This window comes from Myripristis murdjan, chromosome 3 (assembly GCF_902150065.1).
Source record: "Myripristis murdjan chromosome 3, fMyrMur1.1, whole genome shotgun sequence".
Lineage (NCBI taxonomy): Eukaryota > Metazoa > Chordata > Actinopteri > Holocentriformes > Holocentridae > Myripristis > Myripristis murdjan.
Genome location: NC_043982.1, coordinates 29,780,213 through 29,924,391, shown reverse-complemented (window position 1 = coordinate 29,924,391; position 144,179 = coordinate 29,780,213). Strand labels below are relative to the sequence as shown.

Below are 144,179 nucleotides of genomic sequence, written 5' to 3'. Positions count from 1 at the left end.
ACACAAAAACACTGATTAAAACAGGACACAGCAGGGTCCGTGGCTGCAAGAGGCCAAAGGGACACTGCCCTCTCTGTTCCCCTTTTCAGCCTGTCCACTCAACTGGGTCTGGACATCAAATCTAAGGGAGGCAAAAACAAATAAGTGGTCATTCAGATAACCTGATGCAAGGCCCAACAGATGATGCAGTATCAAGGGCAGTGCCATTTATTTTACAGATTGTGGACTTTCAACTGAGCTATAAATACTCCGAATTGAATTAAAAATGGATTCAAAGTGCTGTATCAGCATTGTAATCACATCCCCTCCCTCCAACATGACATTACAACCTATGTTGACCCGGACCCCTGCAGACGCTGAGCCTGTATCGATGTCCCGTCTCAGCTTGGCTCTGCAGGGTTAAAAGGTTAGTGTGCCTTCATCTGTCTCACTGCCAACGTGCTCAGCCACATGCAGCAGCTCTCTTATTTTCTGTCAGCATAGGCCACCAAACCATCACCATTCACTCTTTCCACTCAATGACATTCCACACTGCAACGTAACAGAGAAAACATTCGGGGTAAGGGAAGAAACCTCTCACATAGCTTAATTCAATCATTCTTTCCTCCCTACCTCTTTCTCTCTCCTACTGCTCTCTCTCTCTCTTCTCTTGCCTGCCAGGGGATTTTACCATTGGACTGCTGTGTTAAGGTCCTTGGCATATTTTGATCCATTTGGTCTACCGCCCTGTGCAAACACAAGCAACAGGAGAGGAGCTATGCAGTTTGTGAATGTGTGCATGTGTATGTGTGTGTGTGTGTGTACATGTGTGCACGTATGTATGTCAGCAGTGTGATGGGGTAACCGTCATTCCTGTGAGATCAAAGACGTCTGTTTTCAATGGCGTTGTGGTCTGTGGTCCTGGCAGCACAATCCCAGCCTTTTACATCAGAGAGAGGTGTGAGGGTGAGGTGTAAGGTTAGCACTGGAGTGTCGAACACCAGCCAGGACACACACCACTCACCCACACAGTAGGCCAAGGAAACACCACAGAGTTACAGACCATCAAGGTGTTTGGAGCTTCCAGGGCATTTCCATTTCCTTTATTAAAAATAAATAGTGTTTCGGTTCCTATTTACAAATAATTCGATCCTTTAAAGATAAATAAATATATAAAATAAGCCGAGACATGACAAATTAAGATAGCCACAAGAGTAGCAATTCAGTGTGGTGTGGTGATTGCATCCTGAAATAAGCATTTGGCTAGCAAGTACTTTTTCCCAACCAAAATCATTATTTTTTTTACTGTACATACACTTTTTACAACATTTGCAAATTATTATGATAAAGATCACAGATTCTCAGTGCAAATGACTATCAGGTAACCATGGTAATTTCTCAACAAGTTGAGAACACACAGAGGAGGTAACATCAATATGATCTGCTTAAATGCTATGGTAGCTAATGCTAGCGATTTTTGGATTTATTTTCCATTGCATCTTAAAACTTGTTCCACACCAAAACAACATGCAGTTATCCACCCTAAAACTAAATATACTGCGCAAAGTGGCTAAAGTCGACTTCAGACCTACTTTGGAGCCTTTATTTTGGCAAGGTAATAGAACTGGATGTTCCAAATTACATTCTATGGAACAAGCCAGAGGTGTTGGGGTCCCACTGGGAATATTGTTGGGGAATAAAGGTCTACAGCTCTTTACAGGGTTATAAGATAGTAAGATAGGGACCTCTGATTTATGCAATGCAGAAAACACAGACCGAATCATGAATTTTGCTACTAAAACGTGGTGATCACAGAATTTGCAAGTATGGGGATTCAATTTATAAAAATCTGGCTTTTCCCTACCACTATAAGCATTTTTTCACTGTCCCTAAGCTGAATGAACAGAAAAAAGCATGCTGAGTCTCAACGATGTTTTGGTGTCATTTCCGAACACACTTTGGCAACAGATTCTGTTGTCTGACAGCGTCTGTGTCTTAGCCTTTTTCCATACAGTATTAAAAAAAAAAAAAAAAAAAAAAAAAACTTGAAACAGCTGCTTCACACAAACAATATCAGTGTAACTAAGAGATTCTCTGAAAAAAAAAAGATTTTTTTTACATCGCTAAATTATCAATTATGGTACAATTTTCACCAGTGTCTTCCTCTTTGGAAGCAGCTCTATTTCACAGTTTCTCTCTGACCAGCCCACTTGAGGGTGGGCCCGGCATGCAGCGACCTGCTCTAGAGATGGTCCATCTCGGGTGTGATTCAGCACAACTCGGGGTGCTTAAACTGGTAATGGAAATGCAAATCAAGTGTCGCACGGTTTGACTCGGCCACAAGTGCCAATGTAAAACCATCATCTGTTTTGATGGCAGGCAGGGCTCAGTCCCTCTTTCACACACAAATACACTCGCACAGTTATTACTAATACAGCTAAAGTCATCCAAAAAACAAGGAATTCAACATAAACATCTAAATTTAGAGCAGAGCAATATCCAAATGACTACTATGAGACAGGGGAACAACTAGTCAGTACATTTTGCCAACATACGAATGACTGGTCCGGTAAGAGTATGTGTGATTAGCCTACTATCTACAACCAAATCTCACCTGAAAAGCTAAGAGAGACAATGCACTAGCTAGAAGAGCTCATCACAAGGAACTCTCAGCAGTGCAAGCATCGGCAGTTTTATAACTAATGAAGCATTTTCCTTGATAAAAAAAAAAAAAAAAAAAGTGAAATATTGTGGTACAAATTCATTGATATTCCTATTCATTCATCAAATTTTGAATGTTTTCTTACTGAACTTTTGAAATTTTATTCATCCAGCACATGCTTAGACACTTTCTGATGACAAAATGTGCTTAAATCGGAATAAACAGAAGTCTAAGAAAAATAAAACGCAATCTGGAAAAATGAAAACGGATCTCACTGGGCCCCAGACTAAGAGGACAAAGAAGGATGAGAAATTGGAATATCACCATCTCATCTGCTCATTGCTGGATCTGAACTTATCATTCACATATGGGCAGGAATGCAGCACTGATGGATGCTGGCGGGAAGAGAGTGATTAAAGCTTAGAGTACTGAATCAAAACCCACCTCCAGCAGCTTTGAAATTAAGCCCCTCGAATACCAGAGGATTCCCTGTGAAACGCAAGCCTGTCTGTCAGACTCCACCGCATGGAGAGGAGAGAAGCACAGCTGCAGGAACTTTATAGGATACACGCAATACAAATGGTTTTGACTAAATCCACATACACACGCAGGCACGCACAAAGCCGACACACTGTAAGTCAAGACCACACAACCTCACATGACTCAAATTAACACAATATTAATAGTTATAAAGCATTAAAAAAAAAACACAAGGCATGCCATTTGTGGGTAATGCAGGCTCTGTGGTTGGCACAGGATTTCTATAGCTAACTATTCTAAAATGAATTAATGAGACATGGGACTGCTTTCTCCACTGCTCTCTTCTGGCTGCAATTTAAATCCCATTAACCCTCTCACATTTTCTCAGCCTCCCTGTCCTCCTTTCTCCTCTATTCTTCTGTGTCATTTCTTTCTCCTCCAATAATTTTCTTGGTTATTGTCTTTGCCATTTCAGCTTCTCATCCCCATTTGCTCTATAATTTACCCCCTCTCCCTCGCTCTCTCTCTCTCTCTCTCCCTCCCTCCATGTAATAAATCTTTTTCGGCCACACTGTCAGGATGCTGGCATGTTTTTCCTGTGACAGCAAATACCTCCTTTAGAGGATATGGGCTGTACACTGAGAGCACACTCAACCTCTGATAGCTTACTGCACACACACTTGAATGGCAATCAACACATAGACACACACACACAGCTTGGTCAGACACAAGCATGCAAGCACACACGTAATCACATGCACATGCATATGATACACACACGCACTTACACGTGGAGGCGGTACAGAATATGAAAACATACAAACAGGATATAAGTAGCTCACAGACTCTCTTACACATGCATACACACACTGATTGAACTCAGGCACCGAAACCTGTCTCCACTCCTCCAACAGGTCAACAGTGATCACCCACCTGGAACAGCTGCTCAGCAGACCATTGCACAGAGATTAACATATTCCCAAATGGATACACACACATACACACAATCTCTCACATACATACTGACTTATATGTCCACTCACATATGTTTGTGTTTGTGTGTGTGTGTGTGTGTGTGTGTGTGTGTGTGTGTGTGAGAGAGAGAGAGAGAGAGAGAGAGAGAGAGAGAGAGAGAGAGAGAGAGAGAGAGAGAGAGAGAGTGCATGGGCAGATATGTATTCATCTTTGTATGACATGACTATTGATTGATTCACACTGGTGTTGTCTCCCTTTACGTCCTGGCACAAGCAGGAGACACACTGTGTGCAGACGACAGGGAGACTGTGGGTTTGGACATCAGCCATACAATCACGATAAGCAACCATATCCAGGACTGTGCCATCAACTCCAGTCCTTTAAATAACAAAGCTATGCAGTGCCACAACATCTGAATGGGTAAGCAAGCATATCATATAATTGTGATGCCATGTGTGTGACTATGGCTCATGACCTTTATGGTATTTCATAACTTTGCTACCATCGCCCAAGTTACTTCTAAAGTGCACAACTGTGCTCATCCCTGTTGCAAAATTCTCACATTTCTGTGGCTAGAGTGCAAAATCATCCACAGAACAGCCTTTCTGGAGCTAGAAGAAATTGAGTGTCTTGCTCAAGGACACTTCAACAGGTTAGATGCTTGCCAACTCAAGGATTTAAACCCAGGTCCATCAGGTGACAGTCTCCCTTCTCACTATGCCACCGTGCTGCCCTCTACTGTGTGTTACCTCATGAAGCACAAATGTCAGTTTGAATTTAATATCATACCATCACATCTTAATAAATCCATTCAAATCAGTGGATGTCGCTCTTAATCTGAAAAAGTGCAAATTAAGGATCTGCAAGATCTGCTAAGCAGCAGCTCCTCCCTGATTGGTGGTCTATATTTACACACCTGCCAAAGGTCATGTCTAACATGCTAATTACACACACAGCAGTGCAGCACCGACAACATGATAACCAGCCATCATTCACTTATGTTTCATCATTTACGTGCATGCATGCCTGCATGTGTGTGTGTGTGCGTGTGTGTGTGTGTGTGTGTGTGTGTGTTATATTTAACAAGGTTGGCTACTGGAGTGTTCTATGGCAGATCACATTTCATGGGCAAATTCTTTCTGTACCTAGCAGGGAAACAGCACTGCATCATCCTCACTTTTCACACTTAACAAGATGCCTACACTTCCATGGCGACACTCAGGTAAATGTGTATAGCAGAACATGCAATTTAATCACTCGAAACTCATGATCTTTTTCCAGTCTCATTCAAAGCCTTATTTGTTTCTGTGCTGCCCTGGTCCTGGCTCTCAGCCTCTCAATTATGACACAGACACATGAATTTACTACTGGCACCGAGCTTGGTTTGCTGCTTTTTGAGCAATACAGGAAGAAAAAAAGAAAAAGGAAATTCAATTGTTGTTCAATTGCTGTTTGTTTACATGAGTGAACTGAATTGATTTGCATGTCTTATTACAAGACACTGTCAAAAATGTACCTACATGTAAGCATACATCTTTTTTCTGTAGTACAATATTTCCTTTTATTGTATTGCAAAAAAGAAAGGAAAACAGATTAAAGTTTAAATTTCCATTTTCAGCCTTTCAAAGCTTAATAGCATTTGAATGGGAAAAAACTTTGCCTTCAACAAACCATTTCAATTTTTCACCATCTCTGATCCAAATCACATTTTCAGGTTCAATTTTCCCAAACAATTTTACACACAGACTGTGATAAAAGTGGCTATCTATATGTGTTTGTGTGACTGTATGTGTGTGTGTGTGTGTGTGTGTGTGTGTGTGTGTGTGTGTGTGTGTGTGTGTTAAACTTTGAACGGCCCCATCCACCAGTCACACACTGGGCTAAGAGGAAGCAGATGGGAGCTCCTCTCCTGACAGCCCAGCCTCAGTGATGACAGACCCTCTCAAGCATATAGCATGACACTAGAGGACAAAGCACCTGTTACCCTCAGCCCCTTCACACTTCCTCAAACACACACACACACACACACACACACACACACACACACACTGGCACTTTCCCAGCTATGAGGTCACTCGCTTACTCAGGCCAAAACTGGCTATGCCACCTGTAAATGTCCCACCCTAAAATGATCCTTTCCAACCCCTCCCCATGATGATACGACAGGCAGAACAAGCTGCTCCCGTGTCTACACTCTATATTGGGAGTATCTTGTCACCCGTCTCTGACTCTTGACATAAATGTTATACCCTCATCTGGGACGAGCTCAGCGAGCAGACAAATCAAAAAGACTTAATTTCGGAGATCATAAAACGTTGGAGCTGCAGAGACGGCGAGAGAAGGAGAGAAGCAGACAGACTGACAGAGAGAGTTAAATGGAGTGGGAGAGCTCCAGACAGCTGGTGTGAGTGTGCGACACATTGAGGTTGCAGAGTGTGAATGGCATCCACAGATGTTCTCCCTCTACAACGTGTCCAGCATGGCCAGAGAAGTCGTGTCTGTGTGCCTGAGTGAGCTGTTCACAGGGCCGCCTGGCTGTCTGAAAGCCCCTCCACTCGTCATTAACACATCAGCAAAGCCCCTCTGCCCCGTATGGATCATCCATACAGCAGTGCAGCCTCAAACATCCCTCCTTTGCAATTCATCTGGAAAAGCGGGTTCCTACTCCAACTTTTTTTACGGCAGGAAAGGGATTTTTTATGAGTTGTTGAGAGATGTGTGTAGAAAAACAAAGGTTTGGAGAGGGATTTACAGATAAAAAAGAAAAAAAAAAATCAGGAAAGCAACCGGATGACAGAGTCATTTCTTTTCAAAGTACGCATACATATGCTGTTCTCGGAGCCAGACCTGGAGCACCTAGACAAGACAAGCATCAACACTCATTAAAGTCACTGATTACAACATCACTCCACTGCCTTTTGTCCATTACAATAATTGTGTGGTCTCTTCTGCTGTTGCAATGATTTACATTCATATTCAAGCCAAACCCCTTTAGCTGCCAAATTAGCAAATTAGCGAATATACGTTCAAGTTTGAGCCAGAATGATTTTAGTGATGTTTGAGGGGGTGGGTGCCTTGTCTTTCAGAGTAAAGAGAAATGAAAGACCCAGAGAGTGCTTCACACAACAGTAATGTAAATGTCACCAATTTGAATATATTGCTAAATGACATAAATCATTTTCTACAGCAGGTGATGAAATATGCTACTATAAAATGAAATAGGCCAATCCATTCAAATCCTCCTATTCAGGCACATTTCAAGGACTTGCATTCAATAGTTCTATACATCTATAAGCTCTTGAGGAGAACTATTTAATGGGTTAGATCCTTTTTTGTGTTTTTTTAATGAGCGGAAATTTTTATTATCAAGAGATTTACAACAGTTTGACGAAGACAGATCCACATTATTGCTTTGGCTCCCCTAGTAATTTTGTTAAAAACCTATTTATCCCATCTGCATCCAAGCCTACGATTCACATTTTACTTTACCAGTTGCCAGTAGTGGAGAGTTTAGGATCATCTCAAATTTTAACCAGAGTGATTATCCCTGAAAGCCAAAGCAGAGTTGGCCACGAATATGTAACAGTTTTGAAATAGTTGTTTCACCTAGAAAGTTTGGCTGCTTTACATTGGTGCTCATATTAAATGGATGTATTTTTCCTGCCAAAAATCAATTCTTAAATCAAACTCAGGATAGATAATAGTAGTTTTTTTTTTTTTTTTTTTTTTTATAGATGCAGACTCAGTGTGCTCATACACAGAATGAGAAATTGATTCAGAAATACCTGGTGCAAAAAAGAAATGATGGTCTAGTGATAGTCTGCCAGATGCTACATAAGACTGTTACTTTAGGAATGGTATATCTATCAGTGGGGACTATTATGTATTGAAATATTCGTGTTGGTAGGAAATGTTTTCACGGTGCCAGTAAAATGAATCAAATGAAAATGCTGATTTTGAAACTGTAAGGAAGGATCCTGTCTGTCTAGAAATGCAAGAATAGGCTATATGCTTAGTTTGAACAAGCTCGCTATTTAAGATACATGCTTGTTTTGGTACGCACATATAAACAAACTGTCCAACACAAAGTTAGACATACTCAGTCACGCTTACTCAAACAAACACACACACACACACACACACACACACAAAGACAGCAAAATAAGACTCGCCTGGCCTTGAGATCCCCATAGTGTTCCTCTGGTATTTATAGAAAAGAACGTTGATGACAATGTTTGTTTGTCCAGTCAGTCTCCAAACTGTGCAGGACTCCTACATACTCTGTTCAGTCTCCTGCCACACACACACACACACTTTTTTTTATCTGCTTGAGATAAAAGTTCAGCTATCTACTCTTCTGCAAGAATTAGGATCCACACAGAGTACCACAGAGTCGAAAACTCACTGACTTTGTCCGATAAGCAGTTAAGTGCATCACTTGTGTTGTTTTTTCACAGTTGTCCCACAGTGCAAAAACCTCTTAACATCGGCATCTTACATGATGATGGGAGACTGCCAGCTGAAGTGGCGGATGAATACCACTGTAATCTGGAAAAGCCTGAGAAAAGGGCACCCTGAGAAAGCCACCTCATGTCAGACAGTGTGTTTTGGTCTTACCTTGTGTCTGGACCGTGGAGGGGTTGACTCTGTTTCTTTCTTCTCCCTGTCCGCTGCTCCATGTCCACCCGTGTCTCTCTCTCTGTCCTGCTGCATGCTCTGTCCCACCTGCACCACCACCTTACACTCCACACATGAGCCAATCACCAGCCTTCTCCCGTCATCCACCAAGAGTGTGCGTCTGCTGCGCGGTGCATACAAAAACACAGGCAATCTGGCCACAGTAACAGCGCACAGCCCACCTTGCCTGCGCCGCTCCTGCCTGCAGAAGAAACACACAAAGACCTCACAGCTATACTGGCGGGCCCAAGGGGAGCTGGCTGGCTGAGGGTTGGCACTGGAGGTAGAGGTAGAAGGGCTAGTGGGGGCTGTGCCATTGCTCTCATACTGGGCCCACTGGGTGTGCAGGTCATGGTAGCAGAGGGCACAGGCGGACACCAGGCCAGTGGCATCAACTGGCTTGGCACGGGGGGCAGGGGGGTAGATGGTGAGGAACGGAAAGAAGGGCTCCCTCTCCCCACAACGCCCAGGGGGGTTGACGTGCAGCTGGAACTCCCCTCCCGTGCCCAGCTCAGCGCCACACAGGTAGCACACTGACACTGAGCTGCCAGCACCAGAGCCCACACCTGCCTGGGTGTGGATGGGTCCGGACAGCCCTACAGCCATGGCAGCGTGGTACCTGACGAGGAAGGAGCTGACAGAGGTGATGAGGTCCTCGCTGAGGCTGAGTCGATACGCAGCCCAGATCTCCTCCAGGATGCCATGGCACGGCGGGCAGCAGTGCACGCGGCCGTTCTTCACTCCCTGGGCATTGGGTGGGCAAGGCAGCATGTTGATGAAGGGAAAGTACATAGCACCACGGGATTTACCAACCCCAGCTTGCGCATATGCCACTCTCATATCCCTGCCACACTCCTGACCACAAAGGAAACAGGCTTCACGGGACACCTTGGGTTCAGGTATGCACTCCTGGGGGTCTGGTAGTCTGCCCTCCTGGGGAGTGATCCGGGAAGGATGGAGTGCACTGGTACCCTGGTTGAGGGGGACGACATAGAGACGCTGGAGGACTGGTACATCTGCCAGCTGAAAGCCCTGCCACTGTTGCATGAGAGAGGCATGGCAACTGCCACAAACTAGGGTTGTGCCTGCTGAGGTGATGGGAACTGCACCCCGGGGAGGTGAGTGCAGCCACAAGAAGGGGAAGAAGGGCTCACTCTGTGCCCTCTCCTGCTTCTGGACACAAACTGTATAGCGCCCATCATGCCTCAGGACACTGCCACAGATGTAGCACACACAGTCCTCCTGACCGGCATCTGCAGTGGCACTAACCCTACTCTGGTGCCGCTGGATACTGTAACTCACTGAAAGATCCCTGGCTGATCTGAACTGGGCTGCAGGGCCTGCCTTTCTCTCATACATGTCTCTGTCATCATCACTTGTGATATTGATCTCGTCCTCCTCTGAGTTGTCAGAGTTCCTCACTGGGTTACTTTCCCTTGGAGCCGCTACGTCGCGTTTAGTGGTGACAGGAGCGGTGCCAACAGGTGACAACACATCTGCTGCGCTGCCTCTTCCCCGGTACAGCAGCGGTGGATGTCTGGCCGGAGCATAACTGCTGTCGGCAGCCCGCTGGATCTGACGCGGCTCCGCATATCTGACATTCCCCTCCTCCAGCCATCGCCTGTTGCGCATAATGATCCCGTTGTCTTGCACAGGTGTGTCGGTGAGAGGGCTGTCATAGCACCGCTGAGGGAATCTGTCCTGCGACTTTGTCAGAGACTCTGATGATTGACAGGGATTGTTCATAATTTTAGCACCGCGCCTTGCCGGCACAACGCTCTCCGCTTTTGGCGAGCCCTGTGCCCCATAAACACCCACAGGGTAGCGGATTGCCTGCTGTGAATCGGGGCTGTTTTTAACACTGACAATATTGTTGTTGTTTTTTCTGCTACTGTCCCTTGGCGTCTTGCCAGCTGCTCTGAAGCACTTGTCTTTGCCCAAACTGGCCCGGTCTACTAAATCCATCTCCTGGTCTGACATGTTCTCGTTTTCGGAAAAGGATGAGAAATCAGACTCTGCGCCTCCCTCGTAGTTCTGGCTGCTGACGCTGATTCTCCTCTCCAGATCGTAAGAGATGTTCCACTCCTGTGGGACCCGCCGAGAGTCGCACTGATAAGGCCGTTTCAGCCAATACATGCGTTTCTCAATGGGCGTCCGGCTCCGCTCGAAGGAGTTCCACTGCTCCGCCAGAAAGCAGTGGCACACAGCGCACACCAGCACATGTCCATCAGGGCTGACTTCACATGCACCCGGGGCTGGCTCCTGATTTTGTAGAAACGGGAAAAAGGGACCCTTTTCTTTTTGATATTTAACGTGCAATCTTAATTCCTTCCCTGGCGTAACGCCGCTTCCACATATGAAACAGTGCACCAGTCCTCCTAATCCATTGCGATCAGCCCTGGAAGTGTTACCGGGCAATGGGCTTTCCACATCGGGCATCGCTGCAGCCATGAGTCGGTGTTTCCGTGATAAGGGTGCCAGTTCCTTGTCACGGGGGGAGTTCATTATTTTTAAGCACCCGAGACTAGACTACATGATATAACGACAACAGTTAAGTCATACTCAGGGACCACACATATCTCCTGGTCAGGAAACCATGCAATCAATTTTCGTCAAAGTTACTCACTGAATGATAAGATAGACGATAGTCCATTGAAACGGCGTGCAGCGAAGGCAGCAAACCGTTAACTCCTGTCTTTCAAGTAGGCTACAGGGAAAGTATTCACTGAAAACATTCACAAAACATAGCATAGAAGTCCGTGTTGTTTGAAGTCTGCTGTCCGCATGATTGCACTGGAAATCCGTGTGTAATGTGACAGGAGAACTTTGGATCACGGGTCGCCTCCCCAGCGAACTTTCCTGCCTGCGCTCTGCAAACTTTGGCCGCTAACTCGCTCACACTGACTGTACACAGCGCCATCCCCAATTCACGGGACCCGCTTGAGACACCCCAAACGCAACCTCCACCCCCTGCCAGCCCCCAATAATTTTGCAGAGATTGAGCACATGTATTTACTATTCACAAGAAATCCACAGGGTTTAATAATGTAACATGCACCGGAGCGTCGATTCACTCAACTCACTCCGTGCATCTATTATCATTTCCCACCAAAATTATATTTAGAAGGGTTAAAGTTAATAATATGCATTACTGGATCTAAGTGGAGGAATTACACACCATTGACAAGATACTATTAATTGATCGGTGTGATAGGATGAGGTTTACCAACTGCAGTGTGGTGGTGATGTGAATTGATTTTTACTATATGGTTTTCAGATGGATTAATTGCGCTATTCCCCATTTATCCCACAGTGTAACTTAGCCTGCAATTTCAGATTTCAACTGTAGTGCCAAACCTTGGCCCCTTGGCATACCATGTCATCAGAGTGCACTTTTTACTGTGACTTGCACTTTGTTCGTGTAGTTAAGCATGAATGCGTCGTGACAGTCACTGACTGACAAAGAGAGTATTGAGATTTTATACATCATGGCATTGACAATGTAACTCAGCAAATATGGACTAATCAAAACAACAAGGGAAAGATGAGACATCTAGAAAGTATAACTTCACGTGCATTTTAGAGAAAGTAATTTAAGATGATGTCTAGGACCTGATCATCTCTGTGCCTCAGAGTGACACATTTCCAAACAACAGTGGCAGTTATGCACTGGGTACTTTGTAAAGCCAAATGTTTATTTCATTGCTTGATTTTATGACTATGGAGTTGGTTGGGCATGTGCTGAGGTTTGGTGTTCATACTGACTGTCAGAGCTCATAAGACGCTGCTGTGAGCTGTATGTCTTCTCTGAACACATATTTATCTGCCTGCCTGGCTGTAAGTCAATCTATCTGTCATTCTACCTTTGTATCTATGTATGCATGTATCTATCAATCTATCTATCTGTCTTGTATCAACAATCCTACCCAAACACACACACACACAAAGACCAACACAAATATATACTTACAAATTATACAGCCCACTCTGAAACAGTGCGGAAAGGTGGGAGGCAGTTGGCTGATGTCATGAATTGTTTTATATAGCAGCAACATGGTTGAGGGGATGAGCCAGTGAGGAAAACCCCAAAATGTCCCAGCACTGAGAAACTCATATGACACCTTCCTCTCTCTCTCTCTCTCTCTCCACACACACACACACACACACACTTGCATACACAAACACACACACTTACCCCCCACACACTCTCCCCATCTCCAAATGCATACTCCAGTTTCTAAGACAAAGGCATGAGAGCGAGTCCAGTAATCAAACCTCAAACACTCACGTCATCTAACAATAACATGCATAAACAGTTATGTCTGACCGTTCAGCTGTGTGTGAAGCCTCTGGCCTCATTTACAGTCTGGTGAACCGGTGAAGTGAGAGCACAGCCATTGCCTCCTTCCCCCTCAGAGACTGCACCCCATTCCCACCCCCCCCACCCTCAGTGATGACAGCACTGTATCCCAAGCAAAAAAAGTTAAGCTTCCTTATCAGCTGTCCAACCTGGCAACCCAGGCACATTTCTAATGACACCACCGAGCTTCCTAGTATTCCCCTGCCCCCCAAATCCACTTTTTTTCTCACTCCAGCATGGCAACTAAGCAGGATCAGGGAACAAGGACATTATTTCTGGATGATGCTGACCAGTTTGCACAGACAGTTCCCAGTGTGAGAGAAAGACAGACAGAAAGACAAGAAGTCCAATAGACAGTCACCACCTCTGAGAGCAGAAGCATAGAGAGACAGAAATTATGCTATATCAGCATATACTCTCACCAGGTTTTAACACTATTAGGGATGTTTTTCCTGAAATCCGAAGTACTGACCAAATCCTGAAAGGAAAAAGGCATTAAAATAACATCAGTGTAAATTAGACATTGTCACCATTCACCCTGGCTCAGACCTAAATTTATTTTCTTTACTAACATAGGAGGTGTAATCTATATGTTTGAAGTGTTTCCCCTCTCAAGACACAGTATAGCCTCACAACACAGCCTTAAATAGTTCTGCAAAAGTCAGCTTAAAAGGCAACTTATTAATTAATCAGTTCATTCTTTCATTCATTCATGATGCACCCTCCACTCATTGTAAAATTATCCTCAACACATGGTGAAATCATAATGGTGAGAGCAGTGTCGACACCAGTTTACAACACTGCCTCACAGTGTCGGGTCTCAGTACTGCATTCCCTGGGAAATCCCCACCACCCCACTCCACCACTCCACCACCTCCCACCCCCATACTGTACAGCCAGTGTGACACAGGCTCAGGAAAATCACATAGGAGCAGAGGAAAGAAAGAGAGCGAGAGAGCATTAAGAGTGAGGGAGGAAGAAAATGAGAGTGAGGAGGAGAGCACTAAAAAAATGTATTTTGCTTTTCTAGGCACTCCATTGGCACTGCCATTATCATTTTTTCTCTCTGTGCTTGCTCTCGTGCATCTACATATGTCATGTGTGCATGTACGCAGAAGACACACACACACATACATTTCATTTACATATATTTAAGATTGTATGTGTATATAAATGTATGTATGTATATATAAGTGTAGCTGAAGATGTGAAAATGTGGATCTGGTTGCCATTTCTGTAACAATATTCAGGGCTGTCAAATTGCTTAAAGTTTTGAGGTTTTTTTTTTTGTTTTTTTTTTGTCTGCACTATTGCTGTGCTCTGTATGGAAATTGCTTTTGGGGGGGTGCGATTTGAATAAAATCCTCCTGCTGAGTATTTAAGTCCTCGAGGAGTTTTGTTAAAGGGAGGTGATGACAGAAGTAAGAGGCATGAGGAGGGTACACACTACTACAATGTGTGTGTGTGTGTGTGTGTGTGTGTGTGTGTGTGTGTGTGTGTGTGTGTGTACATGGTTCAATACCAGTGCGTTACCTGCACAACATGGAGCCATCGTCAAGAGACCATCTGGATTTTGATGTTCATGAAAACATGAGGCATGAAAAATGTATAAACACTAAAACCTGCGCGCGCACACACACACACACACACACACACACACACACACACACACACACACACACACACACACACACACACATTTGGGCATACATAGATATAAAGATACACAGACACAATACACCACTTGTCTGTGTTGCCTACAGGCACATTGCATTTCTAACTCCTTGGCACTCCTTCTCTTACTGTGTTACATGTGTATGTTTGTATAAATATGCCTGAAGGTTTTCCCCATATCCCTCAGCGAGGGCCAAGACAGATTTCTACAGCAGGTAAAACCCTGGTCATAAATATGTCTAATTCCACAGCAAGTGATATACAACCACTGGACTCTCTTTAGTCAAAAATCACCGTGTGTGTACATGTATGTGTGTGCTTTTATGCATTACTTATAGCATCCTGTATGTGTCTATGCTGTGTTTTATGATGTTTTGGGGCCATATGGGAGGCATTATTTTTCAGTTCCACCCCAGGACTCCATACTATACCTGAGAGACCTCCTGGATATGTCAGTTAGTGAGAGTGAGAGAGAGAGAGAGAGAGAGAGAGAGACAGAGAGAGAGAGAGAGAGAGAGAGAGAGAGAGAGAGAGAGAGAGAGAAACAGCAGAGATAGATTTATAAACAATACCATTTTATTTAAAGTAGTTATAACAGCCATGTTTCCTCCAGCCTTTTAACCAAAGCAGTGATAGACTTCTGTGTCTGACACATGAAATAGAAGTCACTCCATTTATAAAACACTGTCATCCACCATTAGTGATAACAGACACTGTACAAAACACAGCTGACAATGGTGTTGCATGACAGAAGCCTTTTGCTATGCAGGAATTTCCCTGTGATTCCAATCAGCTGTAATTATTGTAAATTCACATTAACACCTGGGCTGACATATAAACTCCAACTTCACACTCACTCTGTCACTGCATATCTCTCACCTGTTCTGCATAAATGCTGAAATTTTATCCTTTATCATTAAAATGTTTAACTTAGTATTGCAAATGTGAACTGAAATTTGTAAATATGTGCCCAGATTTGTACATATGAGCCCAAATTTGCAAATGTGTTCTGAGATTCGGAAATGTGATTTTATATATGCAAATATGTTTCGATTTGTAAATGAATAATCCCATTTCCAAATGAGTCCAGAAATTGGTTAATATGTTTCCAGATTTGGAAACGTAATTAGTAGCTCATGGTTTATTTAACTCAGTTTCCCATGCATCTGTAAATTAGTGTCCTATCATTTGTGAATTTGAGTTTGTGGTTTTGGTGCAACCAGATTTTTTACTACAATTTTTATGTGCATAGCTGCACAGTCAACACCCTACCATGAGGGGGCGCCAATGGCCTCACCTCGCGGGTGGCCTCTGGTTTGAGACAAATTGTGATAGACATTTGCAGATCTTGGTTCACACTTAAACATTGTAAATTTGGTACACATGTGCCATCATCATATTATGCATTTGAAATAATATGGTCTTGATTTTATTTAGATAAAACTGTAGCCTTTTTTCAAATCAATCGGAAAAACCTTGAACTGTACAAAAAAAAAAACACGTCCACCTAACTAAACCCACGTCACTCAGATGACTGTTTGCCAAAACCATTGCAAAATGCATTTTATGCCTGGAAAGAGAGCAAAATCTCAATTTTCCAGACAATTTTTCTCTGGCAAAGACACTGTTGCCAGTCCTAGGGGAGGTGTGGTGTTACGAGTGGACAACAAAGAGACAGAAAGTACTCACCTCTTTGTGGCAGTGCATGAGAAAGCTGTTAGAGATCAAGCAAAATAATGGGAATCATTCCATGACACAACAAATTAACAGAAGAGGAAACATAAGGGAAGAGACTGCTAGAGGTCGGGAGTGTTTGTTAGAGATCAGGGGGCATGAAGGGTATTACAGAAGGAACTCTAATTAATGGCTATTGTGTGTTTGTTTATGAAGGTTTAGAAGCTGCTGATACCTTTACATGCCAGAAACAACAGGCCTGCTCCACTGCCAGCCCCATCTCTGTATCCTGCCAGGCAGGAAGTGAGGGTGTACATGCCATTACAGGGAGGTGACACAGGAAGTGAACCAAGCCAAAAGTCGGCGGTTCACTTCCTTGACGGAGAGTCATCACAGTGGCTTAGAGGACAGGAGCGCAGTTTGAGTGGAACACAATGTTAGTAAAACACCTATAAAAAAAAATGAAATATGAAATTGTTTCAGTTTGGCAGGGTGGCGATAGAACAAAGTTCAGTTGAATTCACTCCAGACAGCAAATTTTTTTGACTGAGACATAAATATTTTTTTCCTCAATGAAAAACAAATGGTTCCTTTATCTGTTGTAGCCACCAAGGGTAAAAATGTCAGCATGAGTTCTGCTATGACACACACACATAAACACACAAAGACACACATAAGAAAATGCAACCTCTGGACAAGAGGCCTGGACTTTCTCCTTGTTGTTTATTTATTCATTTATTTCTCCAGGATCTCTTGCCTCTCTCCAAGGTCAGAGGTGGATCTGAGGAATGTGCTCCCTCCGAACAAGGAAACACTAACACATCCAGCTCATACAGTGTAAATAAGGCCATCTCAGAGTTCATCTTATATTCTGCACAGTAATCCTTTGTTTGGAAAGACTTTTACACAGAAGAGCCAGAATGAATGCAATTCAAGAGGCATTATCCTGAGGAGATTGTTGCAACCCTCTCAACTGTCACCCTGAAATGTTCCAGCCGCCCATGCAGTGGTAATTAAAAAGGTGGGTAAGGTATGACCTCCTGACAGTGATCATCATAAGACAAACAACCACCAGTATAATCAAGAACCACTTAAATTTTCAGAAAAATGACACTGTCTCCAGTTACATCAAACCCTGTTTCAGTGGGTTCATCCCCAGTTCTACCCTAAAAAAGGAAGGAATGGGACATAGGGAAAGACTGTAAGCCTTATTACAGTCCAAATATAGTCCTGTGCCATAAGCGTGTGATGTGTGGGCCAGAGGGGTTCTACTTTCCCTTGTTGCTAACCGCATCACAGCTGTAATTGACCTCTCACCTCTCTCCCACACAGTCCTAGCCTGGCTGGAGCCTGCGTGTGCACGCTCATGTGTGCATTCCCACTGACACAAGGTTGACCCAATCTACTTTCACCTGTACCTGTCAGTCATCAGGCCCTTCCCACGGGCCCAAGGGTCCAGAGCCCCTCCCACCTGGGACCTCGAGAAGTCTGACATTCTTCTGAGGAACATTCCACCCCTCTCAGGTCACCACAATCTGCAGAAGTAGGACTCCACGGAGGAAGGAGAGGAAAGTTTAGGGGGAGATAGCATGAGGAAGAGAGAAAGAGAAACCAAAGAGAGAGAGAGGCAGAGCTGAGTGTGCGGATAAGCAAGACAACTGATGAGACGTCCCGATGATGTCTCCCTGCTAGGTCATCAAACACCACAGAGGCCCAGGACCCAGAGAGTGAAGCACCTGTTCTCTGGAGCAGATGTTAGCACACCTCTCTCTCTCTCTCTCTCTCTCTCTCTCTCTCTCTCTGTCTCTCTCTCTCTTTGTGTTTTCTCTGGGATTAATGCATTTCTACATGAAATGCAACTTTGCTATTAGGCATACTGGGGATTACAAAAAATGCCAATTTATACTCTTTTCCCACCACATGATCTGTTCCCAGGATGCATGAATGTTTTTGAGGAACCACGGACCCTTTATCCCTGTTTTCACCAGGAGACCACTTCTTCTTTCTGGACTGAGAATGTTTCTGGGCCATGTCGAGGCGGACATTTAGCACTGAAGATGCCTGGTCAATTAAACATAAGTTGCAAACAGTGGGGAATTATCATCCCCGCCATTTATGAAAACAGGAGTGAGGAACCGCAAACACAAATGATTAAATTATTTTTCTTACAGGAGATCGTTCATCAAGTAACTGATAAAAAAAACATGTTGTCTCCATTTGTGACTGCACACCATGTTGCTTCTCTATTGTCCTCTGTTTCGTCATTCAACATCTTTTCTTTTTCTGTTGTCAGTGACACACAGAATGACAAGACACCCTATCCTTACTTGCATTAAGTTTGCTGTTCTACTCTGTGTGGTGGCCAGCAAACGTGTAAGAGCTCTGGGTTCTTGTTTTGCACCTAGAACACTCTTCGAAGAGCAAGAACCAGGAACTTTGGCTCAGGAATGTTTTGGTGGAAAAGGGGCTGTATAGACAAGTTTGCCGTTGAACTTCAAGACACTAGAAGCCCTACTGGTTTGAGGTCTGACCAGACATTAAGCAGTGAGATGTTACATTCATACAGACAGACAGACAGACAGACAGACACACACACACACACACACACACACACGCTTTCAAGGATCACTCAGGCTTAGCAGTAGCAGCAGCCCTTCAATCTCCTGCCCCTCCCCACTCCTCCCTTACACTTCACCATCTTCAGCCTTAGCAGCTGCTAAGAACAGAAGAGCAATGACGAGGATGAAAACACAGGACATCAGGGGCTAGAGGAAAGGCCAGCCAAATCCAGGGATGGTGCTGCTCGTAAAGAGGCGGCTGTAATAATGGGAAAGGAATGCAGTGTAACGACTCCCCTGGGACCGGCCCAGCCGAGGGCCCTCTGGCTCGGGAACAACAAACGGGAACGCTCGAGGAGCACAGGGCGCACACATAAGGCTTTAACACCCCCTCCCTCCCGACACACACACATACACACAAATACATATACACACACACACACTCACCCCACCCCCCCTTCCTGTGCCGACCTACTGGAGTCGGCTGTTGTTGTTGGCTGCCTGCCGTCTTCGGAAGAAGCGCACCCCTCTCTCCCTCCCTTCCCTCTCTTCCCTCCCTCCTTCCCTCTCTCCCTGAGAGCTGCTGGGGAAATGCTGATGACATGACATCTTCAGAGAGGTCCCTGGAAAAAGTGATTACCGCCCACCCCAGTCCATATCAAATAATCATAACCCTTGTCTTCAGCGCTGCCTTCCACTCCGCTTGCCACTCACCACCACCCCAGCCTCCTCTGACTGTCTGACTATCTCTCTCTCACACTCTCTTAACCCATCAATTTGTATGTGTGTGTGTGTGTGTGTGTGTGTGTGTGTGTTTGTTTCCTCTTGGTATTAACAGCTGCACAACTGAGAGCAAATGCTTTCTCAAACCCTATGCTATCCACAACTATCAATAGCTAGCATTTCCCTCCTCAGCCTCTGCCCTTTAACCCATGTAATCCCATGCTACCTAATCTTATTTGTACATGAGTGTGTGTGTGTGTGTGGGTGGGTGTGTATAGCGTTTGTGTGTGTGGGGTTCAACCCAGGCAAGAAAGGCCTTTGTCTCTAGTTCATTTCACTCCACTGAACAGAGGTGCTGTCTGATACATGAGGTGTCTGACATACACACAACTTGCATGAGGAGCGCACACACACACACACACACACACACACACACACACACATAAACACACAAAGTCTCCTCTCATGGTTTGTCTGGATTCCTGGGGTGTGGTGGTCACGCGAGGAGCAGTGTGAGTGCTGAGTGTGAGCCAGCAGTCAGAAGCAGAGGAAAAACTTCAGAGGGGAGGAAGCACAGAGGCAGCCGGGCCGCTGTGCTTGGGTCAGAGCCTGCTTTACATTCAGCCCTTTGACTCATAGCATGTTCCCCCGTTGCCAACGCCATTAAACCGCTATGTGCTCTGAATTTCCACAGCAGGCTTTGAGGACAATGAGGAAACAATTGCGGCGTGTCCTCTTCACCACATACTCCGAGATGGATGGAAGCTGTTTTTAATACTGGTAATGTTAAGGGTCATGCATTTTTGCATAAACGTATAGCGTACCATCATGCCAACTCCACGTGTTATTCTGTTTTAACTTAAAGTGGTAGCCCTTGGCATCCTCGTTCTTTTGACTTTGCTGACATCTGTGGTGATAAGCTGTCATTGCTGTTGTGTTTTTTGCGTTGCATTTTTCGAGAGATCGCTCGTGTCCGTCGCGGCGTTTTTTTCTTTCTCCTCACAAATTCCATCGGCGAAGTTTCATTTTCATTTAGCACCTGCCTTTTCCTCAACTTCTCCTTTGCTATATTTGCAAGCACAGGCCATCCTCAGCACGAAGTTCTTTTATTTATTCCACACAGTCTTTGGGTTGCTTCCAGAAATGTGAAGAGCATCACTTCCTGTGCACCACAGGACTTTTCCCTGGAAAAACATCCTTGACATCAAGTTTTTAGACCAGCAAATATAAAAACCGTCATGGGATGAATGACTGGTGTATTATATCAACAGTAAAACTGACATGTATTTAGATATAGATAGATAGATAGAAGAGGGAACCACATTTTAATTTCATTATACAACCTGTTGTATAATGACCAATAAACTTCCTTGTATCCTTGTATATGCATTTCGATAGATAAATAGATAAATAGATTGTTAATCATTAATTCAAAAATATTAATCTTAACTTTACTGAAATGTCCTCATGTATTGTTTGATGTTTTTATGTATTGTTATTGTGTCCAAATATTTGAACAAATTGCACGTTGATGCTTTGGATAAACTGTTCTTGTAACTTTCATGCCAGTAAGGCCTTTGACTTGAAATTCAAATTGATTGACAGATATGAAACTGACAGGTATTTTCACTTTAAGACTTCTGCTCTTTCATCTTTCCCTCTCCGTCCTCTCTCCAGGTCTACCTTGTGTTGTTTGTCGAGTGTTAGAGCATAGAAAACTGAGGGATTAATCAACCAGCAGTATGCATCAACACCCCTCCCACCCCACCCCCCCAAAACCCCTTCTCCTTGTCTCTGTTCCCCTGCTCTCTTCCATGACAACCACTTTCACAATCCTCCTTCCCAAGCCATGCTGGGCTAAGGGCCAATGTCCCGGTTGAAAGCAAGAGTGTCTCTCTGTTTCTGTCTCTCACTCTCTAAGGAGACAGTGGAATTCCATCCCACTGGAAACGGCAATATCCAGCAGTATGTGCGGCTCTCCCCTTCGCTTTAGAGAACGCTATTCATGGACGGGGTCGCTCTGGATGAGTTGGAGTAGTGGTTTTCAAAGGGAGGGGGGGTCTAGGGTCAAAGTGCACATGTGTTCCCATATCCGCACCCTTTCAGTGTGATAAGGCTCATAATAATTCCTCACTTTTGTTGGTCCAAACCCACTTTGAGAAGAAGAAAGAGAGCCACTCGGCGCATCCTTCTGTTTTACATCTTACTTTGTATTTCCATGTGATGTTTCTGTAGCCAGGCAGCCAGATCCACCTCTCCGTATCCAGCTGCTTTATTTCACAAACGTATATCTGATCATGATGAAATCCCCCCACTCAGCACGCACACACACACACACACACACACACACACACACACACACAAATACACACAATATTTATAGGTACAGAAGGCCTCGTCTATCCATACAGAGGAGTCCAAAATGTGTCTGCTCTGCGCTGATATATACAGTACAATCTGTGATCTGGCATAAACTGTTTTCCACCTCTCCACTCTCATGACCAGCAAACAATACAGGAGACAGCTCTGTTTTATACCACGAGATGTTGTTCATCCTGAAAAGCATTATATGTTGAACTGTGCTTCTGTTAAAAGAAGACGTATTTTATGTCCTCACCAGACCTCAGGAGTTAAATCTAAATGGCACTAGAGGGATAGAGTGTTGTTTTTGTTCCAGAGTCAAAAGGTTTGTTGTAATACTGTAAGTGTTACTTTGTCATTTGTACTCTCCCAGCTCTGTGAACCGCATCCAGGAGTTCCCTGTTGGATACAATACTTAAATCTCCAGGTGTATGTGTCTGTGTGTCTCCGTCGATGTGTGTCAGTGTGTATTTCTGCATGAATCTTGTGCTTGCATGTGTGTGTTTGTGTGCGCTGAGCAGGTGGCAACATTACTGTCTTCTGAGTTAAACGGGAGGTCAGACAGGAGAGGCTTCTCAAAGTAGTATACACATATATTCTAGCATAATGTGTTTTACTTGATGACAGAAAGAAAACAGGCTTTTAATAAGGAGTTTTTATATATTTATTTGAGTTTCCTCTTGTATGTGTGTCCATGTATGTGTGTTTGCATATGTGCATGCATGTGTGCGTCTGCATCCGCATGTGTGTGTTTATCATGGTGCCTCACCTCAGCTCTCCCACAGCTTCCCGTCAGCTTCCCGAGGATGAAAGCAAGTGAAACCCCAGACTAGTGGGGCTCCACAGCCAATTAGGAGTGTTTATTTAGCCAGCCACGGCCGCCTAGCAGAACAGGAGCACACAGCCAGGCACACAGCCCTGCAGGGAAACCTCTCCTCTCCTCCTCCTTCTCTTTCCTCTCCTCTCTCTCACCTCCCATCTCACTCTTTTTTTCCACTCCTTTAAACTCCTTTGGCTCCCTCCCCCCTCTCTCGCTTTTCCCTTCTTCCCTTCGCTCCCGTTTCACCGACTTTTATTTCCCTCCAGTCCGATGAACCATTCCCAGGGTGTTCCAGGAGCTGTCAACCAGTGAGACAATAATAGTGATCAAAAAGTCAGAGAGCCTGTAGTTTGTTTACACAGCAGTTTATTTATTTGTTTCTTCAGTGACATGATTGTTGCCATTGACACTGGCGTTCATAATAACGCCTAAAGAAAAACATCTCCTGTCATCTGCCCTCATGTGCTCATACCTATTGCCCACTGACAGCCCTGCAAGAAGGCCCAACCCAAAGTGCACACACACACACACACACACACACACACACACACACACAGGCACAACAGACACATACAGACAATCCCACACACAGACACACACACTCGATCATGTTTTCTTTCTCTGCCTCTCTGCCTCTCCTCCTCTGGTAACATAATAGTCTAGTTGTGGCAAAGCCTGTCATACGTTGTTGTGTTTCCAGCCCGTCCGGCATCTGCACTCGTCCAATCTCCCATTGTTGGACCCAAATCATGACAGCGCTGTGGTTTCTCTTCTCTGTGAGTTCTACTGATTTCTGACCAGCATAAATCCTCTAGCCTTTTTCTTCGCTGCTCTTAGTGCAGAACACTGACGTGGTGAGTCGCCACTGAACGGCGGTTCTCACGCATGCTGATGCTCACTCAAACAGGTCTCTGTTTAACCCCTGGAGCTCTGATTTTTCCTTAAACTTCAAAGTAAGACACTTAAAGTTTAGATTATTTTCCCTATACTATATGTCAGTGGCACGTATAGTTTCTATATTTGCTGGTTGCAACACACAGTCACACTCATATCAAGTGAAAATATTCAAACTCAAGATGCCATTGTTTTATGGTTGCACCAGAAAAGGTCTATCTAGTCTTGTGCATTATTTTGCACACACACACATTTCCCTGTAATTCGGCGTGACGTTTTTTGGTATCTTTGGAAACCTTAGGATCTCCAGTAGAATTGAAAATAAATGTGTGTGGGTTTCGAACAAAGACCGGCGAGGTTGAAGAGTTTAAGAAACAAACAAACAAAAGAACAAAAAAGACAAGGTCAGTGATTCATCCTCACTCTGTGCCATCACTCACTTTACTCCCCCAGACACACACACCCAACCACCCACCCACCCACACACACACAACCCTCCTACCTCATCCTTACTCCAACCCTCCTCACATCCCCAGATGATGGTTCATGATATCCCCTCACACCAGCCATCCCAGTGCATTCAAGTTTCTCCATGTTGAGCTCAAATCCACTTGGGATCCAAATAGGGGAAAGTAGCAATCACACAGCATCCTCTCTCTCATTCATCACCGTGATCGGGGCTCTCCATCTCCTCCCCTTTCTTTCTTGTACCTCTCACCAGCCTCTCTCTCTCTCTTTGCATAAACTTCCCATGATGGATTGGCTCAGTGACTGATGCCTGAGGGGACTTTTGTGGTGGTGGTGGGGTCGGGAAGGGGGTTTATTGTACCGAAGAAAAGGGGTAGAACAAGGTGGCTGAGGGGGAGGGCCGGAGAATATGATATCCCATTAAGATACACTGAGCTTGTGTGGGATAGATTCACATGGGAAAGATAAGTCTTCATTGAATGAACTGCTCCAATCACACCTCATGCATTTTTAAACACACTCACACATACTCAGAAGTGCACATGTCATGTACACTCACAGACGTATTTGGCAGAGTGAGGTGTTTGTTCTGGAAGCAGTCAGCCTGTAGCACTGAGGCAGGAGTCTACGACAATGACCAGAGGATACCTCCACCTGAAAATACCCAGACATTTCCATTACTTTTGTATCTCCCACACACACAAAGATACACACATACACACACACACACAGAGGCGCCTGGGGCTTGCGCTTCCAGGAAAGTGGAAAATGTAAGAGGATCCTTGTGTACCTCTGCATATGGCCGCTGTGCCAGGACTCCTGGGTAGGAAGGGAAGTACCTGTTTACCCCCATACACACTCAGTAACCCAATCAGTGTGTCTAACAGGTAGGCCCAAATAGGCTTCACATCCTTTACCAGGCAATAGGCCAAGTGAGAGAGAGTTCACCCAGAGGCCATGAAAGCAGACAAACAAAACCCTCCAGGTATGAAAGGCAACATCCTTATTATTTATTACAGGAAAAACTCATTCAATGCAATGACATGCATTTGAAAGTCATAATTCTCGCATGGCATATGCAATGAAAACAAGCAAGCAGAGAGGATTCACACTCAAAATGATGAGTGAGTTAGTTCACTCATAGAGCAGTTCAGTGTTTGGAATAAAGGTCTGTTCACTGACTCATTCCACATGGGTGCCTGTGGTTTAGGCCTGTCGTGACCACAGTGTGTGTGTATGTGTGTGTGTGTGTGTGTGTGAGAGTGTGTGTGTGTGTGTGTGTTGTCCCCACCCTCCCCCACAACATCACTCAGCAGCTTGGACATGACTGTGGAGTACCAGTGATCTTGGAAACAGCTGAATGACATCATTTCCCAAGAAGGTGGCAGTAAATTGATGAGTAAACCTTGGCAGATGAAAATTAGTGAAAAAAATCTTGTTGACTAATTTCACTGCCTTCAGTAAATGTGACCAAAACACATCCTTTGCTATAATAGCTGGATTGCTGTTCCAATGTGGTGTTTTTTTGTGCAGCAGTTGTCATATCAGGTTGTTTGTTTTTCAGTTGTACCCAGTTTACATAATTAATATTGATCTGTTTGTGCAAGACATGTTTCCTCTCAAAGAAGAAACACTGATCCAGTCCAGAGAAAATGATTTTGCATGTCTTTTTGGTACTTTCTCTCCTTTATTAAAGAGTAAGGATTCACAAGTCTGAGGCTGGGGTGAAGTTGTAGACAGTAACATCTGTCTTAGCAGGTAAGGTTTGAAAATACAAAAATCTGCTGGCAGTCACAACCATGGCTTTATTATTCTGTTGTATCAGTTTCTCCCCATTTGTCTTTCTACTTTGATTCATTTCAATGCAGTACTACTAATCTGAACAATTCATGTGTTCACACTTATTAGGAATTTGTTTTGAAAGATTCACAGGATTGAGGAAATCCACATTGTTTTCTGTTACAGGCTCTGATTCATGTCAAGACACACAAAAAACTGTCATGTGCGCATTGCTTAAATCAATTTAGACTTGAAGACACTCAAATCTCAAGGGAACTCACGACAACACCGCACTTAGCAGTAACTGTGCCTGACAGACTTTATGACTACTAATAATGATATTATTTTGAATGTAGTTGATTTCTGCAATTGTCAAAGCTGACATTGTTTTAATTCTTCAAATCACCTAAAAACATTTTTTAAAAAAAGCTGATGAAATCAACTTTGTCAGCCTGTGATAATAATGCATCTGTGAAGGCTACTTGTTGGAGAAATTTTCATGGACTCAAATGTCTTAAAAATATAAAATAATGTCTGTCATTAAAATTCCTCCTTGACAAGCTATATTGCTCCAGTTATACATCATTTACAAAATAAGTGGCAGGGTCTGGGAAGTAGTTTTTGTGAATTTCCCAGAGGTCAGACTAGATACCGTAGACAAAAATAGGCCACCTAATGGAAACAAGATCATTTCCAGTAAGTCTACTGACCTTGTTGCCATTCTGTCTGAAATTTTGGCTCACACAAAAGCCAGCACACACAGAAGATAAGAAGTTGGTTTCCAACAATGGAAAACAAGCAGCTATGTGCACACTGGGCATTAATCTTTGCTGTCTCTGAGAAGGCTTATTCTCAATCCTGGGAACACACCTCTCAGCATCATCTCCTGTACACCCCTGTGTCCACACCCTGGAGACAATACTGGAGTTGGAGTTGGAGGGGGGTGGGGGTGGGGGGTTATGGCACTATATAACTCCCACCATTCCTATATTTCGTGGTGGTGGTGGTGTGTCTGGACTGTGTTTGGTGTATCATAGCGTTTTGTTTCACCGGCTCTGTCTCTCTGACTTACCATCAGGTTGGCAGAACTGTTGCTGGACTGGAGACTGGCAGGGCTATTGTTTTCATTTCCCTTCCATTAAACACAGCCTGGGGAGAAGAGCGAGGGAAAGTAGGAGAAGAGAGCGAGGAGGAGGGGTGGGGAACCATCTTGGGAGGATCTGTTGCTACTAGACAGCATGTTTATCATAACAGCTGCTGTCCACAGGGGAAACTTGGCAGCCTACATCAAAGGCCCATTCATAGCCCACCTCTACCATCTGACACACATACACAACCATGCGAGCCTGTGCACGCACTCACACACTCGCACATGGATATACTATGTTCCCATTCAATGCAAAAATATATTGAACGAAACGTCCCATAAAAAGCTAATTCTCAGGTTAAAGGAAGTTATGTTCCAGTTTTTATTGCACAAGCTGCAAGCTGCCGGCAGTGAGGTCTGTTTTTACGATTGTTCGGGTTTTTGTGTAAATGAATTAAAGTTCCATTTGAGTGGCGCCCCTTGTATATGCCAACACATTCTTCAGAGTGAGAGCTGAGCTGGCCTCGCTTCAACACATCTCTCTCACAGACTCTTGTTAATAGGCAGCAGTCCTTACAATCCCTCCTCTAAAGAAAGAAAAGAGAGAGAGAGAGTGAGAGAGAGAGAGAGAGAGAGAGAGAGAGAGAGAGAGAGAGAGAGAAGCCAGTGAGAGTGTTTCAATACAGCAGTTTTACCAGACTCCTCAAAGGTCCTAAGGGATGAGGTTACATTTTATTTCCCCTGTAAAGCCCTCTCCTGGTCTGCAAGAATTGAATTATGTTACTCTGCTGCCACCGTGAGGCCAGAGGCATCACTTACACCACCATAACTCCTTCACACTCTCTGTCCGTGGTGCCATCCTGGTGCAGGTGACAAATAGCCAAGTTCTGAAAAGGAGCAGGGGGACTCAACACAACAAACATGAACAACCTCCTCATGAGCATGAACAGCATCCTCTCAAAGTAAGCAAAGTAAGGCACAATCCAAGGAAATGACAAGTGCAGCCTACAATTAGTACATCAGCTGTACTTCCTGCAGCATTCGCTATTCATCTGAGAAGCTTCTTTCATTTCTGAAATGAGGAAGCCTCTCCGATGAGCAGCAAGACATTTTGAGGATAATGTGGGTAATGCACTTGCCTTTGACTTATTATTTATAGACATACGATGAGTGGTTGACTGAAAACCTTCATAGAGATAAGTGTAGTCTGTTTCTCAAGATGAGAATAGCTCTTGTGCATGCTGCTGTAGTTGTTACAGCTCATCCAGTGTTTTTCAACTCATAGAAACCTTACTGAGCTGCAGAGCTGGTCAGAAACCCAGAAGCCAGTGGGCAGACTTTCAAAAACATTGTTTTTCAACCTCCAAACAAAATTTGATTTTCTTTATAATGTTTGGGAGGATTTTTTTTTTTTTTTTTTTTTTTTTTACTTTCTGTAATTTCGAAATTTTTGAATGACTATAGTTTTCAAGTAGATAAATATGAATGTGGAAATGAGACCTTGTAAAAATCTTCATTATCAGTTTATTGGATGTTGGATGTTCAGTGCTTGTGGAAAAAAAAACTCACACAGATTAAATCCCCTCAGATCTGCTTTGTTGTAAATGTAGGGGTCACACACAGCATCAGTAATGTTTAATGGTGTGTTTTACTTTCTTGCGGAGGTGTCAAGAGCTTAAAATGGTAATGTTGGAATGAAACTCTCCAACATTTTGACATATGAGTATTTCCCTGACAAAACCCTTCAGTCTCAGGTAATATGACTCTCTTGAGGCTACTTTGTGTAAATCATCACAGCAGCAGGCCTTAAGGCATCTCCATCAGGCTGAAGTACAGTTATGGTAATGTGATCTCTGGTGGCTGAAGCTGTGTGTTGTGAATAACAGGCAGAGCTAAATGTCCAGAGGCCCTCCAACAAAAACCAACACAGCATCAGACACAGAGTCGACCATCAGTGACGTCCAGACAGAAACTGGACGACATGAAAGTGAGTCTCAAACTGACAGACGTTGTAGTCTGAGTTCGTGATTAAATCTTTGATCATCTGAAACTTGAATTAATTGATTAATCTTTTGAAATTTTGAGACTTAATGACAGCGGGGATACTCTTTTTGTGCCAAAACTGTGCTAACATGTACACACTCCAGTCCAAATCTCTGAGCCAGTGAACAAACACAAGGAACTGGAGGTAGCACGCATGATGCACACCAGTAGTATACTCACAAACCCACATGAGCTCATACAGTCATGCAGAAAATCAGAAGGACGATACTATACTAGAAATGTGGGGTTACTGCACATACGTGTTAAGCAAAATGGCAGTTTACTGAGGGAAGACTTGCAGAGCATGTATACACTTTTTCAGTAACACCCTGCTTCAAATTTACTCTGTTAAAAATGTTTCTAACTGGCAGCTGCCGAGTGCGACTCCATTACAACCTGAGCCTGACCACTAAGCAGTTACTGAGGGAAGATAGTGTACCTCACTTTCTCTGCCCAGATTTCCCAGAACTGGATTTAAGCTGGAAACATTCTGCTCACAAGCATTTCTGATTGAGGATAAGCATAAAGAGACATTACATTCACAAAACATTTAATGGCTAAAAGTAGCTCCTAACTTACCGATGTAGGAGAAACTCTTAAAAATAATGGGCGTGTCAGTCCTAATTTTAGGACTCCTAAATTTCTCTGCTAAGAGAATTTCACAAAGCGTCTTAGCACAAAAAGCAGCTCCTGACTCTGTGCCAAGTTAAGGGAAGTCGAGAGGACTCCTAAGTCACTAAGACCAACTCAGAAAGGATCCCAGCATGGCTGCCTCTGGTAGTCTGCGTCGTAATCGCGTCAATATTTTTGAAGCATTAAATAATGCTGAGTTTTTAAAAAGGTGTTGCCTCAGATGCGAGGGTATTGTGATTGTAGTAGAGCAAGATACGGATATGTAAGAGGCTGCTGACAATTAGCTAAACATGTGCTTGACTGGTTGTTGTATTGTTCTTTGTTTCATGTTTAATTAGAGAAGGCCGCATCTTTTATTTTTAGATTTTTATTTAAATATGCCAAGAGCATCATAATACCTCTTTCTGCAGTATTTCTAAGATAAGATCACTCACAAAGACCCTTTCCCCATCAGCCAATCACTGCAGGCATCGTAAGTCAACTTGTTCCTGAAACATGACATCATCAAGCAACAGGGTCGACCCCGCCCCTTTCTTTTAGCTGGAGAGTTTTTTAAGTTCCTTTGTAAACGCTGGTCTCAGTAGCTTTGTGAATAGCTTCAGGAGGAAACTCTTAGTTGAGAAGTTTTAGTGACATTTAAGAGTACTCTTAGTGGTAAGATAAGATGCTTTGTGAATACAGGCCCTGGTCTGATGCAGTATTGTGGTCTCCATAGCTATTCAGTAAAAGGATCTGGATGTCTGAGGCTCTATCTGAGTCCTTAGACATCTGACTCCAATTCCTCCATGAGCCACCATGTCAGCCCTACCCTGCCCCACACGAGGAACCAAAGCTTCAACTCAGCTTTTTTTTTCCATCAGGAGCAAAAAAAAAAAAAACACAACTCAAAAACTACAAAACTCATCCAAGATGATGAACTTACATTTCGTTGTCATCACAGAAAGCCAGATACTTTGGTTCTGTACGATAGGATGACCATATCCAAGAACCACCACGCATTAGGATTTTATTAGTTTATGCTCACTCTAACTCTTGTGCAAAAAGACAATTCCTTACTACCAGAGTTCACTCACAGGCCTTATTACATTCACTGCCCCATAATATGACCCTGCTGCCCTCGAGTGGAGTGGAAACGGAGGAAGAGGATAGAGGAGGAGGAGGAAAAGACATATCAGTCAACGGTGACAGCACACAGAGACATAATGAAAATACCCATGCACACACACACACACACACACACACACACACACACACACATACACTGTTTTGAGCCAAGGGAAATGTTTTGATCTATTAAAGTTGCTATATTAGCTCTGTTGCAATGGAAACTGGGAGCATGTTTTTTTTTTTTCTTTTTCAGTTTAGATGGCACATAAATTTAACATTGCATGAAATGAATGCTATTTGCAATGAACCTGCTTATGAACTCTCACCATCATCTCATTTCCATTGAATGAAGTCATCAGTAATAGCCCACTGGAGCCTAGAGAACATGAACAATAACAATTGTTCCTCTGATAGATGCATTAGCTGCCTGGTGGGCTGATCTAACTTGAGGCGCTGTATTGTATGCACTGTGTACTTATATCCACTATTTGCTGTTTAGCTTTCAGCAGTGCATACTTGATGACTCTTCATCATCCTGTTTGCGCCACCAGGTCTGTCATAAAGCAATAAAGCATACCTCAACAGCACTATTTCCCATGTTAACCAATAAGAAAGCACTGTGATTGTGTGTCTTAAGACTTGAATGCAAATGCATACATTGTTACATATCGTGCCAGTTCCCCAAGCACACACATGGATACAGATCATATACAGACCTTTGGGGATTGTTACACACACACACACAGAGAGTGCTCTACTTTTGGAGGACATTGATGTAACAAACACACTCATGTCAGTGCAGCAGTGTTTTTCAGCTTGGTTTTAGCTTGCTTGGATGGCCTGGTTTCAACCCATCAAGTATGAATGAGATCACTATGGCTTCAACACTTTGAGAAAGTCTGATGATTTTCTTATGGATAAACATCTTTTTGAAATCAAATGGTGATGTTGTAGGATTTGATCTCCGTGCATCAGCTTTTTGGCTAGCAGTGCGGCTGAAACTGTTGGGATGTAATGTAATTGAACATGGCTGTATGGAGTTGGTCCCATTTGGAGACAAAGTCGTCACTGAGGCCAGGCACTGATGCTGAGCGATGGGGCCTGGCTTGCAGTTGCCAGTTCATTTCATCCTAAAGGTGTTCAGTGGGGTTCAGGTCTGGGCTCTGTGCAGATCAGTCAAGTTCAAGACCACTCAGTCAAGTCCACTTTAGCCAAAGAAAACTTTTATTGCCCTGTGCAGTAAGAAGGCAAAGCAGCAACGATCCTCCCTATATGGGACAGAACAGAGCTAGCAACAATGACAACAGAAATGTCATCGAGTATCAGACTCAATCACTAAATAGGCCACATTTAAAAAAAAAAAAAAAAAAAAAAAAAAATCACAACCAGGTCAAGTGCCAGACAGGGTCTACATTTATTGAATGATTTTGAACTAAAGTGGCCATTATTTTGATTAAAATATGTCCTGTCTATGAAACAAAGCAAGGATATCTAAGACAAACCTGTTTGGGTTGGACACTGACATGAAAAGAGTCCACTGCATCATTCTTTTTTCTGGCATATTGTATCTGCAGGCCTACTCTGAATCCTTTCGAATGACAAATTGTTTCATCACATGGAATCAAAAATACCCAGATAACCAATATTTTGCTGAAGCAAAATCTACAGTCATGCATGTGTTTATTCATACATGCACATCACTGGCAAAAAACAAACAAACAAAAAAAAAAACCTTCCCACCTGTCTTGAAAACACCTGTTCTCACTGTCCACTTTCTGTTTCAACATTGCTTGCGGCTGGCTTTCTAGTGAGCTTGCTTGGTAATAAATGTCTTTATGGTGGCCAGCTGGTGGACTGCTGATGAGCTCATCAGGAGGAGGAGGGGGCAGGGGCCACGCAGGTGTTTTGTAGTGCTGATAGAGCAGGACGTTGTAGTGCATGTTGGAGTTTGTAGTATCCACGCTGTGGAAAATATGGAACCAAGACAGTATTAATAGAAAAGGAAAAGTCATCCTGTGGGTGGGATATAATTGTGCACATAGTTTGACAAATGTGCTGTAGAATGTGAACGGTGTAGCATTAAGATTTCCCTTCACCAGCCCAAGCCATGAAAACCAGCTCTTTTCTGTGGGTGTATGGGTGTGATGCTTAGGTGTCCACATAGTTTTGGCCATGTTGTGTGGGAACGGACTGCTGTCTGTCAGTGCCTCTGTCAGTTTGTTTGTCTGAGGTTTCTGTCTGTATCTGGCTTGTCAAGTCGTCTCCTCCTGACCTCTCACTGCTGTCCCCGAGGCTGCCCAGCTGAAACAACACTGGGTGGAAGAGACTTCAGGAACCTCACTTTTTCATCACCCTCACAGTGCCGCCAAAATCCTAAACCATCCATTCATCTCCTGCTAAACCCATTCCTCCCGACTTGGAAGATCAGATATGACTGCTGGTGATAAAACTGATGAATTAGTTGAGATCTTTCATGTCATGATTTGTATTTACTTCTCTGCTGCATTCTTTTTCTCCCTTGAAACGTCACTGTTGACAGCTCCATCAACTTGGTTAATCTGCTGACATGACCATCTATTATCCTGACACAAGACTGGGGTCTCACGTACTACGAAGCAGGTCACCATGGTAACAGTGGCAGGCCTTTAGAGAGATGAGAGAAAATGAGAGAGAGAGGAAGAGAGAGAGAGAGAGAGAGATTATTGTGGCTTGGTAAAAAACAAAGTTGATAGGCATGTCTGCGCGCCTATGTGAACTGTGTCCATCACAGTATGTATTGTGTGCATGTGATCTTGCTACTGTGATATGCAAAATCAAGCAAAAGAGGAAGAGATAATGTATTACTTTAAATACATACTAAGAGGGCTGTGCTTGCAGCCTGAGTGTGAACAGGCGTCTCACTCTGTGGCGAAAATGTCATGGTAGCACACACACACACACACACACACACACACACACACACACACACACACACACACACACACACAGTCACACACAATTTTAACAGGAGAGAGGAGACCAGATGGAGTCTGAGAGGATGAGTAGGGAGGGGGTAAAAGAGTGTTAGTGAGGGAGGGAGAGAGAGAGAGAGAGAGAGAGAGAGAGAGAGAGAGAGAGAGAGAGAGAGAGAGAGAGAGAGCAGTCAATGCAGCCTTTCAGGCAGATGGAGGCAGTGATGCTGTTTGTGATGACTGGGCCCCAGAGACAGGAGCATTCGGCTGTGCCTCTCTGCTGCCAGCAGGCTCACATTCTGGGCTTTGTTCTCTCTAATCTGCTAACCTGTGGAGCATCCGGACCGATGAGACACATTAAGAGGGCTGTGAACAAGACACAAGGCTTCTGATGGGGCACAGACTAAGCCCAGTTCATTAACCCAATTTGCACAGAGGATTTACGCAGTTTTATGGGGGTCTGGCCGTCTGTGTGAGTGGTGTGCTGTGTGGAGGAGAGCAAGTGTTACTTTCATAACATTAACAGCAACTTGGGAATAGAGGCAGTTAATAAAGATAAAAGGCAACATTAAAGACAGGGAAATCAGGAGCAGACAAAGGAGCAGATTTTGAAGTCTCTTACAAAAAGACAACCTCTCTAAATTGCAAGGATGAGTTCTTCGCCCAATTGTTCCTCTGTAGCACTGGAGTGATGTAAGCTATCACACCATGGTGGCCATATCTTTGCACAAGAGAGGGCAGCAGAGAGTCAGCTCCAAACCTCAGGAGTAATAGTCAGTGCACACATGCATAAAATCAAATTGAATCATCACGCTCACATAGTTTGTCCTACATGAGTGCATGCACTTAAAAAAAATCGTAGCATAAGCACGTGTAGATGATGGCGCACTTTCACAAATTTTTGAGTCTAACTCTAGAGTCTGAATCACACTGTGGACTTAAAGAAACACTGACATCGTGTAGATGTTTAACACTTTTTAAATATTTCTGCTGTGTAGAATCCTATCAGTGAGATCTCATAATAATGATACTACTACTACTACTACTAGTACTAATAATAATAATAGTAATAATAATAATACCAAAATACATGCTGTGATGTTCCAGACCCTTGGGATCCTGGCTAGGTATGGTAAGAAGAAGAAAAAAATAAATAAAAAAAGTGAGGGGAACAACAACAACAGCAGCGACAACAAAAATGTTAATTGCAATAACAATATTACAGAAACAGAATAAAACTGATCAAATTCAGTATACAAGGGGTAAAAAAGAACAAATAAACAAATTTAAAAAAAAATAAGGAAATGCCCTTAATGTGGTTTAAAGTATGACACTGATTTAAGAATGACACTGATTTAAGGTATCCATATTTAATAATGATAATAATGATAATAATAATAATAAATAAATAAATAAATAAATAATCCAAGACAAAGTGACTGGAAGAGGAAAAGAGATGTGAAGTACCTTGTACAAAATAAAATATTTAAGAAGGGGAAAATTATTTTACAACATAATTTGATGTTTGTTGTTTTCGGTTATGATTTGCCTGCTTTATATATGTTGTTAAATCATATTATGTCTCTCCCAGGTGATCGTACGTCACTTCCACTGTTTTCTTGTTTCTAGGATCCTCCACCACTCTCCTTCGATTTTACCTGAGGAAGAGTGCAGAGCTTGAAGTGCATTGCTATTATCTGCATATCTAGCCATTACCTCCCTGAGCTTTTTGTTGTTTTGGGCACTGTAAGAGCTGTAATAAATATTTAATTTTTGCAAGGTGCTTCCAGTCTCTTTTTTTAACTGATTTATCTCAGGTAATGGAACCTCAAAGGAACCGCACACACAGATTCACACATACACACACACACACACACACACAAACAAAGAAAGCTCTCTATTACAGACAAATGCGAAATGTAATCATTTATAATGGGTGTTAGGGTGTTCTTTGATCAAATGGGAAACTAATGGCCACTGGCAAAGAAAGACTACAAAACGACCAGTCACACACTCACTCCATGTGACCTGCTGCTGACGATAGGCAAGAGTCAGAGAGACAGAGGAGAGTGCTTTGGGATATAAGCCAGGCACACGGAGAGGTGTGTGAGAGTGCAATAACATCATTATTTCATGAGACCTGTTGCTGTGGACCCACGGGCAACAGGGCTTATAGAGATGTAACCACCTGGATGAAAATGATACTATTCAGGTTACCATAAGGCAGACACATGACTCACTCACACACACACACACACACACACACATGCACACATAAACACAAACACATATGTAAAAAATTAAGCACACACGCTAAAAATAATCACAATATTTCCGCGTTCATGCATGGCCGCTGATTCACGCGTGATGAATAATTCCAGGGTTCTAGATCTGCGGCACCCATCTGCAGGGAGGGATGGGAGGTAGAACGAGCCTACAAATATTTGTACTGACAGCAGTCACGTTTTGCTGAATCACTCACGCGCCCTGCCCTGCTCCCAGACAGCATACAGTGTTTTTATTTGGCGATGATGGTGAGGGTGGGAGTTGGTGATGCCATTGCCTGTGACAAACTGCCTGTGGCACCCCTGGAGGACTGACTGGAGGGAGGAGGGAGAGCCGGGTCCTAAGGTCGCTAGTGAGTACAGGGAGGGAGACATAGCTACAGGCAGTCTAGCATCTCTGGTTTCTGCTAAAGATAGACTAGGGCCAAGTCATTCCCTTCTGAACATTAGCATTGTTATGAGTGACCTTGTATGTGCTTCTAAGTGTGTGTTGTTTCTCTCTCTCTCACACACACACACACACACACACAGACATGCAATGCACACTTGCTGATTTAAAAACACACACACACACACACACACACACACACACACACACACAGCGTATTCTACCATGGCATTTAGACCAAATTGTTTATTTCATACACTTTTCACATTCAGGGACACAGGGGATAGAGCCTCTCCCGGCATGCACTGCATCTCAGCCCAACCCCAAATAGCAAGACAGATAAACAAATTTGTAGTCTAATTCATACCTATGGGCCGTTTACAATCTCCGGTCTGACTTGCATGCCTTTGGACTGTGTGTGGAAAACCACTGGGGAGCATCAAGGCAATCTGTGATGCTACATGGAGGGAGAGAAAAACACCGATACCACTGCACCAACAGTCACAATGTTGCAGATAACCTGAAGGAATACATTACAAATTAAATGTTGTGAGTCTTTGATGGCACAAAGCAATGCTGAGCAAAAAATATTGCATGGTTGTATTTTCTCTTAAGGGCATCTCTTAAGGACACATGGCTAATAGACTGCTGTGGCCCTGGTGTTATGTGGAGGGTCCAGTTACAGCCCAGAGCCTGCAAAATCAACACCAGCACAGTCAGCAAGAGCAGAAAGGGAGTTCAAGGGTGCTGTCAAACCTTTTCAATCTATGCATTTATTTGTACAAAGCACAAACTACATATAACCTTTGAAATCCAGATTTTTTGCATCTTTGTTTTGTTATGATAGTTCACCAGATGTTTGAGAGACAGGAAGGATGTGTGTGAGAGAAGGGGATGTCAAATGTATCTTTATTGGTTTCAACAATGAGGTGGACAGCCATTGAGAAAAACTTAAACACAAGTCAATGACAATGAGAAGGAGAGAAGTGGATGTCATGTGACAAAGGTCCCAGGCTGAATTTGAATCCAAGACATTATGGGATTGCTTCCAGCGGTTTAGTCTCCAGGCACTTTGGCTTGCGTGGCACACACTCAGACATGATATCACTGAGAACACTGACAAACTACCATTGTCATTATATTGGCAGGAGAGAAAGCACTTGCTCTATCCTGTCTGAGTAAGTAATGTGTCCTGGTTTGCTCTATGTGGCAGACAGGACATTTTTTATGTGGCAGGCCTGTCAGACTGGGACTGAAGTTGCTTAACATTCCACTGATTATCTGCTCTCACCACATGGCCGTCCACTAGGGACGTGTGTGTCTCTGTGTATGTGTATGTGCAATGTGCATTTGTGCGCGTGTGCTTGTACAACAACTTTGTGTGTGCAGATTAATTAAGTCCTGCTGTTTTGTTGGCATGACTTTGTCTCTGTCTGCCCATCTAAGGTCAGAGTGAGAGACGAAGAGCTGATGAGAGGGTGAAAATAATCTAGATCCATGGATTATTTATGAATGCGCCTCCGGTCCAGTGTTCTTCCGGGGTGCCAGAGCAAGAAATATACTGTGTCTGCAGAGGTCTGAATATTCACTGTGTTACTGGAGAGCAACAAATACAGCTTAGTACTAAATGGAGAGTTCAGTAGAAAGGTAAGAAAAGGAGGTCAGAGACAGGGATGGAGGAAACAGAAGGCAGAATGAACTGAATGGAAAAAGGAAAATTAAATTTATTGAAGATCTATAGCAAATACATGGGGCAAATAGAGGATGACAGACTGAATTAGATGACAAAAAAACAACAAGGGAAAGGAGATAATTCAATTCATTTGAAGGCTACGACAGTAGTGAACTAAAAGTAAGGAGAGACAGCGCTGAAATGAAAAAAGAGGAGGAACAACCTAGTGTAGAAAATCAGGTGAAGAACGGGTAAACATTGGAAATTTAAAGTGCTTCCTAACTCTATATCCATGTAGCACTGTACCTTTTGTATTATTTAGGGTAATATGTCCATTATTTCCTGGTGTAATAACTCCAGTTGTAGTCATTTGTGTCCCTAGTAGATTATCTCTTACAGGTGGTGGGAGATCTGAAAGGAGATCAGCAGAATTCTCATTAATGACTGATTGGACTGCAATTCCTTTGACTCACATCTAGAGACAATCGACTGGATAGATAGATTAGACAAAGTATTTTATTGATCCCAAGAAAGGGAAATTATGTTGTTGCAGCAGTATCAGTCCAGGGCTGAGTTGTACAGTCTGATGGCGGTGGGTACGAGGGGCCTATGGCTCTTCTCAGTGGTACACCGTGGCATTCTGGGTCTCCTGCTGAACGTGCTCCTGCACCTCTCCATAGTGTTGTGCAGTGGATGAGGGGGACTGTCCACGATATCCAGAGGCTCAAACGCTCTCCCGATCTGATCTCCGAGTCTCTGTCTGCCTGCACAGTCAGAAAGGCTTCAGTGGTCACGTTTGAGATGTGGCTGTTTCAGTGAAGCATATGATGATGCATTCCCAAAACTCCCTCAGGCTCCTCATCAGCACCGCTAGCTCATCCATCTTGGTCACCAGTGCTCTCACATTCCCATGATGATAGAAAGGGGAGCAGATTTGCATTTCCTCACTAACTCTTGTAGTGCTGTCAGCTGGCCCTGTGTTTTAACAATGCTGCCTCTATCCGTGCACACATCGCCTTGAGCCAGTAGAATTGTTCTGACAACAAACAAAAACAAGTAGACTACAACCTTTAACCTTCAGCTTTTATTCACTCGTGTGATGTCCAGGGAAGGTTTAAAAGTATTAAAAACGATAAAAAAAAATAAATAAAAAAAAAAAAAAATGTAACATTTCAAATGATGGTGCACACCTAGTTGATGATTTTCATTAGATGGAAGTCAGTTGCATGGAACCTAGTTGAAACGTGAAACACAGGGAACAGTAGTATTTCTTTTGTTATAACCCAGGTGGAACTAACTCTTTATGAATTTGTGTACTTTTTGAAATTTAAAGTGCTTAAGTATATAGAGAAACTTTAGAATATAAGAGGGAAAAAAAACAATAAAATATATATCTATATCTATATCTATATCTATCTATCTATCTATCTATACACACACACACACACACACACACACACACACACACACACACACACATATATAGATAGATAGATAGATCGATAGATATAGATATAGATATATATTTAAAAGGACAATAATTCCTTAAGTGATTATTGTCTAACCCTAACCCTAAGAGATAATGTACAGCCAGCTGGTCAATATCATAAACTGTGCCACAGGTACTTCCAATCTTGCATCTTGATTGGCTGAGAGGCTCATTCTGACGAGTGCCGGTTCATCCTGGTATTGGCTCTCCAACCATATTTCTGTATATGCATCACTCTGCCTTATTTACCTTCAATTCCTGTAACAATGCTAATATAAAGTTACAGTTGGCCTAGTGAACTGTAACAAGCTGATATATGCAATAATGATCATGCAGACCTGGTGTACAACTATTTTTCTTTGCAAAGCCTTCTCACCAGTTTGTCATAAAAAAATCAATAAGAAATTAATTATGAAACTGTGATATAATCACACTTAATTTCATTTTATGTCACATAATATTGGCAAAGGTGTGCAGATCTATGGGACTTGGCCTTGTGCCAATGACCACAACACAGCCGATATTGCATTATATAGCAATCCCTCTATTGTTTAAATAAACCCCGGTGGGGTGATCAGCACCTAAAGTGGATGAGTTTTGTGTTGACCTCAAGGGGTTTATTTTGCAATAATGCTTAGCTGCATATTATCCAGCTAATTACAAGGCTCCTTTCCAACAAAATGAGTACATTGACACAGAAAATTGATTCAAAAGGATTGTATTACTTGCATTACTATCTTAGCTGCTTTGTGAGACTAGGCACAGCCATATGGCCAACAGACTGGTTGCCCATAGCAACAGCCAAGTATACTGTTAAGTGGTCATTATTCTGAAATAACTGGCTACAGAATGCCATAACTGGTGATGACAAGAAGAACTATATATAGTGGTGCATTCTTGGCAGCCATTGCATGCCTGAGCATCCTGGTAGAATGATTAGGACATTCCTAATGTGGATTTTTATGGGAGATTTCCATTGTCCTCATTTGAGGATCAAAGGTTGGGGGTGTTATCTTGACTGCTGTGGGAGTACACTGTGTACATGCTTTGTGCACTGTGTGTGTGTGTGTATGTGTGTGTGTGTGTGTGTGTGTGTGTGTGTGTGTGTGTGTGTGTGTGGTGTTATGTAACAACGTGGATGCGGTTGCTGATGGAGCTCTGCATGAAGGGAACATAAGCTGCATCTCCAACCCAAGCTAGGCTGCTGCTCTCTCCACCTGCACTGAGGTTTCGCAGAGGTGACATTTATTTTTGAATTACACCAAAGATATAACACTGGTGCACCTTTTAAGGAGGATTCACACTGTGCATTATTTCACACACAGTAACAGCACAATGAAAACACATTTGCTTGTACCCTGCAGCAAAAAAAAAAGAAAAAAAAAGAAAAGAAAAAAAAGAAAAAGAAATATTCACACAGCCGACTTGCATAATATGGAACCATGGATTAATCAAATTTGACTGGAATTACAATTACATGCACTAAGAATATCCAATATCCAATAAGCAATAATTATGTTGTTTAATAAAATGAGCAATGACATCTGAGACAGAGACACGGAGGGTTAGTGTGGGAGAAAGGGGAGGAGAGGTGAAATGGAAGGAGGGGGAGCGGAGTGCAGGGCAGAGGAGGGAAAGAAGCTGAGGAGAGGCAGGGCGTTTGACAAAAATTCAGTTTGACTGCTGCCACACCTCATTTTTATCTCCTTTTGAGTGAGTGGGTGAGTGAGTGAGTGAGTGAGTGAGTGAGTGAATTAGATAGATAGATAGATAGAGAGAGAGAGAGAGAGAGAGAGAGAGAGAGAGAGAGAGAGAGAATGGGTTATTAGACAGAGAGGGAGCATCATTTAAGCAAGAGAAATATTTGGAGAAAAAAGAGTATCAGCATGGTTGGTTTACCCCGAGGCGAAAGATGAAGAAGAATGGAGAAGGAAGAGTTGAGGAAAAGGAGAGAAGGCACCATCTTGGACAGCTGTGTGGAGAGATGCATCAAACAACTGAGAATGGCACACAATGAATTTTCCAAACAAAGTTGCAAGAGATCATTGAGCCTATGAATTATTCAGGTGCAGTGCTCATGCAGGCTACAGTCATAACCTCATGAGATGAGGTTATGACTGTAGCCTGCAACCATGGCTGCTGCTGAGTCAGGGCTAAAATGGTGCCACAATATCTCACTGAACACCTGACATGAATTATTCAAACAGAATTGATGAGACCAATTTGTGTGCACTGGCTTTGCTACATTATTAAAGATTAAGGACTCTCATTGGAAAAGGTGGGCTGTGTGATGTACAGGTGGCAAGGAAATGGCTGTGGGTTGGTGGGTGTGGTCTTATGATGCCAGACCCCTGTGGGAGAGAAGAATGAGAGCAGCATCATCACATTAACACAGTGGTTATGTAAGCGGCTGTTGTCACACAGCAGGACACAGTGCTGCCTGATTACCACCACTTGGAGAGGTTGGCACAGAAACACAGAGCAGCGATGGGGGAGAGTGTGCACACATACATGGACACACACACACACACACACACACACACACACACACGTGTCCCCAAAACATTTTGTATTACATCACTGTCTTGGTGCTTTATATACGTGAAATCCTACATTACAAGAGATTAGACAAATAAATTCCAGCCAAGACCACTTTGCCATACTGCATTTCTAACAGCTTGTCATGTCAAACTGTGCATGTGTAAATCAATTCCCGGCTTCACTACTTACTGACATTTCATTCTGATTAGCCCCTTTATCTGTATTCTGTTGAAAAATGTGATTTTCCAGTTGAAACAGTCCGCTGAGGAGCTCTAATCCTAGAATATAATTGGTATCATGCGCTAGGTTCTTATTGAGTGGCCACAGGGAATGATCAGCGAATAACTCGCATGCAGCTGCCGACTGGCAGGATCTCTTCATCACAATATAAAGTACAGTTCAACTCGCCATCCTCCGATTGTGAGCCACAGCTCAATCAATGCATCCTCAGCTTTACACTGACAGAGAGGAGATGCATCCTTCATGCTTGGGACATACACCACAGAAAGATTACACAGGATCATGTTCTAAATCTGTCACCATTACTTACACTGGCCCTCCACACTCCAACTACCCAACATACACCTGCCTGTCAAGACAGACACACACACACACACACACACACACACACACGCCGCTCTAAATGCAGGATACTTAATCTATTCTATTAGCCTTCCAAGCAAACCCATGTGCCAGGCTTTTCCATCAGTACTTGAGGATTTATTGCATCCTATTGCTACTAACAGCGATTTCATTCTTTTAATGAAGGAACCACAGGCTTTGTTGACCTACTCTAAAAACCTCTGTATTCATTAATTAATTAGACACCAATAACACTAAGCATGATGTAACATTTACCAATACATAGATTAAGTGTAATAACTGCTTAATATCCCTGTATATAATATTAAGAAAGGAAATTGCTGGGGATACTAGAGATATCTTTTCAGCAACAATACAATACATGCAATACACCATAAAAAAAATTTAGAAACCATTTCACAGAAAACATCTGAGGTAAGGCTAAAAAGCCATACTAGAAACATTGGAATATTTATGCCCAGTCTGGGCTGAAATTACCTGACTATCTCTAAACTTCACATAAAGTCTCTACTAAACTCTGAAATAGTTGAGAAGAGGAAAGCTAAATAAAAAGCAGCATGAAAACTCCCTGAAATGCTTAAGAGTGGCTGTACTACATGGTTAAGCTTTGAGGATAAACCAAGTTTTCAAAATGTGGTTTGCCAAAAGATCAAAAAGTCAAACATATAAGTTCATCATTAGCTTAAACCTGTCCTCTTTGCTGATCTCATTAAGAGATGATTACCTGGTTATATGGCACCTTATATTATTTTCCTTTCCTTTCCTCGATAAGCTCCCCTATATCTCTTCCTGCTCCAGTCTCTAGCCCTTACCTATCTAAAAAGAGGGGGTGTGGCATCAGATGAATCGATTCAAGGACATGTCTGCAGCCATGTCGGCAATGAAGGTGGCTACACCGCAGTGTGCTGTTTCATGAATGGGAAGTGGCAGAGGAGCCCTCTGCAAATAGCACTCTTCTGATCAATGAGTCAAACGCCTTAAGAAAAACACACATGCACGGCTCTGCAGTCATGCACACTTGTGGACATTTATCTAATTTGAGTCAGGAGATTTTATACTGGTTTTGTGCTGGTAGCCATTATTTACTGCGCATAAGTAAAGGGAAATTCAGTAAAACCTAAGATAGGGATTCATGTTTAATTTAACAGTAGCAATAAATCGTATGGAGCATTGGATTTCCATCACAAATGCCTTTATTACCATTGTTTTAACAAAATATAGGTTGCATTAAAAACTAAACATAAAAATAAAGGTGTATTTCAGCTGTACATGCAAAAATTGTGTAATAGGCCGGGCTGCTGCACACATTATCAAAGACAGATGAGTACAGGTATCATAACACAAAAGATTTGCATAGGTTTACAAAAAAAAAACAGAAGAGTCACTGGCTAGAAAGCAAAACCAAGGAAACTTCCAGTGCCATACAATGGTTATAAATTTGACAAATGTGATTTGGACTTTTTCACAGTGAGAAGGAAACAGTAGTAAAGCATGACAAGGAATGGAAAAGTTCTTGGTTAGTAGCTATTCACAGGAGAAGGTGTCATATCCATAGTGACTTTCACAGCAACCCTGTCTCTTCCCTTGTCCTCACTCAAAGTGCCTTACGTAAAAATGCTATGCTTCAGACGCCTCAATATCAGCTACAATCATAAGTCGCTCTTGCCAAATCTTAACATATACACCAAAGTGCATTTTGACTTAAAAGGCATATAAATCCAATTTGCCAAATATGTCCTTTTAATAGTCCAAACCCTTGATAAAAAAACATACTCTCTTATCTGCGGTTAGCATCCATCTCCAAGCACAATATTTCTCACCAAACACTTGCAATCATCCAGCCTTGCCGTATGTCTCTTAAGCTCAGTAAGGCAATGTAATGCACATGGGATGTCCAAAATTTTCATTTCATTCAGATACACTGCTACATTTTGATGTCATTTTCAATGACAATTTCTATTCTGGTAAGGCAGGCAATATTTCACAATAGCTACAATTACATAAAACATTGTTTAGAAAAAAACAGTTAATTCTGATTATATCTTCAGCCTCATTTTTTCTTAAATTATTGAGGTTCTTGAAGACAATTTGATAATGCTGTCTTCTAGGAAGTGTGCTTTTAATTATCCATTGAGTTTGGATTAATAATTTGGGTATTTTACGTAACTTCATCATCATCATATGACAAACTTCATTCTTTAACCACTGACATTTCACAATCCTGTTTCTAAAATGCTTTACAGTATATGCACAACACAGACCAGTACCAGGAAGACATTCAATATGACACATTGACACATTTACATATCTATATATCAGTGAGTTTTTGATGCAAAATATGTATACACTGTGGTGAAAATCCATTATAAATAGAACAAAAGCCCTTCATCTTCTTTATGTTAGGGATTCACCAATACCAACAGAGTCATCAGAAGATATCAGGCTAAAACAGAGTATTGGTGTCACACCATTTTTCTAATAATCTTAAACCAAAGAGACAAAAAAATGGCAAATGTATTATATTTCAGTAATAATCATAATCAATGTCAAATAATCCCAGTCTATGTATATATTGTTCAGTAAAAATAATTGGTTCTGATAAGTTGTGGTTGTTGGACCATAGTTACAGCTTAATCATCACAGTGAAAAGTGGTATTGGTGCATCTCTCGCACTTGCTTCAGCAGTCTCAACTCTCAACCTGGATAATTCATGCTTTCTGGCATTGCACTGCTTGGATGCTTTAGCAAAGATTACAGAGACTAAAGCATACATTGTGAGAAATACCCTATGATTTCACAAAATAACACACAGTAAGCTCTGACACAGCCACAGCAGTGTATGTTTGGGAACGGGCGAGAGAAATTCAGCTCTGTACATCAACACATCAAAGCCTTGCAGTAGCAAACATCAACTCCGTGCTGGTCATCTCTCAACTCCAAAAGAGCTTTTTACATCATGCTGGAAACAAGAACGTCTTCGCAAAACTCTCCTGACAATATCAGCAATAGCAATGCAGTCCAAACACATATCATTTTGGTCTTGTAGACAGGACATAAACATTAGTGATGGCTTCACAGTGGAACTGCTCCAAAAAACTAAGTGGTTACAGGAACAGTCTGTATACACATCTAGATCTGATGGTTATGGATAGCCTCCCTCTGAGGCCATAATGTAAACAAAGGCCAAAATGATGTTCAGATTGCAGTCACAGGCAGAGCTTTGGAATCCACAGTGCTCTGCGTACTGGTCCTCTACCAGATGAACTAGATTTACAACTTTCTAAAGGAAGAAAATAGAACTAGAAAAGTTTATATCACCACAGATTTACAAGTGATCTTTAAAAAATCCCAAGGAAGAGCTGCATTTGCCAGGATCATCTGACAATGAAACACAAACTTGTCTACAAGTCTCAAGTAGACTTTACAGACTTTACAAGTGACTGACAGGAAATGTTTGCCATCCAATGTCTCCATCTCTGTCATGGTGAGGTTCCAGTGTAACATTAGTCATGCTCTGGGGAGGGCAGATTGGTAGCACAAGATCAATCTTAGGCCTCCAGAAAAGAACTGAAGCAACCAAATGTCAGTTTCTCTTGCAAACTGGAGACCAAGATTAATATGATCATGAATCCACTGACAGCAGCAGAGGCCAGCTAAACACAGTCATCAGTGGAACAGCTACTTTATGCACAGAGACACTGTCCAGTGAAAAATGTGGTTACAAATAACACCAACACAAGCAAGAACATTTGAAATGATACCTAAATGCCTAAACTTTGAAAATCTACATTTATATTGTTCCATTTGGATTTTTATATTAGAAAATAAGGACTCTGAAAATAATGACTGTTTCATAACGGTCAACCTGAAGAAGAGGAGAAAAGGTCCAGGAGCAGTTTGAGGTAAACGGCACAGATTTTCAGGTCCATAGGGGGACAACAATCATGTTCAAGGTGTTCATTCAGAACAAGATGTTCTGTGTACTATTTACAGTACAGAATGACAGAAGTGTTGCAATGCATTGTTTACAAAATGTAGCCCATGCCACTTGGCTAAATATGCATGATACAGTTATATATTGTAGACAAATTTGCTTTGATGAAAACATAATTTGTTTTAATTGAACATGACATCGGGCATGCCTTTTTAGCACAAGTCACGTCTAATAACAGTAATTTAGTTAGAATTACTAGCCTATCATTGTTTAATTTACTTTCATGTTTAATCGGCCTTTTTCTCAATAATGCAGCAATGTGCAAAATGGATACATCATTTGGGCCTGAATATATATGTGCTCAAATATTGGATTTGTGTCATTGATTTTAAAGCCTATTGTTATACTGTAGGCAGACTTATTCACAGTGCCCAAACATTATTGTAAAAGAAAGGCTATGTTAAATCAGTTTGATAATATGTATCTCTAAAGCATTTTTTTCTGTTCTAATAAAACACTGTAGTATTTAACAAGATTCAATGCACAACCCTTGTCAGGTTTATAAGGCATTTTTCCACGGTATAGCAGTGGGAAGCAATGCATTAAATCGTTTGAACAAAATCCTCGGCCACATTGTTGTCAAATCATTAAGACATTGTGGCTAAGTTAGGCCTGCTGTTCTTTAGTAACCCCCAACCTGCAGGAGAGAGGAATATGCTACTGGGCAAGACAGGTGCACTTGGGATCCACGTGAACCAAGAGTGTACTGATGCACAATCGTTTCCATATTAATGTCAATCTTCAAAAGTAGCACACAGAGGACAAAATAATGGGATGGGGAATCACCGGTTAATTTTAACAAGACCATTCCGGCCAAAAAAAAAAAATCCCTGCGTCTGAAAGGAATAGTGATGCTTAAAGTCGGCATGCCTGGCACGTTTTCCGTGGCACGTGTTTCAACATTACATAACGTGAACATGCCCTATCAAAGGGCACCGAGCTTTACAGAGCCCTGACATCAAGGCAAATTATCTAACAGCGTCTCACACCGGGGAACTATCAAAGGTTTAGTCTGTCAACCGGTCAAATCCCGTTGCAATAGCAGAGCCAATATTTACAGTCAGTTGAGGGAAATTAATTTCATACAGTGACACAAAATGACAGTGTATAGCTGACAACGGCAGATAAATCATCAGCAGCAGGCCATAATATTTGTTAAGGTACCCGGGATTCGGTTTGCGCCAATTACGCACGCAGTTGCTACTGCAGACGGCAAAACTGGGCTTAGATAAAGTGAATCCAGCCATTCTCCCACTCCCGCGGTGGCGACATCTTAAACCTGTGACGTCGGACTTTGTAGTTGTTCCCATTATTATTGTCCCAATACTCTTCCCCGCCGACACAGTATTTAATTGCAAATTGCAATGTGCCTCCACTGTCTAGGAATGTAGGCGTGATGATCTTAAAGGCAAACTTGTCAGTGACACCATCGCTTGAGTCGGGAACATAGGATGCCAAACTGTCCATAAATGTTATCCAGTTGTTTAGAGAATACCGCAAAGAAACGCTTTTCTCAAATGCCAAATTCAGGACGCGCACTATGCCGGAGAGACTGAATTCGTCTGCTTCGACGGCTTCCAGCATCACTTTTACTTCTCTCACTTGCTGCTCAAAGCCGGGTAATGTGCCTGGGTTTGTGAATTGCAACTCCATGAACACAGAATGAGCAGGAGCCCGGGGAAATTTTGTGTCCAAATTGTTGAGCTGGAGGGGTCCTTTGGGGAATTTGGCCAATATGCGCTCCGGAACCTCCGGCATGTCTGTGTCGTCGAAGTGTTTGACTGAAGTGAGCTCCAGACCCAGGGAGTCGGCGAACCGGACCTTTTTCTGACTCGTTGGACTTCGAGTGCGGGAGATCTCTAACTTTGCTCTCTCCGTAGGTGTCGGCAGGGACTTGCACCTCCGACGCAGATTGGGGCTCTGTGGAGGCTTGAGGAAGATTTCCCTACCCCTCGGTCTCTCATCCACCACAGGACTCTCGGTGGTCTCACAAGTTCCATTCATCATATCAATTTCTTCCCCATCTTCCAGCCTTGGGTTTGCCGCTGCCAAGCTCCCGAACAGTCCAGCTATACAGCTGTAGTTTCTCGGGAGGCAGTTCTTTGGAGGCAGCATGACCACGACAGGATGCACAGACTCACTTTCCATAAAGGGTTGTAGTCTCTGCACTGCAGAGCCGAAGTGGTCGTGATGGAAAAGACCGGGGGTATCAGTTGATGAGGGCGTCGGGTATCAGCGCCCCACTCTCGGATAGGTGGTCCAGCTGCGTCAGAGTCTGACACCGCATCCCTGGACCAATAAGCCAAGCTGTTGCAAATATGCCAAGAAAGTACGAAATTCTCCCGCAGGTCAAACAATTTAGATTTCGCACAGACTTAGGGAATAACCCACAATCGATTATAAGACGAAGAGAATCCTTCACGCAGCGGCAGCGACCAGTGCGCGTTTCAGTTCATGCGTGAGCCTTTTACGCACTACCTTCCCATAGAAGGCTACAGGCTTCAACCTGGGGCAGAGCTTGACATCACATGTCTGCGGCTGCTGGCTTACTACGTGCAGAAATGAGCGTTACAACTTGGCCGCCGTCCAAAATGGTTTCCTCTTTCAGAAACGGAATACATAAACTTCCTTTTTGTTATAGACTGCAAAAGAAACGATGCAGTTCGTTTTATTTAAGAAAACATAAAAGCAAAATAAAACGATTATGTATTTGAACCAAATATGAGACACATGAATTGAGGGGTATATTTTATGATGTGGAAAGACAGGCTTTATATAATTTATTTATTCATATATTTATATTACTGACAGTTATGCCAGTCCTCTATTCTATTCTATTCTATTCTATTCTATTCTATTAAGCAAATGCAGCTGCTGATGGCATCACCAGATTAACAGCGAGAAGCATGGAAACATATTCTTACATAATAGAGATATGAGTCAGCTGGACTAGATTGGGTTGCAGCAGTGGAGCATCTGGCCCGTCCCCTTTCCACTACGTCACCTCTTCCCAGTGCGGCCTCTACGGGTTGCCATAGCGACGGCGTTGCAGCTCCTTTCAGAGACTTTCTCCGTCCAATGCACTTTTTTTTTTGTTGATAACTGTACGTGCTACAGAAATGTGTGGGTGATTATTAAGTTAACTAGAGAGCAATGATAATGTTGCTGTCGGCTGAAGAGGTTTTACTGCTCGATTGAAAACAGTCATAGCCTACTAACGCACCTAGGATTCAGCTTGACTTGTTTTGGTGAGTGAAGTTTGAACCGTGACAGACTGGCACAACAAGGCAGCTCAGAATTACATAGCGCTATATTGCTTTCCAGCACGATTTTGTCTTTTCTACAGCAAATAACACGAATAGAAATTCAAGTTATAGGCTGTTTTACAGTTTAGACACTTGCATGTGTGGGATCATCATTTTATTTTCTCCAACAGAACAGACAATGAACTAGCCTGCTCACAGCCTGCATGATGGAAACCTTCAAAGAAGTTGAGCAGACAACAGAGGAGGGATCAGACAAGGGATTTTCAGCAGTGGAGGGCCCAGAATGGGACCAGGCTTGCATGGCACTGGACAAGGACCACGTTTATTCCCTTCTAGACATCAGCGAGGAGGATTTGTTGAAAGAACAGGAGCCCTATGAGTTTCACTGCTTCTCTGGATGGGAAGAAGCTGTAAGTGCCTTCATGTCTGCATCTTGCAAACGTTTTGACAAGCTTATCTGTGTCTAATTTTCGCTCATTTGTACTGATTTCACGTTTTAATTCCAGTAGCTGCTGTTCTCTGTGTGTTCATTTAGCAAGAACATACTGCAGGAGAAAATGTGAAATTATGATAAACACTGTATTCTGAACCTAAAATTGATTCAGTACAAATGTTTTAAAGGTACTGATAGTAGGCCTATTAGTATTATTTTAAAACATAGCATTACAGCTTCAACTTGAAGCGCAACATGGTAAGCATGAGAATCTAGAATCAAAACTAGAATTTCCAAAGCACCAAAGCTGCACAAACACTATATGTGGTTGTTTTAATATCAGCATTATACTAAATATGAGGGAAATTCCCTACTGAAGCCAAATTTGCCCAGAGTCAACAACCAGTATTGGCATTAGAGTCTATCTGCCTTGAAGAATGGGCATGCTTTTTTTTTTTTTTTTTTTTTTTTTTGGACAGTTGGAAAAAAAACATCAGCTATGAAATCAACATGATGTTTTCAAAATATATCAAAATATATGAAAACTGCTGCTTCATAGAAACATTTTATTTGGTTTTGAGACAGGTCCAGGACTGGGGCAGAGTTCCTCCACTGGCCTGCATATTTCTGCCTCAGAAGAAAGGGAAGAAGCCCAAGAATGGGGAGTCAGACCACCACTGTCTCTTGTGTGTTGACTTTAGTGTCCTTAGCAGCTCACCCAGCTCTCCTGAATACAGCCGTGAGCCACCTGCGAATCCCTATGACAGCAGCTTAAAGAAAACCATGCAGATGATGACCCTGCAGATGAGAACATGTGCTGACATTTCTGCATCGGATCCAGAGTGCCCCGTTCTCACTGCCATGCAGGGAACCAGTCAGCATCTCTTGCTCAGGGAAAAGATATTTGAAGAGGAGGAGAAGCTCGGAGAGACTCAGGAGCCATCATCTCCCTTGCTGCCCCATCATTTGGCTTCAAAATACGATACACTAATGAATAGGTCCACTAAGCATCACAAACAGACCCACAGGCCCACTAACACAATGCAGTCATTTAACGGCTTCACAGTTTTACCACCACTCAAATCACCCCAGCTCGAACCTCAGGTCACTGGACAGTTCAGCAATGGTGAGAGTGCTGAAGAGGGAGAAACCTCAGAGGCAGAGAGTACAATCTCTGTCAAGGAGAGCAGAGGAATGAAAAGAGGAGACAAAACAAGAGCAGACACTGCTGCCAACCCAGACCAAACTAAGGACACCTACAGTGCAACTCTGACCTCCACTTGTCATCACCACCACCTCCTCGTCTCTGCTTTCAGTGTCTCTATCCCCAAAAGGTATGAGGTAGCCCTCACCTCAAAAGCTGACACAGTGCACCGTCCCAGGTACTCTATAGGAAAGCATCTCACACAAGCCCTCCAACCGAGCAGTAGGTGCAGAAAGTACACCGGCCCGTCCACACCCCAGCTACCTGTTCTCTTAGGGACAAAGATCCCTCTGCTAACCTCTCAAAAACTACTTTGAACAGACTCTTGTTGTGGATGCTGCTACACTGCATGAGTGTGTGATTAAAGATTGTTTCATGAACAATGATGCTATTCTATTTATGCTATCTATGTAACAATTTCAAACTCAGTGGTTCAAACAAGTAAAAATGGCCTAGTATTTTTTGTTATAATGCTATTTTTTTTTTTTTTTTTTTTTTTTTGCATACCTCTCCAAATGTTGCAGACATGTTCTTAATGTAAAGCTGTTTAACACATACTTTATCTGGGTTGGTGTTTTAGCAGCTCACCACCGCAGCCATCAGACCTTAAGATATATTTCAGACCATAAGTATACTAACCACATGGCACTAGCAGTTGAATGGAGAAAAAAGTAGGAAAACATGTCTAACACTATGTGTCACACAGGCCCTTTATGCTGTGACCGATTCCCACAAATGCTTCCCTAGCTGCTGTCGTTACCCAGCAACAGTGTGGCCACCTCAAGAAAGCATGGATAAGGGCCCATGTTGCAGTTCCTGCATTTTAACTTTGACCATAAGCTATAGCTCTTGTATAAGAACCTCTCTGTGCTGTTCTGTAGCTTGTGAAGGGTAATATAAAGCAATGCCAAATTATTTGCTTTCAGTTTTATATACCAAATCAACAAGTGATTCCTATGGATTGTTGTATGGATATCAGTGGGCTTGCCATCACAAATGTACTCCAGATATCAGGGCAACAAATTGTCCTTTTAGTTTAACAGTATGTGTAGACCCCTAAACATGGCATGTCATATTTGTCTCAAAGCCTAGCCAATTACAGGGATATTTGTGAAAAGGATGACTCTGTTGTTTTATGCTACCTCTCAGTTACTTACCTTCAATGATATTCCGTTTGGTGGAATTGCTCTGTTTTAAGAGCTGCAATAATAACCCAACTAAAAAGTGTTGACTTGCAAGTGCATGCTGTTCTATGCAATGTGAAATAAACTGTTTGGCTGATTTAAATGTGTACAGAATTGCTGTATCCAGATACTTTTTTTAACTACAAGCTAGGACCTGGCAAGCTTATTGTCTCGGTAGGATGTAAATGCATTAAAATGGAGTACTGACAACTGTATATACTTGTGTATTAACTGACAGGAGACGAAGTAAACACCTTTCCAGCAGTTTATTAATAGCATCTGCAGTATAGCTTCAACAATGAAACAAACAAGGCAACCTTTAACGCTACACATTTAGGCAACGGAAACAACCAAAGGCTGCAAAGGTAAACAAAAGAAGTTGTGCTGGGGTGGAGATCAGCATGCACTCCCTATGGAGGAAAATTAAGTACTTTAACAGACACTTAAGGCTATGTAGGGGTCTGTACATAAGTCTTTTTAAAGCAAGGCATCTTCCCAGCGCTATTAAATTCAAGAACCATAAATTAGAAGTAGTATTATCAGTACAATGAATGTTGCAGTTGAATGTGAAATGTTATAATAGTGTATAACACAGGGAAATGTTTTTCAAAAACTGTTAGATACAGTGCAAAATTCTAAGCATATTGTACCTGGACTCAGTGTCATGTACATTCTTCAGTTTCTACAAACATTTAGAAACTCTAATAACATTAACCACCCATACCTAAAATAGACAGTATTGTGGTATTAAGCAAACTGTCTTAACAAAATGCTGCATAGGCAGCATTTTTTGCATGACTGAAGATGAATGTTTCCACAGAATTTATGTTCAGAAACCATTAAGAGTGTTTCAATATTGACAAAAATGAATGTAAAGAGTGAATTCAACATGCAAATCAAAATCAACAAGATTATTATTTTTTTAAAACTGGTTCATTTCCCAAAACATAATGTAGTGTACTTATTTCATTTCAGAGCAGCACATTGAATTGTCTATAACAAAAAGTTTATCTTAAAAAAACAACAACAAACAAACAAAAAGTAATACTTGGATTAAGGCACCAACGTAATAAAACAAACTAATACTCAAGGCCTTTACCTATGTTCTTAGTAGAACACAGTCTGCATGGGGTGCCTGTGCAAATGAGGTAACTCAGTACAATATGGTGTAAAGAAACCAACACAATAAAGAAAATAAAAATAAACGTTTTGTACTTGCATGAACAGGAAATAAAGAAACTGCATGAGAAACTCATTAATTACAATGGACAAACTTCAAACAGGGCTTTTGCAGTCAGAACTGGGTGGCGTATGTGTAAATCCACAGTTAACTTAGTGGCAACAGAATAGCCAAAAACCTAGCTCTAATCCTCAGTGAATGTCTGTACAGTGTCATTACTGGATCACTTCAGCACAGTGCTGCTACTGTATACACTTACAGTGAACTAATGAATAAGTTACAGACAATGACAGCCTAATCTGCTAACTGAGTTGACACCGCTTAGCTATAGTGTGACCCAAAGACAAAAGTGTGATAACACAACACCATACTTCACAATCACATTGCAATGAAAGGTGTGCAACAACTGACAGGATTTGGCTTAGCATTTCACTTACTGGTGCCTCATAAATATGATTAATTATAAGCTTCAGGGTGATTGGACAATATTTTGCTCATACTTGCAGGGTTTATGGGGCTTTATTCTGGAAAACTGAAGTTGACTGGTTCTCAGTGGTTGAGTTTTCCACAGGGTGCAATAACTGCAAGATGCTCTTCTTCAGAATGTTCACAATTTTGCTACTGACAAGGCAACATCAACGACGCAGCCATTAAACACACAAGCAGATAATTTCTATTTACTATTGTTTCTGCACAGCTCACTGTGAAGGCATCATGCAGATTTTAAAAAAATGTAGCAGAGAAATTTGTTAGTATGGCACAATTAAATGTGCCACATTTTTGTGTAACATAAAATCTGACTTGTTTTCATGCAACATATGCAAATCTGCATACTGTGATGAGAAAAACAATTTTAACTTTTTTTTTTTTTTTTTTTTTGGCTGAACACAACCCACAGCTAAACCATTCAGTAGTTTGAGATATTTTTATTGCCAGATCCTTAATGGATGAGAAAATGTCTCCTCTAAGAGCAGATCTGACACTGAGGTGTTTAAATTATTTTCAAACGGCTGGTATGCATAAGACCAAACAGTGACCACCAGTGCTAGTGCTTATACACTGAGATGTAAGATCTGGTTTTACAGACAAGACATATACAGTATGTTACCTTATGTGCAAATAAATATGTAAACTGGCAGAGTAGTTTATAATCATGCCCACTGAGCTAATAAAGTGCAGCTGAGCTATTGGGGTATACGCCTGGAAAGGTTGTGGAAATGATTATAGAAGTGGGACTGATCCCATCCAATATCAGTACTGGCTGCTGATACTGATGTAATTCACACACTGAATATTGGACTGACGTTACCGATCCACTAAATCCAGATTCCATAGTTGGATGCTTTTATGAATTACGAATATGCAAAAATGCAACTGTAAGCCAAAATACCAAAATGCCGAAATGTTCTATAACGATATCCAGCAGTCCCCTTATTTTTTGTCTCCCAAAATTCTATAAGTTAGGCTTTTGGGCTTTTTTTGGTGGGGGGCTTTTTTTTGGGCAACAAAAAAAACGTATGCCGCTCCGCATTGCCTCTCTGCTGTAGTCACTATGTCTCATGTGAATGGATAAATTACATTAGGCTGACCTGCAGGTCCATGTGTTGTAACCCTGACGATAATCACAACACTTAAGCAGAAAAGCAACACAAACAGTATGCACCCTAAAAATGTCTTAAATGTGTTACAAATATACACATTTGCCTTCTAGCAAAGTAAACAATGCCGGTTTGTGGGTTGACCAGAGAAACTGGTGTTGGAATTCATCAGTTTAGTTTTGTTATAGGAGCAGGAGTGGCAGGAGAGCAGGGGTACAACCTGTGCTGTCTTCCAGATCTGAGTTTGGTGCATTTCATCATTTGATGGTAAACCTAGAGCTAGGGTCAACTGGCTGAGCAATTTCTGCACTGCATTTTTGTTGCCCATGTAAAAAGTCCCTGCATTTGACCATTACTCTGCAACTGAATGAGCTAGTAACAGTCTAATGTAACCTTGCACATAATACCAAAAACAAAAATTAGTGTTTCCCCTACAGTTTATTGAGGGGGTGCCCCGCCCCCCAACAGCACTCCCCACCGAGTATTCAAGTTGTAGATTTTTAAATTCAAGCTGTAGATTATTTTTTAATTCCAAGATTTAATTTTTATTTCAATGAAAATGACCGATATATCACCCCCTTCCCCCAAAAGCAAAAAAGCTAGGGGAAACACTGATAATACTAATATTCAAGGAAAAGAACTCTGGTATCGGTATAGTTATCAGCACATATCAAAATTTAGGTATTGGAATCGGATTGAAACTGGCAAAAAAAGCGGATCGGTGCATCTCTACATGATTCCCTTAATGGAATGTTTAGAGACTTGCTGAATTCTTACTGATAAGACTGAAATCCCCTGTGGTCCTACAGTTGGAGGACAGCATAGACTGATTCCTCCTAGAGGGACAGGCAGATACCAGAATCCTGTTCTGCAGGGGGTGAAACAGTCAAACAGAAAGGACTTCAGCTGTTGGGTTTTTCTGGGTGCTGAAAGAGAGCACACAGCTCCTCACATGTCTGAGTCTCAACAGAGCTGAAGTGAGACTCCATGTTCCAGGCTAGGTCTGCAGACAAAAAGTCATCCATTACTGTTTGTGTTTCATTACTAGTCAGGAACAGGTGTCCAAGGCCCTCTGCCTGGCTGGTCACAGTTTGTGTCTCTGTACTGCTCAGCAGCCTTGCATGCTCACCCTGAGGGACAGGGTTCTGAGTGGAGAGGCCAGTGGCAAATGAGGGAATATCGGTCTGTGTTTCTGTATCTGAGGACTCTGTGCTCATAGAAAAGCTAGAATGGCGCAGGATATTGCCAAGGGGCATGTGGTTTCCAGCACTCAAAAGGAAATTGAGGTCAGTCTGAGTTTGAGTATCGAACATCTCAAGCTCCAGGTCACTGGCATGGTTTCGACTCGACCCCTCGCTCTGGTCCAACTCTTCAAGCAGGAGGAAATCTGTCTGCGTCTGGATGTCTAGGGACTCCAGTGGGGTGTCACCACCCAGTGCTCCCAGTTCACTCTCCTCTGTCTGTGTCTGGATGTGCACAGCATTCAGGAACTCCTCAAAGTCGAAGTCAATGCCAGTGTGCTGCTCCTGAACAGAGCCTAAACCAGGCCCACACCCTGCAGAGGCCTCAGTAAGCACCTGGTGACCTGACATACTGTCAGAAAGAATGTTCTCTAGGTCATTTAACAAGGTCATGGTTTGGGTCTGGTTGTCTGCCACGCTGCTTGAGTTGAGCTCGTCTGTCTGAACCCCAAAACACATAGCCCCTGCTGACTTCGAGTCATCATACAGAGTGCTTTCAGCAGAACCAAGGGGGTCATCTAGGGCCAGAGCTGTCTGGGTGGAAACACTCAGCGAGTCACTGTCAAACAGGTCAGAGCACATGATAGCCTGGTCCTGAGCCCTATCCTCTGTTTGTTGCCCAGCAATAGGACAGTTGGTCTGGGTCTGTCGGGTTTTATAAGGGGGCACAGATGAAGAGGAGCAAGGAATGTGGCTCAGGCAGAGGCTGTCTGTCTGAGCTCCAATAGTAGATGTGGCTTTGGCTCTGGAAGAGAATGTCTGGGTCTCTACATTTACGGGTAGGAGGACTTGAGCACTCACACTGATGTCTGTCTGGGAGCAGGATGATACTGAGGACTCACCCACAGAGCACATGCTCATCCCTACACCAACCCCAACTCCTACAGGCATTCTGGATAGGTAGGATTTGTCAGTCTGAATGTTGGTGGAGGTGCTTCTCCCTCGTTGTCCTCCTGGGCTGCTGGCAGGGTCTTCTGAGCCCACAGGTTCCAGACTAACTTGCACCCCTGTGCTGATGGGCCCCAGGCTTGAGCGAGAAGTAGGCATGCTATCCTTGAAACTCAGACTCTTAGCATCAAGTTGGGGTACCACAGCCCCCATGGCTTGCGGAAGAAGGTGGACAGTGCTAAGGGAACCTTGGCTGTCTACTGCAAAGACTACGGGCCTCAGAGCCCCACTTTCTGTGGATGGAAGAAGGACAGGCAGGTGGGCCAGCTGCATTACAGGAACATTGACCAGTGCCATCTTGGGTTTTGGCAGTAGCAATTTTTGAAGGCTCCTGCGGGGGTTGGAGGTCTGATTTACTGAGTCTGGGAAGTGAACCATTGTATCAGAAGGGAAAGAGGCCTCTGACAGCTCTCTGTTGGGATTCATAAGCTGACATGTCTCGCTGGGCTTCACCTTTACAGAGCCACTTAACAGTCTCTCCATCTTTCGCTTTTTTACTGGGGGAACTCTGGAATGACATAGAGAATGACAGGAGAGTTAAATGAATGATCCAGACTGATCCAAAAAATGTTACAAGTCAAATGTGGTTGTGCCATGTGTATACCTGTGCTCTGTGGGAATCTCGTGACCTGTCCTGTAGGTGTGTGAAAGTAGTGCAGCCCTACTGGCATAGGGGCAGCCACATGTGCAGCGATAGGTCTTCCCACAATCCTCTATGTGCCTCCTCAAGTCCCACTCTGTACTGTAGCCATTGTTGCACTTGGAGCACTTGTGTTTTTTTTCTGCATGCATCTTCATGAAATGCTAGAATAAAACACAGAAAATGTCAAATATCTCATATGTTTTTTAAATCTTTAGTAAATATGTTACCGTCTAGATTCAAAGAGACCCTATATAGTAAGTGATCACAACTAGCCAAACTAAAGCCATTTTTATCTCATAAGGACATGGAAGCAGTTATCCATGCTGGCTGGCCGGCAGTTCCGCCCTTTCTCAACTACAACTGCTTTAGAATGCAGATGCTAGACTTCTAACTGGCACAAAGAAACTGGCTTAATTTTATTTGTTACCAGTGAAATTCAGAGTTGATTTTAAAATTTTAAGGCCGTGCATGGATCAGTTCCACAATATATACCTTAATCAAACCTCAAAACCAAATGGTGAGCAGGCTTTTTCTGTTGTTGCTCCCAGGCTCTCGAATAGCTTTCTGTCTCATATTTGTGTTCCATCATAGACACTTTTAAATCAAACTGATCAACCCTTTCTCTTGCTTTTAGTTCAGTCTAAGGTTGCCCAATGTTTTTTATTTTTTAAATTTTTTTTTTATTTTGTCAGGGCCATTCTTAATTTGTCTCTAATGTCCTCTTGTGTTTTAATCTGTTGATGTTTTTTTCTGGTTTTATTAACTTCCACTTAACTTCTTCATTTCTTATTTTAATATTTGATTTGACCTTTTTTGTATTGTTAAGGCTTCTGTAACCCTTGTATTTGTGAGCAGAAAAGGCGGTATGCCTGAATATTTCAAAGTAGCTTCTGTCCAAAACTTCCTGAAAAACCCAACTTTAATTCTGCCCTAACCCAAAACTACAGACCAATGTCAAAGCTACCATTTATTTCAAAATTATTATGTTGTCAGGAGGCACCTTCTTGCTGTGACACAGGACAGTATTTTACAAATTACTGGGAGAATGAAGTGCCCTGCAGTCTGCCAAATGCAGGGCACTGAGAAGACTCTCATAATTACTAATGACATCCTGATAGAGTCAGAATGGGATGAAATGTACGTTTTTGTTTTACTAGATTAAAGTAAAGCACTTGATTCTCTTGACCACAAGATCTTGATTGATCATCTTGAGAAATAGGTTGGGATATCTGGCAGGAAAATTCTGGTTTTCATCCTATTTGTCAAACAGCTTTTTGCATCTATTGCTGACAAGGTTTAATTTTGTGCTGCTCTGACTTGTGGATTGCCTTAAGATTGAATGCCAGGACTATTATTTTCTCTATGTGCTCCCATTAGGGAACATAATCCACTAGTTTCACTCTTAAACCTTATATGCTGTTGATTAATATTTGTATGTATGCATGAAGCCCAGTAATTTTAAAAATATATTAATTCTGCAAGAATATGCAATTGCAATCAAAACCTTGATGACACAACATTTCTTTCAGTTATAACATTACACAGACATTCTTGTCTTTGGGCCTGATCAGAGTTCAGAATTGATTTACCAACAAGAGTTCCAAGGTCTCAAACAGGAAGTCTGTTTCTGAAAACCTCGGTGTTATTTTTGATCCTCACCTCAGTCTTATTTTCGGTTAAGAAATATGGAAAAAAACACTATTATCTTTCCATTATTTATTGAGTTATCCATGCTTTTGTCTCCTGACATCTGTTCTGCACCGTGGCATTTACAATTAGCCCAGGACTCAACTGCATGATTACTACGTCTTCATGTTCACACCAAATGATTATGCATTGTGCTGCTAGAGCGGGGATGTTACTACCTGCTAATCACCTGATATCAACTGCTCTAGCAGCACAATACACAATCACTGGGACAGAATTTTACTGAAAATTTCACTATTCGTACTGAATACACGCATGTATAGCACCAAAACCCATGGCGTCCACTGCTGAATCCAGCTATACCAACTGTGAAGCAAGCTAACGGGTACTTTTGACTTGAAGCCGAGGAGGCACCTTCATGCAACACAAAGTCAATGGACAGAGATTAATTGTTTTCCCCTCCAGGTTGGGCAGCAATTAATTGCGCTCTGTCTCTGTGGTTGCATTACATAATGAGGAAGTGCAAATGTCATCATTTGACATTGAAAGAATTTATTGTCCATTTATTGTCCACTACAAGGCCCTGGAGATATTTTTTCAAACCAAGAGGGATTAGGTACTGCAGTATAACCTGCCATTGAGGCCCTGTAAAGCTACAGGGGTTTAAACATGTTCTGCGAATCATGTCAATTGAGGAGGGTTTAGGTTTGTTACACTGTATTAGGAATGGGCATGAGTGATTGATGATCCATAAATTGATCATTAAGAATTTGGTTGATCACATGGTATGTGATAATGCTGATATCAAATAGAAGTTGAGTAATGTGTGTCTTGAAGCAATGCACTGAATTGCACTGCATGGCAAGAAACATTTTACCCACCAGAGGATGCAATTTAAGGTAGGGCTTCCTACCACCTGGCCTAAAATAGGCTTTAGAATTAATGTATTTTCACAATTATGACAATTTTGTGACTTGCATAACCCACTGCATTTGTATATCACACAGTTATAAAATAGACTGATGGATCCTGCCCTACTCACTTGTTTAACCAGAGAAAACTGGGAGAATGGTCTGTTAGGCCCTCTGGGACAACCCTCAATGGGACAGCAGTAAAGCTTTTGAGAGCCCTTCATGTCCTTTCTGATGGTGGGGTTGACAAGCCCCTCCTGAAAGTGACAAAAAGAGAGATGGAGAGAAGGGGAAAGAGAGAGAAAGAGGGAGTAGAAGAAACATTTACAGTTAGCTGAGGTTCTTCTCAGGAGTGACTTATAGACAGTGCGACAGAACAATAAGCTTAAATTCATGCATTGCCTAAATTAAAAGCAGGCAATTATAAAGGGTGTGACTGCCATACATCACTCTAGTGACTATGCCTTCCCCCATTATCCATTTCTAACTGCGGTGGTGTGAGACAGTACCAAAGGATGATACATTTTTACTTGCTGGTGCAGTAGATGTGTCATACATTTTTGACAGTAAAAGTAAGTTGCTGTCCAGCTTGAGACTGCCTTGACAGGAGGATGTTTTAGGGCTGAGCTGATTTCATGTGAAGAGGACTAGGGTTGAGTGTATCAAATATAACTTTGCTGGGGTGGAGGGTGTTTATTCCCCAAAATGACATATCTTAGAACAGTCATTCTCACACTTTTTTTCAAAAATGTACCCCCTTTGAAATATTTCTTAAGCCAAATATCCTCTGACCAGTGCAAAAAAAAAAAAAAGAAAAAAAAAAAAGAGGTACAGTGCAGCTCCATCAGTGTCTGAAACAACAACCTGATACTGAGGATATTTTGTTGGCTCTGTTTCTGCACCTCTTTCACTTCTTTCTCCTTGTTTTCAGCTGTATTGCTGCTATGTTTCAATGACAATTGAGATCAATTTTCTCGATTTCTGTCTAGCCTCCCGGTCACAGTGAACAAACGTCCTTGCTCGACAACCACGGCAGCAGATTTAAACCACAAACACACACATTTGACACCTTCAGGAAATGAGGACGGAATTCTGAATATATATTGTGGTTTATCAAACCTAAATTTATATTTTTGTCAAACTTATTGTAGCATAGGCTACTTATTTTAGGATTCATGTATGACTGATATTTTTAAATTAACAATGCAGTACTCCAACATACCCCTAGGGGTACATGTACCCCCATTTGGGAACCGCTGTCTTAGAACAATTGCCTGGCTGCATCTCCAACTGATCACAACTGCTTGTTGCAACCGTTGGAGGTTAAACTGAGGCTGGTGTGGGGACATAAAAAGGCCATGGCACTGGTACATCTGTACTCAAGTATTGTTGTACTTCATAACTAAACAGTACTAAATACCAGTTTACAACTCAAAAAGTGTGGACTTGTACTTTAATGACTCAATGTTGTGACCCTCAGTGAGTAAAGAACCCCAAAAGTATCACTTTTTTGTCACCACACATGCCAGTGTGTAATCAACTAGTCAGTTTCAAGTTGCTACTCTGGCAGTTTCAATGTATGTAGGGTCTTGGTTGATGTGAAGAAACCCCCATATTTCAAGATCCATGTACAATGTTCAACAGTGTGACAAGATGGTGACACCTGGCTGCTTGGCTGATTCTGAATACTGAGTGAATCATACAACTAACAATTTATTCCACTCTACTAGAGCGTTGTCCCTGAGCTGAGCTGCAGCAGTGAGCCCACTGAGATGAGCATTAACGACTTAATGCAGTATATAACCTACATCAAAGCTGCGCACACACACACACACACACACACACACACACACACACACACACACACACACAAGGTTAACAACATGGATTCCAATGCTTTAAAGATATTGTATGAGAGTGATCAATGCTAAAAGGAATCATTCATTCAACAGATTTATCTTGTTAAGTGAGATTTTACTCACTCACTTATGGTTTGACATGATCTAGCAGTAGACCTAAATATAGAAACATAAATTTAGAATTCTATCATGCAATAAATGAATGAATGAATGAATGAATGAATGAATGAATGAATGAATGAATAAATAAATAAATAAATAAATAAATAAATAAATAATGCAAAAAACATTTTATGTGTATGTGGTGTCTAATGCTTATACTGGCTGAAAATAATTAGCTCAGGAGTGCATTGATTTTTCCACTGAACGATGAATTTTGCACTGTATCAGTGCTTCACTACAGTCCCAAGGCAGCCTTGCTGAACAGCTGTAGCCACACTGCATTAGCTAAATCAATGAATAGCATGCTGCTTATATAAGAGAACCGCAGCACCTACACAAAGCTGGGTACAGCTTACATGGTGCAAAAAGAATAAACCATCAAGCTCCATAACAGTCATTAGTACTACAACATCCCAGCAGTCAAGGTCACCAAAATTTGCTATTCCACTGGAGGGAGCTGACAAACACTTAAACAACTGTCCACCGTATAAATGCAAAGGAAGCTGGCATATTGTTCTGACAGCAAAAATTCTTGCAGTTAAGGCCTTGACTACATCATCTGGCCTCAGGCTGGAACCTGATTCATATCAACATATCATTTGTCCATGGAGTGGAACTGCCTGTGGCCCAAGTAAGAGAGCGAGTCAACATTCATTGTCATTACTAGGCCAGAATCAGTCCACAGTCCTTTTAAGAAGCTGTGACATATTATTTCCCTTTTCTTGGAGACTGTACAAGCACACTAAGTTAGAGACCTAACTCTGCTTCTCCTTGCTACCAAGTGATCTGAACACAAGGACAATAGGTTACACAAAACAAAACAAAACAAAACAAGAAATGTTACCAATGGATTGTGAGCTGGGCTGAGTGTACAAATTAAATTGAAATCTGTTAGATGGTAATGACTGTGAAGTAAAGCATGTACAATGGCTGACCAAATACAACAGTGCTGTGCAGAACAGTGGTGCTGAGGCAATGTTAAAACAGGGCATGTAAACAGCCATATGATATCCTTCATCATACCCCAATCCTCAATCTGACGTAATGAATAATGCAGAAGAAGAGTGCCGAGTGAGCAACTAAAGCAATTAAGCTTGCACTTTGTCATTATGCTGATAGGGATAGCATTACCACTGCTGTCAAACACTTCGCATACTAGCTATGGATTAAAAAGACCCCCCTCACTAGACACAGTTTAGCTCAAAGCTTGCCACTGTGCTCTTTTTATACACTGCTCCTCGCTTCTTTTCATCTCTTGTCACCACATCCTGAATGAGCCTGTTACATACGACTGTCCTTAAGATTTTGTCTTGCTTGACATAGGCCGCATGGTCTACTTTTAAGACCTAATTCAAATTCTGGCATTCACCTTTATTAACAAAGAGCTTACTCTAGTGCAGGACAAAAGGCAGCCTTTCCCAGCAAAGAACTTCATTCACTGAAAGGAGACCCGGAATCGCTATTCCTCCCACAAAAATGCTGAATCCTGCACGCAAGGCGGACATGATCTATGAGGCCGGGAATAGATTTCAGGCCAACTTCTCCAATGCCAACACTTTACTGACTGATCAAAATCACTTGACAGGAGAGCATAACTGTGCAAATGAACAAGATTATCTTTAGTGTCAGAGAATCAATAATGCATGCTCAGTTTTAATCCAATCAAAGGCTGTTAATGACAGTCTTATGGGGGCCTGATTAGTAACAAGTTAATTCATTCATTCATTCAAAGCTTTATTTTAAGCCTCAAAAGTCAGAGTTTTCCCTCATTTACAATGATTTCAAGATACAAATTAAACACTTCAAAAGAGACCAATACTCTGTGAAAACAAATGCGCACACTAGTAAAATAAGTAATAGTACTCTCCTTAACATATACTAAAGATAAACAGAGGTTTCTCTGTATCTCTTAGGAATCAATAGGTCACACACTAACACATCTGTCCGATTGGGCGAGAAGTCTACTCCCTTAATTTGTACGTTTATGTGCCAGGGGCCAGCTAACGTAAAATTAAATGTACGTGTGTCGATGTTGATGACAGCTATATCGACAAATGCAGCGAGCAATCGTCAATCATCATGACGTCTGACGCATATCATCGAATGAAAACAGTTACATTGCAGCTAATAGCTCCAACTCTGCTAACTTGCCGTTACTAAGCTTGAGCCACGTTATGTCGAGATAACTTGAACACGATACAGCGCGTAACGTGTTGTTGTCATTGACGTTAGCTAACGTTGTGCTAGCTAAGCATAACGGTTGTTAGCAAGTATGAAGTTACCCATGACTTGCGTTTTCGAGGTTTCTGACATTGTTGTGTGAACTCTGCTGAGTTACGAACGCCTAAACTTTCATACAAGCCGCGTCTACTTTGTTTTCTAAGAATTTCAGGGTTTACCTTTACTCTGTGAGACTTGACAAGATGCATGTTCAATGCAGGTGTGTTCGGGAGGATCTTGCCACATCCCTCCACGGTGCAGAGGATGTTCGTTCTCACTTCTTTGGTCAGCTCCACGATGGAGGGCTTTATTATTTCCCGCGACTGCGACAGAGACGCTTCATTGCATCTGCAGCTGTCCACAGAACCGTTGTCTTTGCGATTCGCCTTCGCCGACGCACAAGCAGCCATGTTTCTGTGTTGTCAGTGGCTTGTGTGTTTGGCTGGCAGCCCCAGTACCACCAGAGCTGATTTAGCCCTTAGTTGTGTTTGATATGGCCCCGCCCCCTTCCCCTCACAGGAAGGTTGAAGCAACGTCACGTCCGCCATAATTCACATTGTTTTGTTTTGCACCACAAGGAGTTTCACAGTTTACATGTTTTGACTGTAAATTGTACAGGCTTGCGCTTTGCAATCTTAAACATGAACCAGTAAAAAACAAACAAACAAAAACAAAAACAAACAAACAAACAAAAAAAAACCGGTAATCACATTTTAATTGAAGATGTGTGTGTGTGGTGGAGGTTGTGGGTGGCATTTACCTATCTTCACAATCAACTTTCCAGGAGCAGTCCTTGCTGGCTCCTGGAACACCATGTGAGCAGAACCACGAAATTTACCTGGTGCTGTGTCATTGCTATATGTTACAGTCACATCTTTTGTAAGTTCAAAATGCTAAAATAATGCAAAATCTGCTCTCTACAATAGCCTAGCTGTAATCCAGACACCCAGTTATGCTACATACATTTTATAGATAGATTCAAATACCTTTGTGGGGAAAAAAAGAAGATCCCAAAAATAACTATCATGGTAGAGATTAAAATAATTTATACAACTGATTGATTTTTATTTAGTTGTATTTATTTTTGAGCCAAGACATTTGAGGGAAAGATTCTGTAGTCTGTGGTTCTAAAGTCATTGCCTTAAACATAGGTATGCCCATTATAGTTCTACCATCTGACTGATCAACGTGCCATATTTATTTATTTTGTTGAATAATGGGGGTGATTATAAATGTATCCTCCAAATCTGGTGACTCTGAGAGTTGCAGTCCCTGAACGGTAGATTATTTTAATATAGAGAAAAAGGGCCTGGACCTCACATGGGTCAAAGGTGAAGTTCTCAAGTTTTCCCTAGTCACAGCAGCTCAGTATATAATTAATGCTGCAATGTTGAGGCACGCTTATGAGCACTGCATTTTCTCTGCTCTTCCTTACAAGACTGGTTATGCTATAATAACTTCTGGCAATATACAAAATAATTTGTCAAAGATTATAGGATGAATAAGTCTTGAAAGAAATGGTTATTATAGGCTACAGCAAAACTTCAGATATCTGAACTCCTCAGGAATTAAGGTATTTCGGATAGCTGCCATTTCAGATAAGTGAAATATGCATAAAAACACACCAAACCATTTGGGGAAATCTGTTTTTAATAAATGTATTATTAACATGTTTTCCAACACCTTTGTGGTACAAATGGCCTTTCAACCACAACAAATATTTAGGTGTGATAGTAAGGTTACAGTTGACCACAAATACTTCTGGGACAATAGCAGCATTATAGAAATCACTTATTATGGGTGTGGCACACACAAAAGCATGCAGGTAGGAACCAACTGACCAAATAGACCGATTTACTGGAGAACAATTCTGTAAGAACAGAATTAGACCAGTAGCTACTGGAGTGTAGGCTGAGTGGTGCACAGCTTGTGGTGAGAGGGATAAAAAGGAAAGGCAGTGCAGGAGACCGGTCATTCAGTAGAATCGGGGGTCAGATAATGGTGGTCCTGCTGTATTCAAGTTAAATGTTAAGTGCTTGTGTGCCGGCAGGTGACTGTGTGGAGACACTGCTGAAGGCTCAATTTCCCAGCAGGCAAGTATACTTAGGTCTACTTTCAGCAGACCTTTCTTTGATCCCTACAAGTACAGAATTTAGGCAACAAGATAGATGATGGCATGAAAAAGACTATGGGACTAAGTCAAAAAGTGTTATTGTGGTGCTTCAAAAGCAGCATGACATTAAGTAGTAAAATTAAGCATTCTATTAATCTAATGCATGAGAGACATGACAACTACAAGAACAATAGTTTGGAATAAAATCACAAAGATGCATTTTATTAAGTGTATATATGTATATATATATATATAAGCCTAGCTAAAAGGTAAAATGTCACAAATATTCACAAAGTATTAAAAACTTCCATTCTGCATTTACTTGAGACATAAATAATGTCTTAAAGACAGGTTAAACCAGTTCAACCACCAGTCCACCGATATAAAATCAAATCTGCACCAAATGTAACATCCAGCTAACGTCACCTGGGTGAGCAGATCAACTGGCAGAATGGTGAGCAATGTTAAACCATGGATGAACTGGACATGGAGAAACTGAAAACAGTCAATATGTCTTCTACATTGAGCATCTGACACATCTTTTTCTCAAATGAGGTGTCTGTTAAGAGGGACCACGGCCATTGTCTGTGATGACAAAAAAATTCCTTCCTTTTTGAGTGATGGATGACAGCAGGGGTGTGACAGGGGTGGAGGCAATTCCTGTAAATTACAAAAACACATTAAATGAACAGCGATAATAATAATGCACTAACTTAAAAAGACTGATCTGAGTGTTTATGGCAAAAAATAACTATCATTTACTTTGCTAAATATTGTTATCACCATTACTAATCACAAGTAATTGCCACAGTTTCATGAAACATATCATTGCATTTTTTTGTAACAATCACTTTTTTCAGTGCAGCATTTCTCACTAGCAGCAGGCAGACAGTGTTGTTTACTCATACATCTGCACTGCAAAGTGCAATAGAAGGTTACGTGTTCATCCCTGTCTGTCTGTGGGTCACAAACGCACGTAACTGGTTGATCTACTCTGGAGCAAACTTTGCAGATATTGTCACAGTTAGGCAAGCACCCCCTCAAAATTGGGCAAAAATTGTTTATGTCGACCAGTCCTGGTATTTGTCAGTCTCCAGACATTATTCATTATGCATCTACCAGTTTTTTCCTGAAGCTTGTGTCCCCTTCAGCTGGCAACAGAGCACAAAATATGTAGAAAAAGCAATACATTTATGAGATGTGAATCCACAAAAATTGAACAAATTTATCAAAATATTAAATTTATGAATGAATGTTCAATTGCTCTAGAGGTGTCATTTCAAAATTTAAAATATCTTACGGTAAACATGAAGACATTTTACGAGCATAACATTTTTATTTATTTATTTATTTATTTTTAAAACACATTTTAGACATTTTTAAGGCACTGTGGGAATCCTGCTGGATGGACAAAATGACTATACTGTAAAAATACTGTGTTTTTTCTGACTACGATTGTCATGTGATCATTTTGGGTTTACATTTGTGTTTGTGGACAGAACTAGGTGGCCGATGCTAACTGTGCCCCACTGAGGAAGCATTTGTCAGAAGACTGGTCCATTTCACAAGTGGGCTATAGGCTACAAGTGACTGGCTTACTTTACAAAACCTTTCAGAGTCTCCACCTGGCATTAAAATGCGCCTTTGGTGATTTGAACACAAGTGGACAGATTTCAGTCTGTCCGTTCACACCGAGCATTAAAATGCGCCTCGCCTGCCCACTTGTGATCAGATTTCACTTTCCCACTCTATATGCAAATAAACACGCAGGGAGAGAGATGATACATTGAGGACGCATTGCTGCTGTATACACCTGTACTTAGAGGTGTCAGCTTGTGTTCAGAACATGCAGGACAGATGTTAAGACCAGGTGGAAACAGGGTCAGACTTTCACTACAATTACATACTGGTCAGACTCAGCATCTTTCTACTTTTAAAATATTTCCCTGTGCTGCTTTAAATTACATTCAAGGAGTGTAGGCAGGTGCACTATCTATGAGAGCTATTCTAGTTCTTAATAATGCTGCTTCAACCCGTGAGCTAACCTCACACAGAATCTGTGCTTTTGCGTCATCTGGTTTAAAGCTAAATATTCCCTCTTGAGAGGACAGACAATGAATCACCTTTAGGAACAAAAACATTTCCCTAATAAAACTCAGATTCAGATGAGTTAGATAGGATTTGCTGGCACCGGTGCATGCTGCATATTCAGTAGTAGAAAATGTATTATACAACATGCAGAAATACCAATTATTCCACAGAGAATAGCCTCACTTGTCCAACATGCATGCAGCCTGATATGTTGAATTTTGCCCAAAGGATGTGACTCCTGGACTGGGTTGGAGAAACTTCTTTTTTGCACTTAATATCCTTTTACTGTCATTACTGTCTAGTGAATGCAACAACTTCAGGTGCATTCTCTAAGGGTGCTGAAGGGCATTCCGGGAAATACAGGATATACAAGTAGATGAAGCAGATGAAATGAAAGTGGGTACACCAAAACGTAAATTACAGCATTTCACAAAATAATTTGTGGATCACACTGAAAATGAAAGGCTGAGGATGTGTAACAGTGTCTAAGGGTAGAGTTTTTCCCCCTAATATAGAGGGATGGGTGTGTGTGTGTGTGTGTGTGTGTGTGTGTGTGTGTGTGTGTGTGTGTGTGTGTGTGTGTGTATGCCCTCTTGTGGCCATTTATGGAGCTGACAGTCATATTCTGAGCTAATATGCAGTTTGATTTCCTTCTTAAATTGGATCATTATGTTGTGATATTGAGAGTGGAGTGTAAGATCTAAATGGTTTCTGTCATGTCATGGCTCTGGCTATTTTCCCCTTAACATAACAGATATACTTGGTACCTGAAGATGCGCAGTTTCTGAATGATTCCAGGAGGTTGGTGCTTGTAAATTTGACAACACATCTGATGGGTTCACCCCTTTCTGTCATGGTCTTGTTGGTGATGCCTCTGAATTTTGTCTCCAGCTTAAGAAAAAAGAACCAAACAAATCTTCACATTCGTTTCTCAGTTTCAGTGAAACAGAAAAATCTATGCCCAACACATGTTTATTCATTTTTTTTACTGGGTTTCTAAGCAACTGATTTATTTTTAAACAGCTACAGGTCATACTACCTTGTAAACTGCTGTTTGCAGTTGAGGTACCATCCCATAACCAAAGGCTTCACAGGCCATCTGATGTCTGTTCTCTGAAGATTCAGCTTGCTCTCTTTTTATGAGTGGGTCTATGAATAAACAAACAAACAAAAAATAAACAGAATTGCAGTATTATGTACTTGGCTTACGTCATAGTTTGTACAGCAGCATCATCCAATTGACCAGTCGTATAGCATCGGCAGCTAAACTCTATTGTCAATTGGTCGAAGCCTATTATGTGCTACCAGGAATGTGTAATGTGGATGTGTAAAGGAAGATGCATTAAAGATTGCACTGCAGCTGTGCAGAATGTAATTAACACATGTTTCAACATGATTACCAAAACATACTTGATGCAGTTTGATTCTGTTCCAGAAGAGGACTTGGATACTTGGTGGGAAACACCTATAAACAAAACAGACGTTAAGTATTGGAACAAGTCTCCTCCCAAGATATGATCCAGATAACCAATGGAGTTTTCACACAAATACTCTTACTCCAGGGTGGAGGCCTGCAGATCTCAAAACCATCCTCCCCAATCTTCTTCCATCCCTCCACAACAGGTGACATTAACCAAAGCCCCAACTGACACTTTCAGTACTACAACTCCATGTGCTCAGCTTAAAGCAACATTGCTCAGGGTCACAAATGCTTGTGCTATCAGGAGATTCTCTATTCAACTTTTCCACAAAGACTCAGAAAAGACACCAACACTGGAAATTCCATTATAATATGTCATTCAATCAATTCAACACAGAAATTTTATTCTGAATTGTGTTTGAATTAAGTTTGTAATTTGTGTTATGACATTTATAGACACTTTATTACATATCAGGCTGGGTAATACAGAAATGTGTCATGTTTTAAATCCTTTGACACTACGAATCATGGCTGTTTTAAAGGAATCCCTTTCAATCCATGTATGTGTTGTCGTTATTACAGGCGGGTTTAAATTTGGTTATTAGACGCTTGAGAATTTCATACTGTGCCAGTGCCCAGCCGTAAATTTTAACACCTGTGGGAAAAACCAAGAGGAGGTAGTAGAAGTATATACGATTTATGCGATTATTACAAGGACTAAAATATGTGTTATAAGATTCCTTCATTTCTCTGTGTTATTTATCATAGAATAACCGCTACTATTAGAACAATGGTGAAATGGGGGACAACAACTACTTAAAACACAAAACTAACATTGCTTCATCCAAAAGCTTGATACTGACTTAACTGTACTAATGGTAAATGATTAACATACACTGACATTCAGAGCCTGGTTGTGAAATGTGCCCGTGGATGAAGAATGATGCTGTGTGTGCACAGTATCAAAAACAAGAAAGAAGAGCCATGGCCATGAAGAGGCATACTATCACAAGCTCTATAATGTCAGGCTGTCTTCTACAAAACTCACTGGTAATCCATGTGAACAGATCTAAGCGATTTCACAACTGCAACAGAAGCTAACAATTTTACATACACCTCCTTTCACCTCAAATCTTATTTTAAAGAATTAATCAGGAAAAAAAAAAAAAAAAACATCAGGTGAAGCACGTGTTGAAAATTCTCATTCATGTCCTGATGTTATTGGTTTATTAATGGTACTTACTTAGGTATACATTACATATGCAGATACCAAAACCACCTCACAATATCTTTACTATCTTAATATCGGTGGAATGATAAACCTGCCTGGCCCTGGCGTAAAATAGTTAAATCATTGTACACAGTGGGCAGGCTGACCTTGATATCGTTCAACTGTTGTTTTAAATATTAAAATAACCTGCTACCCTTCCTCCTTGGTCAAAGTGTATCTTGACTCTTAATTTTTAAATTTTGCTAATGACTTTTAAGGCCTTAAATTATCTGTTGTCCTGATATGTGCCTGTGTGTCCATTAAAAACCCTGCTGGCTATTACTAGCTCATGGTCTGTGACACAATACGTCTGTAGCTTCATTTAATTCCCCCCTTAAATGTTTTCTCTTCAAGAGAGCATTTGCAAATGTCTTCCACATGTGTTCTGGTCCTCTTGTATGCCCTTATTATTAAAATTATGTTTTTCATTTGTGCTTGACACACTATGCCAGTGGCTTTTTCTAATAATAATAGTACTAATAATGCTAATTATTATGTGCTTGCCTTGAAAAGGCAACACATCTTAAAATCCTGCATACTTATTATTATGTGCTTGCCTTGAAAAGGCAACACATCTTATTATCCTGCATACTTATTATTTTTCTTTTTATTATTATAGTTTATTTTTCTGCAAATCCTTCGGCGCGCTACTCCTCCTACAGCTTTCATTTTAGACCCACACAATGAATTGGGAAAATGTGCGGCCCCATTGGGAGAAGTGTGCTATTACTTTTATAAGGAATCCGACCCACAGAATTCTCAAAATTCCAATTTTTGTGGAAAATTTCGGCCATAGGAAATGAATTGGCAAAAGTTTGGACGGCTCCAGGGCCCAGAGCTTTTGACCTGCATCCACGCACCAAATACGAAAAACGTGCGTCTTATGGAGAAGAATCAGTGTTTCGATTTTCAAACCGATCAGACTTTCCGTTTTTCCACAATTCCAGTTTGAAGTCGGAATTCCAAACGCAATACACACTAATGGAGTGAGCTAGAGTGGCATTCCTGAGGGCTAGAGTGGAGCAGCCCTGAAAATTCGCCTAAAACTTTTGTCTTAAACTTGCTCTCCTGGCCACAATTTTCACTCCACATGCATAATTTTTTGGAAAGTAGTAGGAAAACTAGTTGTGCTTTGAAAAATGCAAATACAAAAGCAAAGTAGCTTCAACTTTTTAAACTGTGACCCTTAACGAGGCAGGAGTGCCAGCTCTCTCCCCCATAGACTCCCATTATATCTGGAATGCAAAGTCTCAGGAGAGAAGCAGAAGGACACACTTTTCCAACTCGCTCTAAGGTGGGCATTTTTGGGAGTTGGAAAATAATTTTGACACAGTTTGAAAGCCCAAAGCCTTGCCTTTCTCATGATACCTTTTATTTTCTGCTCGGACTTACTGTCATTGAGAACAAAGCAGTAGTTTGACCACTACTTTTAGGTGATTTTTCACAGAAGCAGCACTGTCACTCATGCTGTGTGCTTCATAGAGCCTCATTTCTGGCTCCGCCCACACAAGCCCCAGTGGCACAGTGGATAGTGTCTCTGCCTGCCATGCAGGAGACCAGGGTTCAACTCCCCGCCTGGGCAAGAGCCACAACACTACACAGCCCACAAACAGCATAGGGCTGGCAGTTTACACATGTCCAGGCGCTTGCAAGGCAAGCACATCAAAGTTTCTTCAGAAACTTTATAAAGTCTAGTTTTTATTATTATTATTATAGTTTATTATTCTGCACGTTTTCAGCGCGCTACTCCTCCTACAGCTTTGGTTTTAGGCCCACACAATGAATTGGGAAAATGTGTGGCCCCATTGGGAGAGGTGTGCTATTACTTTTATAAGGAATCCGACCCACGGAATTCTCAAAATTCCAATTTTCCTGAAAATTCTGGCCATCCGAAATGAATGGCCAAAACTTCAGAAGGCTCCAGGGCCCAGAGCTTTTGACCTGCATCCACGCACCAAATACGAAAAATGTGCGTCTTGTGGAGAAGAAGAGGTGTGTCAATTTTCAAACTGATCAGACTTTAGGATTTTTCATAATTCACGATTTAAATCACGATTTTGCCCTCATTGAAAAAGAATGGGAAATCGGCAGACACTCATGCATTTTCAAAGCCTCACAGCTCCCTCATTCTTTGGCCCACAGACTCCATTCAAAGCTTAAATGACTCAGCAGATGTTCAACTTTATGTGTGTCATCTTCAATTTTTCATGTCTGCTTTAGTTTGCCATAAAACACAGTTTAAGTTTGGAGTTATTTTTGAGCCGCCTCTGACTTTTGAATGAGTGTGTATTGCGTGAGCTAGAGTGAGAGACCTGATGGCTAGAGTGGAGCAGCCCTTAAAATTCGCCTAAAACTTTTGTCTTTAACTTGCTCTCCTGGCCACAATTTTCACTGCACATGCATAATTTTTTGGAAAGTAGTAGGAAAACTAGTTGTGCTTTGAAAAATGTAAATACAAAAGCAAAGTAGCTTCAACTTTTTAAACTGTGACCCTTAACGAGGCAGGAGTGCCAGCTCTCTCCCCCATAGACTCCCATTATATCTGGAATGCAAAGTCTCAGGAGAGAAGCAGAAAGACACACTTTTTCAACTCGCTCTAGGGTGGGTATTTTTTTGGAGTTGGGAAATAATTTTGACACAGTTTGAAAGCCCAAAGCCTTGCCTTTCTCATGATACCTTTTATTTTCTGCTCGGACTTACTGTCATTGAGAACAAAGCAGTAGTTTGACCACTACTTTTAGGTGATTTTTCACAGAAGCAGCACTGTCACTCATGCTGTGTGCTTCATAGAGCCTCATTTCTGGCTCCGCCCACACAAGCCCCAGTGGCACAGTGGATAGTGTCTCTGCCTGCCATGCAGGAGACCAGGGTTCAACTCCCCACCTGGGCAAGAGCCACAACACTACACAGCCCACAAACAGCACAGGGCTGCTGATTTAGCGCATGTCCAGGCGCTCGCAAGGCAAGCACATCAAAGTTTCTTCAGAAACTTTATAAAGTCTAGTTTTGATTATAATTGTTATTATTAGCACTGTTTTTAATCTTCTTCATTTGTTTTTATTCATTTAATACAGATCTATAGATCACATTTATGGATGGTGAGTATAAGGACAGTATTCGTGTCAGTACAGTGCAAGTACCTTTGCACAGAACTTTTCATTTTTTTCTATTGACCATTTTGTATTTACCAAGTTCTCACTATGCCTGATTTTCTGATTTAGTGGGTGCTGCACATTTTAAAGTTACAATGACTTTCCATCATAATAACAACAATGGTCCATAGCAGCAGTCAGTTAAAGTTCTAACTTAATATACCTGTTGATATTGCTTCATCACCACATCCCTGATGGCAGTGAGCTTCCGTCCACTGAGGTGAGCATCCTTTATGGCAGTGTATCTGGTGGCTAAGACTAAGGCCTGAAAGATACGACAGAAGAAAGTTGGCAAAACTGAAAAATGGCTGCCTGGTAACGGTTATAACTATGCTATGAATTAAAGGTGATAAACTAGACCCTTACCTGGGACAACAGGGGCTTTTGCTTCCGAGTAACACTGGACATAAAGACATAAGGAGTCTGAAGGTGGTGAACAACATATGTTGGTTTCAGGTGGTTGGGCCGAGAGAAGCTATCCCCCCAGGCAATTCGAATCCATACAGCCTCATCTGTGTGCTTCTTTATTTTGATAGATACCTTGAATGCAACACCAAAAAAGTGAAGGATGTTAAAATAATGACAATACAGCCTTGACGTTTAAATGTGATTATCTCTTGAGACCTATGACAAATTGTAGGAAATTCTTGATGTTTAAATATGTGATTACTTATTGAGACCTTACCTATTACAATATTACCTATTACAAATTCATGGCCAAAAAAAATATGTGGCTTACATGTCTGATAAGCTCAGTTAGGTGAATTTTGAATTGTTCCTTGAACTGGGTCAGCTCCACAGAGGGGGCATCGTCTGGGGAGCAGAGAATAAAGAGACCGATGTAATGAATGGTAAAACACAAGTGTAATACACTTCATCCAGATAGCTGGAGAATTCAAACATTTCTTACTTACTACTTCCAAGACCAAACTATCAGAATACCTTAATAATGACTCAGACACACCCAGTGTGAGGATATCCAGAAAAGTGGTGTGTATTTAACCTACCTTCAGGGTCTAGGAGCTGGAAGGCATACCACATCCCCTGGTTTGGACTGTCAGTAACATCTTAAAGAGAAGACATCAGTGTTACTCAAGAGGCACTATTTGATAAGCTCACAGCTCACATACAAAGTTAGTACATGGCAAACATGTTTACTTACAAATCATCTCAAGTTCTGTGATGTGTTTAGTCGTCCAACCATTTTCCTGCGAAGACAGAAAGATAGTTTCAGAGAAAACCCACCTAAACCCAAATTTAACAGTTTTCTATTCTGCTTTATCGTGACTCAACACTGGCTAAACGGGGCTATTTCAAAAAAGCAGGATTAGCAAGTTTAAATGTAAAATCTTTTGAAATTTTACCAACTATCAATCACTGAGACACAAGTTTTATTTCAAAGATTAAAATCCCTATTACCAAGCTATAGCCAGCATGATGTTTTAAAATTTCCCTGACTAACTTTTTGACTATCCTGTTAGCTTAAGATTTACCAACTCCTGTATCTTAAACCTCCTGAAAAGCATTATAATAAAAATTGTTATCCACGTTTATGTGCCTTGTTGACTATCTAAATAGCCTCTTACATAAAACATAACCTAAGCTCTTGTGGGAATCAGGTTTTTCTCCCCCAAATGTCACATTAACTATCAGTAGTTGTGGTACTACTATAGGTGTGCTGATGTTAGGTGAGGGCCCTAAAGAAAATAGTGTCATCCAAACCAGCTAAAGCAAACGTGTATAAAGCCTAGTAACACTACAGCTACAACATGTGTCCAGGATATTGAAAATATGTTAATTTTATTTTCACCCACTTGTCCCCACTAAATTAGGAAAAGCCAAGAAACAATGTTAATCGTGTATTTAGAGATGTTAAACGCTGAGAAGATAACAGGAGGGTTAAATTAGTTTTGTCGAAACTAACTGAACGCCCACTTCCGCAACCACCTCAGTAAACAACACAATGCCTGAGAAAGGTAAGGCCACAATTATTTTCATCATCCAAAGTTAACACACAATTTTGCTAATAATAATAATGCTGGGACCGCGTACTTCACAGAAGGCGAGCAGATTTTCCGTTAACACCCATTTTGGCTGCGTGAAGTCCAGCGACTTTTGCTGCTCCGTCGTCAAACGGCCCCACTTTTCCAGCGTTGTTTTCAGCATTTGTGTGGGTATCCGTCTGACGAGCTGCTGTAATAAACGTTTCGTAGAGTCATCCATTCTTTCTGAAACTGTAATCGATATCTAGCTGTTAAGTTTGAAGAAGTTATTCGATTTAAGCGAACTTGTTGTCGAGATATATGACTTTAAATCATAGCATCGGAACGGCCCCAACTTCCAAAAAAACCGCCCTGGAGGAAAGGGCTGACAAACCGTCCAATCACATTCGTCCGATTAAAAAAGTATTGCCTGTCGCGCCCTCTGCAGTGGTGGAGTGGTACTACAGAATCATTCAGTCATACTGGATGAATGAATGAATTGATTAATTCATGAATGAATGGATGGACTAATAGGTTAGTGCTTCTTTAAAAATGTTACATTTGCTATAATTTTACTCCACGCTCTGTCCTTTTTTTTCCACTTTTTTTTTTTTAAGTCACTGTAACTCACTGTAGGAGAGTTGGCCAGAGTGTTGAGTAGTGTGTTTGAGGCGTGTTTACACCGTATTCGTAACTGTCAAGATAGTCATTTTGTCCGCATGTTAGTATGGTATAGTATTATCAGGCACCCTTTAAAATAATTTTGTGCCGTAAAAATACAAATTTTCGATGTGATTTAGCCAGAGTGGAAGTATGTCCAAATGGATTCAAGCGAAGACGGAAGTAGAAGGACGTGAAGCCTCTTGCTTGGTCTTTCACCTTCCGTCCTCCAAGGCCCCGCCTTTACCATGAACAACGCATGCCATTGGTGGATGGAAGCTAACAAACGGCTACTGATTCGCTACTTCGAATTGTCACTCAATTTTGTGTAATCGAGAAAAAAAAAAAAAAAAAAAACACTGTTACGACATAAGTGTTGTAGCAGCACGTCCTCCACACGCTTCATTTGTAGGTTATGCTGATGGTAGCGCACGGCTAGCGCGCATTGTTTAGTTGTGAAAGGCTGTATAATAACCGGCGTTATTTTAGGGGGTTAAAATAAAAAGTGCCATCACTCCGTAGGTGTTGTCGGTACGGATATAGCCTAGTTTACGTTTGTGTGCCTTGAAAACGGGCAAGTGAGGCCTAACGTTAGCTAGCATTACTGTCGACTGTGAGGGTTGCCTGGTATATATCGCAAATGATACAGCCATTCATCTGGTAAGCTTCTCGTGAATTCCCTTTGCATTAATGGTATCAAATGTTATAGTAGTGGGTATAAGTGACGTGATTTATGCTCACTATGTGGCTAAAGTTGACAAGTGCATGTATAACAGTAACATATCCTGTAATTTAGCTTCTTGAACATAATCATCAAATGTAGCCAAGGATGTACTACAAAAAGCAACTTAACTTTTAGAGGATTTGTTTGGGCAGCTGATGTTTACAGTGCACTCATGGACACTCTTGGTCACAGTGCTCCACTCATCCATCCATCTCTCTGTCTCTCTCTTTCTGTCTCTCTGCACAGGTAAGTGTCCACTGGAAAACAAATCATCACCACAATGACTGCACAGGAAGGAGAGGGATGGGGAGGCAGTAGTATCCTTTAGGAGGGATAGCTCTGTAACACTGTCTCTGTCACTGTATGTTCACCATGAGGATGTGTTAGCCCATTTACTACTCTTCGAATCCGCTAAACATTACTACCACCAGCCAGCTTTCCAAAACGTTGATGAATGATGAATGTCCAGTAAGGGATTTATGGATTAAAATATACACCAGATCATCACATGATTAGTAATGTAAGGTAGTAATGTAATGTAATAAACAGGCAAAACCACAGGTATGGCCAATTAAAGACATCACCAATACACTACACAAACTATAGGCCTGTTGCCAAAACTTTCACTCTCGCAACATTTGTTTCTTGTCACAATTGGTGCTCCTCTTGTTTGTGACTTTTCAGTATTGCTGGAGTGACACACTAAGCCCTTAACTCAGCATGCACCCTGACCTGTCGCCTCACTTGCACACGGATGAGTGTAATGAGCTGATAACCCTCCTGAGACAGTGCCACAAGGAGGTAAGGTGCTTTCCAACTTCACTTTGGACTGATGTATGCTTCACATATGGAGAACAACCAAATAAATCACTTTTCATGTTTCACTCAGCACAATGTTATGAAGTTCTTCGGCACATGCAACGATGTGGACCGTGCTATGCGACAGTGCCTGAAGAAAGAGGTCAGGATGACATTACAGCTTTACATTTAATGGATAATTAAACAGAAACAACCCCGTCAGTGACCTTTGGTATTTTCGGGCCAATGTCTCACTTGTTTCTTTACTATACAACAGGCGCTGGCGAAGAGGGAGAGGAGCAAGCAGCACGCTCTGGAGATGAAAAAGAAGCTTAAAGAAGGGCCCAAGGCACAGGTCTGAAGGACATTTGACCTCATCCTTGCCCTAGGATCATAATATTAGGATTGAATCAAGCTTACTACTGTATAAGCTCAACCTGCTGTCATTGCATCTAGACAGAAGAGGGGCCCTGACTTCTGTCTGTGTTAATGTGTATTCACAGGAGTGTTGGGGAATGCGAATTATCAGTCATACTTAAGTTATGAGAAACTTGGTTAAGATCCCTGGCTTATTCATATGATAAATGGTACTCTATTGACCTTTGATTTTCATTTTCTGCGCTAACGTCACACTTGCACAGGGTTATGGTTACATTTTGATTCCACCAGAAACAGTGGTGAGCAGTACTTTGCAATAACATCACTATTGGGTTCAACAATTCTTTCCAGCAAGCTCAGACTTTTCATTCTTTGTTTGCTGTTGGACTGTTTTCTCTGTGGGTGTGTCACCACAGAGGGACAGGGAAATTCTGCTTTATTCATGGTAACAGGGATACTCAGTCTTAGAGTACCAAAGATGTATGCATATAAATGGAACCAGTGTTGTTTAAAAGTTTATTTGAATGGAGAATCATATTGATTCGTGGCAGGCTGTGTCCTTTCAAATAAAGTGTAATTATGATTTCAATTACCTTTTTTAATGTGGTGTCATTACTGTAAAACATTGCAGGACTACTACAGGACAAAATGAGAACATTGTATCATACTAAGATAAGCATGGATGAGTCCATCTAGCTGGGAGTATTCAGTGTGTTATTCTTTAATTTTCACAGAGGAGGTAATTACACCAACCCTGGGGGTTTTTCTAAACAGTGCTTACTTGTAGTTGGTCTTTCATATCAATCAAACAGAAAGTTGCCTCCCTAATAACACAGGAGAGGCCAATCACTCGGGCCCCCACCAACTACATACAGACTCAAAACAACACTGCTAAAGGTGACTAGCAAATACAGTGGATTATAGAGTCTTAATTAAGCTTGCTTCCTTATGTTTGGTCAACTTTGTAATAATATTTATATGCTACAGTATCACAGCTATTATGAATGAGATAGAATTGAAGCACAGGGAAAAGAACACATTATTTCCACTTACGTATTTTGTCAGTGGTATAAAGAAATTTCATAATACTTCCCATGCTAGTATTTATTTATTTTTTTTCCTGTGGCCTTCACATAACATGGTTTATTAAAAAGGCAGGCATTCATAGTTATTGCATTCAATATGGGCACTGAATGTTACTGTGTGGTATTGCCTTATTTTAAAATAATTTATTTTGAGAAAACAGTTGCTGACTAATATTTGCATAAATTCTTGCCAAAGCCAGTTGCTTCAAATGGGCCACAATGTCTTAGGTAAGGACAGTCATTTATTTTCATGAATTTTGTAAGAGGTTGTTAATAGAGTACCATAACTACTGTGGAAAATCTTTTGTGTTAGTGTACACCACCATGGACACACAACCTGAGCTATTGTTATGCAAAATAAAAAACAAAAAACAGACAACATGATGAAAGTACTGTTCTTTATTTAAAGCAGCTCACTCTTTACCATCACAATGCATGGACTGATCTTTCACAGACAAAAGATATTCAACTTCTAAGGCACCCCAAGGTGTGGTTTTAAGTTTGTAGAGAGGAAAAACAGTGGATGATGGGATATGATTTATACATCGAGGAAAGTCAGTTTGTGGCAGTAGAGGACTCAACAGCAGTAATGCTGTCATACAGGACAACTGAGAAATTCTGAGAGGGCCTTTGAGTAATAACTTGTTTACTTCAAATTATATTATAAAGTTTCTATTTTTTTTTCTTTCAAACATACTGAGGTGGAGTTCAGATCTGTTGCCCTTAGGGCAACTAATAGATAAATAATCTATAAACAGTAAAGAAGCGTATTTCCTTTCTCATGGGAAATATATATACATATACATAAAAAACTTAATGTATTACAGATAATAAATTAACCCCCCCTCAAAAAAAAAAAAGTGACAGAAAGATCCCTGTCCAAGTATTTTGAGACTCTATTTATTTCAGATGAGCCTGTATGCTATGTTGAAATTTTTTTTTCTTTTTTTTTTTGGTTAGGTTTCATTATGTTAAAAAAAAACGAACATGGTAAAATGCTTCATTTATCCATCAATTATTTCCTGTGTAACCACTGTTATCATACTTATTTTAAAAGGACACTAATAAACCACCAATAAAAAAATAAAATCATGAAACACGGAGTACTTACCGAGAAAACTTGGCTTGAAATTGAATAAGTCTGAATTAGAATAACACAGGTTTTCAAAGTCTGATACTGTGGACCCCCCCTCACAGCCCCCACCCCATCCAAACCTTCAGTGAGCTTTACCGTAATATCGCTGTTTAACAAAATGTCAAACTTCATGCAAATACATAAAAAGGACTGCAAAGGCATGTACTTGTACAATTCTGATTGATTAGAAAAAACAGCAAAATTCCCCTGTCTCTGAACAACCTGTAACCAAGTGACAAATTAGGCAACTGTAAAACAGTCTCCTTTTGATAATTTAAAAAAAAAAAAAAAAGTTTTTAGAAATGCTTCACGAACATTTTTATGTCTGTCAGTGTCTGAGCCTCCACTGAAACATTTGGCGGACCCCTGGGGTGGTCCACCTCCCACTTTGAAAACCTCTGCCACAAAACACTCCAAAGATCCAATGATGTAGTATTCATACCTATAAATTATGTAAATGATCATACTACATGTGAAATTATCTAATATGTTTTTGATAATGTACAGCAGAAGACAACTGGATATGGCCATCTGAAAAGGGATTCAAGTGACAACAGTATTTATACGCTTTTTTTATGCATTTTAAATTTTTAAGTGAATTGTGATCCTGACCCATGAGATTTTATTCATTAATATTCTTTCTGGTTATTTGAGAAAGGGTGCTGAAGAGAGGGTGCCTCTGGAGCAAAGTAAACCATATGGCACTGCAGACCCAAAAGGTTATATCAAATAAATACAAAAATAAACTGTGCAACATTTCTAACATTACTTACAATGCCAGTACAAAACATACCCTGAAATATAAAGTTTTCTGACAGGCAACACATTTATATCTACAGTATATTACATGCATTTAATTACACAATTAAAGTCCACATAATCTATTTATATACTGAATGTGTACAACTGCAAAAATGGGCAAATGTCTGAGTTAAAACAATTTTCACAGAACTACATTTTTTTTTTTTTTTGGTAAACCAAAATAGATCCCTACATACAATATCCATTGAAATATATAATTTCCTGAAACTATCAGCACATGCAGATAAGGACAATGTTTGCTTCAGCTGCATGACTACTGCATCTCAACAATACAGACCACTGACAATTAGTGCAGTCACCAAATTGATTACTTCAGGACAAAACACATATCATTTCTTCTCTGCTCTAAAAAATAAAATAGACATCTAAGAAGCGATTTCAGGAAGTATCAACACGATCATCTGACCTTTTCAGACAACAATCACACACTTCACACAATACAAGCTGCATTGTTAAGTCGAGGCAGTGTTATTCACTATTCATGAGTAATTTTCCAACCATCCTCGCTACACCCTTGCATAATGATACACCACTATGCGTGGTGCTCAGACAAAAAGGAACAAAATTCATTGCTAATCCTTCCACATGATATGTACCACAAATTCATTTAAGTATCTAATATTATTCTATATTTAGACTAAAATGCCATTCAACTATGGAAAGGCAAATCTGTGTATTCAGTGTTTTCCTTCACTAAAAGATTGCTGTTACTGTGGCAGCATTTTTTCCAGTATTCTCCATGTCTTTTTATCTTTGTGTGATCTGCCAAAAAAAGGTGTATTACATAGATGTATAGGTGTATTTCACTTTTTCCTAAATCTTTATTTTTGCAGGTTATTAAATGAGTGTACACTGAGGACAGAGTGAAAGATGAGGAGAAATGAACAGTGAAAATTTAAGGCCAGCGTTCCATGTGCTCATGTACTATTAAACACAGGACAGTCTCGCCTCTTGATTTAAAACAGAAATTTAAATCGGTGACGATCATGTATATCACAGTGAAATAAAGATAATGAGAAATCAAGCTGCTGCTGAATGAGGTGTGACTTCACAGAGTCGTTTGGATTACGAATGATAAACTGTGACATGATGATCAAAAGCATCAGTTCTCACAAGTGATCACTCCCTCATAGGACTGTATGTTTTGAACAGTCCTCAAGTCAAATAATATGCCTATCATCCATAAATGAGTCCTTGCATTTGTGTCCAATGTTCCAGCACAGTTTTTTTTCTGTCCATACCGAGGGGATGGAATGTGCATGTAAGGAAAAGTAAACAGTATCCTCATGCAAACTTTGGTTTTCTCTACACTCAGCTCAAAGCCTTAACACTTCCATTCAAAGCAGTGGGCAACATAAGAACCCAAATTCATGAAGAATGCGCATTATATACACAAAGTAAACTTTTTACATGTTTTAAATAAATATATATTAATATATATTATCATTATTTTAGCATGTGCTATCAGACATACATTGGGCACATACATCCACTGATAATTTCCTAAACGCACAAATTCTCATACAATCTTGCACATACATACACTCTGTACCTCCCTGAAGAACCTCCTTCAGTGTTCTCACTTTGTTTTAAGCAATGCAGATTTGGCCCTTTGCTCTTTGACTCCTTAAAAAGATAGGTAGCCTTTAACCCTTGGACAGTCATGGATCCAACAGAGATGTTGCTCTTCAAAAGGTGATGATGAAGAAATTGACTTTGCTGGTCGAGATGTTACAAAACAGAGCTACGTCACAGACACGTCCCTCTGCTATTTGGAAAAAATAATAATAATAACCGAAAACAAAAACCTCTGCAGCTGAAGACCACAGCATTATCAAGATGTTTCTCTGTGGATAAGCTGTAGACCAGCACTGACCATCCAAGAGTCCAGCTTGCAAGGAGTGAATGATCATTTCTCATACACTTTGTTCTGCAGGTAGCTGAACAGGGCCTCCAGTCCTTTGGTTGAGCACCACAGCTGTTTCAGCATATGACACTCCCTCTCATTCACCTCCTCAAGGACAGACTTTAAGATACTCCTCACTAGGCATTTGGATTCTTCCAGAACCTTTAAAACACAAAGACAAAGGGAGGATGTTTTGTGAGAGATTAGTATGTGTTTTTTTTTTTCACATATCTAAGGGGAAATTTTCCACTGGGTTGCTGTGATCAGTACCTACCACTGCGCTGCACGATGCCATTTCCTTTACACGTAGCATCACTTCCTGGTTGAACGTGGTTGGCCAGAAAACCTGGGATACCAACCCCCGACCGCATGCTTCTTGTGCTGTGAGCTTCCTCCCACAGAACAGCATTTCATTGGCCTGTCATGGAGGAGAGAAACAAGGAGCGTTACAAAGTGTTTCCACGGTGTCAGATGAAGTGAGAGCCTTGATATTGCTGAGACGCACCAGAGCTACACCCAGGATCTGGGGGAAGGTGTATGATGAACAGCCAGAGGGAGTGAGGCGGAGAGCTGCACATGGGGTTTGGAACCAGGCTCTCTCACTGGCCCACACCACGTCACACAGGGGCAGGATCGAGGCCCCAAGACCCAGGGCAGGTCCGTTTATTGCCACCACAATGGGCTTCTTGAAGTGGATGAATGCCAACACAAAGTCCCTGAAGGGGGTCACACAACTATCAATAAAATGCTGAAGATGAAGTTAAGTCTCTTGGTAAGCAGTGAGAGGGTGATGATCTCAGTGTCTGTGTCGAGATCTCTTCTTACCGTACAGCATCAGCGATGCGGCTGCTCTCTTTTCTGCGGTCGGTTGACAGACGCCCTATCAGGTAAGATGGCTCCAGGCCACTGCAGAAAACAGTCCCCACAGCACTGAGCAACAATAATTTACTGTCATCGGCAGCCGCATTACCCAGGGCCCGACACACTTCTTTCATGATCTAAAAACAAAATGGAGTTGTGTGTTATATTCTTAACTAGACACATGCAGACAGGCAGAGAAGCATACAGATGCAACACAGATACTCAATCCTCAGAGTAAGGCTTGATGCCACTTCACAACAGCACATTCCTCCTTTTACACCCACAGTCCTACAGGAAACAATGATCACCACTTGGAATGTAAAAATGCTCATTTTGAATCATAAAGGTAATGACTCGGCTGTGGCTGGTGGCTTCTAGTATATGAGATAATGTTAATTCCTTCCATAAGATACACCTCCTCGGCCCCTACACCTGTGAAGTTGTGTGAAACCTCTGATCCTCCATCCACACTGCCACATCACCGCCCGCAGTAACCCTGCACACTATCTATTGCAACTTAATGAGATTATCATCTCTGATTCACATTAGCAAATATAATACAACTGAGAGAACTTAATTCCCTATGTCTTGCCAAGGCATTTTGCCAGAGAAAGAGAGAGAGAGGGGAAAAGAAAGAGACAGACAGACAGAAAGAGACAGAGGGTAAGAAAAACATTATTCTAGCAAGGTGAATTAAAATCAGGCTCAGACACTCAGACAGAAGAGGCAGACATGTGAAACTGCTGGATCCAGATTGTGCAGCAGGGAGAAAGACAGCAGGCAAACTGACATTCATGGGCGCCATGTGGAGGCCTGGAGGACATTTATTGACAGAAGAGGGTATCCACATCAAAGAGAGTTGCAACCCTACTCTATATATGCTACCTGGAAACGAAACATGCACCACATCTCAGGGTGAGAACTGACTGACCTTAAAATTTGATATGATTTGGATTTTGAGGTTTCTACTACAGTTTTCAGAGCTTGGCAACTTCAGCTGATTCAGCCTGATAACATGGAATAAGCATCTTTCAAACCAGGACACCCCTTTGAAGATAATTATTCTACCAGCATGGAAATAACTGATGCTCATTCTCCAAATGAAATAAAAAGACAGTTTCCTAACAGATTTTAAACATATTTTTTACTGGTTGCATTCCATCTTTTTTTAATATTTACAATATATTTACTTCCACTTTTTTACATCCCATATAGGTTTTAAAAAATACATAAAACATTCATGCCACTAGTATATTACAATGATCTACATCTAATACATAACATTTATTTCTTATATGACAAATTCCCATAGCTCTATGTTTGTGTTGTTTGAGTATGTGTGTGTGTGTGAAGAGAAAGAGAGGCAGAGAGAGAGAGAGAGAGAGAGAGAGAGAGAGAGAGAGAGCTAACAGGGCTGGCCATAGGCACAAGCCATACAAGCAGCTGCCTACGGCATCATCCAGTGAGAGGGGTAACAAAGCAGAGGATTTTTTTTATTATTATTTATTTATTTTGAATTTATTTATTTATTTTTGTGGTGTATGTGTGCAAAAAGATAAAACTGAATCAAATACAAACAAAAATTTGGATAGTTAGACAAAACATTTTTCTGACCAGTCAACAATAAATGTTAGCAGCAGAGAAGGTTTATTGTGAAGTAAGCATGGTGTTTGTTGTTGCCGTTGTCTCATTTTTAGGTCAGAGCTTGTATAAGGGATACTTCTCTGGATCTTGCCTAAGGCTCCAAAAAGTCAATGGCCAGCCCTGAATGCCTGCGTCTCAAAATGTGTGTGTGTTTGTGCGTGTGTGTGTGTGTGTTTGAGAGACAGAGAGAGGATGCTCCTTTCAATGAGCTAGGATTTTTTACTGCGCTGAACAGCCTGCACCGGGCTGACAGTGTGGATTGAGGTCACAGGAGTGAGCTTCTCTCTACAAAGAAGCCACCACCAGGGGGAGAGCAGTATTACCAACATAACCAGAGTTACTCATTGCAAGTCTAGTTCTATGATCACAGGTGACACCATCCAACAGGGCAGAAAAACTGAAGCCAGTAACCCAATCGTAGCATCCAATACCAACACAGGGTTAAAGGCTGAGCCCCAAGCTGGGTGGTGCAGATATAGAGCTGGTTTAAGCCTCTTCAGAGGTTCATAAACACCTCTTGCACAGTAACAGTTCCGCCTCTGCATGTAGCACACAGTCTTATATACATAATCTGCTGTGTAGCAGCAGAGCTACCAGCAGGACAAAGAGGTCTACCTGTTTCCTCCTCTGCTCCACTCGAGAACACCTACAAGCGGCTTTGAAGAAGTGTTAGAGTTAGGGACAGCTCAAGAGCGGTGCTGGTGGGGACTGACAGTGGAGATCAGACCAGGCCATGTAAGGTAATATTTCAGTAGTGCATGGCAATGTCATCCTTGACAATGTTGTCATCATTAGTCAAAAGTTATCATCTGAATAACTGGAAGGGATTTTTCTGAATGAAATAAAAGAGGACAGAGTGTAACTGGGCAGATTTCTCATTCAGCCTTGCAGACAGGTTGGTTTGCAGCACAGCTCTGGAGGAAGCATTTCTTAATTCACCTCAATACTATCTTCATACTCTTCACATCAACACTATTTAAATCATCTTTACCTTGGGTTTAACTGATTCCACCATGAATTTTTTTTTTTTACCATGGTCTCTCCCCTCTAACTCTTAAGTACATTAATGTAGCATTTCCTTAATTAAAAAAAAAAAAAAAAAAAAAAAAAAAAAACATTTTTCCAACTTGCAGTGAGGATTGGGCCTGGCTAATTTTTCATCTGTACATTAATTAAGCCTTAATTAACACAAGACCTGGATGTTTTCTGGATGATTTAGTGGTCCGTTAAACACAAGATTTTATAAACAAAGTTTTGCAATGTTATTTAACTTTCAGAAATATGACTGACGTATAATTATATTGTATGCATTTTTATGAACAAAACCTGATGTATAGCACCCTGTTATAGCAAACAGCACATTTATTCAAGTGAAAACATTGTGCAGAAAGTTAATTAATTTATTGATTTTAGCTGTGATTTAGAGCTTTTCTCTGTGCAATGGGGATTTAACAACAAAAGTGCATGCACTGCTACTCAGACTCTGGACCAATTAAACAGATGAGGGATTTCTAAAAATGTGTGTACATGCTTTGTTACTCTGTGAAACATAATAAAATGTGTAATTTTTAAATTATTTTTTGTGTTTGGGGTAATAAAACAGTTTACAAAAAGGAGAAAAAGAAAGCATGAAAAAAAAACAGCATATATAATCTAGTGGAGCTCAGGACTAAGTACAAAACCCTGCGCCTTCAGCACTGGAGTGAGGTGCTGCAGACAGTGGAGCTACTCACTATCTGGCCTCGCACCAGTGAACGCTCACCCCCAGGATCCTGCCAGCTGATGTGCCTTGAGCTTTGTTCACCACTATGCTCCAACGCAACCTGCTGCAATGACCCAGCCTCGACTTGCCAGGGCTTGCACATGTGTTTCCATGGCATGTGTGACGTAGGCATGTGAGGTGTGTGCGTGTATGTGTGTGTGTGTGTGTGTGTGTGTGATTATCATGTTATCACTATCTTTCCTCACTGAAATCCTCCACTAAAATCTACAAAAGTGAGATCTGAGCTCCATGAGCATACAACAGTTGATTTGAGTCCATTATGGAAGACAACAGGATATTATATTTACTAAAAGTCACTAAAACAAAATGTATTAAAAAAAAAAAAAAAAAGTATTCAATTTATATATATTATAAGTTGAATAAAGTCACACTATGTGAAAAAGCATTGAAGTGAGGGCCACATGGACTCAACTGACAAAAAAAAAAAAAAAAAAAAAGCTTATAAAATGGAATAAACTTTTTCCACATTTTTGCGAGTTGAGTCTAACCCTTCCTTTAATCAACAGTCAGTTTTGCACATTGCATCTTTAACAATCCTTCCATAAGATTTCAGAGTTGTTAGCTGGTTTCCCCTCAACTCCACAAGGTCAGATCTCCAAACTTGACATCACTGTAAAGCTTAGGCTGCTTGTACTCTTGAAGGCACAGCAGGAATTTTCAGGATAGTGTCAGTGGTCGGCAATACAGCTATACAAGTAATGTCCAACACAGAGGATACCATGGATATGGCACTATGGCACAAGTTTCACGAGTCTTGCCTTTTGCATTTCCTGGTTGTAAGCAGCAACCTGCCAGTGGGTCATCGCTGTTCAACTTTTCTCTGAGCAGCCATGGTCTGCAGTGTTTCACGTCACATTTTAGTATCTGCTCAGCTCGCTTGGATCCTCAATGGAAGTGGTTCCAAAAACAGTATCAGGTGCCAGATACAATCTCAAACCTTTGCCCAATGGAAAACCAAAAATCGGGCAGAGCTGAGGTGAGTAGATTCGATACCATGCAATGGAAAGGGGGTACAGCATGCTACCAAAAATGGATTGTTAGGATATTGGCAGATGGGGAACAAGTAGGACAAGACATTTGGCAATTTTCAAGGATTCAAATGTCATGAGAGGAAGTGACATGCATGACAATCTGGTGAGGGAGAGATAAAATGGTTTCAATAAGTATATTGGAGATGAATTTTAATAGTAGGTGCAATTCTTTCCAGCTAAGTCACATCTAGACACAACCTGGATACAAGATGTGTGATGATGCTAGATGCAAAAGGGACTGTCACAGTTAATTTGCACATTCACAGACTGTTTATTCATGTTGTGCATATCCAAAGGTTCTTCAGCTGGGCGCTATTTCTCATCCTATCTTAAACAAATAGCCCCACTTCAGAGTTATTTCAGAAATAATCTAAAATCTGAGAAATATTCAATTCAAGGCCATTTCCTGTTTTAATAGCCAAGCCTCAGGCACAGTGAAAAAGGGACGCTACATGTTTTAAGTAAAGTACTACCAGAAAAAGTGAATAAATAAAAATAAAAACAAAAATAAAAAGGATAGTATATGTTAATACATGTTTCATCATTTGCCACAAAAAAAAAAAAAACAAAAAAAAAAAACAGCAGAGAATTGGTAGACAGAGGATGTTAAGTCAATGTAAGAGTGAAAGTCTGTCAGAGAGATCATAGTGGGTAATACAGCAGCAGAGAGTACAGCCCGTTAAGCCAGTAACTTCACAGAAAAAGCACCAGTTAAACGCTCAGGGGATTTTTCACTTAAACTAAGCACTGAGGTTTTGTAAGAGAAATTTGCAGGGAGATTTTCTGGGATTTTCCCACCAGAAGCCATTCAATAAGCACATCCTCAGTATTCTCATGTTCGAGCAGCCTCAGAAACTATGAGACAGGGAAATAGCTACTCGGTTTGTTCAATAAGCACACAGATAATGGACTTACTGTTACACATCCCAGCACCCATAACCACATGTGGATGTAAGTGCTATTTCCCTTTTACTGTTACACAGATTAAGTTCAATTACATATCTTGTTTAAACCTCAAAACACAGCTAAATTATCTACCTTAATTAACTCCCTGAGGGCTATAAAAAATTGGATGTCAGACATTTTTTTACAAGTAAATAGAGACAAAACAGAAATCATAATCTCTGCCCCTCGTAGTCTTGTGCCTAGGGTAAAGGATAGTCTTGGCTATTTTTCCCTTTTTAGTTAAATCTGCAATAAGGAATCTAGGTGTCACTGTAGACCAGGATCTGACCAATCAAGGCAGACATGTCTTTGATCCAATTTGCTCTTGTTTTTCCAATTGTGAAATATTGCAAAACTCAGGAGCATTATGTCTTAAGCAGTGATGGAAATGTTAATCCATGCTTTTATCAACAAAACATCCCTGAATCATTTACAAGTAGCTCAAAATGCTGCCGCTAAACTCCTGACCAGATTCTCCAAAAGGTCCCATGAGACTCTGATTCTTATGGCTCTGCACTGGCTTGCTAACAAAATTCAGAATTCAGTTCAAAATCTTGTGACCACTCATAAAGCTCTGTGTGGTCAGCATAGCAGCCTGTGAGGCAGCCTAATGATAACTAGCAAGAAAACCTCCTCAAGTGAAAGCCAGTGAGTCATTTACCACACCACCTGTTCACCAAGCACAAGGTTGTAATATAAAAAGCGATATTTTTCCCCTGCTTGGTCCAAAGCCTGCCTCTTTCAGCTCACTGTTTAAGGTAATAGCTAATGATTGTTTACAAGCTCAAACGAGTGCATGACAGTGAGGGAGAGAGGGAGAGGAGATGAGAGGACAGACCACAGGAGGAGCGAATACTGATTTTTTTATTCTTTCAAAAAGTCTGTCAGGATATTAATGTCAGAAATAGTTCATATTTTACTGATATTTTGAGTTTGTCTCTAGATATTTATCTTTTTTTATTTAAAGTAGGCTATTTGTACTTTGAGTTTGATGTTGTATAGGCCCACAGTTACAGTTAATAATATAAATGTATACATTTTAAGTTGCATTATTTTGTGGCATAGTTTCATTTCATTTTCTTATTTTATCTCAAAGGGACAGTGTACAGCTCAAACATATAGTGTATGTCACTATTTGATTCCATATCTTGCTTTGTTTTTTGTTGACACTACAATAAATATGTTTTTTGAAGAATAGTTTGATGTAGTTGGATTATTCAAGGTATTTCCTCTAGTTTTAGAGCTTATTTTGAGTTTCTAGTTCTTGTAAAGCTACTTTGATGGACTGTAGTGGAAACAGAACAGTGAGCAAAGAAATTTGGTTCAAGAATTATTGCTATTAATACCATTATTTAAAACATATGAACATGCTGAGGGCTCAATACTGTATAACAAGTTTCAAAGGAGTGTAAGAGAGAAAGAGGGTGGTACAGTAGTGCCAGACAGAAATTTTTTTCATGTTCCCTCCAGGAATTACTCTCTGAAATTTTGCTGTGTATTGTCCCCCCCAATAATGAAATGGGATTTTCGCCCCTGGTGGTCAGACACATTAGACATCTACTGCAGCCTTAAGTCACAAGCAGGTCTCTACGGTCATCGAATCAGGTTATTGGTTGTTCCTCAGTCTAGACTTGAAGCCAAAAGAGACCATGCTTTTGATTGTGGCTCCTAACCATTGGAATTCTTTACCCCTGGATCTAAAACTAATCTAAATCCATGAACACTGTGTACGCTTTTAAAAAGCAGTTTAAGACCCATTTCTTTGGACCTGCCTTTGAGCAAATTCTATTAATTTCTGTTGTATTATTCTTCTTCTTCTTCTTCTTCTTCTTCAGCACTTTGTGATGTCTGCTCTTGAAAGATGATATAGAGTTAGTTACTTACTTACATGTGAATTTGTTGTTACTTTAATTTATTTAATCCTTCTAAAAAGTTAGGATTTTGCAAGAAAACTTTTTCTCAATCAATGTATAACATTATTTCTGGTTACTGCTTTAATCTGGGCATGGCGATGAAAAGGTGATGACATATATTTTAAAGAAAATATGATTCCAGTTGGGAATAAAAATTCTGCCTATGTGACTTGATGAAAGAAATTTTTAAATTTAAAAGATTTCTGTGAAGACAAAGTCCAATGTTACTCACATACAGTGGAGGGAGAGAAACTTGTGTTTGACTTTTGAGCAGGTAGACACTTCACTTGTGGACACACAGCTCTCTAAATACCCTCTGAAAATGATCTAACACGTGCTTAATTAATACATCAAGACCTATATTTCAAAGTTTTAAGCTATAAATATGGGTGTTTAAGTCAGAAGAGTTGTCCATCGAGGGTTGCTTGTGTTACAATTTTCATGTTTCTGTGTGGGCTCCCCATCAGTTAGTGATGGTCAAATAATATTCAGGATGTACTGTTTGTCATGCTGCAAGATGTTTATTTTAGGGAATGCATTTGACTGGCATGAAGCCTAGTTAGCAGGTGATAAACACATGGCCCAATGGACTGTGAGAATAAGTGCCTGTCAAATTCCGGCATGAAGCTCTGAACACAGCTTGGTTCAGAGAATGTGCACCAACTGCCTGCAGAGTACAGGGAAACACCACGATGAAACATTTTAATACTTGGCAGGCATGTCACTAAACTGATCTTGTTTGAACAGGCTCAATGTGATGGAGAGCCAGCTTTTTATTAATAATGTGGTAAAAGCTTTTAGTTGTCATTATTTTGTGCTTTTTAGTCTTTATTATTGTTGTTGTTGCTAAATTAATTAAATGCTGTTAACCGTAGGAGCAAAATGCATTCTTTTGATGATACTGCTTTATCTACAGTAATTACACTGATGCCTACATAATGACATTATAAAAAAATAATACTGAATTGACTGAGATCCTTTTTTAGTTTCAATGAATCCAATTTAATTAAATGATGCTCTTGGTTGAATAATACTTGGTTAATCTAACATTTTCACAACAATACTGCATTAATTACAGGATTTATGCATTAACTACTTAAGTCTTCATTTGAGTCTTCCAAAATATGCAACTTTTGTTGCATGTTTTTCCGGTATTTCAAAGACATGTGAAGTTTGCCCACGGAGGAAAATATTACCTTATGTTAGCAATCAAAATGTCTTGCTGAAAACATGTTTGAGTCTATTAAAAGAGGCCAAATCTGACACTTCTTTGAAACAATAGAGAAGTTAACTCAAGCACTGTGAGTTGACAACAGAGATGCCGGTATTATTTCTACATAACAAGCACTTTGGTGGAAATCTGTCCATCATGAGGGTCAGCACTTATCTCTATGAATAATTACATAATGTTATCCTGTTTAAGAAACTTGACTTGCTGCAATATACTACTCATTAATTATGCTGACAGTTTACTAATGAAACAGCTATAAGCCTGAAAGATATGGACAGGTCAGTGCTCTACTTCTAGAAACACGGTTCAACAAAAGGCACCTGTCAAAGTCTTGGTACTATGGATGGAGCTATTTCTACACTTCTTTTTCTGAGCCTGCAGGCTAGATTTCAGCAACACCCTGTGTCTGATTCATGCAGTTCAAAGGATCAGAAACACTAAAACATCTTTTTTAGATAACTGATATCTAGGTGTCGTTTGAGACAGAGGACAGTACTACCTGACATTTCTTCCACATGCAAGTGCATCTGTTGATCTGCCGATGTTTTAGACATTGAAACGGCAACGGCTCTTTAGATACATTCACACATGGCAGCTGTCCAGCAGAAACCTTTTTCTGCTATTTTCTAACTGAACAGTTCCCCTAGAGCACTTTTGAATGAAGTGTTTAGCTCAAGGGCATCTCAGCAGCAGTTACTGAGGAGGTATTAGTCATCCACTTTTCCACACAGTTTTCCCCATTAGTTAATTGCTCAGACAATACCAGATTACAGAAATACCAAGTGTCTGATAAAAGCCACCTGAGATCTTAGCACTGTATATTTTAAGTAACACTTTACCTGCCATATGAGTTCATACTTTCTTATGTTCAAACAGTAATCTTGGCAGTTGGAGGATAATTTTGTAATTATAATAAGGGTATCTTTTTAAGTGAAGCCTTGCTGTTTTCCAGTAACTTAATAGCAATAACAATCCCAGATTATGAGTATCATCTCCTACTAGGCCGCAACCTCTTGAAAACAGAGAAGATCCTGAATCAAAGTTTGATTTAAAAGGAGTTCTGAAATATTTTATTATGACTTTCCATTCAAATTCCCTGTATGATCGGCTGCTGGTTAGTTATGGCCAACATACCATTATTTTTTTTAGTTCTCCTCTGAAATTATGGCGTTCATTTCCTGTTCTCATTTTGCTTAAATGTCCATACTATATTCTGATGACTCCTCCTGTTGGATTATACAGATACATGATGTGAAACCTTTTCTCTAACCCGCTATTGTGAATATAAAAAGCTATTCTACAATATATGGCAGATCTTATAATCTCCCCCATTCCAGATGGTTTTCAAAGTAGTTTTTTAAATATTTTTTTAAATTTAAGTACGTTTGTGAGTTGACTGCCAAATTCTTCAAGACTCTTCTTTCACATTCTGGCCTAAGGTGATGAACCCTTTTTCCATTCATTTTTTAAATATGGTAGAAAGTCCATATTTGCTGTAATATTTTTAGCTCTGCATACTGAGGCGGGGACTTTCAGTTGTTTTCAAAATGTCAAAGAGAGGTGTGAATACATGGGTCTGAATGTTTAAGACTGCACTTGCCCACTCCTGCTGCTACACCCACCCACACCAGCCTGCTCCCGCAAGCCATTGTACTGCTAGACCGCCAGCTAGCCCACAATCTGCACTGCACATTAAGCCAATTACATCACAGTTGGCCAAATATATTTTTTATCCTAACTGAAAAGCCCTATAAGAGATTTCAATTCCATTATTACCTTCCATACAATATTCTATTCAGCCTACATCTCAGCTGTGCCTTCTAATGTGATCGCCTGCACCCACCTGCAACCTTAAACAACAAACCTGTGCCACCAACATCTGCTGCTGATCTTGCAGGACCTGTGAGCCAGCCCGCACAGTGCACAACTCTGGTGTCAACCACACTAGAAGTTCTAGGTAGCTTTAATACATGTATTTGAAATTTTCAACCTCAGGGTTTCCTCTAAAAATTTCTAGGCGAGGAGCTTGCCCTTTCAGGGTGCCTGGCCTCACATCAGTGGAAAAAAATCCAATAAAACCAAAGATTAAAAAAAAAAAAAAAAAACCTGCAGAAACAGCAAAGGGATTTTCTTATATTTTTGCTATTTCAATTAGGCCTATTTAATTGATCAAAACAGGTAAATGTGATCAGGGTCAACAAAAAAGACTGAATTATCAGGCCTTCCGATTGGTTTACTTGAATTTACTTGAAGGTCCCATATTCAAGCTTTAATGATGAATTTAATTAGCCTAATTGTTTTCTGTATTATTTCAGCAAACATCAGTCGAATGAAACAGTATCTATTTGATCTACTTACATATCTACACTAGAGTTTCTTCTTAGTTATTTCCTTCAAAAATTGTAAGCACAGTGTCTGAAAGTGAGCTAAATGTCTTAATGCCTTCATCCTGATTTCAAGGTGTATCTTATGCAGGATATAGTGACTGGGCTCTGAAGTTCCTATTTTTATGTTATCAGATCACATCATTTACTTGTCTCCACCTCCTTGGCACATCAGAGATGCAGCCCTGATCAAAGTCCATTTTACTACCTTGATATGTGACTCCCTGTTGCTTCCAGGCCTGCTGTGCACCTGCTTCCTTGGACACAGCAGTCCAAAAATGAGATGATGATAGATCTTAAGGTAGAAGAGATATTCCTGCTGTTACTTTTGGTGAACTCGCTATGCTCAAGTCCATATCTCAAATGAGCTGGAATGATGTGAGCAGACTGATTTTAAAGCTTATCATATTGTTCTTCTCAGATCCCAGCTTTGCTTCTTTAGGAATTAAATAATGTATTGCTCTCTCATGGTGCACAGTCTTGACTTCTATGTCACCAACCCTCTGCTCTGCAACTATTATGTCCTTTGCTCTAGTTTTGTTGTTCTCTGCAACACATCCTTGATAGCTGATTCCAATCAGGTCAGCATAGTTCTGGTATCAGGGGAGGATTCTGCATGTCCCTGTCTCTATTTGCATACTTCAATAAGCACAACAGACTCCTGGCAAGCTATCTTGTTCATGTTTCATTTCCTCTTTTTGTCAGACTTTCCTCTTTTCTCATCCTTCTTCTTTGATTGATTAATTACAGATTATAGCTATGCTTCTCTTATGCTGTTTGCCTAAAATTAAGCTTTGATGTGCCAGATTTTAACCCAAGCTTATACATGTTTATCAGGCTGCTTTCATTGCCACAAACTGTATGTGATGAAAAGCTTGACAACAGTACAGCACTGTTTAAGTTAAAAAGAAACATGAGAACCATTGTAAGGCAAAGCCTTGACAAATATTCATACTTTATAGAGGTCAAGCATTTAAATTAAATCTCTGAACTTATGAGTATGAGAGTAAAAGCCTTTTAAAAGCAAAAGTGACATTAACAAAGAAGCCATAATTTCTCAGTGTTTAAGTGGTACCTGAGATACAGCAAAAAAAAAAAAAAAAAAAAAAAGACACGTAATTCAGTGTAGTGAAAAAATGTTGATATATGCCACAGATATAGCATGCCAAGGCTAAACATGGAACATGGAAACAAATACTAGACATTTTAATCATACTTAAGATTTCATGCAACATGTCACTCGGGGGCCATGTATAAATTCAGCTTTATAGCTTTACTATGAAGTGTAAAGGTCTACATGGGCTTGTATTTGTGTTTTCTCTCTCACCTCTGGTGTCAGTGCATTGTTGTCTGTTGTTTGGCTGGAGAGCAAGACATGCGTGAAGCCCTCCTCTTTCCTGACCACGATGTCTCGGAATCGACAGTTGTTCTCGTTCTGTCGCACGTTGTACCTTAGCCGCTTGTCGAACACATAGCCTTTCTCCTCACCCAGCTTCCGCTTCACTGAACTGTGCGGATGAGTCTTGCCATTAGCCAAAGGGGAGCCTGAGACAGAGGAGCAGGTATAAAACAAGTCAATCCTCCAGAACTTGTGTAGATATTAGGTCTACAGATAAAACCTGAAACTTTATGTTCAGAAGTGGATAATCCGGTCTAAAATATTAAGTGAGTGATATAACTTGCCCTGCCTTTCGTGTCTCTCTCTACTTTCACCTTCAAATAAAGCAGAAATGCCAAAAGAATAATCTTTAATTAAAAAAAACAACAAAAAAAACAAAACAAAAAAAACCATATCAATCCACACTGACTCCTTGCATTTTTTATGCTTCAAGTCTATCTTTGTCACATTTAGTAAAGTGTAATCTGCACAGACAGCTGTTTAAAATCACAAAAATATCCTACTGTATATGTGTTTTGAACTCATTATCTACACATTAACTGATCAAGGCTCCCAATGTGTTTCACTACAGGAAGATTCCCCTCACTCATTACGATGGGTGAGGAAATAAAATTAATGAATCAGCACATACAGTACAGGCCAAAAGTTTGGACACAGCTTCTTCTTCTTCTTCTTCTTCAATGCGTTTTCTTTATTTTCATGACTATTTACATTGTAGATTCTAACTGAAGGAATCAAAACTATGAATGAACACATGTGGAGTTATGTACTTAACAAAAAAAGGTAAAATAACTGAAAACATGTTTTATATTCTAGTTTCTTCAAAATAGCCACCCTTTGCTCTGATTGCTTTGCACACTCTTGGCATTCTCTCGATGAGCTTCAAGAGGTAGTCACCTGAAATGGTTTTCCAACAGTCTTGAAGGAGTTCCCAGAGGTGTTTAGCACTTGTTGGCCCCTTTGCCTTCACTCTGCGGTCCAGCTCACCCCAAACAATCTCGATTGGGTTCAGGTCGGGTGACTGTGGAGGCCAGGTCATCTGCCGCAGCACTCTATCACTCTCCTTCTTGGTCAAATAGCCCTTACACAGCCTGGAGATGTGTTTGGAGTCATTGTCCTGTTGAAAAATAAATGATCCTCCAACTAAACGCAAACCGGATGGGATGGCATGTCGCTGCAGGATGCTGTGGTAGCCATGCTGGTTCAGTGTGCCTTCAATTTTGAATAAATCCCCAACAGTGTCACCAGCAAAACACCCCCACACCATCACACCTCCTCCTCCATGCTTCACAGTGGGAACCAGGCATGTGGAATCCATCCATTCACCTTTTCTGTGTCTCACAAAGACACGGCGGTTGGAACCAAAGATCTCAAATTTGGACACATCAGACCAAAGCACAGATTTCCACTGGTCTAATGTCCATTCCTTGTGTTTCTTGGCCCAAACAAATCTCTTCTGCTTATTGCCTCTCCTTAACAGTGGTTTCCTAGCAGCTATTTGACCATGAAAGCCTGATTCACGCAGTCTCCTCTTCACAGTTGTTCTAGAGATGAGTCTGCTGCTAGAACTCTGTGTGGCATTTATCTGGTCTCTGATCGGAGCTGCTGTTAACTTGCGATTTCTGAGGCTGGTGACTCGGATGAACTTGTCCTCAGAAGCAGAGGTGACTCTTGGTCTTCCTTTCCTGGGTCGGTCCTCATGTGTGCCAGTTTCGTTGTAGCGCTTGATGGTTTTTGCGACTGCACTTGGGGACACATTTAAAGTTTTTGCAATTTTCCGGACTGACTGACCTTCATTTCTTAAAGTAATGATGGCCACTCGTTTTTCTTTAGTTAGCTGATTGGTTCTTGCCATAATATGAATTTTAACAGTTGTCCAATAGGGCTGTCGGCTGTGTAGTAACCTGACTTCTGCACAACACAACTGATGGTCCCAACCCCATTGATAAAGCAAGAAATTCCACTAATTAACCCTGATAAGGCACACCTGTGAAGTGAAAACCATTTCAGGTGACTACCTCTTGAAGCTCATCGAGAAAATGCCAAGAGTGTGCAAAGCAGTAATCAGAGCAAAGGGTGGCTATTTTGAAGAAACTAGAATATAAAACGTTTTCAGTTATTTCACCTTTTCTTGTCAAGTACATAACTCCACATGTGTTCATTCATAGTTTTGATTCCTTCAGTTAGAATCTACAATGTAAATAGTCATGAAAATAAAGAAAACGCATTGAATGAGAAGCTGTGTCCAAACTTTTGGCCTGTACTGTACAAACACTGTTGATTTCTTCCCAGAAAAAACTATTTTGGTTCAGTAAATTTTTGCTGTCAGTCAGCCTGGTGAGGGCAGGTTAGCCGGCTGCTGTCCACTCAGCACCACAGGAGCTGCTTCTGACAGACAGCTGCTGAGATGAGAGGACACATCAAATACAGACAACTGATAAATTACACAAATCTCCTACTTTCACTATTTTGTGAACCATCAACAACTATTTATAATGTTCCTCCGTTTCATCAAAAATCTGAAACTGACTGAACCAAAATAGTGTTGGCATGTTGGCTCTATGGGAAGAAAACAACAGTGTTTGTATGTACTGATTCATTGATTTTATTTCCACACCTACTGTAGGAAGTGAGGGGAAATTTTAACAAGCAAGCTTGAAGACAGTCTGAGAGCCTTGATCAATCAATACAGCTGTCGGTGCAGATTACGCTTCATGGTGTTAGCTATTGTTTGGATACTTCCTTTTTTTGGATTTTTTTTTTTTTTTTTTTACTCAGGGGTTTAATCAAAAGAATCCTTTTGTTTGTGCTCATCCAATATTTTTTGTTGTACTTTGTTGTAACTGGGTTTAATCCTTTGTTTAAGATGTAAAGCTGTCATATCAGTAGTAATAAAATTATTTTATCTTAAATATCATATTTTCATTTCCCAACACATTCAGCAGACAAGCATGTAGGCCTAACAAGGACTATGCAGGCTTTAACTTGATTCCTTATCATCTGAGATATTCCCTCTGTATGTTATCTCAGCTATCACAATCAGAATTACTGAATATCAATTGATTTTAATTGTACTGTAATAACTGCTGTGCTGGAACATATGGTTTAGCCTGGGTCTTTCCAAAGCCTAGAGCTCCTGACATAAAACGATCCCTCTCACCTTTTGGCTTTTGGGCTAGATTCTGGAAATACTACAATTCAGGGTAGCACTATAACACAAAATAAGATGAGCAATACTTAGATTAATGTTTGACTATTGGCTGTTACGCCAATGCGTTTAGTTTTTAAATGTCAGATGATAGTGTGAGGATATATCACCCTTTGTATGTTTTGTTAAATTTGGACCAGTTGTGTATGTGCTCAATGTAAAATTGGGAAAGTGGCATCAATAAGCGATAACATACGTAAGTCAAAGATTATTAGAGTACATTATTAGACTAATGTGAGGCAGCAAAGTTTTAGGCAGTCTAATTATTATTTCTGGTAGGAGTTAGTAGACCTATTTTAGGTATATGTGTTGGAAAGTAATTGGAAGGCACATTGACAGCTGTGAGGCCGTCCACAGCAGTGGTGGAGATGGAGGCGTGGGATGACTCTTCAAAATGACTTCAAAGTTGAAAAAAGGGCAGCTACAGCAGGTGCTATGGTCTCCATACAGGTGGATAAAATAAAGGAATGATGTAGTCTGATAGCCCTGAGGCTCTTAAATGTTGTCACTCGGCTCTGTGATGACCACAATCGCTAATTACACTGTTTCTTAGTTGTTTGTTTGTTTGTTTGTTTGTAATGTATGAATACTTGACAATTTTCTGCTTGCTGAAAACTTGTTGAATAACTGGGACTTTGACAAGTTTTACACAGAAGGTCACCTTTCTGTGTGCCTCCCTAACCACAGTCATCCACACACATCAATTAATCGATTAAATCATGTGTGACCGGCAGAAAGTTGTGAATAGGGCAAAAACCAAAATAATAGTTACCCAAAGCACATGGCAAGGCGAGCACACAAACACACTTCTTGATGTTAGTGTAACAGACACTAGCCTCAGAATTGGAAAGTTAGGGTTAGACAACCATAACAGTGACTTGTCATATTTAGCCTAATATCTACAAAATGTATATTTCATGTTTTCCAGGTAGCTTTAATACATGTATCCAGACACTGATTTCCATTAATTCAACTATGATGTGAAAATGAACTTTCCTAGACTTGAAATTTTCCCCACACCAGTACTCCATTGCCGTAATAAAGACGTCAACATTAATTTTTCTAACAGCAGCAGTATTGTTTTGATCACTTGAAACTGGGAGGAGTGAAATGCAATCTCCACTGAAAAATAGTCCCCAGGGAAATGTTTGCTTTACACAGTCAATTATCAGTTCTGTGGTTTATGAATAGCGATGATTTTGTTAGCTGCAAAAGGACAACATGATAAAGGGGGTGATCTAATCTGAAAATCAAGGGATTTTGATTATATGTTGTGAAGTCCTCAGTACCCCCACATGATTTGCAAAATAGCCTGCAGCAACGTAAAAATGTGTGTAAATTGTAGTAAATGGACCAAACATTCAAAAACACATCTATAGTCCTTTAAGTGCCTAGGACCCACAATATTCCTTCAACAGGTGTTATGAACAGTGAAAACAGGCAACCTCACTATTAATTCTACAGCTCACACATATGCAGTCTATTTCTATCAAATATGGTAACAAACTAATTCAACCTGGATGTTCTGTTAAACAAGCTGATATGCCTTCTTGAAAGCTAATATAATCATTAACTATGGCGGTGCAGGCTCTGGACTATGACCCAGGAGTGAAATCCAAAGCTGTTATCAGTTGTTTCTGTAGAAGTAGACTACAACAGCAGCTTAAAGACCCTCATTTTAGCACTGGTCTCTATGTCTCACATTAGTGTGTTATATCTGCTAAAATATGGCTTTGTATAAAAGCAATAGAATCTCTCTGAAAGAAATAGGACAGGATGCATTGAAAGTGTTTCTACACTGTGTAAATGCAGCATTCTTTTCTTGGGAATACAATAAAGAAAGCTAATGGGGAATGTTGCCACTGCTAAACTACCTGCTTATTATACAGTATCTTAGCAACATATTATTCATTTCCATTAAGGACTCCATGCAGCTGTACATGGTGTCTTTCCATTTTATTCCATGTCTCATGACCTTACCTACATCAGTGGTGAGCTGTTGTCCAGTAGTATCCATGTCTCCTAGTTCCCTATCCACTCCGTCTGAGGGCAGTCCATGTGACCTTGCTGCTGCCCTGTACACAAGGCTCTCCACCTCTCCATTCTGGAGTCCAATATGAGGAGGCCTTACCGGTGCAACAAACTGGAGCCCACCTGGTGAAGGAGCCTTATATGTTATTGCTTTGCTTACCCTGTCCCCAGCAGAATGCTTCCCTTTTCCACCCATCTTCTTCTGCTTCTGAGTGCCTCCTGAACCCCCACTCACTGTCCCTAACCCAGTGCCTACTTTAGTCCCTACCCCTGGGCCACAAGTCCTTATCTTCTTGCGGGCCTCTGCCCGGGCTCTGGAGGAGTCTGTAGCAGATGGGCGGCTGGTGATGAGGGGCTGTGGGCCAGCCATGCCACCAGGTAACTTTGGAAGTTTGGGCCGTTTGTGTGTGTGCAGTCGCAAGCTGTTGAACTGGTCAATGAACTCCTCACAGTGCAGCAGGTGGTGCTCTGGCTCCCAGGTGTCCTCCTTACTTCCATAGCCCTTCCACCTAATCAGGTACTCCCACTTGCCCTTCTTGTTCCGCCGCTTGTCCACAATCCGCTCCACCTGGAGGGCAATAATAATGTCAATTTTAATAACAGACTGAACTTAAATTGGGATTTCTTTTAGAAAATGGCCTTTCGTGATGTGTTATTATGCTCTTATGTATAGATATATGTATGTGTTTGTTAAATAATAAATAAATAAATGAATAAATACATATTTTTAAAAAAATATGATATGAACCCAGTATTGTCAGAATAATGAATGCATTCCTCCTCTCCACACACAAACACACACACACACCCACACACACACACACACACACACACACCGCACTTCTGTTTCATCCATAGCACCTCAAAAGGAATATAAAAATAGAAGCTATTCAGCACTGGCTCCTGCACAAGCTGATTGGGTGGCACAAGTTTTATGAATGTAAATATTCTGGTAGAAGCCTCCTTTACCTCATCTCAGGTCTAAGCAAGAACTATGGACCTGCCTGTCTGCTCAACTGTTTCTGAGTTATACTCTCATCTATTACAAGGCTGACTAAATAATTGCATTTGTGTTGATATGGCTGCAGCCAAGGATAGAATGAATGCTGACATCATTGCCATCAGGCCATTAAATAATGTGAGCTAACTAATCAAATGGAAATAGGATTTTCATATTCATGAAAGTGGTTTTACTGGCTATCGATAAACATGCATGCTATTGCAAAAAAAAAATGCATTATGGTTTAAAAGGATAAGAACAAGTGTGTTATTTCTAACACAACAGGGCCTGTAGGTGGACCTAGAGGAAAGGTCAAGGGTATCACCCAAATTGCCAGTTGTTTTTTTTTTTTTTTTTCCCCTCATCCTCTAGGTAACACGAATGTTGTCACCAATTGCATGGCAATCCACCAAATAGATTTGGAAATATGCTTCTCTGGACCTAAATTTATTGATTGCCTGACATATTGATAGGCAAACTGAAGCAGGGCAGAGCGATTCAGCAGGAATGTGATTGTTGTGTAATTAAAAAGCCAAAATAGGCATAGCTTTGCCAATCGTACTGCAACATATGGAAGCAAGGCAGAAAGATGGAAGATTGCAACATTAAATAAAGTGTATTTGTGAATGCAAGTCTCCATTCTTTATGACTTCTTACAAGACTTCTCAGAACTACCTGTACATTATGTACTATACTGCATTTAGTGTGGAAGCCACTTTTCAATAACAGCTTCATGAATTACATCTTGAGTCATTCACTGGGAGTGTCAAAACCTAAAGGTACGTTTTGTAACATGTTGCAAGTGTTAGATAGGGGCTCATTCACTGCAGAATGAAGATAAGAGGCCATAGATGAACTGACATGAGCTGTAGGCTGCTATCATGAAGAAACCTTAAAGCTTTCAAGGTCACACTGACACTAACACAACCTGACTGTGGACAGTTACTGTAGCTAACTGAGACCACACAGCACCAGCCCATTCAGAAAGAGGCTGTCACAACTCCATACAAACACTTCACTGTGTTGTGGACTAATCCTGTGATAGAAATTGGTGTTGAGTGAATAACTTCACACATATTTAACTCATATGAAAACTGTGAATTTGTGGAGCAGAAATATGGACCAGAGATTCATGGTGCAGCTGACGAGAGTGATATTCTCTGTATACATGCTGTCATCTTTGAAGATTCTTTCTGTCTTTTCTTGTCACTATAGTTGCTGTTTGAATTAATGTAAATTTAATTGACAAAATGTGTGCACATTACAAGAAAAATACGTTTAAGTCAATTAAATGTATATTTCCACATATGTTGGTTAAACACTAAGTTATCCTGGATGTGCTTGACATAAATTACAGACAATGAGTCCAATGAAGACTTCAGGAGACTTTGGGATATTGTGCTCTGACAGGCTATGGGACCAAAAGATGTTTCATTGCACAGCATTTCACAATTTCTTTAAAATTCTTATTCCAAATGAAAACACTGTCTAAACTGGCCTAAATTTCTACAGGATGCAAGTGAGTGTTGTTTATGGTTTACATGTTTTCAGATGTCTAATAGTCATTTTAAGTTTGTTGTGACATTGGCTTAAAAAACAAACAAACAAAAAAAAAAAAAAAAAAAAAAAAACAGACAAAAGGTACACTGGAGGGGTAAGAGTGCCACAGTTGATTATTTATTTGTACCATGCTATATCTCAAAAATTGGGATTGAAAGCATTTTACCCTAGCATTTTCAAAACTACACTGATTCTTCCAAGGCTGTGCCTTCTTCCAAGTTAAACTGCAGCTTTATCATTAATAGAGGATAACATGCTTACTGCTTAAAAAAACAAACAAACAAACAAAAAAACAAAACTTTTTAAAAAAAATTTGTTATACAGATAATAGTACATGAATAGCAGTTCTTATAAGGAAACTTGCTCATCTTCATTTGAAATGCTCTGCTGATGTCAATTTTAGGGAAAGAAAGGCACACATAATACCCACCTATCCTTACTTGGTGGAAATTATACGTTAGACTGGGCCTTGGGCTTTCTCTCACTCCCTCTCAAAAAAGTGAGGAAATATGCCAGGCCCATCCTGCATACAAAAGACTTGCTACCTGTAAGTGTGGAGTCATTCTTCACTAAGAGAGATGGGGTTGAAAAGCAAGTCTGGCAGGAGCACAGCAATTCTCAAAGAGACTAAATCTGCATGACACTGAAAAATGTCTTACATACACATTATATAGTCTCATATTTTGAGGCTAATGCATCAGTTAGTTTTTAGTATATTAATCAAAACTTGCGGACAGTTCAAACAAAGCAAATCCCTCATGTCACAAAGCCCTGTACTTTAGTGACCTTTTTACTGTGGAGTTCACCAGATCCCCAATGGTCTTATAGTTTACAAGACTAGAGATACAGTCAGGCTAGACAACTCAAATCTTGCCTGTTTTAGGTCACAGATCTAGCAAAAAGGATGGAATATGCAATTATTACAAAGTTTTTGTGAATTATTTCACCACTGTATTGTTGCATGTGAGGTCTGTTTTGGCACCCTGAAGTAAAACTGTGTAAGATTATCACCTGTAGGCAGAGACCCATGACAGAGGTCTTAGCTTATGAGCCCACTGAAGTCTTTGCAGAGCATATACAAAGTTGGATGGATATGGATATGTCAGTAATGTCAGTTTTGCCCTAGATGCATGCTGCTAATTATTTTCCTGGTAACGTTGGTGCTGGTTGCTCAAAAAAAGGACTAGGTCAACAGATGCTACTATACTGTCATCTGCATATCAATATATTTGAGCATTTCCTACTCTCAGCAGAGAGAAAGGGCTATAATGTGTATGGGAGTGGTGATTATAGGACCTCTTTCATTTACACAACAATTACAACACAATTTCCACAACACGTTCCTGAAAAATGTCTCACAATAAAAGCTTCATAGTAAATCCATGGATTGTGTCCACTGAAATGTTAAGAGGGCAGGAGAGCCTTGTCTGTAGTGCTAAACTATACCATACTACCGTACCGTAATATACCATACTACTACTGTTTGTAGTGTTTCTATGCAAACTCAATGAAGAACCAAACAGCAATTAGTATGGACACTACACCTTCCCTGCTCTGTTGCTGCTACAATATATATATTTATTTCCTTCCAATCCTCCAATCACAAAGCATATCCATATGCATGCATATGTTGAGTTCTCACAAGCTGGTGTGAAACACTGTGAAATCTGCTTAGCACTATCTTCCACTGTTGTGTGTGCAAACGACAGGCCCACCAGAGGCCTGTACCATAAAGCTGGATTAACATAGTCTTAACATAGGCTTTCCCTTACTTATCTGGCTTCACTTAACGAGACATCAGCACTCAGGATTTTCGGTACCATAAAGCCGACTATCAACTCGCTAATTCAACCCAGGCTTTTCCAATCTAGATCTGTGCGCGCTCACATAAAAAGGGCGGAGTTTGCTGCATGCGACCAATCGCAGACATGGAAAAATCTACCCGAGCCGCATACGTCACAACCGAGGAGTAGACAATAATCATTAATAAATACGAGGAATATAAATCAATAATCCAGGCAAAAAGCAACTCAGCTGCAGCTGCCAAGAGCCGCAAGGAATGGTGGCAAAAAATCGCCGACTGTGTCAATGCGTAAATTAGTGGGATTATAATCTGACTTCCTCACCATGACGGCAAGAGTCGATCTGACTACACTAAATGAATGTGTCTCCCACTCAACCCCACACTCCTGCAGAGGAACTGGCTCTCTCTCACAGTGAGGGGCGACTCTCGCTGGACCGCTGCCTTCAGTTTGAGTTTCGTCAGAATCGTCACTTTGATTCAACTGATTCTGATATTTCATTTTATAAAGCATCTGACGCCTCGTGATTATTCTGCTGGTTAAAATATTATTTCACTGTCACTTAAAGACAGTAAAACATTTAGCATCAACTCCCATGTGGACTTTTCAGGACAGACCCCCTAAATACTAAATATGAGCAAACTAATGGAAACCTAAAGGAGCCCAGAGGCTGGCGTGTATTTTATCAAACTTTTATTTAACCCTCTGAATTAAATTCCCCTAATTTATTTTCATAAACATTAAAAAAAAAAAAAAAAAAAATCATTAGGCTACATCAGTCTACAAGATCAATTTTTGGTTGGACAGTGCAGTCATGAGTAAAAAAAAAAAAAAAAAAAAAGCCTACAAGAAGAATTGTAAAATGTATTAATTTTAATTTTATAAAAGAAGAAGAAAGGGAAAATGGGCTGGCCATTTTCCAAGAGAGCTGATTGGTCAGTAGGTGGGGCTTTTCTACCTGCTGAGCTCTTATCCTGAACTTAACCTGCTCCGGAGCAGGTTAGGTGTTCAGCATACGTTACCATGGCAACGTAGCCCGATAAAAAGTAAGCCACCTTTATGGTACAGAAAAGCCAGGGTTAAGCCTGAAGTTAGCTCGCTAAGCCGAAATCCAGCTTCATGGTACAGGCCTCAGAGGCCTGTACCATAAAGCTGGATTAACATAGTCAGGCTTTCTCTTACTTATCTGGCTTCACTTAACCAGACATCAGCACCCAGGATTTTCGGTACCATAAAGCCGGCTATCAACTCACTAATTCAACCCAGGCTTTCCAATCTAGATCTGTGCGCGCTCACATAAAAAGGGCGGAGTTTGCTGCATGCGACCAATCGCAGACATGGAAAAATCTACCCGAGTCGCATACGTCACAACCGAGGAGTAGACAATAATCATTAATAAATACGAAGAATATAAATCAATAATCCAGGCAAAAAGCAACACAGTTGCAGCAGCCAAAAGCCGCAAGGAATGCTGGCAAAAAATCGCCGACTGTGTCAGTGCGTAAATTAGTGGGATTATAATATTACTTCCCCACCATGACGGCACGAGTAGATCTGACTACAGTAACGTGTGTGTTCAATAAATGAATGTATCTCCCACTCAGCAGTACACTCCTGCAGAGGAACTGGCCCTTTGAGGGTCGACCCTCGCTGGACCGCTGCCTTCAGTTTGAGTTTCGTCAGAATCGTCACTTTGATTCAGCTGGTTTTGATATTTCATTTTATAAAGCATCTGACGCCTCGTGATTATTCTCCTGGTTAAAATATTATTTCACTGTCACTTAAAGACTGTAAAACATTTAGCATCAACTCCCATGTGGACTTTTCAGGGCAGACACCTAAATACTAAATATGAGCAAACTAATGGAAACCTAAAGGAGACCAGAGGCTGGCATGTATTTTATCAGACTTTTATTTAACCCTCTGAATTAAATTCCCCTAATTTATTTTCATAAACAAAAACCAAAAAAAAAAAAAAAAATCATTAGGCTACATCAGTCTACAAGATCAATCTTTGGTTGGACAGTGCAGTCATGAGTAACAAAAAAAATACAAGAAGAATTGTAAAATGTAATAATTTTAATTTTATAAAAGAAAAAGAAAGGGAAAATGGGCAGGCCATTTTCCAAGAGAGCTGATTGGTCAGTAGGTGGGGCTTTTCTACCTGCTGAGCTCTTATCCTGACCTGCTCCGGAGCCGGTTAGGTGTTCAGCATACGTTACCACGGCAACGTAGCCCGATAAAAAGTAAGCCACCTTTATGGTACAGAAAAGCCAGGGTTAAGCCTGAAGTTAGCTCACTAAGCCGAAATCCAGCTTTATGGTACAGGCCTCAGCTGTAGGAATGGTTGAGGATAATACACAGGAAAACACAGGGGTGAATCCGGTAGAGGGAAAGATGTTATATTCTGTTTGGAAGCCCAATCTCCATAGCTGTGCCCCTGGACAGCCTACATTCAAATTTGCTGAATATACTGTATAACAAGCATATGTGGATTTTTTTTTTAACCACTATGCAGGGCCAGCACTGAAAATGTTGTTTTGGTTCTCTGTACAAAGGCTTTTTTAATTTGTTTGTTTGTGTTTGTTTTTTTGACCCAAGAAATGTACTAAATATATGGGAATTTTCCAGAGCAAAAAAATGCTACTCCTTCCCCCAGCCTGTACCATGGCAGAATTATTTCCTAAGAAGTACAGATCAAACCAAAGTCTACATATAAATAAACAGGTTGGGTGCAAAATATATTGCAGGAGCTTGATCATAATATGAAAATAAATATGATCAGGCACACAGGCTCGTATTCATAAAAGGCACAGTCAGTTTAAACACTGTAAGGGTGTACTACTGTGGTGGTAGGCATTCCCCTCATTGATAAAAAGGTGCCACTGTGTCCTCCTGCTCATTTGCATGCCCTGTAAGTGAGTCATAAAAGCATACTGCTGCACAAAAAATACCACCACATTTTTTCAGACAGTAATTTCAGTTCAAGTTCAGGACCAGAGATGAATTCAAGTTGGGTATTAGTCAACTAGTAGGCTAATTAATACATCAAAATTATGGCTATACAAAAGCAGACCTAAACTTAGACCAGTACTTAATTCTTCCAGTGAAAACATTGATTTATGTAATAATAATAGTAAAATAACAATGTGCATATTTATTTTATTAATTATGGTTCACTAGTTGGCCTGTTTATTAGATGCCGCTCCCCAAATCAATTTGACTTTGCCATGACAAACATTGTAAAGCATGCAAAACATTGAAGTGGGAGTGTGTGAGGAAGATGGTTATTTGTTGGAGGAGGAAAACCCCAGATTGTGCAACAAAAACTCTTCTCCTAAATTTCTGCCGGCGGAAATCTCTGCTTTCTTCCTCTATCTGACAATTTGCTTTTGTAATGTGCTTCCACGCACAGCTGATTATGGTAGGTGTTAAATATGTATGAGCTCATTAGCATGTTGATTCTCATTGGCTTTTGCCTGGGACACAACTGACAATAACGCCACGGTAATGTGATTCTGCTGCACTAATCAGCACCATGGTAACTTTATGAATCACCTCACATTACCATGCCATTAAATTTGAGTGGCGCAAAGCTGTTACCACCAAGTTTTCTGAATATGGGCCACAGTCTGCCAAATCAAGTTTACCATGGCAATGCATAATTGGGACTACATATTCCACACATCCAATATGCTTCCATTTCATAAATGACCAGACAGCTTTAACCCATCATCTTGTTTCTATAAACAAATTGCCAAAAACTTAACACTGGAGTCTATGGCACTTACACATGTAATAACCTGCATGTCAGTTAACTAAAAATGGAACTGAGGTGAATAATGTGACTTGCAATGTAGTCACAGTCGCGTTTGCTTGTCCTTGGATCTTTTGGTCGACTGGTGTGAAAATTTTATTGACTCCTCCTTGGCTCAAGACTACGCTGTCTACACAGTAAATCCTTACAGACCTTTTTGAGATATCTTGCTCACAGACAGACAGACAAGCACATTTCAGAATTGTCAAAGATAGTTCTCGTTGTGTGTGTCAATTACACCAGTTCCACTACATAACCTCCACCACCGTCTTTTGGAGGTAATAATGTGCACTTTAGAATAGTAAAATAGAAAAGTAAAATTGTACAGTATAAAATAAGTAAGTAAAAGTAAAAGCTGAGGGAAACAGATCACTGGATATGGGAAAATGTAGGAAAGAAAGTGGCAGACTTTCTTCTTCTTCTTACTGCTCCATGCACTGCAGTGAACTTTCTCTGTACAACAAGCTATGTCTACAGTTCCATAAAATGCCATTCTAGACCTACCCAAATTACTCATCAGCACTCCTGGCAAGTGCTTGACAAGACTCACACTGATGTTTCCCACACTGTCATCTCCTGTTTAGCGCACAGCGCAGAGAAAATTACAAAAGCTGCAATATGCGTTGCCCTCAGTCTTTGTTTTCACCGGCACCTTGTAGTAACGTGATATCTTGTGTTCTCATGTGAATTTGGTGTTGAGCAGTTTGGTTAAGTTGCAAGTAGCAAGTCCATCATCCCAGTCACTGTAAGTGTGATCCAAATCTTTCAGTCATCAAAATAAAATCTCCAAGATTCAGTCAGTTAGTGTAAAATATGCAGTCTTTTTATAAACTGTTTTATAATCAGCCTGAGCTGTTGCTGTTAGTAAGTACTGTTTGATGAGCCTAGTGGAAGATAATGTGCAGCTGAAGGCTGTCAAGCAAATGTGGATGGGAGGAATAAAAACTGAGGTTTTGATTGGATCTCTCCAAACCAAATGAAAGGGCTCTCTCTGCACAGAAAGGACTTCATCTTCTCTTAGTTTGAGGATAGGTTCTAAATTCAATGATTAGGGGTGGAGAGAAAAATCAGTTCAGTAAAATGCTGCAATACCTTGACAATCCAATCAACTATAAACTTTCCCTCAATATGTTTTGCTATAGGCAACATGAATAAAATCATCAAATTTCATGGCGAGTCATGAAACATATTTGGAGATATGACACTCTAGACCTTACTGCTGACCAACCAAGTGACAGACCAACCACAGTGACGTATAGGCCCCTGCTTACCAGCTGGACAAAACTAGTTCGCTTTGGTGTTTCTAGATAGTTTAAAGCAATCACAGGACAGTCTGTAATAACAGTGTACAGCCTAATGTAATTATTGGACAGGACATAATGGCCAATACCTGGCCAATAAACCAAGGAACAGCCCATAATAATCATTACATGGAAATAGGTGAAGCAGTTGAAGAAGTATTTGAAGGGTCTGAACAAGTTAAAGCAGGCCAGTATTTGCTTCAGTGGGAGCAGAAAAAGTACAAGGTGCTAGGTGAGGAAGCTAGCCAGCAGTTGTCCTCAGAGCCTCTCAAGAAGTGCTTTGGCATCACAGAGAAAAAAAATCCATATTTGGAATTTGGAAAGCTCCTTAGGCAGGCTTTCTGAGATGTGATTGGTGCGGACAGTGCTGATGGGATGTCAACCAAATTCAGAGACACCATCAAGGGAGGGTTGAGACACAGGTGAACTCTGTCTTGTCAGTGGCCATCCAAACTTCTCTAGACAAAAGATCATCCCACATCATTGTTGCCAGCAGCCACTTCGAAGTCCCCACAGCAGCCAAGCAGATGTTGAAGGAATTGCCTACACTCTGCATTCCTTACTAAAAAGAGAGACTGCTGCAACTTTGGGCAGCATGAAGACTGTAAAACAGAAATTCTCTGAACATGTTTCTGCTTCTGCTGGCTCAGATGAGAACGAACTGGTCTGTCTAGTCCACAGATGTCTGCTACACTTACATGCTCCCTAGTGCCACCCTCCTGGACAACCTGGTGGATCAGGCTATCAAATCAGAGAAAACGAGTCAAATAGCCTCTCATAGTTCCTCCACCACCTTAACTCCACAAGCACTCTGTGGTGTTTGAGATAGTTGATGTAGTTGCTGAGGACATATGCAATATATCCTCAATGGCTGGCAGGCTGGAATCACTACAGTTTACTTCTGATGACACTGTCAAATGCAGCAAAAAAGACGTCATATCCTCTGCTGCTGTTCAATCTTGCAGACAGGTACAGCAGTGGCTCAGGAGATTTTTTTTTACCGTGTCTTGTTGTGCTGATCCATCACAGGATCAAAAACACTGACAAAGATGACAGATCAGCTGCTGAAAATGTGAGGAAGGAACAGTCTCAGAAGTGTCCAAGTGAGACTTTTATGCCAGTGCAATTTCTTTTGCTATATAAAACCTGAAAAACAGCGCAGAACATCCCATCTCTTGTACCTGTAAAGAATCCGGAGAACAATATACCTTATTCATCCGATTCTGACAACTTCTGGATGGATGACATTGCTCACTCTACTTTTATTTATGATGAGTCAGCTGACTTGACCATGGCAAAAGTCACCTCTACTGTCTTTTAACAAATATGATTAACCAAGGCTGGCAGAGTTCATGAACAGAATCCACAGTCCACTGCTAATCATTACTTGCCATCAGACCTGCAAAGATTTTGAAGTCAATTAAAAATATGCTGCCAGGGTCTAAGATAAGACACAGCTGTCAGGAGAATAACAGCATCTGCTCTTGACTTGATGGTAACACATGTCGAAATGGTAGATGGAAAAGATAAAGAAAGACCATCCTCATCATAATCTGCATGTTCAGACACTTCAGAGAGAACAGAGGATCTTTTCCTTGTGTCTTGACATGGACTCCTCTGTCTTGAGCCTGGTCTGAGCTGGGTTTCAGTCAAGTGAGTGAAGAACCAGTGAGAACCAGAACCCAGACTCAGGAAAACACTCCTGGTGGCCAGCAGAACAGTTTCTGACTCTGACCTCACATATGGTTGTAGAGGAGGTAAAAGGGCTGCTTTGACAGGTTGAAACAGATTTAATTAAATTCAGTTCAATTCAATTATATTTGTATAGTATCAAATCATAACAGAGGTTATTTCAAAGCGCTTCACAGAAACCCAGATATTGGTCAATCCCATGAACCAAAATCTCCCCCAAGAGCAAGCACAGGACAACAGTGGTGAGATGGCACGTGCAGTGAAGAATGATAAAAATGGTGTCACAATATGTGCATATTTAAATTAGGTAATATCCATGCATAAGATGCAAAATTGCTCCCTTTTATGCAAATGAGCCTTGTTGCAAAGATAGCTGAATTGAAGATCATTCATTCATTCAATTTCCAAGCCTGTTATCCTAATTAGGGTCGCGGGGGTGCTGGAGCCTATCACTGTGCTCATTGGCCAGAAGGCAGGGGAAACACCATGAGCATGAACCCTATGATGGCCAGTCCATCATAGGGTAGAAAGACAAACAAACACATTCACACACATATTCACATGCAGGGGGAAGTGAGTATCTCCAATTCACCTGTCTCGCATGTCTTTTGACTGTGGGTGTAAACCACAGCTCCCTGCGGAAACCCACGCAGACATGGGGAGAACATGCAAACTCCACACAGAAAGGACCCTGTCCAGCCAGAAGGAATCAAACCCAGGACCTTCTTGCTATGAGGGGACAGCGCTAACCACTGCACCTCACAAAGTTCAGTGCTACAGTAATATCCACGCGTGTTTGGAGAAATTATTAGCATCTTCAGAAGGTTGGCGGTAATTGAAGCTCATTTATAAAGGGGTGTCATGCGCAAACTTTCCAATGACCATGGCCAGTGTGACTGTAGAATTGTCAGGCCAGGCATAAAGGAGAATTTCACTTTTTGATTTAACAAAGACTCAAATTATCCACAAAAGGAATAAAAACCAATAAGATAATTCAACAAAACCAGACAATCAATACAATCCAAAATAAACACAAATGGAGTTGAAATAGTACTAAAATAATAATAGTAAAAATAAATAGTCAGGATGTTCCTGAGGCTGCCAACAGGCTTGTAAGAGAGTTAACAGTTCAGAAAGATTTACATGTCATGTCTTATTGCAGTCTATTTAGACCTATCAACCTCTCAGATGAATAAATAATGTTGTTGGAAATGTTATAAATCCACACTAAGAAATGTGACAAATACTTTACAAACAATTTCTCATTGTGAAAATGGCAATCATGCACACAGGAGATATTTTGACTTAGAGAATCAGAACCACGGACAGCTCCATTCCAAATTATTTATTTTTGTTTGAGAATGAAATGACAGTAAAAATAATAATAATAATAATGTTTTGTTTGAGAATACAATGAAAATGGTAAATAAATAAATAAGAATGAAAAGGGGACAAGCAAAATAATTTTACATTATAGTTGGCTATAGCTACCTTCAAGGTCATGTGGAACACACTTGTCTGTATCAATTCCCTACAGGTCCATTACTTGCTTGGTCGTGACAGTTTCTTGAACCATTTTGTCAGTGCTGTTTGGAGGCTGTGTATTTAGTGGACCTTCACCTCCTTGAGAAGTATTGAAAAATACTTTTTCTTTAGCCTTCCTTTTCAAATTCTGTCACCTCCTTTTGCATTGTAAAGGTCTGTATTAGAAAACACCTAAAGCAACCTGGAATAGTCCCAATTTAATACAATTTCTTTCTGCCAACTTTAAATTCCTTGCTTGGAGTTTTGAGGAATTCCTCTACACTTTGTTTGCCAGCACTTTTAGCTCATGGTCTGAACCGACCCCCCCCTTTGCCATGGTCCTTTCTACTGTGGGATTGGCAACATTTATGCTTTGCCCCACTGCTATTGCACTCTCACAAGGGGAAATTGCACTCAGCTACTGAACTGCGTGGGTGTGTTTGCACTGTATTATCATCTCTTTTGTGAATTGGACCTTAAAACAACACAGATAGCGGTCACAGCTGATGTGCAATTGATGACACTGTGGCTGCAATTCATTCCTTGTAAATTCACATATATATAATGATGGCTTCTAAAAATTAGGAAGGAAAAAAAAAATACCTATACAACCTTAAGCAGCAGTAGATTTACTTTACTCTGGCCAGCCCTATCAGATACAGCTGGCTGATGCCAACATTTCCCATTTGTTTTCATATTTCAACCTTTGTAAATGAATGTCCTGTTCTTAGGTATATATACACACACCAGTGTTGTATCCCTCCTTACGTTTCAACTTATCAAACCAGTTGTGACAGACCAATTTTGCTTTTTAGAAACAATAACATTGTTTGATGTAATTTTGTCCAAGCAAAGTTCAAACTAGATTCTCTTGTCTGGAAACTGCAAAATATGCACAGAAAAGTAGAGACAGACTACTCCTCTTATCTCTGCTGAGTGACCATTCACTGTGACAGGTTCCACAGTTTGTTAAGGGCCAATGAAATGTGTACTTTGTAGTGGATATGATTTAAAATGTAGTTATTTACAATACTTCTCAGTGGATGAACAAGAAGAGGTAACTGGGGGGACGCAGGGAACCCGTGCACATCAAGGGCTGACCTTCCTAAGAGGCCACTCACACTGGCAAGTTTGATCCGCGCCCAAGCACGATTGCCCCTAAAATCCGGATTCTTTGACCAGTGTGATCGCTCCGTATCGTGCTTGAATACAGCACACTTCCCCCGCTCTGGCACGGTTGGAGGGAGTGTGCTTCAGCGCGGTACGGGCGCATACACGAGCACATGCACAGTCACGCACGCAGTGCGCGGACGTAAATCATGCAACTTTCCTCCTGCCTCAGCAAAATTGTTTGATTACCGGCGAATGGCCGCGTTGCGCAATCAACCATGTTGTCTGTGTCATTGTCCGTTGTGCTGCTGCAACCGCGTATAAACAAAAGTCGGTTTATAATGAAAGTACAGCAGTCTGTGTGCGGAGATCCGGCAGACCTGGTGCTGGCCGGCACCGCGTCGGCACTGGCCGGCACTGGCCGCGGCACCGCGCGGTGTGTGGCCAGCCGGGGACTGGGTAGGGGGGGATTTTGGCTTTAGCACGATACGGGCTCAAACTTGCCAATGTGAGTGGGCCCTAAGTGTCTCTGCAAGCCTGTGTGCACTGAGGCTGATGTTTATTGTTATGCAGTCATACCAGCACAACCAGATCCTAAATGTTGAACTTAAGTTTTCTAACATATCCTTGATTAGGGGGGTGGGGTTGTTTTGACTAACTGACCACATTTGTTTTTGCCAGCACTAAAGCTGAAGGATGACAGAGAGAACAAAGCATATCAAGACCACGCACCCTAGCTCCTGACTTATTAGGGAGAAATCAATTCAATCTGAATCAATCTCTGTGTTCACAAGAAAGGTTGACGCTGCCAATGAAGTTTGGCTTTTGAGCAGTACATATTTGTCAGTGATAAGTTTGAAGCTCCAGGAGAAGTAAAAATGATGGACCCTTGGCCCCAGGTGGGCCAGTATTTCAGGTCTGGGTTGGTAGAACTGTAGTCTGTGGAGAGTCTCCAAATCTGGTTTGGACCAGACCAAGAAAGGGTGATATCATAACCACTGGTGTGAGTCCCTGTAGCTAATGTCTCCACTTCTACAACTCTATTGGTCCCCAGTTTGCACTGATAATCACAGCTGCAATTGCAGCTGTAGAGAAGGGATTTGTTCACACACCTAACACTTGCACACAATACAAACCTCTTGATTTTCATTTTGGTGCCCATATTAACAGACTAAATCAGCCACACACCCTGCGCGAACTATTTTGGCAATTACATGGCATGGAAAGAGTGGAGGCTATGCCTGTGTGGATTTTCAGGGATGCTGAAAATGTCAGTCTTGGTCCCGTGTTGCTATGACCTTCTGTTCTTTAGATATTAAAAATTACATTGGCCATTATCAAAGGCGAACTCAATGTAAAAGGTAAGAGCTCAGCAGCAGTGCTACAGCAGCACTACAGCAGCATGTTGGACACCACATGCATCCGCCTTGCAGCAGCTCATTGAGGCAGCCGTCATGAACAGGTAGAGGTAATGAGTCTGGCCGAAGCATTAGAGGACTTTGCAGTTTGACAGGTGCCGAGGATAACAAGTGCATTACTTAACTAACAAGGGTGTCCAACTGGGCCTGCTGGTGGTGCTAGAGGGAAAGTTATGGGGTAACCAACATAGTTTCATACTCTAGGCACGGAAGCTGTCAACAACTTTCATGGCAAAGAAAAAACTTTTTGATATATTGGTGTGCAATACTAAAAATTTGACCTGTTGGTGGCAGATAGATTTCATCCTCTAGCCAACATGAATGCTGTCACCAAATGTTGTCTCCAAATAGATTTGGAGATATGCCCCACCCTTCTGGGCCTACTGTTGGCACTAGAGGGAAGAGCATGGGGTTACCAAAATTTCCAGGTGTCACACTCTAAGCCAACATGAATGCTGTCACAAAATGTCTAGACTTACAACCACCACTACAACTACTACAATATTTTTGCTTGCTGGTGGTGCTAGAGGGATTTCTAAAACTCTGAAAAACTCTGAAAAACACTGTGCCCTGGTGGTTCTTCTGGTAAGAATGCATACCATATACCATTCAGGCTAAGTACATGTTGCAGTGTCTCAGCATTGATTTTTTCATGTCGATTCTTTTCCACAAAGCCTGGAAAAAAAACGGGTACCCGGAACAAAAAGTAGGTAACACGCGTGCCACCCGGACAGTTTACTAGGTGGGACCATAGCAAACGGAAGCAGAGGGAAGCAGCTGTTGTTTGTTTGCAAATACTGTATTCATCTGAATATAAGATATTTTTTCCATTGAAAAAATGCCCTCGTCTAATATTGGGGGTCTAAGCAAATACACATGTATTGTAGGCTTGCATATGTAAACCAGTAGGTAAGCTTGCCAGGCCAATTACCGGCGAATGGCCGCATTGCGCAGTCAATAATCAACCATGTTGTCTGTGTCATTGTCCGTTGTGCTGCTGCAGCCACATATGAACAAAAGTTGATTTATAATGAAAGGTTTATATGGCAGTATGTGTGCGCCGGTCACCTGTCAGATCCGGCAGACCTGACCGGGTGGCCGCGGCCGGCTCGCCTGATGCCGACCGGTGGCTTTTTTTTTTTCCAAACAAGATTTTGTCCATATAAAAAGTATTTTTCCAAAAAAGGGTCTTGAAAAAGAGGGGTTGTCTTAAAATCAGGGTCGTCTTTTATGCGGGTCAATACAGTATTTTATCTTGTCCAAACTGAGTAAGTTGAATTACTTGATTTTGAAGAATGCACTTTTTACGACATATTGTAATAATATGGCGGTTTATGATGGCGAATTCCGGACTGAATAAGCTGACTTTATTTTGAAGATTGCACTGTTTTGCCTTGGATTAAGGCAGTTTTGTCTTTGGGATTGTAGTTAAGGCTGTTGTTGCCTTGTAAAAATGTCACTTTGCATTTACAAATGGCACATGTTTCCATTTAATAAAATTTGATGGAGATACATAATTATGTTGTTGTTTATGTGAATTAATGACCTTACTAAAGTGTCTTATAGGTCCAGGGGAGTCATACTTATCTGTACAGAAATTATAGTCAATGGTGTACTGTAGTGCTGTAGTTCCTCTTTGTTATGATGGAACTGGCTTATGCAATTCTTTCACTGGCCCCTAGATGGGGCTGTGCTCCATGGCAATGTTGAGTTAAATGTCGGGAGCTACTCCCAGATTACATAGTCAAAATATTTTGTCTTTGAAAATTTGAAAATATTTTGTGTCTTTGAAAAATAATTCCTAGTCAAATGTTCAAAAAATCTTTATTTTGAGAGTGACATGAGTTAATTTATGGGCTATTTATTTACAAAGCCAGCCAAAGATTAACACAAAATCAGTCTTGCATGGAAAATAGCTGTAAAAAAATCACAATAATCGAAGACTCGTGGCACCAATAATCGCATCGAATCGACAATCGCTATAATCGAAAAATCGAAGCTCCCATAATCAAAATCGAATCGAATCGTGAGGTACCCGCAATGGAGCACCCCTATTGTCTATGCAGTTTGCACAGATGACAACATATGTTGAAGTGGTGGTTCACAAGTGCACAGTAGGCTAAATCATTAGGAAAAGGAAGAAATATGGATCAACCCAGGCTTTGTAAGGCTGACTGTTCATCAAGACTGCGTGACTGGGCCAGGACCTCAGTCAGTGAGGTGAACAAGAACCCAAGGACTGCTCTGGAAGAACTCCAGAGTTCCATGGCTGCAATGTGAGTTCGGTGAAAGGACAGTCAATGCAGCACTAATCTGCAGAGAGCCTGATAAAAAAGCATGATACCAATTTTATGTTAGCAAGAAGACATATGAAAGCATGAGGCAAAAGATTCTGTGGTCTGATGAAACCAAAATTCAGCTATTCAGCTGTAACTGAACCACTAAGTCTGGCAGAAACATGGCACAGTTCATCATTCATCTAACACCATTTCTTCGGTGAAGGACGGCAATATGCTTTGAGTGTGCTTTTCAGGAGCATGGCTTATAAGGACAGAGCAATGGATGGAGAGAAATTAGCAAGCAAAAATAGGAGAAACACCCATAATACAAATCAAATACAGACCTAAGCTAGAAGACTTAACATTGTAAGCACCACCAATGCTGCTTCTACAAAATGTAAAACTACAAAAAGTAGAATATTTTGTCATTTTCAACAAATTTGCAAATTCGCAAACATTTTATTCACTCTACTGAAACAGGATATTTGTAGGATATGAAAACAAAATCAAATGATTCAATTTTTAATCCAGGCTGCAACACCACAAAATGTGGGAAATATTAGGGGGTTGACAACTTCATGATAGATGAATCACAGCTCTTAATGAAGGTGTAGCCAACATTGAAACATCAGTCCCATTGCTTTGCACTTTTGTTAAGAATAAAGGCTAAAGAAGATTGTGTTGCTCCAGTGATTCCCCTTTTGCCTGTGTTGCTTTCCTCCTGTGATGTACCGATCTGCCCATTTCTAAAAAGAGGCTGATGCACAGAGGAATTGTTTGAAGATGGTGCATTGTGTTTTGTAACCAAACAATTGCACTGTAGGTCCAACAGCCCTATATTAACCTCATTATCTTGTGTTTTCTCCTCACTGGCAGCGCTTTATTCTGGAATACTAGCTCTGTTCATGGTTGTTTATAGGTAGCCTCTTAACGGATGACTCTTGTGAAACACTGCTTTGGTCTACACGGGAAGGCGTTTCAAAAATAGACAAAAATAATTCTGATTTAAAAGACACAAATGCTCGACAACTTAGATCATACACAGTTCATGCAACTCATTTTTACCAGCAGAGAAATCACATTGGACAGGTAGCCAGGATAGAGTTGAGTTCCAGCGAACTGTAAAATCTAAGCCAAGGTGCACTGAAGCTGTTCTGGTGGTATGTGGTGGCACAACACCTTACACAATACATTGTTTTTTCCATTAATTTGTCATCTGTCTATAAGGGTTGCATTATGTGATCAGTCTGAGGTGGATCTATACAAAGTATTCACAGTACATTATTGTACATGTTGTGTTTAAAATCTGCCTCTCTGCACCTCAATCACTACTCAATTGCTTTACAGAATTTTCTTTTAGTTTCTGGATTACTGAATATGAATTATTACTTAGAAAAGTTAATAGAGTAGTTTTATAAAATCAGCTAAAGACTGTTTTTGTTTCTGACAAATTATTAATGTCTGTGTTTTCATTCTCTCCTACTTTCAGTTACACAGCATTTCTGAGTCTATTATTAGTTGCTCATATCTGGTGTTTCATTGTATTTGCTCCTTTCAAGAACTACTAGTATTACAAAATTAATCTGGAAAAAGTTTTATGCTGTAAAATCTACAAGAGCATCAACATGCTCCAGCAAGCAAAAATCTGCAATTTTTTCATAAGCTCATACACGATCAATAATTTTCACGATATGATCTTCCACAATAACAATGATATTCTTATGAGATTTTCTTTTTGATATAGTTATTTTTGAGTCCATGAGTACATGAAGCCATTCGTGCAGCAGAGCAGCCAAAATGTGGTATGAGTGGCTGACGCATGTTTCTGGCCCATCCCCCACCCACAACAACTCAGGATGACCAGCTGTATGGAGTATCCCAATGTTGCTCAGCAAAAACTTAGTGGCTGCAGGAGCAAAACCCAGTCCAGGGAAACTGTTGCCAAAGATGAAGAAATTGCACCAAAGAAGGGCATACCACTTCAGTTATTTGGAAAAGGTTCAGCTACCTGAAGTCTGACCAAGCACAGAGCAGTATTAGCCGCAAATGATGTCGACGACCAGTCCACAGCAGAATGGAAAACACCACCAACCTGTTCCACCATCTCAAAAGGTAACAACCACAGAGCGCTCTGAAAGCACGAGTGAGCACTGTCATGCTGCCTCAGCCAACAGCCCAGACCCACTGCTACTGCCAGTCAAACTTTCAGCAACAATTGTGTCTGCTTTTTCAGCCATTACCCCATACAAAAAAAAATTGAAGCGATACAAAGACATAACCACAGCGTCGGTAAAATCTTAGTATAGCAAGCTCAGTGAAATGTGCCAACAACTGCTGCTCAATTTCAGAAAAGAAACAATATTGCAGTTTTTGGGGACCTATAAAAATATAAGCAGAGTTTGATTCTGATTGGATTCAAGCTACTTGAGTTTTGGCAACTGAGCATTATGGATGTGCATTTCACCCACTGAGACTTATCTCAAAACAAGATCAACGATACAATGCATATACACTACTCACAAAAAGTTAGGGATATTCGGCTTTCAGGTGAAATTTCAGGATGAACCTAAAATGCATTATAACCTTTACAGGTAAACTTAATGTGACCTTCTGTAAACTTTTGAATGCACATGTCCAACTGTTCAATGTTGCTGTTCTCTAACAAGGAGTTTAACGGCAAAATTCACATCAGGTGTTTGATGCTCCAGCTCATCGAGGTCGTATCATTAGGGAACAGCTGCTGGAGACTGGGGTACCTCAAATGGAGTGGCCTGCACTTTCTCAGACCTGAATCCCATAGAAAACCTATGGGATCAGCTGAGTCGCCGTGTAGAGGCTCGGAGCTCTGTACCCCAGAACCTCAATGTCCTGAGGGCCGCCCTTCAAGAAGAGTGGGATGCCATGCCTCAGCAGACAATAAGTCGACTTGTGAACAGCATGAGACGTCGTTGTCAAGCTGTAATTGATGCTCAAGGGCACATGACAAGTTACTGACACTGCCATTTTTTGTTGTGGTATATCCACCACTGTTGTTGGCTTTTGTTTCAAGAAATTGTTTGAGATGAGGAAATCACCAGTGCATGCTTCTACTTAAATGCCCTACTTTCATGATATAATATCACTGTAGCGTGATATTTTCCATAAATTTCACCCAAAAGCCAAATATCCCTAACTTTTTGTGAGTAGTGTAAATACATTTTACATAATCAACAGATTGGTATTTGACTCAGCCCCGTTACGATGCAATATGATGCAATGCGATACAATGCAATGGAACAGTGTGAATTTTAACATCTGGATTCTACCAGTGCTATAGTTTTGCTGCTAGTTACGAAAAGAAAAAATGATGGATATACTAAATCCAGTAACAAAGAGAAGGGGCCATTGCGATGGTGTCAACATTTACAATTTCATTTGTTAGCAGAAAAGCATGTAAAGCATTCAACTGTAAACAATACTTTACAGCAGTCCACTATTTGTAATGCATTTCTGCAATGAGAGGCAGCTCCATATGATGAAACCGTTTCACATGAATAGTGCTGTGGCTTTGGTAATAGAATCTGACCATGCAGAGGAAGGAGGGTGTGGAGGAACATTTTGATGCTACCTCCTTCCATGCTTCAAACTGCAGATGGTGTCACAAGACTGTTTTGTCTGAGCGAGGGGAGCGGGAGGAGCGGGGGGGTCATGTGACCTCATGACACTCACAGTCAAGAGAGGGGAAGATGCTCACACAAGAAGGAGACAAGAGACGCATGGAATGAGACGCATGCAATAACAACAAAGTAGCAACATTAGTTGATGCCGAAAGAAAACGTGTGTGTTATATTGGAATGTATCGATACACTAAGTGTCATATATTTTTCTGCGATTCACTTGTGGCTTGTTATGGATGTAGGCTGTCTTAATCTATGCAGCTGCGTCTTAAACATTAAGCCTGATGCATCTAGATGATTTGCTGAGTCGTTGCAGCCCTATTTGGCATAACTACCTGGTGGCAACTGGTGAACGAGCTGAATTTTTATTGAAATAGCTTAGTAAATGCCTTCCAAGCAAAACTTACCAGTGGCTGCTAGTCACACAAAAACTCAAACACACACACACACACACACACACACACACACACACACACACAGAGAGAGAGAGAGGGAGGGAGGGAGGGAGGGAGGGAGGGAGAGAGAGGGAGAGAGAGAGAGAGAGAGAGAACTACTTGCAGTGTCTTGAAACCACAGGTCAGCAAATTGTGGTGGCCCATGAGTGCACAACACAACATTTGCAAGGTAAACAACAGATGACGACACAATACAACCTCCACCTCCACCAAAACACTGATTAAAAAAAGTAGAAACTAAAGAAGTACAAAGTAGTTCGAAATAAGCACTAAAAAAAGCACTCAAAGAAAAATCATTATAGGCCCTCAAAATTAGCTGTGAAATATACAAAAAAAGAAAAAAAAATGAAAGTATTAGCAAACATGCAGGGGAGCTGATTCAAAATAACTGTGGATCTCTGGTGTCACAACAATGATAGTAACAAGGTCCAGCTCCTCTTGCTACGAATGACAATACTGCATCATGCATTATTTGACGAGAAATGATTACCTCAATTAACAGTCCTTAAGGTGCCTTGCCAAGTTTGAAGTGTTAGCCTCGTTGATCAGCACCAGTTTGTGGAACTGTTTGTGTATTGATCTGTTGAAATCTGTGGCCTATCCATGTTTGTTGGCTGCATATTCCAAAAAAAAAAAAAAAAAAAAAAAAAGAGTTTCTGGTCAGGGATGCCCTGCAGGACCTGCCATGCTTTGCTAGTGATTTTATGTCAGGAGTAAATTCCCGAAAGTAACAGCAGGAAGTTACTGAAGATAACCTGAGATAACGAGGAGACAAAGACACAGCTGAGAGTGAGAGGAGGGGCTGTGTGGGCCCTGGGCAGTGGTGCACTGTGTGTGTGTGTGTGTGTGTGGCTGGTAGGGACAGAGTGAGAAAGGTTTTATTTTTTATTTGGAGAAAATAAATTTACTGGCCACCTGGTGACCCCAATTTATTTTTCTGCCAAAACCAAAATTTACCTGCATTTTGTGATTGGCAGGTTTTAATTTGGGAACCTGGCTGGGATGTAAAGATAAGAGACTTGAAAAAGGCCAGTTTGTGCCAAATTATTTTAGGTGCATGAGACAGCTTTCTTCACAGTCACCTTGTGCAGAAAGACTTTTTTTTTTTTTTAAACCAAAAATTGTCTTGAATAGTAAATCATTACAGCAAATCATCATCTGATTGCTTGTATCACTGTAAGAAATACATTGAGCTGACACTGACTGAATCTTTGTTTCCCTCATTAAATTCATTGAAAAACCTCTTAAAATACACAAAATATGCACTATTTTCACATGGGCGATGATAATGAGTGGAAAATATTTAGCTATATTGTAATTGTATCTTCCATTACGGTCACTTGTGTTGGTTTTATAACTATCATTCCACATGTTCAAATCTGGATGCTGTGACAGAACTAAGAAAAACTACGATGTAGTTTCGATCTTCCTTTGTGCATGATCTTTCTAAAGGAGAACTCAAACACTACCAGAATGAGCACAAAATTTAAAATGATAGAAAATGTAATACTGAATGTAAAGTAGAAAAGAGCTGCCAAAACTGAATGCAGTGATGGATAAAGAGCAGCAGCAGAGGAGCAGAGGTTAACGGGGGGTTGGGGGCAAACCAAAGTGCCTTGCTGTAAAATGGCCAGTAAAGGCTTTATACCCTGTTCCTAATAGTCACTGTAGACTCTTTAAAATAAAATAAAATAAAATAAAATAAAAAACATAAATAAGAGATTGCTTTTCAGATGCTAGGTGCAGAATGCAGGTGTGGGCAAAACTAGCTTGTTGAGTGTATTAAACAGTATTCATCGTAACATTACCAGCAGTGTGAGGTTCTGGGCCATGAGGCTAATGGAGAATGGTTGGAAGATTTCAACTGAGGCTTTAAAGCAGCTGTGGTAATGTCTGAAGCTTATGTTTTCAGATGTTCCCGAGCGCATTAACAGGAGTAAACAGTCTTAGATGGGCGAGCTGCAGGAGTGTCATTGAAATGAAGAGACGATTATGACGCTTACAGTCCTACACACTGTCACACTTACCAGATCATGGAAAACCAGAGAGGCAGAGAAGAAGGAAAAGAAAGAGAGCTAGAAAGAGAGAGGCAACTTGTATACACAGACTGAAGAGGTTTAGCAACACTCAGTGCAAAGTATGAGCTGGCAGAGGATGAGTGGAGGTGGGGACGTCCACCCTCAGTTGCCAAATTCCTCCTCAGCATCCTCCATCCCAGAACACAGGGAGCAGAAAACACTGATCTGAAAGGGATGCTTGATATTGGTACTCACTCTGTGTACTGCAATAATGAATGTGACTGTAATAATGCAGAATGCTGAATGTGGTGCTGATTGTCTAGAGAGAGTCCTTTGTAACAATGAGGTACTGCAGAAAAAAAAAGACCAACACATTTTGGAGAGATGAATGTGCTCCTTCTCTATATTTCCCTAAAACTCATTGTCTAGTATTTCATACTCTCTTCACACCTTAAAATTGGTTGAAATGTTCTGAAGACATGTATGAAAACTAATGGGCCTAATCCTCTGGGCTATTAAGGCTGTGCTGACACAATTCAACTTTTCTCAAACTGCCTTCTCAAACACCTTTTTCAGATCAATAAAATCAGCACAATGAAAATCCCATTTCCCAATTTTTGTTGGGGAATCCTATTTCTCGTAATAATGTAAAGAACTGTAATGTAATGTATGAACTGTCAATACTGTTGAGATTTGAACAACTTTAACAATCTCCCTTCAGTGGTAAACAGAATAAAGCCATTTTAGAAATTTAGTCTCCTTTCTACTGTCTATAAAGGTTCTCAGTACTGCTTGATAGTACGACCTGGATGACTAAAAGGCAATTGCACTTGTTTCTCTTGAAGACATTTCAACTCTCACCCAAGAGTCTAGTTGCCTTTGACCTGCTACTTATTGCCACCCATTTCCCCAATAACTGCTGTGCTTTGTCAACTGTGTATGCATAGATGATGAGGTGCCTTGTAGTCGGTCAGGCTATAGAAAGCTAACTGCTTCCCAAACTAGCCAAAATCACCCTCTGTAATAGTCAATGGGTCTATCAGCTACAAAATGCAAATGAGTTACTCTATTTCAACAATATACCATTACTGTCACTCATTTCAGTAAAATCTTAATTTTTATAATCAATGGCAACCTAGACAACCATTGTGCAGTTTGTAGGATTTGTAAAATGGAAATCAAGTACAAAAGAAATCTATCCAGCTGGAGTAGTTTGCCAATAGGGATGGGTATTAATAACCAAAATTAAATTAGTACCTGTTCCTAATTGGTCAGTACCAAAAAAACGTTAAGCCCCTGGACAAACGGTGCTGCCATCGGTATTTATGTAACATTAATTCATTGTAAGATAGCTGGCATTTTCAAATTCCTGACTATCCCCTAATGATGACGAAGCCGCAGGTGTCAGGTGATTATGTTTGCAAGTTTATATTCTGTCCTCTCCAGGTTGCCAGGGAAAGGGGCGGCGCTCTCTCTCGGGCTGCGCTCTTTTTGAACGCCAAATATGCTGGTGGCACACCAGGTAGGCAGAGTCAGCACTCAGTAAATGCTGAAATCAGCTGGTCATGTGCCGCCTCGCCCGCTTGGATAAGGCATCGAGAGATACTGAGTTTTGTTTTGAAAAATTTACCTGAAATATAATTAGCTTTACTGACTGTGTTTAAATATGAAAAGTTGGTCTGCAATTTTAACTTGTTTATAATATGATTGGTTGAAATATTGTTTATGTGAGGCTGCCTTTTCATGTGGAACCCAATTATGTGATTTTGAAACTGGTTGATGACTTGAACTTGATTTCTATCGTTTACCCCTCCCACGCCCTCTTATGTAAAAACCGGGCAGATCAGGCACAAAATCAAGCACAGCCTTTCTCTCTTTCACACAGACACAAACACACACACACACACAAGCACTGCACTTTGTCAGACCAGCAGAGACACAGGAGAGAGCTAAAAGTTCCAAGGTCTGAGTGCATTTTACACAACAATACCAACGTATCAAAACATCTGTTGTGCAAGCACCATATACACATGCAGAAATGTTCAGTTTGTTCGGAAATGTGCACTGCGCTCACCGCCCATCCTCATCCACAGCAGGTGTGCAATACCTACGCTTCATAGATTACTGCCCATTTAATTCATAAATACCGCACCTAGCAACATTCTAAACAAGTGTGCTGAATAATGTCCACATTTTATACTGTATAAAAATGTGCAAAAGACATTTAGATGTTTTCTATTGCATAAAGCAGTGCAGTCATTAAAGAGTGGCATTTTGGCTTTGAATAGTTCACTTGATATAAATGTAATTTAAATGAAATGTTGCACCAAGCAGATAGAGAATATGTCTGTGATGTTGTCATACAATATGGAAAAAAAGTTTGTTTTTTTCCCTAACTTTAACATCACTTTAGGGTAAATTCAAGGGGTAATCGGAGTTCAAGGAGTAGGTGTGACGTTCTCTCCATAAAAGAGATGATTGTGAGCAATTTTTTGTATGTATTTTTATTTATGTTTTCCTTCCTGCTGCAACACAAATTGCCCTTCAGGGTAACAAAGACGACTACTTATAGTTCTACCATTACTAGTAGCATCTGGTTGCAAGTGTGGAGCTGCTATATTCTTTTGCATATTGGGCCTGGGATGAATATTTCTCAGGACTGCTCTATACTGTACTCCACTCTGCGCGCGCACACACACACACACACACACACACACACACACACCTTTCTGTCACTCTACCAATAGGCTGGACATTCCCACTTGCAGGCCTATACTTGAACAACACATTAACAACACAGTAATGCTCATGGCCTATGGGCCAGAAAACAGAACAAAACACACAAAGGGATTATTCTTATGCCATAGGCTGGATGAGCAAATAATATTGATATTGAACTATGATGCCTTGCTGTACAAGACCAGTCAGAGCTTTTCTGATTTTATACCCCTTTCTTTCAGTGATGGTAGACTAATGCTAAATCATTATTATTATTATTATTATTATTATTATTATCATTAGTAGTAGTAGTAGTAGTAGTAGTAGTAGTAGTAGTATCATCATTATCATTATCATCATCATCAACATTATCGTCATCATCATGTATTTTATTTTTTAGTATTTCTGAGGAAGGCTCGAAAAAATCTTAGAGAATAGGAGCAGAAGGTGATATTTGCTGGTATAAGATTTGTTTTCCTACAAAGTCAGCTTCAAAGACTACGAATGAGGCACAAGTTTCTGTAGATGTTTTAAGATGTGCATCTATGTGCTGATAGTGGCAGCTAGTGCAGCTGGTCATTATGCCAAAAAAAAAGTATGCATCCTGCACTTTTTGTTTCTTTCCCTTTTTTTATTTTAATCAGCATGAAATGCTGTTGAAACAGCACCTTTTCTCCATGAAAAAAAAAAAAAATCAGTCTAATACTGCAAGAGGTTTGTATTCCACATTTAACTGTTAACTTTACATTTAATTGTTAATTTCTACAAAAGCAGGCAATTTCTACAACTGAAAATTATCATCTTTTCTCCTAATTTTCCCTTAAAAGAATGATGAACCATATTCCCTTAATACATCACTGCCAAAAAGACCTAAAATGAAGTTATGTAATCTTAAAATTGTAGATTCTTATATTGTGACATTTTACATTTTCACGTTAGGCTATTACAGTAGGCTTTACTTCCACTTCACTCCACCCCCAAAACAAAAGAAACTATTGTAAAGCTTTGTTTTAACACAATCTGTGGCAGAACATGGGCACACGTATAAAGAGTGAGGCTTCACATCTATGACACCGTGTGGCTCAAGACAAACCATGACACAAAACCCAGGTACAAACCGAACTGTGAAATTTGAACTGTTACACCCTTACCCATAAACATATAATTAATGATGTTCTTCAAAAAAAAAAAAAAAACTGAGGACACTGAGGATTAAGACTGCTCATGGTCACTCATCGATGCTGAGAACATTTTAAGGAAGACAACATGCATCACTCCCACCTGCAATAATTAGCAACCTCGGCTTCAGTCTACAGTGAACTGTACTCGTAAACAGACATGAGATGAACAACAGAAGGTTATTTTCAGGTCATACTTCATGACTGGAATTTAGGATGTGGGGTGAAAAGTGAATTAATATACAAAATTTGTGGACTGTGGCTGTTGATGTAGGTCACTAAACCCTGGAGACCACTGAACTGAGGAAGAAAAGTTTTGAAGCTTTGTTTAAAAGACACACTGAATGATGACAATATGCCTTAATAATTATAATAAATACAACAAGAGCTGCAATGACTAGTCGATTATAATAATCGATTAACTGCCAACTATTAAATTAACTGCCAGCTATTTTGCTGATAAGTTCATTGTTTTAAGTCATTTTTGAGAAGAAAATTTTCAAATTCTGATTCCAGCTTCTTAAATGTGAATATTTTCTGGTTTGTTTAGTCCTCCATGACAGTAAACTAAATATAATTTTTTGATGTGGGAAATAGGCCTAGTGATCAACACTTTTCATCATTTTCTGACATTTTATGGACCAAATAACTAATTAATTAATCAATAAAAAATAACAGATTAATCAATGATGAAAATAATTGTTAGCTGCAGCTCTAAAGAGTTTGAGCACCTGAGTCTGAAAGTAGGCTACTCAAATTTCCATTTTACCTGGTAAGTGAATACAATGTTGACGTATAGTCACTTCCTCTGTTTCCGCATAACCGCCATTTGTTTTTTTAAAACTGTAACTGCTCATGGGAAGTCAGAAGACAGCGAAAGATGCATTTAAGATGCAGCACTTGTACTGTTTTTGGCAATGCACATACATATCTCAAAAAAAGCTTGTAGGAAACCTTTGCAAGACCTCAGATTAAATGTTACTCTGAAATGCAATCCAGGCCATCACTGCTGTGATGATTAAGAATGTATTATTCAGAGAATTAAGAGACTGACAGCTACTGCAGAGAACAACAATGCTTCCTCTGATTACCTGCTTTTCGACATAGAGTCAGTGAGAGAGCTCCTGGTGTGACTGCCAAAGTGTTGGACACTTCGCCCACTGAAAAGTCTTATTAGCACATTATGCACCAGAAAGTACAGAGGGGAAGAAATACTGAAATAAATTAGTAAGAAGACAAATAAAAAAAATGTATATATTATTTTCATAATTATATACTATAATATATACTATGTATTTAATTATTTATTTCATTATACACTTTTTTTAAATTTGATATATTTATCTGCATAGTATTTGACATCTGTCACACCACTTTTACATGGTCTAGTTAAAAAAAAGTTGTTTTTTTTTTTTTAAAAAGATGAAGACTGGTGGCTCATTTGTGGGGCTGCTGACCCAATGCTAATGACAGACAATCTTCAGACAGGAGTTCTGAGTTCTGATTTGAAACTAAATTAAAATTAATGGTTGGTGGAAAGTACACTAAATTCAGAGTTTTGTGGCTTTAGTACTGAGCGCTTGATCCCCCTTTGACCATAGGCTGGTCGTAAGTTTCACATCTGAAGTGCAGAGGCTACACATAGGTGCAGAGGCAGGTTAACTTATGGGCATAGGGAGGCAATGCCTGGGACCTCGTGAATCAAAGGCCATCAGGCTTTCAAAAGCACTACCTTTTTTTTTTTTTTTTTTTTTTTTTTTTTTTTTGCACACAGGCTGCATAGGTTTTCTGCAGATTCTACCTGTGTCTAACAAATGATAATGGTAGAGAAGAAGACAGCCCTAACACTGACATCATTAAGACATGGCTGGTAAGAACAGTCAGGATGTGCACAAAGGACATCACAAAGGATTTCTATTTAAAGTAACTCTAAAGGACTCTGTGTTACTTTTCTCAATAGATAACACCATAACATAAGTTACTTTTAATGGCAGTAACGCAACATAACAAGTTACATTTAAGTTACATTTTCCAACACTGCAGGACACACACACACATTGACTGTAGACTGTCTCCCAGACAGCAGTGGGTGTTCAATTGCATTATTGAAGAACTCATATCCTAATTTTTTTTTTCTCTCCCAATTCGGGTCTGTGATTTGGCTTAATGAAATGAAAAATAGGACCTCCAAATGGTTTATTGACTAGCGAGGGCTGCTAAATGGCATCAGGCCTCCGAGTCACTAAAACTACTGCTGAAAAGGTGTACAGTTAGGGAGGTCATTCTTCATATTAAAAGACTTGTATTTGATTCTGAATTTGATGGGTAGCATAACAAGGTAAAACAGAATGGTGATGCTACCAAAGCTTTGTTTGAGTGAGAACCCTGACTTTGGCCAATGTCCTACACAGGATTGCATTATAGATAAAAGCAGAATGTCACGAAGGCACTGATGAGAGTTTCAGACATAGAGTCACAGAATGAAGAGTCTGAACATATTCAAGGTACAAGTAATGGGGACTTTGAAGGTGTAATCATGTTTGATTACACCCTGAAAGGCTAGAGGAGGGCACAGTCTAACATGAGTACTGGGCTGTGGGCCTGGAATGAAGAGAAGTTGGAGAAAGCAGTCTTCCATCACAACTGTAGATTAACTTCTGTTGAGTTTGAGAAATCTGCATTATATCCAAGCTTTAATTCAGACAGTTTCATTTAGTTGATTGAAACAGGAAGCCTCAGGTGGAATTCATTGGTATTTGTATAAATTAAGACCATCTGACTGAGTAAAGTAAATCATTTTGCCTATGTGTTGCACCTGTTACATGCTGCCTCAGTTGCTGAATACAAATGACTTTCCAAAAGTGTAATCTGGTACCCATTCACTCAGCGATCTGAGGTTTTGCGATCTGATATTGCTCTAATGCCAAAAAATCAAAGAGATGAAGTGTAAATCACTAAACTGCAGAGTATTGTACTCAATACAGTAGTTTGCAAACCTCCTCCCAAAAAAGTCTTTGTGGAGGGCCAAATTAAGTCCTGTTACCCTATTTTTTTTTTTTTTTTTTTTAACAACCTTGGGGTAGGCCTATCAAATTCATAAAGGAAACATCTTTTATAGCCAAAGAAAAAAAATAAGGCAATTTATGAAGAGGCAATTACAAACTGTCTCTGACTCATTTAATCCATTGACAGTGTGATCTGATTGATACCATGCTTGACTGGTAATTTAGTGTGTCATTGCTGTGGGCAGATACCGTTATCTACTTTAGCACTGCTGATCTTGCTCCCAACTTTCTTTGGGGTACACAAGTACCACTGTTATTTTCCTGATGCATGAGATGGTATTAAGATCGATTTTCATTAGCACCTTTGGAGTGTGTGTTTAACCTCAAAAGGTAAACATGAGCAGCTTACCTCAATCAGTATGCTTACACTTAAGAGCAGACAGCGACTCCTAAAATCTACCCCCCCTCCCTTCGACACACACCACCTCCCACTGCGACCCCGAAAGTGAAACATATGACAGTGTGACAACATGACAAAGGCTAACAACTAACTGGCTGATTCATCAACACAGGATAAAGAAACTACGCTACACCACACAAATGTGGTCTATTCTAGCAAACTCAGACACCGACTCCAAAGTGATGTTGCGCATGAGGCCGGTCTGCCCTCTCAGACACCCGTTTGGGCAACTTTTACGCCCCTCACTACTCCTGCCATATTTTTAAAATTATTCCTCCTACATCAACATCAAAGAAACTCATTGACGTGCTTACGCTACTCGGTGAAAATAAACCGCTGTCTTCCACATGATTAAAGCTAACTAAAAAAAAAAAAAAAAAAAAAAAAAAAGTCTCACACCGCTGGAAAAAAGGGTTATGATGGCAAAATATCTTTTGGCATGCGCACCTTCAGAGCCATCACTTCGTCTGTAGCTATTCACCATGTCCGTCCGCTCAGCACTGCTGTCACTTTACCACGACTTTCAACTCGGCGACGGACTAGGAGTTTAGCCTCCATACCGTAGCCTATCTACTCCATACAGTGCAGTCGTGAACAATTATGTCAAAGTATATCTGAAGCGACATAAAGTGCACGCATAATGAAGCGAACCTCGTCTTCGCAAAGCTTGAGACGGGTTGGTTAGTTTCGCCTGTTAAAGGGCTTAGGACATCGCTTTTTCCATACGCGACGACCTCCCCTTTACTTCCTAATTCCATTATTCGTCAATATTACACAGTATTTCCCTTAGACGTGGTTTTACAGTACCTCATAAAGGTCTCCTGAAGCCATTCTGGGGTGCGGACTCCGGCGGCGCGGCGTTCTTGCCTGCCTTGTTGGCTTTTTTTGGACCCTACTCTCTCGGTGTTTCGGCGAAAGCCCCGATAGACGGGAATTAGCGAGCAGCCTTGTTATTCTGAGCAATCCGCAGTAGCAGATCAGCAGACAGTGTCAATCGAGCCCGGCGCTGTGCGATGGATCGTTCCACACTTAAAACAAACAACCATTGGGGCGGTGCTGTTTACCCAGACCCAACTGGAGCACTGAAATTAGTCCGGCTATGAATATACGGCTTAATGGTCTGCATGCGCCCTACTCCGCTGAGCTCTGTTGCAATCTAACTACTCAAAGGGAGATGATTGGCTAGATGTCTTCAGTTCAGGGACACCAGCTGAAACTGATTTCTCTCTACAGCCTACCTGTCCAGTTTACTGTCAAGTTAAAACCTTGCTCTTAATTATAAGTCGTTTGTGGGCCTAAATATTCCAACCACATTCACTGGAAATAATGACGTTGCATTATGTGAGGGCTACGGAAATAATCTTAGTGATTCATCTTCACAGCAGTGGATTTTAACCCTAATTACCTCATGATGTGTGTAGATCATAAAAAAAAGCTACCTGTACCGATCACCGACAATGACTATCCAGTTGCGATTGAGTGATGACAAAGAAAGTAGCACTACACAATTTTCGCAGTTCCACCCATGCCCTACTATGCTATATATATATATATATATATATATATATATATATGTGTGTGTGTGTGTGTGTGTGTGTGTGTATCTATCTATCTATCTATCTATCTATCTATCTATCTATATGTTTGTCTACACTATGTTGTTTTCCCATAAATTAGGGATAGTCACAATGGAATGTGCAAAATGTGTGGAGCACACTCCCCTAGTTTTTCGGTCTGTCCGTCTTTCTTTGGACAACTTTCAAATCTAGATGCTTTTTTTTTTTTTTTTTTTTTTTTTCATTTTGCAGTTTATGAACATTTTTGTTTCTCAGCATTTCTCTGATGGAGTTCATGAATGATTGACGACTAAAATCAGAAGAACCAACAAAGCCTGACTCACTTAACTTTTTGAAAATATAGTCTGAAAATAAGATTTCTCACACAACATACAAACACAGCAAAGTAGGCCTTGTTTATGATATTTCATGTTGTACCTCGGGGCGTGCATTTCAAAAATAATTTCACCTTTTTCTAATTATTGATATTCAGGCCTGGCAAAGGAGAAGAATGCAGGTGATGCACCATTCATCCCCTGGGTATATTACTGTTGGAGCATGCTCCTGGTGTGTGTGCTAAAAAGTAAAAATGTTTGATCATGCTACTTTAACAGGAAAAAAAACAATCACTGATATTACACACACACACACACACACACACACACACACATCATTAATTATGGCTAGGCCCTCACACTGCTGACATGGAATATAATGGACTGAACAATCCCTGCTGTAACTATCAAAGCAGTGGAGTGAACCTGCCCTTACTCTGTCCTTCATTTTAGATTAAAAATAATCATGCTTTTTTGGTCAGAAATATTTGAATAACATCACAGAGTGAGGTGAAGCACAATAAGTGATGATAGCTCAATTATCATTTTCAATAGCTCTGGAAGTTCAAGGGCATTTTCTAGGCCTAGAGACTTTACCAGAGATCATTAGCAAGATGATGATTATACAAAGAAACAAAAGAGGCTTTAGAAAATATGACCATGACCAACAAGAGTGGAATGACACTGTCACACCAAGTCTGTAGACTGCAGACCATTTCAGACTATCTCTGTTGACACTGTGATAGAAATAATTGTCTGAAATCTAAATGAATGATGATGATGGAACATAAATACAGCTGAGTATATTCTTACAGGTGCTGATTGCATATTTGAAATATAAATGATTTAAATGATATCTTTGTATATCGTCATATAGTGGGCCTACACCTGAGTTTATAATGTTGTCAAATAATTCATACCTTGGTGTATGCCACTGAATAAACCATGTGAGTTGGATTCTCACTCAGTGGGAATTCTGTTTGTTCCATAAAAGTGTGTGTGTGTGTGTGTGTGTGTGTGTGTGTGTGTGTGTGTGTGTGTGTGTGGGAAATGAAGCTTCCTGGGATCTTTCTGACACCATTTATTATAGCTAGCGCTGCATCTGTTACAGTGCACTTCATGTGGTGCTTTTCTTATGATTTTTTTCTTTGAAGGGCATACTAGGCTCTCCCAAGTTGTTTTATTAAGCTGTGGAGTGAAATGTTTTTGAATGGAAGGAAAAGGAAACATTTCTTTCTTTCTTTTATATAATGTCATTGGCAGAATAAAAAAAACTGTTTGACACTATCAATACAATAAGATCATGTAATTGCAGATGTCTTCATATCATTCTTTATATCATCTTTCCACGCTTAATTATAGAGTATTTCCACCTTTCAACTGTTTAGTGAACGAAGAGCAGCTAAAGCTGTAGATGTGAAGGAAGGATGAGGAAATGGCAAGACAGGAAGTGCTGTCTGAATAGATTTTAGTTAGCCGACTGGGTTACAGTTCATTAAAGACATACTCCATGGAGAGAAAAAAATAACCTCTTTATCAGCAAAGATCCCAACAGTTTTGAGAAATGGATTTACAACTTTTCCAAGGGTGCATCAACTTTCACCATATAGTTAAAGTGCTGCATTTAGCTTAATGATTAACACATCAGCTGTTGGCAGCAGAGCTATTGTTATGACTATTGGTGAAACTGTGAGATGACTGGGAGATTTTTCTTTCATTACAGATGTTATGCCTTTTGTCACTAGTGTGGAGTCTGTTGCTGTTGTGTGTTGTGTCACATGATAAAGACTCTTATGTCATCAGTCAGCATTTCATACACAACCGAAAGCTCATTCAGTGGCTGAGGGTACAGTGATAGTTGAAAAGATATAAAGCATTCAACATGTATTTTAGAATATATTGCACTAACACAAAAAAGTGAACTGAGCCCTGTTTCCATAGTTTCTGTCTGTGTTTTGTGTCCATTAACAATGGGTATAAACCATTTTAAGACAATGATGATGATGATGATGATGAGGATTATTGGATGACATGGTGGCTTGTTGTGGAATTCTTCACAGATTGTCTTCAGGCCTTTAATGCTGTGACAGCAGGAGAATCACAAACACCAAAGCTTGGAGGTAGATTGTCAGTATGACAGAGGTGACTGGCAGCTTTTAAGGTCTTTAGATTTTACATGTACTTTGCATGTCTTACATAGTCAATCAGGTAATAAAGCAATGAAAACTTACAAAAACAGAGCTAGTTAATGAACAGGCCTAACCATAAATTCCAAACAATTAACTGTCCACTTCTACATGAGATAAGCAGGTAGAGGGTCTGATCCATCGCAAATACCACCAGCTTAATTCTAAGGTCAGACAAAGGCGAAACAAAACAAAATACATGATTTTAATGGTAAATTCCTCAACAGGCTCAATGATTAGCACTGTTGTCTCACAGCAAGAAGGTCCTGGATTTGAATCTCAGGCCAGCTCCTTTCCTTGTGCCTGTTCACCCAGTATTTGCATGGATTTCCTCTGGGTGTGCATGCAGGTCACATTATCTGATGATTAAATTGACCATAGGTGTGAATATGTGTGTGAGTGTGTCTGTCTTTGTGCAAGCATTGTGATGGGCCAGTGTCCTGTCCAGGGTGTTTGTCTGCCTTCCACCCGATGCACACTGGGATCATCTGCAGTTCCCAGTGACCCTGAATAGGAATAAGCTGGAATGGAAATGGTTGTATTACTCTTATTCTTATTCTGGTGAAATGCAGGTGCTGGTACAGAAAGGGCAGCAGCATAGAACATATAATACTATATTACAATATGTATAATACGGTATTTCATATACTTGACATATACTATACTATACTCAGCATATGCTACAACTCATAATAATTATAATCATCATCATCATCATCATCATCATCATCATCATCATCATAATTTGTATCCTCATCACAATCGTCATCATCATATTATAATAAAATAACAACCCAAAATAATTGTCATCATTGCCTCTTATAAACAAAGTGCAAAGATGTATGAGTTCAAATACTACCACACTCACTCTCTCTCTCTCTCTCTCTCTCACTCTCTCTCTCTCTCTCTCTCACACACACACACACACACACACACACACACACACACACACACACACAGTATATAGGATGATTTGAAGGTGTGAACCACCTTTTAGATTCACCGGGGGTTTGTGTTTGGAATCCAATAAATTATTCAGCACTACTGAGGATGTAGTGTATACTCTCTAATCAGCATATAAACATGAAAATTCAATCAGTAAAGCAAAACAAGTAAGGGATCATATACTGCATGCTGGTCACTTCTGGAAAGTTCATGTGGATATATTTGATGCTCATCAAACATTTCATTCAATGAATTGCTGTAAAATGTAAATGTAAAAAACAGAAAGGAATAGAGGATAGACTTTTGTTTGCATTTGCTTCACATTTTCTTTCTTTCATCTTCTTTCTGTCTTTCATTTTGTCTTCTTTTTCTTCAGACCTTCACAAAACACCATGGATCTTCAGAGTAGTAACTGGATATACTGTTTTTGCTCACATCACACCAATTGCACAGCAAAAAAGTGATTATGTGTTTATTTATGTTTTGGTTAGATGATGGGCAACTTTTTTGCAGCTTGACAAGGTATACCACGTAAAGAAATGTGCAATTAAAAATAGTGTGGGCTTTCTACCATTGGTGTCCTGCTGGGCTGCAGCATGTTGGGGAAACGCAAGTGCTGGGAGCAGAGGGTTTGTACATTTTGATCTGAGATTATCACTAGAGGAAAGGTCATTTGGGGGAGATTCAGTGGATGTACTCCCTGTCCTTACAGCACCCCAGCTATAACTTGTTTGTTCTCCCTCATGACTCTCATTTGAGGTATGTTGTCCTCAGAGTTAAGTATTAAACGGACAGACGGATACATGGACAGACCAACACAGCCATCCTTAGGTCCTACCTGCCATCAGGGCAAAAGTCTTCGACCCATCTTAGGACCGATATATGTTTTGACAAGCTGCCTCGCAACAACACTGTCAATATCTCTCTAAGACTGGACTCCACTAGCAGTCTGGTGTCAAGGCAACCCACACTAGAGGAACTGTACTCCATGCTGTCACTCAGGCACTTCACACTGCTGCAGCTGCTTTTTTTCTCATCTGTTCTCATCCTCTTAGACCTGATCACTGCCTTCAACACTGTGAACCACAAGATATTTTTGCCAACCTCGCTGATTCTTGCATGTGTTAGCGACATGTTCTGACACTCTAAATGGCCGTTCTCACAGAAAAATGCAAAGTGCACTGAAGGTTGTAGGTGTGCCACAAGAGTTTAGACAAGAGATAAGTTGTGAGAAGTAGGTGGGCAACAGCTGGACTGCATGGAAATGTGTTTGAACCATTGTGTTTTTCTGCACTGCTTCTCCTAAAAAGTTTTATTATTTACTATTTTCAGTGTTTTTCAGCTTGCACTCTGCGATCAAAAAATGCATCCACATTGTTCCCCTGCACTGTAAGAGCACTAGGACCTGCATCATTCCTTTGGAATATATTTAGTTCAAAGCGTTTCTCCAAAGTGCCCCCCCTCCGAATACTGTAACTCATCAACAACCCTAGATAAGGTTGGTAGACGTACATCTCCAATGGATACATTGAGAGTTTTCACACAGATTAATGAAGCATATTACCAGAACACCTAAAAAATATACACTTTTAATAGCTAATGGGTGACTCCTATTGTGCATATTCTCATATTGCATTTAGCTCTTTGGATTTTTCTACTCAAAACTTATTTTTGTTAACTTAGTGTTATGGATTGAGGATCCAAAAAAAAAAAAAAAAAAAAAAAAAAAAGATGACAATTATGCTCACTCTGCAAGGAAGCCTTAGACTGTGTTAGCACTAATAACACCGGTAACTTTGATGCAAATTGATCCATAATGTTGGATTAATTCAGCTCGCCAGCTGACACTGCTATTAGGTATGGAGTGAGTTTAAGGGCAGGAGAGATTTAGCAGCATTGGCAGTTTAAGGTTCTCTATCAGAAGTACTATCCTTAGTACTTAGAACTAAGAATGATATGCTAATTTAGCAGAAGTAAATAGGGGCATCTGGTTAAAGAGATATTAAAAGATAGATCAAGAGCGATCACCCAAACTGGTAAAATAACATTAATCTCACATAACTCTTGCAACTCAAACTCCACTTAAGTATAATTTAGTCAATTCTGTACAATGTAGTTAATATCAATCTACTTAATCTATTACATTGCATAAATAGAAAAAAAGGTGTTACACCATTATGTACCATCGCTTTATTGCAGGTATATTTAACTAATGGGCTGCTAATTTTATTCAATACATAGCGTATCTTCCTATATCATAATTATTTGTAATTAAGTTTGGGCTGGCAGGATGGCCTGGGGTTTTTGAGAAAATGTCTTTCCTTCTTCACGTCCTTCTTTTTCCTCTTCCTCTTCTTTTGATGTTCATTTGTCGTCAGTTTTTGTAAAGTGATTTTTTTTGTCATAATAATTATTATAAGTTGGCTATCTACCTGGCACAGCCAACTGACATCACAAGTTCCTTTTTTATTTGGACTCACAAATCCATCTGGCTGCTCTCCAACCAAAGTGTTAGACTGGAAACCACAAAACGTGCGGACCGATCAGCATCCTTTGAGGAACAACACATGTGGCTTAGGTGATTACGACTGTGAGAAGCTACAGTGCAAATTGGAATTGAAAAACATAAACAAATGGACATCATGAGTCATGTACCAGCATGCGACCAAGATGCTTTCCATTATTCTTGCTCACTATCATCATAACAATTGCTGCTATTTGTTTTGCTTTGACACTCTCATACCACGAATATTGTTTGTTTGACTGACTGGACAAGTTGGCAAATGACAAACAGATGGTTGATTTAATCTCTTGATATGTATTTTTGTAATCGCCAATAACTGCTGCCCCTTCTCCAAATGGTTTGAACTCAGCACTCTGTTTTGTGTAGTGAACAATAGAAACATAATCAGAGTATGGCTATATCAGGATATTTAGTAGCTGCTACTAATGAATAATTTATTTTACTTTTACAGTTTTGGCCATCATTGCAAATTGATCATATCCACGACTACATCACTTACTTTACCGTAGATTGTTACATACCTCCAGAATGTTGACAGTGCTGTTGTCCGGTACGTAGCCGGATCCACAAAGTGCTTAAAATGCATCCTCACTCACATTGCAGTTATGCAATAATTCATTTGATAGCTTTTTTGGCATCATTCATACATTGCCTTCTATACTCTCTGCCAGTCGTCTGCCACAGCTTCAGCCCTAGACCTAGGAAGTACACTAGGGGCACCATCCATCCATCTAACAACGTATTTAAATATTATACCCAACTCCTAGGGGGAATATGTCTGGGAGGTGTGAGTCTAGGTGGATGGACAATTTATAGCTGTCAAAATGGCCAAAGCCCTGTGGTGATGGAGGAGAACAGAGAGGAGGAGAGGAAATTGGCCAAAAAAAAAAAAAAAAAAAAAAAAAAAATAGAGGTAACAAGTGATGGAATAAACTGTTTATTTTATTAATTCCTGTCAAGCTGTTATTGTTCCCTAGCTTACTTCATATAAAAGTGATTTTCATCAGAAGTATGTTAAGTAAATTTAATTTTAGGTGGGGCAAGTAAAAATGGGTAGTCAGGTATTTGGAGAATAAACACCATCATCAGCTGAGAAATAAGCTTTAACAGTACGGACAAACTATCCAAGGTCTGTCGCAAGAAACCATGATGATCTATTGATTGATTGATTTCTAGAGGGTTCATAAGAAGTGTGTCTATGGGGGTATATTTTTTCAGAAAAAACTACATTCTCAGTGACAATTGGTAAGTATTGTGGCCAAACCACAACCCAAGTCCATACCAAATATAGTGGACATTCACAAGAAAATCTCTACCTAGAAGAGATAGTTTTCACTCCTGTGTGTCTGTCCATACCTTGTCTTGGAAACTACTGGGGGTATCAGCCTAAAATATTCTGTGTCTCTTAAGTTTGTGGTGATTAAAACCTTGGCAAAACATTTATTTTTGCTACCTCTGCTCTGTCTCTTCCTTTTGTGTTGTCTCCTGTCTCTCCTCGTATATTACTGTGCACATCTCATCCTACTGGATACATTTTTCCACAATAAAAGCCCATAATATGTACACTGCGTCACTGCTTACAAAAGAAACTTAGAGTCACTGAGATCATGTCACTCATACACCGCCTAAATAAGAGGCTATGCAGCATGCAAGTGTCCACAAAATGATAATGGAGGTATTATGCTGAAATTTTTTGTGAATTACTCAGCTTGCTGATTGTTATTTGGAAGCAATCGTTAATAGTTTGTTTTGGTGAGAGAGAGCAAGCAAGTGAGAGAGAGAGCTGAGAAATCAAGTGGAAAAGATTGAAACCTTTAGTACAGATTGTAATGACCAACGCAAGCAGCACTCTGACCGTTTCTTGAATTTGTTTTGACTGTCTGTGTATTTGGTGCCAAGCACAGCATGCACTGTGCACACTTAAGTGATTTTATCAACAAGCGCAAACTAAATTCTTTAGCAAATGCACCGAAATAACACTCCCCATGTAAATGCTGGGGACTGTTTTTTTGTTGTTGTTGTTGTTTTTTGTTTTGTTTATCCTACTGTGATTGGTGATTCATCGTGATCATGGGTGAAAAAATCCTGACATACATTTGAGTTTGTTTTTTTTTTTTTTGGTGAGTTCACCCGCGGCAAGTCAGAAGTAGCTCTGCCACACAGGAAACACAACACTGTAAAAAGAGGTGGTTAAAACAGGTTACACAGCCTTTCACAACTGTAAAAAATGTCAAGTAAACTGCCAGAGAGAAGAAGAAACAACTAGACTTGAGAGGCTTTGAGAGTTTTATGGTATATATT

The 144,179-nt window shown here is 40.6% G+C and overlaps 5 protein-coding genes and 1 long non-coding RNA gene across 7 annotated transcripts; 1 reads left to right on the top strand and 5 right to left on the bottom strand.

The window, feature by feature from the left end:
* Window positions 1-32,160: 32,160 nt before the first annotated feature.
* On the bottom strand, window positions 32,161-32,779 carry LOC115357192 (uncharacterized). The gene is made up of 3 exons (XR_003928080.1): window positions 32,695-32,779; window positions 32,457-32,542; window positions 32,161-32,222 (listed from the first exon to the last, which is right to left on the bottom strand). It is a non-coding gene; the product is annotated as an uncharacterized LOC115357192 (long non-coding RNA).
* Window positions 32,780-44,064: 11,285 nt separating this feature from the next.
* Window positions 44,065-49,327, bottom strand: LOC115357077 (protein phosphatase 1 regulatory subunit 3E). The gene has a single exon (XM_030048429.1). The coding sequence runs from the start codon at window positions 49,023-49,025 to the stop codon at window positions 48,102-48,104; it is 924 nt and encodes a 307-aa protein (XP_029904289.1). The 5' UTR covers window positions 49,026-49,327; the 3' UTR covers window positions 44,065-48,101.
* A 3,887-nt stretch (window positions 49,328-53,214) lies between these two features.
* On the bottom strand, window positions 53,215-65,833 carry atmin (ATM interactor). The gene is made up of 4 exons (XM_030077036.1): window positions 65,553-65,833; window positions 61,264-61,389; window positions 58,536-58,735; window positions 53,215-58,439 (listed from the first exon to the last, which is right to left on the bottom strand). The coding sequence occupies exons 1-4, from the start codon at window positions 65,781-65,783 to the stop codon at window positions 56,645-56,647; spliced, it is 2,352 nt and encodes a 783-aa protein (XP_029932896.1). The 5' UTR covers window positions 65,784-65,833; the 3' UTR covers window positions 53,215-56,644.
* A 1,847-nt stretch (window positions 65,834-67,680) lies between these two features.
* On the bottom strand, window positions 67,681-77,783 carry cenpn (centromere protein N). The gene is made up of 10 exons (XM_030077037.1): window positions 77,472-77,783; window positions 76,582-76,627; window positions 76,427-76,486; window positions 76,159-76,232; window positions 75,786-75,959; window positions 75,583-75,684; window positions 70,988-71,042; window positions 70,617-70,726; window positions 70,345-70,468; window positions 67,681-68,146 (listed from the first exon to the last, which is right to left on the bottom strand). The coding sequence occupies exons 1-10, from the start codon at window positions 77,640-77,642 to the stop codon at window positions 68,049-68,051; spliced, it is 1,014 nt and encodes a 337-aa protein (XP_029932897.1). The 5' UTR covers window positions 77,643-77,783; the 3' UTR covers window positions 67,681-68,048.
* cmc2 (C-x(9)-C motif containing 2) lies at window positions 77,289-81,415 on the top strand. 2 transcript variants are annotated; one of them, XM_030077039.1, is made up of 4 exons: window positions 77,289-77,395; window positions 79,470-79,586; window positions 79,675-79,746; window positions 79,861-81,415. In XM_030077039.1, exons 2-4 carry the CDS (start codon window positions 79,506-79,508, stop codon window positions 79,942-79,944), a joined length of 237 nt encoding a protein of 78 aa, XP_029932899.1. In that variant the 5' UTR covers window positions 77,289-77,395; window positions 79,470-79,505; the 3' UTR covers window positions 79,945-81,415. The 2 variants fall into 2 exon arrangements, with proteins under 2 accessions (XP_029932899.1, XP_029932898.1); XM_030077038.1 differs by lacking the exon at window positions 77,289-77,395 and adding an exon at window positions 78,427-78,721.
* A 15-nt stretch (window positions 81,416-81,430) lies between these two features.
* Window positions 81,431-135,475, bottom strand: LOC115377217 (chromodomain Y-like protein 2). Its single transcript, XM_030077035.1, has 7 exons — window positions 135,140-135,475; window positions 103,289-103,907; window positions 98,029-98,246; window positions 85,735-85,907; window positions 85,415-85,625; window positions 85,184-85,327; window positions 81,431-85,071 (listed from the first exon to the last, which is right to left on the bottom strand). The coding sequence occupies exons 1-7, from the start codon at window positions 135,161-135,163 to the stop codon at window positions 84,913-84,915; spliced, it is 1,548 nt and encodes a 515-aa protein (XP_029932895.1). The 5' UTR covers window positions 135,164-135,475; the 3' UTR covers window positions 81,431-84,912.
* Between the last annotated feature and the right edge of the window lie 8,704 nt (window positions 135,476-144,179).

What these genes read in the sequence shown, in the direction of transcription:
- LOC115377217 (XM_030077035.1), bottom strand. Translation starts at nt 135,163, where the DNA reads ATGGCTTCAGGAGACCTTTATGAG. An exon ending in ACAGCTCACCACTGATGTAG is followed by an intron (nt 98,247 to 103,288) that starts GTAAGGTCATGA and finishes CCTCTGTCTCAG; the next exon opens with GCTCCCCTTTGGCTAATGGC. An exon ending in TGGCATCGTGCAGCGCAGTG is followed by an intron (nt 85,072 to 85,183) that starts GTAGGTACTGAT and finishes TGTGTTTTAAAG; the next exon opens with GTTCTGGAAGAATCCAAATG.
- LOC115357077 (XM_030048429.1), bottom strand. Translation starts at nt 49,025, where the DNA reads ATGGAAAGTGAGTCTGTGCATCCTGTCGTGGTCATGCTGCCTCCAAAG.
- cmc2 (XM_030077039.1), top strand. Translation starts at nt 79,506, where the DNA reads ATGCACCCTGACCTGTCGCCTCACTTGCACACGGATGAGTGTAATGAG. An exon ending in TGAGACAGTGCCACAAGGAG is followed by an intron (nt 79,587 to 79,674) that starts GTAAGGTGCTTT and finishes TGTTTCACTCAG; the next exon opens with CACAATGTTATGAAGTTCTT. An exon ending in GACAGTGCCTGAAGAAAGAG is followed by an intron (nt 79,747 to 79,860) that starts GTCAGGATGACA and finishes ACTATACAACAG; the next exon opens with GCGCTGGCGAAGAGGGAGAG.
- atmin (XM_030077036.1), bottom strand. Translation starts at nt 65,783, where the DNA reads ATGGCTGCTTGTGCGTCGGCGAAGGCGAATCGCAAAGACAACGGTTCT. An exon ending in TCAAGTCTCACAGAGTAAAG is followed by an intron (nt 61,390 to 65,552) that starts GTAAACCCTGAA and finishes TGTCACTTTCAG; the next exon opens with GAGGGGCTTGTCAACCCCAC. An exon ending in GAGATTCCCACAGAGCACAG is followed by an intron (nt 58,440 to 58,535) that starts GTATACACATGG and finishes ATGTCATTCCAG; the next exon opens with AGTTCCCCCAGTAAAAAAGC.
- cenpn (XM_030077037.1), bottom strand. Translation starts at nt 77,642, where the DNA reads ATGGATGACTCTACGAAACGTTTATTACAGCAGCTCGTCAGACGGATA. An exon ending in CCAGCTCCTAGACCCTGAAG is followed by an intron (nt 76,233 to 76,426) that starts GTAGGTTAAATA and finishes TCTGCTCCCCAG; the next exon opens with ACGATGCCCCCTCTGTGGAG. An exon ending in ACAGAATCAAACTGCATCAA is followed by an intron (nt 70,727 to 70,987) that starts GTATGTTTTGGT and finishes GTTTATTCATAG; the next exon opens with ACCCACTCATAAAAAGAGAG.